We start from the raw sequence: 121,896 nt of genomic DNA, 5'->3' as shown, positions 1-121,896 counted from the left end.
ATCTAGTGGAATATCTTGGTGGAAGAAAGAAGGGGAGGCCATTTTCACTGGTTAGCTGCTACACCCCACACTTCCAGAGGTTCCCCTGCAACCGTCCAGAGCAGGCTTGGGGGAGGTACAAAGGAAAATCGGTAGGAAAAAAGGTCTTTGTTCTCTTCCTCCAGAAATGCCACCTAATGAGGCAGCAGACACTCTTCAGTTAGCTAAGCCAGCTTGCCCGAGCGTCAACTCAGATCTTGGTTTGTTATCATTTCTGCTGAATGAGCTCTATGAAGCCTCAAAGTGTACACAGCCCAGCCAATCGAAACCAATGCAATGAAGTTATAACCTGACCACTCCGGCCACAATGCATGCTTTCCCCTACTCAAGCATGTCCGTCAGCCAGTATGGTGTAGTGGTTAGTGTGTCGGACTAGGACCTTGTAGTCCAGGGTTCAAATCTCCAATTGACCGTGAAGCTCACTGGGTGACTTTGGGTCAGTCAACTGCCTCTCAGCCTAACCTGCCTCTCAGGGTTGTTTGCAAGGATAAAATCACTAGGAGAACCATGTATGCCTCCTTGAAGGAAAGGTGGAAAAGAAATGTAATGATCAACAAGTAAATGGGAGTTGTGAAAAGCATTTCGACAGCATTTACTGCTACAGGTTTCATCACCCTTTCAGCGAAAACCTCAGACCTGAAATCCAGAACAGAAACACTCAAACAAAATGAAAATGTACTAAAATTTAATCATTCATAAAAGCTGTAATTTAATCTGTGACAGTAAAACACAAGAAGCAATATTAGAGTTGGTTTAGTATATTATATATTTTAGCTTTCAAAGCCATAGAAATCAGTTATCCCAGTTTTTTTTCCTATAAAAGACCCATTTTTTTCCAAAGCATTATGCACAATTTTAATTAGAATATAATGGCAGAATGAAAATAATGATATTCCGTAACTTTTTAAATATAAAATGAAGTCAATGACTTGGAAAGTTATTTGCTGCCATGAGTTCAAAGGGTAAAATTTGTATAATTGTATCTATCATGATAGATATAAAGTATTACTGGCTGACCATTTTTAGTGCTGGATGGGAGAAGAATTATGGTAAGAGGTCAATATGAAATTATAGTAGCAATATCTAACATCTGAAATGCATCCATGCTCTTTTGTATAATCAATACAACTAGAGTCAATTATATTTATTATCACATCTGTTAACTGCTATTGCAAAGGAGAAGTACTATTGTCTTTAATTCCCAAGAGATATACACAAAGCAATTTTATTTTATTTCCTCCCCCCCAAGGGACCTTTGTGCAAACCATTATAAGATCTAAATTCTTCACATAATATATAAAAACAGAAGCCTCTTCGGATATGTTGTTAATTTGTGGTGTAGTTATTTGAAGTCTGGAATGGTGGCACTTTCCAAATTAGGCAACAGTTCTTCATTCCTGTAATCCTGAGCAGAAGGAGAGAGAGACAATGAAGAGTCAGCATCCAACTAGAAACAGCCTCTGCAAACAAGAGAGTACTTAAAAAAAAAAGACACGCAGGATTGAAGGTACCTTCTTTAAAAAGTCTTAAAAACAAATACGCAGCACATGTTCAGAAAGGAGGACTTGTTTAAGACCCAAGGAAGCTGCCTTATACAAAGGTCAGAGCACTCGTCTATCTGGCTCTGTATTGTTTACACCAGGGATGGGGAACCTGTGGCCCTCCAGATGTTGGCAGATTCCCACCAGCCTCATCCCAATGGTCAGGGATGATGGTACCTGTAGCCTGGACACTGAGGTCGAGCTCTGAGGACTTTCTGGAGGTTCTCTCACTGCATTACATGAAGTTACAGAGAAACAGGCAGAGGTTCTCCTAGGTAGTGGCACCTTCCCTGTGGAATGCCCTCCAGTCAGATGTCAAAGAGATAAACCACCATATGACTTTTAGAAGACATCTGAAGGCTGCCCTGTTTCAGGAAGTTTTTAATGTTTGATGTTTTGTGATGTTTTTATATTTTGCTGGAAGCCGCCCAGAGTGGCTGGGGCAACACAATCAGATGGACAGAATGTAAATAATAAAATTGTTGTTGTTGTTAGTCCAGCAATATCTGGAGGCCCACAAGTTCTCCATCCTTGATCTACACCAGGGGTCAGCAAGGTTTATCTTGTCTGGGCCGGATGGGTCCTGCAGATATCCCTCCATGGGCCGGATCTCTCATGTGCATGAGCTTGCGTGCAATTTTTGCTGTCAACATCTGTGCAGATGCGATATTCGGCGTCTGCGCATGTGCAGATGCGATTTCCAGCACTGCAGAAGTGAGTCCCCGTGCAGCGCCGATTTAGCACAGTGTGTGAGCGGGCAGCTCGGTTCGGGGGTGGCTTGGGGGCCAGTCAAACAACCTCCGTGGGCCACTTCCGGCCCATGGGGCTTAGGTTGCTGACTCCTGGTCTACACTGATTGGCAGCAGTTCCCCAGGGCCTCAGGGATTTAGAATTTAGTTGACTACAACCCTCTGACTCATTTTTAAATTCCTTTCTCTCTCTCTAAGAGATGACTGAAAACTGGATTGCTGGGACAGTATGGGAGTTCGCTATGCTGAGATGTGTATGTATGTGAAAAAGGAAGAGAATGTTGCAGCACCTCTTGCATAGCAAACAGTGTTTATGGTTGTGCTCTCTCTTTCTCTTTCTCTCACACAGACACATGCAGTAAGGATCGGAAGCAAGAGAGTTAAAACTAGATGTCAAAAGCAAATGAGTCAGCAGGTGGCACTTCAACCCAAAAAGAAATGGCATGTGCAGGCCCCAGTATGCATACTGATGACATAGCCGCTGCTCTGCTCCAAGCCCACTTCCATATTATAGGAAGGGGGGGGGCATGGCTCTCCAAACCACTCAAATACTGATTCCCCCGCTCCCCAGGTAAACAATGTGCCTCTTCGCAGGATACATTTTAAAATGCTATAAAAACTCCAGAATCACATATAATTGAACCTCCCATTAAAAGCCAAAGAAAAAATATATTTTAAAATTTTCCATAAAATCTGAACCGATAGAGCCAGCGGTGTAATTTTTGAAAAGGAAGCACAGGGTAGTGCCTGTCTGCCTAGCTGATCTTAAAAGTATTTTAAGCATCCTTTATAAAAGGAATGGGGAGCCTGTGACCCTGCAGACTTTGCTGAAATGAAACTCCCATGGTCCCCCAACCACTGGCTGCACTGGCTGGGAGCTGGAAACTAACCACACCTGAAGGGCCACAGGTTCTCTGCCTCTGCTATATAGAACGCACCCAAAATGTTAGTATTTGGCAGCTTATCATTTCTTTGCCAAAGGAGTGCAGGTGGCCTTCAGCCCAGCCTGCAACCATTCCAGCATCATGTAGTAGCTGCTGCAGCAAAAAGAGTCAGTGCCACAAACGTGCCCCAGGAAGGTCTTTAAGATTTCACCATTTGCTCACCTGGCTCAGAGCTGCTGCATGCTGTGGGTCTAGAGCAGCAGACATGATTTCTTTTTAGGCTTCTTCTTTTCCACTGGTGTTTTTCTATTTATCTGTCTGACGAGATCATAAAAGATCTGTGTGAGAGAGAGGAAGAGAGCAAAATAAGGTGAGAAATCAAGAGATACAGGTGCCGCAGAATGGCAACCTCATGTTACAATCCTGGCCTTAAAAGCTTTCGGCTAAATCAAGTGAGAAGGTGAGAAATAAATGGGGTGGGAGGCAGTGCAAAAAGAGCTGAACTTCTTGATTTTAGCATGAGCGAAGCAGGGCAATTTATCTAAGCTCCCGAAGGTTTTTGCTTCCTCGTGGGGCTCCCCTAGTTGTGGTCTAGCCGCTTCCACTTTCCTCCAGCCGCATCACAAAGCAAGAAGCGAAGGGGGGGGGGAACCTCTACACTGTTCCAATTTAAAATCACATCACAACCAGGACAACCTCACACAGACCAGAAGTACAGGTACAAAGACGACGATAACCCAACAGAAAAAAATCAATCATTTGAAGAAGCAATTCTTCAATATGTTTAGCAATTATTAGCAACTCTCCATATACGAATGTGCATATACTGTAGCAACAAGGTGCCAGCATATTAAATAAAGGAGTTTGCTGTTTGTATTTCTCTATCTTCCCATTTGTCTTGTGGTAGAGTTACCATTTCTGAACTCGTATAATACATATATAGAATACTTGCTAAGAAAAGTTGAAAGAGGCCTGGCTATCAAGCATGCAAGCCATTAAGGTGTAAGAGTTTCTTTTGCAAAATGCAAACACCTAATCTCCATCTTATTTAAATGTAGGGCTGCCATACAAACAAAGAAGCTGTCTTATAGTCAGTGGTGTAGATATAGCTTGGTGTGTGTGTGTGTGTGTGTGTGTGTGTGTGTGTGTGTAAATGCCATGGACTCATCCACTCTGCCTCTTATGTACTGTAGCATCAAACCTGCAGATGAAAGCTGCATACGTCTTTGTCTTTGGTAAAGTCAACTGCGTAGCAATGCAGCTACAGTATTCAGCCTCCTGGAAAAGCTCACTTAACTCACTTCCTTCCCACAACCCTGTGTGATTTCTAACAAGCTTGAAGTCTACAGTACTTTGCTTGCGAACTGCAAAACCTAGAAATTGGATACTGCCTTGATATTATCTATTTTTTAAACACACACACACACACACGCACAGCGAAGCACTTTCTGAAAGCATGATAAAGCCAGCATCTCTTTCACTCTGTACAATAACACTCTATAACAGCATTTAGGTTTCTCACACTCCCTCCCCACCAGGTTTACAGTTACATGGTTTGATGCTGTCAGCCTAAGGCAAAACACATCAGTTTGTACTCTAGTAAGGTCAACCTGGCTTCTTCCTTGATGCTCAACAGAGCTTGGAAGTCGAAGATTGCATTGGAAAGAAGTGAGAAAAGGTTTAGGGAGGGTCCCGGAGGAGAAGCGCACAGGAAGGAGGAATCTACCATATCTCCTGATGAAAGATTATTCAAACCCTCACACCTTATTGCCAGTCATTTCTAATCACTTACAGATCTCCAAAGTGCCTTTGTGTCAATCCAGCATAGCAGCATAAAGCAGGGAACTATGAGAGGGCTGGTCTACATTGCCCTTACTTAAGGAAAACAGACAAACTGTGTTAGTCTATCAAGTGTATTAACAGGGTGATTTGGCTTTCCTCCTCCACCCTCCCTTTCCCAGGGATCCAGAACACTGAAAGGGTATCTGGGGAAGGATTGCAGCATAGTGTTAAGAGTAGCTACTTTGCAGGCAGAGCAAGCCCAATCTCTGGCACAGCCAGGAAGGACTGGGAGAGAGCCCAAAACCTTGCAGAGGCACTACGAGTCAGTGTGGACCTGGATTTCCCAAACTTGGGTCTCCAGCTGTTTTTGGACTACAATTCCAATCTTCCCTGACCGCTGGTCCTGCTACTTAGGGATGATGGGAGTTGTAATCCAAAAACAGTTGGAGACCCAAGTTTGGGGAACCCTGGTGTAGACTGAGTTGCATGGACCAATGATCTGACTTGGTACAAGGGACCTTCCTATGTTCCTATGACCAGCATGGGCAGTGCAGTCCCCGCATGCATGCTTGTCATGAGAACACATACCTTATACCACCTCTAAAGCAGTAACTGTCTCTTTGAAGGGCACAATCCATATTTTTGTACACAATGTGATTCTCCCCTTGGTAAGGGAAACAGGGAGGATTACAGTCCACATTGAAAGTGCCCAGGTGGCAGCTGCTGTCATTTAAAATGGAGGTATTTTAAAATGGAGGTATTTTCTCTTGGCAAGTGTTAGGCCAAGGGGATTTGTGGGGAAGAGGCAGCACCATCCCCTCAGAGAACATTTTGGACCCTCCCCCCCACAGGTCCTCTTTCACTACAAAAGAAACCCAACCCCCCCAAATATCAATGCCTCCCTATTAAAACTATGCTAAGTAAGAGCAAGTGTGGATAACTTTTCTTCTAACCATCTCAAGTCAATAATTAGAGGTGGGCTCAAATCTTAATTTAACTAAATCTCCATATTGAAAGTGTGACAAGGAATGGGTGTATATGTTTCATTCAAATGGAATAGCTGCCACATTAAATGCAACAAGATAGAGAGGCTAAAATGTTAAATCAGTGTAGCACAGGCCTGGTTCAATGGAGTTTACTCCCAGTTATAGGACTGCTACCGTCTCAGACAGAATAAGGCATGTTAAGCTTTCAGATTTCTGTCTCATTAAAGGTTACTGTAAGGCACAAAGGCCTGCATAAGTAGTGTATTCCTCCTCTCCTTTGATTCCTCTCAGTTTCCAAAGATTGGCAAACCATTGCTTTCTGTATTGGCTCTTGTTCAACAAAATCAAAACAAGCGTGACAGCAAATTCTTTTGGATGAGAACGGTTTTTGGATTTTTAAAAATGGAAATTACAAGTGGAAGTCATCTGTTGCTTCCAAAACACAAAGTAACGAGGCAACTCTTCATAACTGAGGAATTACGAACTTGGCAAAGTCACAAGAATATCAGAGAATACGCCAGAAACTCATTTCCCCAAACCAAAACTAAAATCAAAAGAATAAACTAACAAAACTGACATACAGACCCTCTTCAAAACTTTTGAAATAAAGATGTGTCCAGCCCTGAAAACACAAGTCACCAGCTGAGCATGATGATGTAATTTGTGGGTGGCTGTACCAGATACAGCTGCCCATAAACAAATGAAGGTACCCCATCTTCCTCTCCTGGCAGAGTTTACTGACACAGATCAGATGTTTTGGAAAACCTAACTTTAAATTTCTTGAGTGGTCAGGACTTCCTTCACAAAATCAACACAGCCTAGTTAGCTCAGTTATCTGAAAGAGGTAATGGTGGTTAGAGAAAACCAGGCTCTGTGTGTTTTGGGATAAGCAGGCAGGGAATGATGGGAACTGTAGTTCTGCAACTTCCAGGAATCCAAAGTGGAAGAACATTGGCCTATAGCGCCCTTCCCCAACCTGGGGCTCTGCAGATGTTTTGGACTACAACTCCTATCCTCTCCAACAATAATCCATCAGGGATTACTGCAGTTGTAGGGACCAGGTTAAGGAAGCCTGGCCTATAGGGATGATGTTTTATTATTATTTCACACATTTCTTTAATGGCGTTCACCCTAGCTGGGGCAGAAGAGGGTCTAGGTCCCGTCCCCCGCCCCACAACTACTATTTCATCAGGTTACAGCTAACTAAGTTGAGTTCCCTTCCTAAAGGGCCTTCATGAAGCAGCTCTGCTGCCCAGGGCAGTTCTCAATCATTTGGAAGCAGATGCTACATACTGTCAAATGAAGCACCCAGTCAGCCATCAACTTCAGTGCTGTTGACTTCTCATATAAACTATATAAACCAAAGTGTTTCTTGTGGCACCTTGAAGATTTGTTCAACAGTTCCTCTGGAAATTGTTTTATGTATGATAGGTACTTGAACGTATCACAAGAGCTCATGTGATTTGCAGCTTGTTCCGAAGGTTTCATCACTGGGGAGGGGGAGAATCACTCCAGCAGATGCTTCTAGGGCTCCCACTTGTACTTTGGGGCTAAAAATATCAAGAGCAGGAAAGCAGGGCAAAGAAAATATCCCCACTCCACACCAAACACACAATGGCCAGCTTTTTACACCTGTTCACTGCTGTTTCCTCACTGTCACCCTGTTTGGGCAACATGAAGGGGGGAGGCAGGAGGAGAAGAGTGTCTCTCGACCCAACATGAGCCCATACAATCAGAGACCATGTAGTGAATGCAATGGGGACATGACACGACTCAGCTAATGGAGACATGACTGTGGGGCAATGCTAATGCGGGCAAACAGAACCGATCCAGAACATGATGCTTTCTTCATTGGTCATGGGCACAATCCCTGCCAATCGATTCACTAATTGCCCTTGCTCCGAAGAAACAAGACTTTCAGATCACCCGCTCTAAAAGAGACTTGAAATGGGGAACACTTTTCACTGCTACCAAACATATTAGCGCTAAATGCCCCCCCCATTTTTAGCCCTACAAACATTCCTCATTCCAATCAGCTTTTTTGCTCTATTACTTGAGTTTCTCGTCTTTTATGCCTTGCTTTTTGCAGAGATTCATCTGCCCTACAGTGCTTACCTAACAGAAACCACACGGTCTGCCTTTCGTTTAGGTGCATTGAGCTTGCATAAAGCACTTTTCTAAGCGACACGGCTCTAGTTTGAACTCTGGGTCTTGCGAGATTAAAATGCAGTGCGTGGCACACCTATTTGCACAGGTGCTCAGCATGCAAACATGACCACTCACGCACCACATTTAGTTCCACAGTAAAGCAGCGTTCGGAATGATTGAGGAAGAGCTCTCGGCTAAGGGATTAGTTTTCTCTAAGGTAACACAATAGCAGAGTGAATCACATATTGACAGATCAGAAAAGCGAACACCGACACCCTGCAGGTTTTGGCTCAGGTTTTGCACTAGGCATCTCGCTCTGCACAAATGCACTTCAGTCACCAAAACAGCACAACGGCGGGGATGCGAAAACAGCATCTTTTATGCGAGCCTTCAGAAAGGATCCACCGAAACGTAGGCTTTCGATTTGCGCAAATATTCAGTCCAAGAGGACTATAGGAATATTTACACGAGGGGGTGGTGTACATACATATATACACAAACCCAAGCCTATAAAAAGGGGTTGTGTGCTGCCTTGTGAAAGATTAACCAATAGTTACCTCGTTAACATTGATTTTCGACTTTGCAGATGACTCTAGAAAGGCACAGTTACACCACTGTCTTGCTAAGTTCTGTCCCTGTTCTTTGCCAACTACACGTTCATCTTCCAGGTCACATTTATTGCCAACCAGAATCATGGGAACCTGCGCAGAAAGAATAAGAGAGTTATTAATAGATGGCATTCAAAGCTGTGTGCTTAGTCTGAGCAGACCTGCAAAAATACTCGCTGACCAACATTAGCAGTCTCTAGAACGAAGGAGGAGTCCCCCCCCCCCCGTTACATCTGGAGCAATTTTCTACTCTTAGTTTTTCATGCTTTTGCTTAACAGATTGATTACACATTATCGCTTGCTACTGATAACATGTTTCAAGAAACAAAAATGTGAGTTTATGAATACATTAAAAAAGGAGTTTCATCATATTGAAAAGTAAGGCAGAATCTGAACTTGTCTAACACCAGCAATAGGGAACCTTCCATGGCTGTTCTCCAAAAGCCATGCCATCTGCCTCACACCTGACATCCCATGTGTCATCAGGGGTGGGACAGGTACTATTGCTGTGACAAAGAAACAATTGGGAACTTAAAGTGAGGTCTCAATTGTTCTTTTGTAAATTGAGCTCCCTTGTCAGCCATGAACAGGTGATCGGCGCCAAGAGGAAGCTCCACTCAAATTGACACACTGAGGTGGGTCATTGTCTCAGTTTGAAGCAGTCTGCTTTCAAACGACTTCCTAAAATGAAGCTTTCTTCCTCTGCAAAGGGTGGAAAAGGTTTGATTTGAGGAAGCAGAACTAGCCCCTCTGAAGGCGCGTTCCCAGTTGCAATCAGTGTACCTTTAAAGGAGGGTATAGATCAGTGGTTACAGTGATCCCCTTTGAACTTCAACAGAAGTCAATCTCCTGACATCATTATGATAATAGGAGATTGACAGGCGGCTGAACCTACCCACTTGTTAAAGTTGGCTTTGAAGGTTGGGGAAATTGGGGATCAGGCTAGTGCCCCATCACTGAATAGAAAATATATATATATTAGAACTGTGCCATAAATCTGTATTATTTGGACACAAAACCCCTATATTCCTTGCAAATTAGAACTCCAAAGTACATTTTGAGGATAAATGACTGAATTATGCATCAGGTACCTGCAAGAAAGTAAGCAAACAAACCATTTTGTACCCGTCTTTACCATGACTACATCACACTGATAATTAAACCGTCTCATGGCAACTATCAAAGAAATGGAGATACCACAGTCTGGAAGGTTCATTGACACACAATTTATTTCCACAAGCACTTACCTTAATGTCAGTTTCTACAACAACACAGAGTTGACATTTCAAACCCTCAGATAGGCAGTAGCTACTTTTCAATTTAACATAATTTATACAACAGGATGTACATCACTTCCCAAGAAATACGTTGTATGTATTGGCCCCAGTGATTTGTCCTGCTTAGGCAATAAACGCCTTCTCAACTCCAGAAATGGGGCCTCAGAGTCATGAAATGCAAAGACAGCTATGCAATCCTTATGTTCTTATTTTGAACTGTTTGGCAGTGTGCTGGACATTAAAACTTTAATTGCAAACACTGAACACACACGCACAGAGACACATCCTGTTTCGCCTGAGCTATCTAAAAGCGGTACACACAGAAAACTGCTGATAATGGGTGTGCACACCATTCTGTTTCCTTAAGCATTTAAAACACACACATGCACAGCAAAGTTTGCACTTTCCAGAAGGAAAGTACCTCATATACTTCTCGTTTATAAATAATTAGCAACAGTTCTAATATTTGCTAAATTTCTGAGCACACTCTCTTATTCATGGATGATCAGTTCCAGGTAAAAAGAAACACATTTCTTGTGATTTCCCCCCCAACAGGTGTAGTTAAATCTGCTACTATACAAGCTACTATCCTGATAAAAGAAATGAAATCCATACTTCGTTTAAAACAAGGAAAGAAAAACATTTAGCATATTAAGATCTGGAAGCTATCACTTAACACAAAAAGTTTTTTAAAAATAGTAACTACAGTATAGTTAGAATGAGGGGTATAATTTATTTGACCTCAAACAGGGTACATGTGTAACCTCAAACAGTGTAAGTTGCTGCATACCACAGTGTTTTGACTTAAATGCTAAGAAAGGAATCAGCTTCTAAGATGAACATAATCCCTCATCTAAAAGATCGTTCGTTTTACTTTTTTAAAAAAAAGTAACCAAGATTTGTGTATCAAAGAGGGTTTCAAAAACATTACGAGAAAAGAGAAAAATAAAGCCAGAGATAATGATCAGCAAAGATATGAAAACTGAAGAATAAAAATATGTGGCTAAACTACTTTTAAACACAGTTAAGATCTTCCTATCCACATGCATTGGATAGTAGCTACCTATTCATCTATGGAGAGATCTTTCATGAATAACTACCTGAATACAATGGGTTAGACAGACATTCCAATTCTGTCCACTGATTGTTTGGACTAACAAAGAGCCCAAATCAAGAGAGGAAGCTAGAGCTGATGCTAAAGTAACACTTCCTGGTTAGCACAATAAATTGCTAGGTCACAGGTTTTACAGTGCGAATGGATGTTATGAACTTCTGTGACAGCATTTGCTGCTACTGATTCAGACAAAATATTCAAGATTTCTGCTTACCTGATGACACAGTCTCCCCTCTACTTCCCTGATGCGCTGTTCTGGGGGTTCTCCTAACCCTCCAAGAGCCAACTGGGGTGTGTGGGCAAAAGACCCGTTGCACTAGAGGGGGCCTTGCGCTGGCTCCTGCTAGCAGAACTACTTAGCTGAATGCAACCCATTGTGCAGTTCCACCCTGCACATTCACTCGTTACACTATATGGGCTGAGACTTACTTCCTAGAAAGTCTATTAGGAATTGCAGCCTTAAGAAACAGAAAGCTGGACTAGGTGGACATTTGGTAGGATCCTGATTAAACAGGGCTGCTCTTAACATATGTGGTGGTGATGGTGGTATCTGTAAACAATGAAAACATCCATGCGCAACATCACAACCTACAGCATGATGCCATGGAACTGACAGCATAATGCAAAGCCCATCAGCTTGAATTCCATAGCCACTTAACAGCTGTGCAATAGTAATTGACAGCAAAGTCATCCAGGTATAGATCTCCTGCATGATTACTGGTGGAATCCCTGCTTAAAAGGTGATAAACCATATAGGAAGTCAGCTGCCTGAGTTGGCGTTCAGTCCAGCCAACTGAAAGTCTTTCACATATTACAGTAAAAGATGGACCTAGGCCAAGGTGGCTAACCTGTGCCCCGTTCCCTTGTGTTCCCAAATGAACTTGCATCACCCCTGACTATTGACCATCCTGGCTGCAGCTAATGAGAGATGCAGACCAACAACAGCAGGAGGGTTACATGTTAATCACTTTAAAACATGCACAAGTTAAAATACTAAAACGTTTACATTACCTCCACTTTCTAGGCATCTAAGCACATTTAAACTATCATGCAGCAAAGGAAGTTTTATAGTACTAAGATTTTTAGTCTGCTAATTAAGTTTGTAATATTTTCTTTAGGAAAAAAACAGTATGGACTTTTGAGCACAGCTATTTTGATTAGCCAGATTATCACACAACTAGAAAACTGTGTTTTTCCACCTGATGGCAGCCAGAAACAAAATCTCTACCAAAGAGCCACAAAACCCATTTTAAACAGCAAGTCATAATGGGAGTTACTGAGCCTTCTAAAAACCTGGCACCATATGTAGCCATTTCAGTGACAAAAGGTTGAGCGGGAGGAATTGGGCTTGTACACTGGCGTATTCTACTAAAAAGCCACTTCTTATGGGACTTGAACTTTTCCAGAGTTCAATCCCAGTTTGGGATACTGAGCATTTCTGACTAACCGTCCAGTAATGTCCATATGAATAGTCTCCAAAATATCTAAATAGAGAAATTTATGATATCATACAAAACATTCTAGAACAGTGTTCTTCAGTCATCTTATTAACTGTGCAAAAAAACAGATGCTGGCTTGTTTAGGGTTTTTTTTGGAGGGGGGAGATTCCAATGGTTCAAAAAGCAATAACCCATTTACTTACGTCTTCCGTGTCCTTGACCCGTAAGATCTGCTCCCTCAGGTCCTGCAAGTCATTGAACGTGGACTGTGCTGTAATAGAATATACTAGTGCAAACCCCTGACCGTTCTTCATATAGAGATCCCTCATTGCTGTAAATTGCTCCTGTAATCAAATTTTTTTTTAAAAAAAAATATGAATTAGCTGTTTAGTTTAATTAGCTGTTTAACATACACACATTAAGAAGTTCAGGTTTAAACAGGGATAAAAAGGTCATAGGCAACTGGAAATTTCCAGTCTTTGCTCTTGCAGAAAGCCAGTGAAAAAAATTAATTTAATTTTAAAAGGAACCGGCTTTCTCAAATATCCTTCTTTCAATGTTAGAAATTTAAAACAAGGGCTTTGAAGTGTTTAGGGCGGCTTCACACCTTACAACCAAATATCTGCTTCTATTGTGAAAGGCAGCTATGTATTTTAACACATACCCCTCCCCTCTCACCTTCCCCACCATCTCTCTCTCTCATACACCCAGAGCTCACTTGAAACATGCATCAGCAGCCTGGGCCAACACAGTGTATTCAGGATGAAAAAACTATATAGCCAGCCCAGATCGCATACTGTAGGCTGCGGAGGGTAATACTAAATGCACAGTGATAAATAAAAGACACTTCTATCGTAAGATGTGAAGCAGTCTTTAGATTCAGAAGGATTTCGGGAAATCGTTTCAGAACATCAAGAACCACTATAAGCTTTAAAGGACGGACGCCCAAGAAAGCCAGGCAGATAGGCAGTCTCTCTTAAAGGCAGCAATTGTATCGGTACATGTGTTTTACAGGTTGTTTAGCAGCGTGCACACTTTATCTGTCAGCTTTAACTGCCATAATGTTTTAATTTGTTGTTTTCAACAATAGAGAAGTTCAACAAGAGGGTTTTTCGTTAGAACTTCAAAGTGCTGGAAATCTGAAAATGTTTTTAAATTTTATGAAGTTCTAATGAAAAACTTTCAAGACAATGTTTCAGTTTGTTCCCAATAAACTGTGCAAGGAGCTACTTGGAATAATAGAAAAGGCAAGAAATGCTGGTTTATTTATAGCCACATAACATAAGCAAGAAAGAGATGGACCCCCCCCCTTAAAAGCCATGTCTTGCATCACTCTTAGTGTTCCCTTCAAATATTAAGCATTTCAGATTTCAGGATAGATCTCACTTACTGTCCCTGCTGTATCGAGGATTTCAAGCATACATTGTTGACAGTCTACTTCCACTTGCTGAAAGACAAATAAAGGACAGATACCATTATAGCCTTAAGGGACAGGAGGAAGAGACTCAATTAATGCTTGCTCATAACCTCCTGGCAATAGGGGCATTTAAGCATTACAAACAACTAGTGCACCACCTGTGTACACAAACAGTTAAGCTGCAGAGTTATGCACAAGTTACAGTCCATGAATTTATGCAAGTGTTGTGTACACAACTGTTGAGCTGTACAAATCAGCAGGAATTAGAAAAACAAACAAGAGTGTACACACAAACACTTGTACATGTGTGCAGACAGCTTGTACTTGTGTACAGTGTACATGTGAACAAGCCTTACTGTGAGCTTTTCCACTGCTTTCTGAGTGTACACATGGGGTTGCATTCAAAAGGATGGAACGTGGCAGGCAGGAGATAAAATACCCAAAGAGCAAGAAGTCCTTTCACTAGCAGTCTCCAAGTGCTGCCTGCCAGTATCCATTGTATGCCATTAGGAACGCAGGAAGCTACTGAGTTAGAGCACTGGTCCACTGAACTCGGTATTGCATATGACTGTCAGAGGCTCTTCAAGATTTCAGGCAGAAATATTTCCTAACCCTATCTATCTGGAGATGCCCGAGAGTGAAACTGTGACCTTCTATATGTGCTCTGCCGCTGAACTATAATACCTAAATGGATGTCAAGCAAGTATTTAATTTTTAATAGAACAACACTGACATGTAATATGATCAAGGAAATATTTGTGTAGGTGTGCTTGTAATCTAGGAACACAGGAAGCTGCCTTATACTGAATCAGATCTTTGCTTCACCTAGCTCACTTTATCTATTGTGACTGGCAGGGCCTTCCAAAAAAGCTTTAGACAAACGAGTCTTTTCCATCTGTACAAGAGGTGATTGAACTTGGAATCTTTTGCATGCAAATATTATGGTTAAGTTAAAAGTATCCACAATGAAACTGCAGGGCAACAACAATAAAGTAATAATAAAAACACTACTTCATAGGGTTATCCAAAACGTTTGGCTTCTGATTTATATCCTGTTATGAAATCGGAGTGATGAGTTGAGTTGAACGCTGTTGTTCTTGTTTTTTTAATGGAATTTAAGCAAAAAACTTGGGGCTTTTCTCCAAAACTTATAAAATCCACAAATGCCAAGGAATTGCAAACACTGACTTAAAATACTTAAGTTATTATTTATTAAACTTAGTATGTTGCTTTTTTTAACAGCAAGTAGCTTAAAATTGACTTACATTTAGTTTGGCATTGTGAAATAAGGCTGCATGGCATTAGACCCGATTACCTAGAATGCTTTGGATGGTGTATCAGGCCCAGACTCAACTGGTGCTGACCACGTTTCTCTGTCCTGGGCTTAGCGATTGTGCTTTTTTAAAATAAATAAATAAAAAGGAAATGCAACCACAGGGAGGCCCTCTCTGAATTGGGAATGTATCATTCAGGGAGCAGGGGAAGATTCATCTTTCCCATGCTGCTTTCCCAACCCACGACCACCATAGAAACCATTTGACCCTGAAGGTACCAATTTTAGGGGAAACCAGCAATTTCTGGAGTAATTCTTGGTAGGAAAAAGACATAGGGAAAGGGCTGTCCCCAATTTACCATGCCACAGTCCACATCCAGATTTGGCCCTCTCTATATCAAAGACAAAACAAGCCCAAGATAAACCAAGGGTAGAGAGTCTGTGGTCCTCCATATGCTGTTGGGCTACAACTGTTGTTGGCCATGCTGGCGTGGCCTGATGTAAACTGGAGTCCAACAACATCTGGAGGGCCCTGGGATAGACAATCATGTAATTATTCTCTTGGGGAGAATTAGCAACACACTATTAGGAATATGATCCTAATAATAGACTGATCGTGTTGTGGGAGGAGGCCATGAATTCTACACCAAGAGGAAAAAAAACTGGGCGAGGGGAGTCTCAAAGTTACTGATCTGAGAGTGGGTGGAGAAAATCACAGCTTCATACTTTACCTTTCTGTAGGAGTCTTCTATTGTGGGGTCATATTTTTCAACAAAAATTCCCTGAACAAACTGTACAGTCTGGAAAGAAAAACAAGAAAGGGAAAAGAACACACAGAGAGGGTCAGCCAGCTGCCTCCAACTCAAGTTATTCAACGGGCTAATCGCGTAAAGCGTTTGCAAAGAACAGACATTTCGCTTGGTTCTCCCAATCTTATTCTCAAGCTGATGCCTAGTTAGTGAAACAGGAAAATCAATGCAGGTAAAAGTACAGGTTTAAAAGGTACAGTATAAGTCTCCTTCAATGCTTAATCCATGACTGATACTCAAACCCCATTTCAACAAATTTATGCAGATTTCAGGGTGAAAATGTCTCTTTTCCAGCTACTTATGAGACTGGTTTAAAGAAAAAGCTTCATTAAGCTAACTTTCTATAGCTTGGAGCAATCTGCATCATTTACCACAGTTTACATGGTATTGCTAAACTGTGAAGTAGCACACAACCCTGACCTGCTGCCTGGGGGTTGTCATTTGTCTCACTCATGGATAACTGCTACAGCCCACCTCTATTCCTCTCGCACTGAGCATATGCAGTAATATAAAACACCACAGAAACTCACACGGGATGCTATTTTTTAAAAGCTTTGCATTAAAGTGAGTATGTGCACATATTTAAATGAAACAGGGCTATTGCAGCAAAAGGGAGCAGAAAGTGTAGATTTTGCTCCCCAAACCTACTGGACGAGCAATGAAAGAGGCAAGTACATGTAACAGGTCAATTTTACCAGGAAGCCACCAACTGAAGAAAAAGGCTCCCCTTGGCTGGCCTTGGTAGGTAGCCTAACTTAATTGCTTACAACTGTCCCTAACTTAGGTAAGGATCCCCAATGTTATGCAGACGCTCCAGTGACACTAGGAAAGTCTTGGGAAGTCTCCAAAGGGCAGTAACATCCGGACGGACAAACCAGAAGACAGGATTGAAAAGCAAACGAGAAGTTAAGGCCGAAGGGCAATGAGATACTGCAGGGGCATGACAGAATTTAGGAAGACCTTGTTGCTCAACTGGAATAGCTAGTTCTCTTATATCCCTGCCCGTCCTGGTCAGAAGGTTCTTCGCTGAGAAGTTGCTGCCTGCAGTTCAGTGGCCCACCAGCAGCTCATCCCAAAAGGCTTACAAACCAGGACCTGATTGTTACATGTGAAACAGGCTATACGATGTTGGTTCTAAACTAAAACCCAGTTACATGACTGAACATGGGTAACAATTTCTGTGCTTCAGATTCACAACCTGTTTAATTATATTTAAACACTTGTAGCACTGTCGGGGGGGAGGATGAGGTTCTAAACCAACTAACACCTGCGAGGCATTTAGCAAGACCAATGATGTAAATTGCATCGGCCTTTTGCAAAAAAAAGTGTTTTATTGTAACAATCCCTATCCCCCCCCACCGGAAGTCCACTAGGAGGTGAGCATCTGCTTTGCAAATTTGCCCAAGACCAGCATGCACACACAGGGTCTCAACAAAGGTTTCCCAAGACCATTTTTGACTACTGAATGGGCTTTATTAGCTCTCAAGAATATTCTGCCCTTCTGTGGAATGTGATCAATTTTTGCAGTGTGTACACGTGCACTTGCAGGTATCAAATAGTTCCCTTTAAAAAAACATAACAGCCACCTTTTCTGCAGTGACTCGTGCAAATGTCTTTTCCAGCTACTGGCTCTAAGAAATCGCAAACAGCCTTTAAACAACAGCCTGTTTTGTTCAGGGTCAAAGCTGGGATTTTTCTCATGATGACAAGAAACACAAGCACTATAGCTCCTAATAAGTGGTTTCAGATTTTGAAAGGCCAGTTATCTGCAAAAGGCATCATTGTATTTGTGGGGTGGGGGAGTGCTGAATGCTCCAATGATTTCTTAACAAGGGAGAAAACAATTTTCTAGCTTTCATGTTCAATGGAGGAAAGGAGGCACCATTCAAAAGTCATTCTTTCAGCCTAGCACAACCTACACACTGCTTCCTAGAAAAAAGATCAAGGCATCTACTAATGCAGAAAGCAATGGAAAGTCCATATATAAAGGTACCCCAGGATGATATTATTGATCCCAAACCTTTCGAACTGCAAAGGGGGTTAGGAGGGTGATGATTAGACCAAAATATGGTATGGAGACCTTATAGCTTTGCCAAAAGCCTATAATCTAAGGGCTTATCCAAATTTACCTTTATTCCGCTCTTTCTAGACAAAGTTTACTAGTGAAAGCTCCATGTATGAGCGCCCCTTTTTTTGCTCTGCAGCTTTCTCTGCAAAAACCCGCTCTTTAAAGCTCTATCAGAGCAAAAGTCAATCCGCAGAAAACCCAAAAGTAATTTATTGACAACGCAACACAGATTTCATTATTATTGTTTCTTATATTCATTTCTCATTTTTTAACAAAATGTTTCAAAAGAAACCTGCAGATTTTAATCTCATTTGCAAATGGTTAAAAAGCCACAGAGATCTCACTTATGTTTTAAACACAGGAAGCTGCTAGGCTATATGTACAAAGACGGCCCTCCCTCAGTCTGCTAAATAAGAGTACATTATTTAACTACTCAGAACATTCTGTATTTCACATGCCCTTTAGGAGCAAACAAGTAATTTATCAATCACATCAGGTCTTTCAGATACTAAGGCAAAATAAAAATGCATATGAGAAAATACAAAGAGCCCCGAAGTACTTTAAACATTAGCTTTTTGTAGCATAAGCATCTGGAAGCAGCAATTTGTTATTTATACAGTGCCATCAGCATGTATGGTGATTTACAGAGTGGAAGTAACACTGGTCTCCCACCTCAAGGAGCTTGCAATTTTTAAAAATTGGCAAAGGGAAACAAAAAAGGGAAAGGAAGGTGTGAACAAGGACATAATATAGGATTACTTCAGTTTTACATACATAGGGTTGTAGTCAACTAATCGGTGGCAATAAAAACCAGCGCAAGGAATCCTGTTAATGCAATGGGACTTAATCCTGTCTCCTCCCACCACACCCTCCCCAAATCTGCTCCAGAGGTTCAGAAGAACCCCCAGAACTGTGTGCCGAGGGAGGAGAGGAAATATTGTTCTTCCAGGCATGCAGAAAACCTTGTCCGGAGAGAACAATCTCATTAGCGCTAGAATGAATGCAACCCATAGTTCAGTTGCATGCAGCTACTTCAAATGCATGTATAGGAACCAGGGATAACAGGAAGCTAATTGTCAGTCAAGATCTTCTCCAAGCACTCCTGGCCCTCAGAGGTTACATAGGGGCAGACTGAAGACAGGGTCCTCAAGGTGGCAGCGCCCAAATTATGGGACTGCTTGCTCTTAAGTTTTCAACCAGTGCCTTCTTTGTTATAAGTTTATTCTTTTATATCAAGACTTACTTGTTTGTCCTAATGTAGAAAACAGGAAGGCATTGCTGGCAGATAATAGAAGCCTATTATCATCAAGAATATATGGGCATAAACACGACCTCAGAAATGCCAATACTCAGGAAATGGGCAGAGAATATTTCAACCTCTCAGGTCACACCATTGTTCACCTGAACCTAGAGACATTATTGAATGAGGGTATACCTGGCTACTTCAGAATGAAAATGCTGAATTGCAAAATGTCGAGAAGTTCATTTTCGTCATCTCTGGCATGGACAAGTGTTAATACAACAAGCATCCTAACATTGGTGATGTCATTATCAGCTACTGGTGTTGTGAATGGTTAGACTATTTAATATTTAATGGCCCTGGGTTTTGCATTGCTCTGCATTTTCCGCTCACCTGATCATTTACATTTTCTCTCTACGTCTATGTACATATGTACCTGCCAACTGAGAATAGCACTTTAAGCAATTGACGAAGTAGTCCCTGGTTTATGGAAGCTTATGCTATAATAAACATTAGGCTTCTAAAGGATTCTTTGTGAGTTGGCGGCAACAGACCAACATGGCTACTGGAATGTGCACAGAATGTCTTCCTGAATTAAAATAAATGACAAGATATGTAAAGCTTTGCCCAGCAAAACATTCTATTTCCCCTGAAGATTAAGCAAAACCTACCACTAATAAAGGATGTCCTTATTCAGCATACTAATCAAAGCAACTATCAAGTCAGCTTCTCATTAAGAAGCTTGATATCACAGCGCAGGATTCCAACCTTGGTTGCAGAAAAACCAAGGACACTTGTCAGCCATGCTGAATGACACAACCAGAAGCAACAAAAACTTGCAGGTAAATAATCAAGTGTAGCTTTAAGGCAGAGCATCTGTGATTAAGTAAGTTCTTATGCAAAATACTCAACTTGAGTACACAGTGCTTTGCCACAGCAGTGGAAACAGTGAACACTGAACACCAAAAGCATCTGCCTTGTCCTGGCCAACACATCTGCATTGTACAGATACGTACAGATAGGGAAGAAATTCAGTTCGGTCTGCAGACCAAAACACAGCCTTAAAAAAAAATATTAAAATGCACTTTTCCAAATTTTGCAGTGTAATTGTTCAGCAAAGTAATGTGTACAAAAATGCATGCAATGGGGGCAAAGTGTGCTTTAAAATGCATATATTAGTGAAAATTTACAAAAATGCATTATATAGGGGAAATCGCTTTGCAAAAATGTATATATTAGGCAAAATTGCACAGAAAATGGGCATATTCATGAAGACTTTCATTTTAATTGCAAATTGATGTGGAAATGTGAACATTTGGAGATATGACAGACTGAGAGAAACCAAAATCTTCTACGAATTGACAGCTACACAAACATAAGCTGTTGTCAATTATTGGTTTCCCAATACCTTCCTACCAGGTAAGCTGTTGTCATAGCAACCTTCACCTCATTTAACTGGTTCTTAGTCCTGACTGCCTTAACCTCCACTGCCCTCAGTTCAGTTGGAGACAGTAATAATGATGTCTTATTTCTATATCCAATAATTACTCATCCCAACAGGAAGAAGATATTGTTGGCAGGCGAAGGCTTATATCATATTGGAATATGCAATTGTGAATGAGCCCCTGATGTTATGGCTAGCATTAGTAGGTCTTATTCCAACATTGCCAAAACAGATTTCAGCAAAATCCAACTATTGCAGGACAGGCACAGCAAAGAAAGAGACAGAACATCACTTGTCATCTACAGTTTACAGAATTGTAGAGTTGGAAGGGACCAGGAGGATCATCTAGTCCAACCCCCTGCAGTGCAGGGATATTTCACCCAACATAGGGCTTGAACCCATAACCCTGAGATTAAGAGTCTCACCAACTGAGCTATCCAGTTGCCAGGTAAAGGCATTCCAACCTATCGATGGATGGCAGCCCATTTGGGCAAACTGAATCATATTATAGGACTTAGACGGTACATCTGTATTTCCTTACCAACAACCCCTACTCAATCTAAATTAGCCACTCACCAGCATCAACTGACCACCCAGGGGCAATGGCCTGTAACAAACCCTGGGTTTTAGCTCTGTCATCACAAAGAGCTCCATTACCCATCATTCTCATGTATCCACTTTAAAGCATCAGCTACCAACTATAGCGTTACCTCGGGTTACATACGCTTCAGGTTACATATGCTTCTGGTTACAGACTCCGCTAACCCAGAAATAGTGCTTCAGGTTAAGAACTTTGCTTCAGGATGAGAACAGAAATCGTGCTCCAACGGCACGGCAGCAGCAGGAGGCCCCATTAGCTTAAGTGGTGCTTCAGGTTAAGAACAGTTTCAAGTTAAGAACAAATTAAGTACTTAACCCGAGGTACCACTATATACCCTTCTTCTATTTAGAACAATCTCCTAACTCTCTAAATTAGTAAATAAATGATTACAATCAGGCATTGCCATTTTTAATGCTCTTAAACCAGTTAGTGAAAGTCAGGATACACTGAAGCTGACCACAAAGAGACCATTTTTCAGAAAATATCTTAGAGGCAGGCTGGTGCATAGAAATGTGATAGACTTAATGCTACTCTTTGCACTGTTTTGTTTAGACTCCCCCTATACGTTTAGTGTGTATGCCTATATAGACACACACAAATTCTGTAACTTGATGCTTCTATTGTGATGACCTTTTCATAGTAGGTGTTTTGTGTAAGATTATATTTGACAGGCACACATGTGACAACTGAGGAGAAGCACTTCAGACATCAGATGAAGAGGGTTTTAATTCAGAGGAGCTTATTATTTATTCAAAAGACACTTTCAAATTGAATCGTACTCATTTTATGTTTGGGAAAGTAGACAGACGGGAATGTGGGTTTCAAACTGCGGTTGCCAACTCGGGAATGGACTTTTGGTTCACTACATTTGCTATCCCATCTAGGAAGTGCAATAAATCAAACTCCTTTTCTAAGTAAGCAACCACAGTTCCACATTCCTGTCAGAACTTTCCAGGAGCACCTTGAATTTCTATTTGTTGCCTATGGATTCTGCATGAAATGCTTGACCAAGAGTAATGTGAAGACACAAACGAGATCATCCTCCCACCAACTCAGTTAGCCAGGAGTGCTGCAACATTCCAAAGATTATCAAAGACCTTTATTCGTATTGCTTTACAGTTTGAATTTTGCTGTTAAGAGTACAGAGGAAAGTGTTGTACAATTTTAAGTATTTCTGTCCATCATCTCACTATGACCCGCCCCCACAAAAATAGCAAAGGAGAACATCTTGCTCCAGAGCCACCCAGCAAGTCCACAGCTAGTAAGTGGCCAAATTGGCTTTGCTCACTTGCTTTGTCACCATGGCATAAGCCCTTTTGGGGAAAGACGTACGTGCTCATTAGGTGTAAGTTGTTCTCTCATTCTGGTTTTATTATTTTAAAGCATATTGTGGGCATCCACTAAAAATGGTATCCCCATCCTGGCATGGTAGTTTTTAGTCTGCATGTCTATTTCAATGTCACAGAGAATGGCAAACCATCAGCCACAGAATGCTATAAGAACCTACACCACATGGAATTCATTGCCTCTCTGAAGCCCAGCTCCCCACACGTCTCACTTTATTTAAGGCTGCTTAAAAACAGGAGAAGAGCAAACACGGAGGAACAGTAATTTGAAGGCGTCTAATTTAAAATAGCCAGCGATGTTTACCAGCATCTAAAAATGTGGTATTTTTAAACTTTCTACAATAGTTCAGCTCCAGCAATTCAGACACAGTTAGCCAGAGCACAAGTTGCAAAGTCTAGAAAGCTACAGGGCTGTGACTACACTACAAAGCTAAAAAAAGTGTATTCCAAGCGAAACTCATAACCTCTCCAGAATCCTAGAGATCAGCACTTAATCAGAATCTGTTTTTCCACTATGTTGTGCAATAAAAAGGAGCCTGAACAGCATGGCCAGTTGTTGAACAAGCTCTCAGCAGAAGTCCTAATCCTTTCTTGTGCCACATAATCAAGGCCCATCCCTATTCCCAAGGTGACTGTTTTACAAAGCCCAACACTGTACGTTTTGTGGAGTAACGTAGAGCAAAACGTGCACATTTTACAAAAAAAATGCAGACATAGACAAACTGACCTAAACTAGGGATAGCCAAGTGGTTTCCTCTGGGCCAGCTGCAAGCCACAGCCCAATTTTATTTGGTCCTGATGCCCCTCCCTGATTTTAATCAAGGCCTGCTGAGAGGTTTGTATAAAATTTCACTTGCGAGGAAAAGTAGTAAAATCTCAACTTTCAAGGCACTGTAGATATCCCTTGGATGCTATATGCGTTATCTACATCTATATGCGTTTGTAATGCTATATCTGAACATATGTACATCGTAATTTAGATGTCATTGCTGCTAGACAACACAAAATATTTATGGAGGCAATCTCATGAGGGTATCAGCTTGTACAGAACAACACACGTTTTAGTTCCCCAGAGCACTTTAGAGAATAAAGCAGTCCCCTAGTAAACGGAAGTTCGAAATCCCTCACCTAAATAGTCTAATCACAGATTGCAGGCTTTTCTGGCTGCAGAATTCAAAGAAACCCTCCCAGTCACTGCCACCCTTCTCTAGAATTCCCCAACATCAAGCTCAGGCCAGCTTTTTCCTCCTACACTTACACCTAGTAAAAGTCATTGATTGCTTTGTACGCCGAATGCAAATTATTAATTATGGCATTAACACCCAGGGTTGAGTATTTCAAGACTGCTTTTTTGATAATATTATTTGTATGATTATGGTCATGACCATTAAAAAAATCAAGACTCAACTCACCAAAGCAGACTTCCCAACGCCACCTGAGCCAAGGACCACTAGCTTGTACTCACGCATGATGTGGTCTATTCAAATACTGACAGTCTGGAAAGAAAAGAAAAGAAGTAATGGAGTTATGGTCATCATGTGAAATAATGCACAAGGGATAGTAATGAACCAAACTGCTTCTGAATCTTCACATTCAGACCTATTAGCAGAGGTATATAGTGGCCAATGATAGACAAGTGTGATGTGGCTATTCCTTCTGCCAAACTTTATAACTCCTAAGAGACTCAATGAGGTCCACAAGTCTAGACTGGACCTGGTAGCCAGCCTTTATTATTTATAGTTGCCCCACTGCCATCTCTCACCTGTTTCCTAACTAACATAGAAGATTCAATATGGGTGGAGGGCTATCTGTGTCTGAATTGCTGGGGTCGGGGGGTTGGCAAGGACAGCTTTTTACCTTCTGCAAGGCTCTGTAGATGTGAGAGGCCTAAAGAAAGGCTCTCCACCCAGGTACAAAGAGTGAGGTAGCCTTCTCTCCTCTGAGCTTTCTTGATTCAATGAGAACTAATAGGAGGAGTGGCTTCTATCTCACAAACATTCACCAGAAGCAACTTATGACTACAACTGTGAATCTGTAGATGTGTAGCGAGCAAGCAGTATGAACACTCACAGGTTTTAAACTCCAAGCTGTTGGTGTTGGGAGCCAAATGGGTCAAACCCTGGCTTCTCTAAGAACATCATAGATCTTTATCTTGCCCCTCAAGAACAGACGGAGGCATTAACAAAACGAAACTCATTTTAAAAGCAAACAAATCATCAAACCACAGCAGGATGATTGAAAAATGTGTTGCAGTTTCCAGGCACAGTAAACATTGTATGGCAATACAAAACAAAAAGCCGCCACCACCATTCTCATGTCATACTGTTGTTTTAGTCGATATGTTCTCTTTGAAAGATGTTATTTTATGAGCAAATATTACAGTGATAGTAAATATTAAATAAACATAGTAAAAAGAGACTTCAGAAGCAGAGAATCTGATAAAGGATCGCCTGTATATTCTACAATTCTTTGACTAATCACTTTGAAAAGCTAAGTTCACAAGCCTTTGGCAGTTGCATCAACTTGCTTAGCAGAATACTTAATTCCTTGTTCCAAGTATTTTATTACTTTTTGTGTAAGTAAAAACATGTAACAGGCTTATACAAAACACATAAAATAACCCAGATTTCCGCCCGTACAGCTGGTTTATGAACATACAGCTGGTTTATAACAATCAAACGAGACAAAGTCAAAGAAACGAAGGAGGAAAAAAATGGAGTAAAAATCTAAGAAAAATATAATGCCTCCCACTTGTGGTCCACTGTGCCACATTTAATGAAAGGGTGGGGAAGGAGAGAGAGGGAGAGGGAGAGGGAGAGGGAGAGGGAGAGGGAGAGGGAGAGGTAGAGGGGAGAGAGAGGAAGAGTGTATGTATGTATGTATGTATGTATGTATGTATGTATGTATTTACAGTGGACGCTCAGGTTGCGAACGTGATCCGTGCGGAAGGCACGTTCGCAACCTGCAGTGCCGCGTCTGCGCACGTGCGGGTTGTAATTTGGCGCTTCTGTGCATGCGCCGAAACTCGGAAGTAACCTGTTCCGGTACTGCTGGGTTCAGCGCGGTGCGCAACCCGAAAACACGCATCCTGAAGCATCTGTAACCCGAGGTATGGCTGTAATCTGGGGCACCCAGAAAGGAGCAGTTTGATATATATAGTAGAAAGTAAGTTTTCCAGTTTTTAAATATTATTACTACTATTTTATAAACTATGCCTTAGTGGCAAAATTGTTTCAAAACTTCATTGAATAAAGGAAAACAGACTGAACTAGTGATAGGTGAAGCACACATTCTCCAGCTCAATTTAGAACTGGACAAAATTAAGCAATTTTCATATTTCATTCATATGAAAAATCTCATCTATTTCTGAGATCAATTATGCATTCATTTGTGGTCCTACCAAGTGCGCAATGCCACAGTGAGTGTGATGGAACAATTCCCTCCAAGTCCAGCATCCTCATTTTATCTGGCTGCTGTGGCAAAGTTTTCTGCCAAGCAACGCAATGTGTAAGGGGGTCCCCACCCCGGTTCCTGGTGTGTGGGGGTCAGTGCTGGAGGTAGACCTGCCTGCTGTCTCTGTCAGGGAAGGGAAGGGAAAAGGAAAGGAAAGGCCAGGCAAGTACAGGTGGATGAACAAGTTACAAACTGCTGACATTTATATCAAGATTTGGCCAAAACCAATTTAATGAGACCGAATTTAAAGATTTTTTCTATTGATTAGAAGCTTTTAACTGTTCCCTCCCCCAGAAGTTTTAATTGTATTGTTTTAGTGTTCATATGTTTTCCCTGGTTCCTTTGGAAGAAGATTGTTATCATTTATTTATTTAGATTTATATACCACACTTCATCACAAGATCTCAGTGTGGTTCACAGAAGATGTGCGATATAAATATAATGAGACTGAAAGGAGATATGATAGCCATCTTCAAATATCTAAAGGGCTGTCACATGGAAGAAGGAGCAAGCTTGTTTTCTCCTGCTCTGGAGGATAGGACTTGAACCAATGGATTCAAGTTCAAGAAAAGAGATTCCAACATAAAACTGGAAATAACTTTCTATCGGTAAGAACTGTTTGACAGTGGAACAGACTCCCATGAGAGGTGGTGGGCATCTGTTGAGATGCTTTCGTTGAGATTCCTGCATTGCAGGGGGTTTGACTAGATAACCCTTGGTGTCCCTTCCAACTCTACAATTCTATGATTCTATAAGTAAATAAATAAATCTGAGCTTGGGAGAGAAATGGGCAGTACAAAGCACAGAGGCTGTGAAAGGAACTAAACTAAGAAACCTGCTCTGTCCTCTGATACTCCTGAGCTTCATTAAGCCACACAGAGAACTAATGCAAAAAATATATTTTCCCTCTTAGATGATGTCAGATATTATCAAACTCAATTCTGGTGGGTGGGTTAAACTTTGTAACAGTGACAAATAAGGCAGCTAGATGCATATATGAACTCTGGAAAACAAGACCCTCCTTAAAATTCCACTAAACGCATTAATACCTGCTTATGCAATTTATCTTTTCACACTCAGCTGCACAGAAGTATGTACAATTAAGCAAGAAAATTATAGCGGCAAGTTGCAGGAGACTGAGATTGCTTTCCCATCCCCGATAGGGAATGATTTAGGTCAATATTTTCTCCCTGTAAAAGGTCAGGCCTCACTTGCCATTGCCAACTGAGAAACCTTTCTGCTCCTCAAAGCAATGTCTGTGCCTTTTTATGGAAATCTCTCCAGTCACTAAGCTGCACCAGAAAACCTTTCATTCTCTTCAAGATTACTCGACAAATAAGGAAAATGACAAAACCAACGATAAACATTTTAACAGTGTTTACATTATAAACCAGCCTTCGCTGCCCCAACAACTGAGCCCAGCCAAGCCATGACATCACTTTCTCATTCTTTTTTTTTTTTCAGTCCTCCCCAAGATAGCCCTGCTCCCAAGTAAGGATTCAGAAAAGCAAAAGCTATGGGATCAGAGCAGCCTAATTCTTTTGGAGAAATCACAATCCAACTTTGCCATTAGATTTATGAGTTTCCCCAACCATAACTCTTACTCTTGCTGTTATCCTCAGAAGTACAACATGGGAGGAAAATGATCTAGTTGACTATATAAGTAAGAGAAGTGTATAGTTATGTGCACAAGACCATTTTTGACTGTTTTTTGATGCTAATCTGCTCTGGTTAAGTTCCATCAGAGGTAGCTGTGTGCTCATGTGAAACACTAAAGGTAAAGGGACCCCTGACCGTTAGGTCCAGTCGTGGACGACTCTGGGGTTGTGGCGCTCATCTTGCTTTATTGGCCGAGGGAGCCGGCGTACAGCTTCCGGGTCATGTGGCCAGCATGACTAAGCTGCTTCTGGCGAACCAGAGCAGCGCACGGAAACACCGTTTACCTCCCCACCAGAGCGGTTCCTATTTATCTACTTGCACTTTGACGTGCTTTCGAACTGCTAGGTTTGCAGGAATGTGAAACAGTAGCCAATAGCAATGGTACAAGACCAAGCAGTTATTACCACAGGCAGCAAAAAGCCAAGTTGTTTAGGCTTTTTACAGGAGCAACAGGACATCCTTCCTTCCAGCACTGGTACCTAAGCATGGGTATTTCTGTCTGGGGAGGGGACAAATACGACACTGTGTGCTTCTATAGCCAACAAGAAAATAATCACTACTACAGCTTCCCTATATAAGGCTGTACATCTGAACCAGCTGTTATCCCACGATGCATTTGGTTGAAATTGAATGAAGGCAAGAGCTGGAATGTACTCAGTGCCCCTCAGTGACATGCCTATCTTCAATGAGGAAGGTCTTAAGTGGGGAGACTGTTCTACATATGTTGGCTCCCTGACTATGCAGGGTTCTAAATCCTCACACCTCGAAGATGCTACCTGCTTCAGGGCTCCCAACACCACCACCACCATTAGTAGAGGGTACTAGAGCTGGGCACCATTTTGTGCAACACCATTTTGCCTGCTCATATGAGTGAATGCCTAAATACCACTAGTGTATTGGCTCCAGTAGTGCTCCAGGTCTGGAAATTTTATGCAGTCAAGGAAAGGAATATCTCTTCATTAACCCTTCGTGTTTTCCGCCATTAGGCTAAGTCTCGAATACGCCATACAACAGGTACACTTTCTGGATATGTTGGTACAATGGTGTGAGGGATGCTTCACTGGGCATTGCACAGCATACTTTTATGTTTCCAGCTTACCACCCGGAGCCTGCCACTGTCTGCAGCGAAGCCCTGCAATACATTTGCCCAGTTTTGGACAGTGATCCTACTCTCAGCACAAGCCTTGGGTAGCAGGCTTAACTTTGCTTACTGCCTCCCAACGTGAAGCAGAGACTCACCAGCAACACCTAACGGGAAACGCAAAGCGCTCGGCTGGTAAGAATTTCAGAACGAGGGTTCAGGGAGGGTTCAGAATCCATTTTTGCTAAGTAAATCTGGCAAGTCTTCCTCTAATCCAGGTGTCATATAGACAAACCAGCAATTCCTTAGTTACGGCTCCACATCCACTCTACCAATTTACCTGCCATCTTACCCTACATTTTCTCCCAAGGTATCTTGTGGGACCATAATCTCCATAGGCAAGGAAACAGGATAAAGAGCAGACCGAGGACACCAACTTCCAGTCACCAGAGAAACAAAGTCACATCCCCTTTGCAAAGGGAATATGCTCCTCGCATGCTCAGGGGCACTCAGCTCTAGCTATCAAATGTGCAAATTCGCTCTCTATGACTGCACCATTAATTGTGGTAGAATAGACAGGTATTATTTTGTAAAAAACACACAACCTTTCAAAACAACATTCACTATCATGTTAGATATATGTTTCACACCCTCCACTATAATTAGTGCCTTTCTTGGGTGCAGGAAAATGAGTCTTGCAGAAGAAAAATTTGGATTTGATATCCCACTTTAGAGAAAGTTAAGACAAATCATTTTTTAAATTTTTTTAATAAAATATTTATTAAAGTTTCACAGAAACGTAGGTACAAAAAATACAAAAAAAGAAAACAAAAATATATAACAAAGAAAAAAGAGAAAAATAAGGAGAAAAAATACATCCATCATTCTCAAATTTTAACTTTCATTACCTTCTTTCTTTGACCTCCTCCTCCCCCCCTTTCTTGTATCCTGGTTAGTAATTATCGCAGCAAATCCTTTCCATAGTTCACAATATTTTGTCCTTACATTATCTCAATCTATTTTCATCTTGTCTTATAGCAGGCCTTAGATCTTAAAACTTAAATCTTGTTTTTATCAACTTCTCATAACCATATCATTAACCTAATTCTTTAAAACATTTTTACTAGAACCAAGTAGTTCCATTTCAACATTTTTCTAACATTCATCAATTATTTTAAAACAATCCTAATGACAAAAGAAAAAAAAAGAATGTAAAACAGTCCAATCTTCATCCAGCATCCCTTCCTCCTGGTCCCGGATTTTGTCAGTCCTTTTTGTCCCATTAATCTACCGCATTAACCTGGTGTCCTTATGTCCGAGGCCCTCAAGTCTCTTCCATGTCCCCTCCGCGACTCTTCTTCATATTTTCCTTTCACTCGTGGGAACTCCAGCTTAGTAATGTTTTTGACCCTTTTCAGCAAAACAGCCCCATTTCCATAGTCCAGACTAAACTCCATGTGATGTTTAAACACCTGTTTCAGATTCCCTCCAAAATTAAGAGCCCCCACAGCTCCAAACATCTGACGGCCCATTACCAGACTCAGAAAGTCCAAATATTCCTGCATGGGAGGGTCAATCCAACCCCCCATTTCCAAACCAAGCCAAACTTTGTCTTTCCAAATCTGGTTTTTTCCAAATTCATTTGTCAAATCCAAAGGCTCATAATCCTGCAGAGCCGCAACTCCCTCCATTTCTGGCACCCAGTATTCAGCAGTATCCTCTTCTCTCATCTGTGCTGTCATAGCACACTCCTGTTTTAGTTCCTGGGTAGGCTCTGTGTAGTTTCCTACAGCCTGTTCCAAATTTCTGACCGCATTTGTCATCATATCCATCTTCTGACCTAGCTGGTCCAATAGGGCATTTATTTTATAGAGAACGCCCAACCGAGCTTCTGGAAGCATTGTCCTACAAGGTCACAAGTCCTTTCCCACGATTGTAATCTGTAACAGCTGCAAGCTCCTGAAGTTGGTTACAATTTCACAGTCTCCCTCTAGGGGGAAAACTTCTGTTTCTTCTTTCTTTTAAACGCAGTAGCAACAAAGTTTCTTTTTTAAGATATTCAGTCAATATTTGTTCCTTTAAAATGCGAAAGGAAACAATGGAATCCCTATGTTACTTTTCTTTTAGCTGTCTGTCAAAAACATTTGTCTCTGGTCAATGAGCTTCAAACGTCAGTCCTGACACTCCGCTCCAGGATCAGGACGGTGGAAAGTTACTTTACTTTAAACTCACTTCTGCAGGTTTAAACAGTCCAAAAAGAGATCCCCCTTCTTCTCCTGCTACCGAAGGGGGGTTCCACGATTTTAAATGATGAAAATCAATCCTTTGAAAGTAATTTTCTAAGCTCTAGATTACGTTGTCTTTGCTTTATTCTGACTACAAAGAAACGGAAGGCTGACTTCCTGTTTAGACCTTCCCGTTTCAGTACCAAATTAAAGTAAATTTTGAGTCCAATTCCTCTCTACTGGCCAGTCCTTATTTAAAATCCAATTGTTCGAGTTTTAAGTACTCACGGGTGATTCTTTAGATGCCAAATTGTCCCAGGGAAAAGGCAGCGCTCTCCGGCAACGGCTATGCGGCTTCGCTCCATGGAAAAAGCAGTAGACTCACAGCACCGCGCCACATCCCCCTCTTCGCTTCGGAGCCCGTTAATGGGTTCCTTTGCGGGTTGGGGGGGTGCTAAAGGTGCCCGCCGAGTCCCATGGTCACAGGCTTCATCCACCTGTGATTTTTTAAAGGGTCCCCGCTTCGCCGTAGCGGAAAAGACCCGTTTCGCACGGAGCTGGTCCCTCCAGTTCAGAGGGAGTCAGCCATTGCCGATGGCGCCACCCCGGAAGTCCGAAAGTTAAGACAAATCATTAGGTTTTTTTAACGCTGCTTTTCCATGGAAAATCATGCCCAAAGCATGAGAAAAAGAGCAACGTTTTAAAGTAATTTACTAATCAAAAGGTACGTCTTCAAATTTTGAGCAAAACAGTTATACAATTATGAGGCCAATCAAAACATCTTTTATTAATACATATACATTGCAGTTAAGCAACAAATAAAACCATTTTTTACTAAGATCTAACAGGAATGTAAAACCAAAATCCAGCTAGCAGCAAAGGTATAGGTAGGACCAAGTACTATGGAGGCATAGTATCTAGCATGCACCAGGTGGTCTTCAAAGCAGCCCATAATAAGCATGCAAGATGTAGGTGAATCTGGCCTCAAGTGAGAGCAGCTGCTCTAAGGTCTCTAGAAACATTTGGGACAACGGGTAGCTTTCTCCTCCTGGTTTTCTTAATCTACACCCATGTGCTGCTGTTGCAAGAGTGGGGTTTCGTCTAAGAAAAAGCTTGATGCCTGGGCTAGGCAACCCAGCTACCAAATTCTAGGAGGTCAAATCCAATCTATTCCTGGTAACAGTTTGCTGTGGTTGTTCCTATAGATGTGTGCAGACTAATAATGGCCACAAATGAAATCACTCAAGTGTTTCACTGGTGTTCTAGTATGTGTGTCATTTAGTTAGTAGGTCAGGAGGAGGATAACAATTCTCTTCTTGTGCAGGCATTTGAGTCAACTGTTCTGCCAATTACTCTGCTGGCTGGCAGCTATGGAAAGAGTGCTGAAGTTCTGAACAATGACCACATTGGTTTTTCTTGAAAGAATGGGTTGCAAAGGAATCTTCTGAATAGCTGTCTGTCTAGTTTGACACTCTGGTGTACAAGATATAGTATTGGGGGATGGGAAATTGGGGAGGACCCACTCCAGACCAGCAATATACTAAGGTGAAATTGTGTCACGCATCTATTAATTCAGTCTGATCCTTGGTTTTTGGTTTTTTAAATGAGAGAAATACCCAAGCAGATATTTATTGAAAAGAATTATGCTACTATTTATGGGTGACTTTTACTGCTATACTAGCCTAGCCATTTTTCTTTTCAACAAACTGCCACATTTGCTCACCAATAAAGGGTTTTGATGCAAGCTTTGCTGTAAAAATCTATGTGACAAAACACATCTGCAGAAATCAGAGGAGCCAACAGCAATTTACTAAATAGGAATGAGAAGAGCTCCCAAACATTAGATTGCCAAAGGCTAACTAGAGGGCAAGGCGGAGGACAGGGCCCAAACAAGTCTGAAACTAGTTCTGTGTACCCAGAGGTTTTTGCCTTGAGTGTTTCTCAGTTAGAAGTCCCCCGCCTCCAGCACTCTAACATGTTGCACCACCCCAAAAAAACTGATCTTGAAAGCAGGGAGCATTTCAAAAGCCAATTATGATGCAGCATAGGAGCTCAAGGAAAGTTTTTTGAAAAAAAATGAACAGGCACTATTGGTTGTACAAGCTTTTCGTTTCAGGAGGAATAGGAAAGAAACATGCTATGAAGATATGACCTTCACACAGTATTACGTAAGCAGCTTCCAGCAGACGACACGAACACCATACTAAACCAACCAGCAACTTGGGAGTTGAGCACTTCTTACGCACTCACAGCTCTCAGCTTCATTCTCCCCATGTGTAAAATGCCAGCACCTGGCCTCATTTCCTCATAGGGATGTTGGGAAGTTTAATTAGGTAATTGCCATAATGCTTTTGGCAGGAATGACAAACATCATTACAAGAGCAGGTGCAGAATGCTCAAGCATATCCATAGTATTCAGGCAGAACTGCCAGAGGCCAGGCCAAGGCACTCCACAGCATCATCCCACTGGTTTTAGAAGGTTTTTCTGAGTCCCATAAGGCTGGCTGCCCCTTCTCGTTTACTCTCAGGAGAGCCTCCGGCACTCAGGTCTAGCTGGACCACATTAGCATAGGGTTTATATATGGGACAAAGCTCCAATATTTAAGGCCTCATCATCTAACGATTTCCATCATGTACGTCAGAGAAAACTTTCAGGCCCTTGCCTGTGGGACTTTTCAGGGAGAGTAGCAAAGCATAACTTTCTCTTTATCCAATGTCCCTCCTTTCCCAATAGCAGCAGAATACTTGAATGTACACTTTTGGGAAAAGCTGTAATACAGGATCTGCACCTCATTATATCTCAGAGGGCTCAGAGTAGTTCCCATAAATCTGTACAACTACATAACACTATCTAAACAGGAAATATTAGAGTTATGTGGACAAAGGGTCAAAGGGCTTGGCAATTCGGAAGGAGGAAAAAAATTGCTAAGGAAGGACACCAAAACAGCAAAGTGCTTTTTCAGTTGCGAAGCCCTAAAGAACTTGAAAGTTACAGGTGTTTACAGAGTAGAAAACTATGGCACGAAAATGTCCTGAGGGGTAGTCAAGGTAGTCTGTAGGAGAAGTCTTGTGGTATCTTAAAGACTAACAAAAATACTGATCAATTTGTTTGCAACATGTTAAGAGATTCCTCTTCCGTTGTAAATGAACCAAGACTCTACAGCAAGGGTGGGGAACCTGTAACCCTACATTTGTTGTTGAACTCCAGCCGCCATCATCACTGATCATTGTCCATGCTGGCAAGAGTAGGAGTCCAACAATATCAAGAGGGTCACAGGTTTATCATTTGTACTTTAGGATGACAATGCATTCAATACCCTGGCCATGTTTGCACAGTCAGATCCTGACTTAATAAACTTGGATATTCATGGACTGCATGCACCTGTATACAGCCTCATTGCTGCTGCTTGCATTCTTCCGCATGCACAAGCAGTGAAACAAACCAGAAAGCCAGAGTTAGCCATAGCTTCCTGTCATGTGCAAACTGGAAACTATTGCTAATGGCTTCCAAGCATTGGCATGGAACATTTGGCGAGCCAACTTTAACCCAGGATTAAAAGCTTTATTTCAAAACCTGGCCAGTTTGGAAGCTGCTAACCAAAGTTTCCAGGAAGCTATGGTTGACTGCAGCTTTCTGGTTTGCTTGACCCACTTCCACAGGAGTTGTGTGTAGCTGCACACAGTTTGTGTGTATCTAGTTTCTCAAGCCAGGATTTGATTGGGGGGCTGCGGGAAGTGTGTTACAATTCGCTACACACACCAGAGTCCAGTATAAACACATTAAGTGCAGGGGAAAAAAGTTATGAGAAATGATAGACCAATCTGCAATGATCAATAAAAGCTTAAGGCAGAACAACTAGACTCTCTCACTTATGGGGTAGAATACAATTCTAGACAACATGCTGAGCATCTCAAAAATGCCTCCCACTCTATATAGTAAAAATTTCTAGATTTCATGCTGGTATCACATGACAGGCAGTAAAACTGAGACTGCAATCCTATTGTCATAGACTGGTTGGATGCAGAGGAATGGTGGCTGGAATCCGCTGGAGAACCACCAACGGAAGAAGGCTCAGAGGCCAGGGTGTGGTGGTGGGACAACAATCAGTAGTCACAGGGAAAAGGAGGGAAAAGAATGAGAAGGAGAAGCTGAAGGGGTAACAGGGCTTAGTAAGCTGGGAGAGTCTGTGGCAGACAGAAATCCAGCATCAGAGGCAAAAGCTGAAGCATGGAAGGAGGGAGTCAAGAGGCAGAGATGAGTCAGACTGGTGAAGAGTGGAGAATCACTGGTATCTCTTGCTGCGACATCCCTTGTGACCATTAGTTTAGAAGCAAGAGATGCCTATAACTTTACAACAATGAAAAGCCTCACAGTTAGTATTCAGTGTCTTTTCCTGTACAGCTGCCCTGGAGGTACACAAATAAGCAACCGTATTTGCACACTAAAGGTGGCAAAGCACTTCAGTCATCATTATTTGCATCTTGTCTTCTACTTGAAAATTTCCCTAAGCAGCAAAATTCACTTTCTTCATTTTACAAGACTGCTGTTTTGTACTGAGAAGAGGGGAAGTTGTAATTTTGGAAAGTACCGAAATTGGTAACACCAGAAAAGAAGCATTATGTTCAAGCTTTAAGAGAAGCTAAAAATTTAAAGAAAAATAGAAAAGAAGGTTCAATTTATTCACACACTTTTCTACAGGCAACTTTTTTTAAAAAACAATGCAATCAAATAATGAAATCTATATTAAGCTGTGACCCTAACCCTTTCAGCTTATCTTAGAGACATAGATATATGCACATGGCTGCCTTAATTTTTGCACATCTGTCTGGGGCCTTCTTTCACCCAGAACAGTATATTACTCTCATTTAGAATTAACTGTATATGAGATACATAAAGCAGTACCCATTTATTCAGAATATGGACTGTGAAATATAGGATGTGGACAGACACACACACCCATACCCACACCCTATAGCAGGGGTCAGCAAACATTTTTGGGAGGGGGCCAGTTCACTGTCCCCCAGACCTTGTGGCGGGCTGGACTGCATGCACACATGCGGCGGAGGGGACTTCTCTCTCTCCCCCCTCTCTCCCCTCCCCCTGCCTACCTATGGTGCTGCCCGCGCAAGTGCGGGATGGCTCCAGAGAGGTGCAGCACTCTGCCAACCACGGCTCCTGTGCCTGCCCTTGCTTTCAGGCCGCTCATCCCTCTGCAGCCGACAGCCTCTGCCGCTTGCAAGGGCAGGCACAGGAGCCGTGGTTGGCAGAGCACAGTGCTGCGTCTTTCCGGACCCAACCAGCCCTTTTGGAGAGGCGTTGCACTGCACTCTGCCAACTGCGGCTCCTGTGCCTGCTCTTGCGAGTGGCAGAGGCTGGCGGCGGCAGCAATGGTGAGACGAGCTGCCCCAAAGGGCTGGCTGGCTCTGGAGAGGCGCTGCCCAAAGTGCTACTCAGCCAGCTCAACCCAGCTCCCTTCCTCCTCTACAAAGGGCAGGGAGAAGCCAGGAGGAGGGAGGGAGGAGGCACTCCAGTGTGTGAGAGGGAGAGGGAGGGAAATGGCGCCCCCAAAAAATGGCACAGAAAAAAATTAATGAACAGAATCCCCACAATCCACGGACTGTCCGCAGGCCGGATCCTGAGGGCAATTGGGCCGAATCCGGCCCACGGACCATAGTTTGCCGCCCCCTGCCCTAAAGACTACTGCCATAGGCTCAAGACTACTGCCATAGGCTTCATGGTTAAGAATACTTAGCCATAGTTTGATGGTGTGATGCTTAAAACTGACAAACTATAGTATAAAATGAACCAGCGAGCTAGAATTAGGAACCATATTTTGTGCTAACCATGGTAGAACATGATATCTAAATTGACAAACTACAGTTATGATTGTTCCTCCTCCTTAATGAATTACTGCACCTAGAGACTGAAGTGCTGAACTGATGGAAAAAGAAAGCAGAGAAGCACTGTTTGCACTTGCATATTTTGGAAGCTCAAGCCATGCTTGGCACAAACCATGGCTTGGTATGTTATCTAAATGGATCCTTGCAGAATGTATCCAGATTCTCATGTCTCAGCTTAATAAGCTAAGATGTGTGTAAGCCTCTCACCCTATGCCACCCCTTCTCTTATTTGTGGGCTGCAATAAGCTGGGAAGTCTTCAGTTAAGCATAGCAATTAATTAACCATAGCTTCCCATTAGGTCTGCCCCAGGGAACTATGGTTAACAGGTTCAGAAATAGATAGGGCATTAAACAGTTTGAAGTTGATTAAGATCCTAGCTTGTTCCAAACCTTGTAACCTTAGTTTTGTGATTGTGGTGGGAAACTATGGTTAACTGAAAATGTCTGGAATTAACTGCAGCACAATGGGAAGGGAAGGGTGCATGAACACAGACACAAGCTTAAGAAGTCAATATATGCTCATCCAAACCTAGCCATGGTGTTCTTGCCAGACTATCATTTGAAATGTTATATGATTTGTGTAACAAACCAGGAGACAGGGATAACCATATCAACCTAGGAGTAGTCACAGGTCAGGCAGTAAAATCTGCTCATTCATATTGTAGAAAATACAGGAGCAAAGTCTCTCATTTAATAAAAGACTTTTATCTCTTGCTGGTTACATCATGCCTCTTATTGGTTAGTCAGCAGATACCTGGGCCAGACTCTATGCCAGTTTTAAACAACCTCATTTTAGATGGATTGCACAGCTCATAAAACTATCATGAGTTGGAGGTGAGGATGCAAGTTTATTTATCGCTTAGATTAACTGTGACAAACTCTATTGAGGAACTACAAATTGCTTACTGACAGATGAACAGATGAATTTAATCCTGATAGGTGAATTCAGAACACTTTCTGTAAATGCAAAGACCCGCCACGAATATTTAAGCTAGAAAAACCTGGCCAAACCGAAATGCATTGTATTACTGACCCTGTACATTATAATTATGTAGTAGTTGAATAACTCCAAACATCCTCAGAGCACTCAGTCAACTGCCAGCCTTGGGATATAGGTCAGTGATACTTGTTTTATATTAAATAAATATATCCAGAAAAAGATGGGTAGATGTGCTGAAAGAGTTAGCACTCAAACTTCAGTAATGGACTAGTTACCAAGAGCCACGATGGTCCAGAAAAAATATTGTTTAACTGATCAGGGAGACCTGGGTTCAAATTCTGACTGATCCATGGATGGCCTTCTACAATCCACTTTCAACTCTCAGTTCAACAGGCACAAAATGGGGCAGTGATTTTCTGCAGAGTATTTGCAGAGAAGTCTTTAAAGTGATATAATAAATGGTGCATCCAAGAAAGGCTAAAGGAGTAAGACAGGGATGCATTGGTAGAGCTCTAGGTGGTCCGCAGTAGATCCTGCCAGGGTTTTGAACTTCCAGCTGCTTAATGATAACTATCACAAAGTAAACTTTTTCCACTTAAATTAGGAGGTTGAAATTTAATTTTATATTCAGAAGCAAACCAGAAGTGGGCTATTTTTTTGAAAGGATAGTGAACTCATTTCAGTTCTGGTACAAAAAATGAAATTCCTAGGCTCAGAAAGCACTCAGAAATTCCCTGCTCATTATTTTTTTAACGTGTGTCTTTTGTACCTGGCTGGTAAATCTTGGGGTTCTAATAAAACACACACACACAATTCAACAAGCCTGAAGACTACTCACCCTTGCTGTAAGTGTCATGACTCCTGTGGATACATCTTGGTGGGACTGGTCAGAGGGGTAGGAGGAATGGGACAAGGGCAGCGAACTGGAGGAATTCGTGGGATTGGCCCAGAGGGTTGGGCAATGCCAGTCTGGACCCAGTGGAGTGGCCTGGCAGACTGTCAAAAGAAAATCCCACCTCGGTGCCACTGGACACCCCAAGGGACACCCTGAAATTCTTTCCCTTGCCATCCTCATACTTGGGTACATGCATAATGTAGTATGAACTGCGTAAAGGCAATTTGATTTGCCTGTGCCCATATTCTTGACCTTTCACTCACTGTTAATTTAGGAATAAGCTGTGTTAGATGCAAAGGTGCACCCAAATATGCAGAGGATGCAAGCTGATGTGTTCAAACATCAGGAAATATCCATTCCGCCCACCCACATTTAAACAGGAGGATGTCAAAATATTGAAAACCTTGAGGCATAGCAACAATCTAAGCAAAGAACGGGATGTTGTAGTAATGCTTTTGTGGAAGGATAGTTTGTGTTAACTTTTGATAATGGCAGAAAGCACATTGTTTAAAAACATACTGCAGGGGGTGGAGAGAACAGAAATTTTGAAATGCATGGGGCTCTCTCTTGCTTCCTCAATGCATGCAATGTCATAATTTCATTAGAGGTTTCATAGCTCAAAGACAGAGACCATGCCCTGCATGCAGAAGTCACAGGTTCAATTCAAGACACCTCCGGTCAGAGCAGATGTAGATATTATTATTATTATTTAAAAACAAAACAAAACACTCCATACCTTGGCATATAAGATCTCTCATCAGTATTGACAGCACCTGCTAGAGGTCTTCCCAATCTCCCTCCAAGGGACTAAAAAAAGAAAAGAAAACTACAATTAATTACTTTTAACCAATTTAAAAACAGAATATGTAAGATCAAATTCTTATTTTACAGGGTTTGCCTGCCAAGCCTTACTCAACAAACTTTAAAGACACTTCTCTCTTCTCCCCATTCAATGAAGTAATGCTTCCCAGTACTGAGCGCACATGATTGCAGAAAGATGAATTCATCTATTAACAAGTCAGGCTATCTGGAACATTTCAAGTGAATGTAAATTTTGGAATCTCGCATTTGTGTGACCTTATAAAACCCAGCAAACAAAAGTTTACAAAAGTCTGAAGTAATACAAACTGATTCAAAAGGGCAATACTACTATATAATTTCATGACAAAATGCCTCTGAGTGCCCTGAACATGAACTATGATCATCAGAATATTTGCAGGCTCAACATTCTCCAGCCTTTAAATTGTGGTACCCAACGCCCAAGTCTAGTTTTCTCCTCACAAACACACCACACTTCCTAAGTTCATGAAGCAAAATAATGGCATAGTTAGCTTAAACAATTTAATGCTAACCATAGGAGCCTCCCACTGTACATTCTTACATTATATTATGCTAACTGCTGAACAACCCAGCATTGTCTAAAAACTGCCGTGCTAAACTGAATGGCTAGTACTAGAAAAGAGAACTTTTGCATGAGCAGTTTGATGAATTTTCTATTAATTCCCTAAGCATTTTTGAAGCATTTGTACTTTTACGTTATCTACTATTGCTTTGTGGGGACATACAAGGGCTATAGAAAATATTATGACACTCAATCACTAGTTTGCTCCCCCCTCCCCTAGAAAAACTAGCTATTAACACACACAACCTAAAGAAAAAGCCAATAGAGGACTCATAAAAAAGCAAAACTTCCTGAGGCTCTACAACAGCTCAATGCAACTTCTCATTAAAGCAAAGCTACAGTACAAGCTTGCAGTCACGTGCCTTTACATGGAATATCCTGCTTACACAAAGGATATACTACGTAGTTATTTCTGTTGAGGGGACATAAGGTACCAAGCAGTACCTTTTATACAAATTCCCTTGTGGTGCTTGGAATTACAGCAGTGTGCTTCATGCAGTACTGTCCCACAGTTTCCCTAATACTTAAATAGCTTCACTAATGTTTAAAAGTCTTTTTGGAGTAAAAGGGGACACAGCTGTGTCATTTATTGCCACGTTCTTTTTTCTTGGTCTAGCCTTTGCTTCCAGCTTTCTTCAACAGTTATCTCAGTTGCAAAATAATCTTTATTGTAGTCTGTGCATTATAAGTGAAGTCTTGCGAGAAAGATTTCTCTCCAGACAATTGGCTAATTATTTGCTTGCTTCTAAAACCATCTCCCATTTTAAAAGCAATGGATCGTATTCTCCTGCGCAGAGACAAAGAGGTAACTAGTGTTTTAGCATTCTTTCTTAGTCCACGAGATCACTGAAGCGCTTATGAGCTAAAATTAGTAGGTTTTACACACAGCCTGAAAGCCAGCACAGAATGTCTCCATTGAGAGATGACAGCCCATTAGAGGAACTGTGAAGGGCCTGGCTTCAGGCCCAAGGGAGTCTTTCAGGGACAAGGTTGGGGAAGAGAGAGATCATCCCAAGTGGGCTTTTGTCTCAGGCAGCCACAGGCCAGCTGGCTTTGTCTTGGGCAAAACAGGAAGGACTACAGACCACTCACCAGAACGTGTTCTATTGAAAATACAACAATTCCTTCTCTGGGCAATTTCTGGAGTTGAATGTGGCACTTCCAAAAGCAGGCCAGGCCCTAAAGGTTACCTGAATATATAGACACAAAGACCATGTCCCTGTTCTGCTCAGTGTTAGCTGTGAAACACTTAACAGTGTGTGTGGGGTGCCATGCAAATATGGCATGGCCACTGAAGGTGACAAGAGATGAAACAGACGGTGTTTGGATAATCAGTCATATGGATTATTACAGTAAGCATGGGGGCAGGTTTGATTATCACTCCCTGTCCTGTTTTCCATGTCTCCCTCTCTGCTATTACTTGTGAGAAGAAGGAAGGGCTTTGTCACCTTTGGTAAAGCATAACAGCCTTGCCTCAAAATTTGCTGACTTCACCTTGCTAGCAATTCCAGTGTGCAGGCCAGCCTGGTGCCATTCATTCTGCTCAGATAAGCAGCAAATGTTTGTCACTAGCAAAAATGTAAGGCACAGAATAATTGCATTTCACAGTGCCAATGGGCTCCTCAGTTACCTAAGGATACAGTCTAGAAGAGCTCCTTTGGGGAAGGGGGAAGGAGAAGCAGCAGCTATGCTTTGTATTGCATTTTGCAACAAATTCCATCAAGCTTTTTTGACTCTAAGGGAGTCCATGACACACACACACACACACACACACACACACCATCAGAAACCAAGTTACTCTTGTGCAGAGACTACTATATACGTAGAAGAAAGGGGAATCGGTACTTAGCAATAAGACACACTATCTCACCACATCCAACAAATCAATGTACTTAAAAAGGATCCTTCTTTGGTATGTTTTCTATTTTTGAAATAGAATTAAATTCCAAGTATACAAGACATGGCCAAGAGCTACACATAAGCATCATTCCATGTACTCAGGCTGTAAGCCAGTGGCCTAAAATATGCACGTTCCACAGAAAGAAACAGCTTGGGAACAGCGGTGCCTTGACTGTATAAATCCTGGGTAGACCAAGGTTTGCCACTACATTAAACATAAGCTAAAACTATTATGTGCTATTACAACTATAATGTACACCAAGGTCATTAGTAGAGAAACCCCCATTTGAAGGTCTAATAATGTCAACTAGACAGCCAGTGTGGTTCAAGTGTCAGACTAAGACCTGGAAGACCAAGATTCAAATCCTCATTCATCCACAAAGCTCAATGGGTGACTTTGGGCCAGGCTCCATCTCTCAGCCCAACCTATTTCAGAGGGCTGTTTTGAGGAGAAAATACTGGAGAAAGTGGGGGAATTTGTATGCCATGAATTATTTGGAGGACTGGTGGTACACAAAATGTAGTAGAAAAACAGACTACAGTGGTATCTTGGTTTACGAACTTAATCCGTCCCGAAAGTCCGTACTTAAAGCAAAGCGTTCTTAAACCAAGGCGTGCTTTCCCATAGCAGCAGGGGACTCAATTTACAAATGGAACACACTCAACAGGAAGCGGGACGTGTTCTTATTCCAAGGCAAAGTTCACAAACCAAAACACCTACTTCCCGGTTTGCAGCGTTCTTAATCCAAGTTGTTCATAAACTAAGCTGTTTTTAAACCAAGGTAGTACTGTAATGGTATTGAAAAGTCTCTTTTTCTTTCAGGAATCTTGACATATTTATTTCAAGGCTTTCCTTGGGTTTTCTATTTTGGTTGTTTATAAAGTGTGAGAGAAAGGCAGCTCAGATTCCTGCAAAATTTGAAAAGGGTGATTCAGGTGCTCGAAGCCGTAGAAAGTCAGGTAGAAGAGACGATATATGAAAACTTTTTGCCTACATTTTACCTGCTCTATGTAGCTCTCAAAATTTGGTAGGAAATATTTTGAACCTCCTTACAAAGTGTAGGAGCTGATGGATAAACAGCTCTATAAAACTTGTGAAGGTTGCAAGGCCTAGTGTCCCCTCTCTCTTACAGTACTGGATGCAATAAAAAGCACATTTATATTTAAATTAAGTGATTTTAGGCAGCAAAACAATAGGGCAAATAAGCTTGCAAAAAAGGTAACAAAAAGGAAATAAATTCAATTTCTACCAGTGTTTTGCTCAGCAGTTCAGAGAACATAGCATAGTCCTGTTGAATTAACAATTAAAACACAGCACAGCCTTACTGTGCACTGAAGTCTCATGGGACAATCCAAACTGTCTAATGCAGGGATGGGGGGGGGCTGTGGGGCTCCAGTTATTACTGGACTCCTGCTACCTCCTGCCAGGATGGTCAGGGATGATGAGAGCTGTGGTCCAACAACACGTGGAAATTCACAAGTTCTCCATACCTGGTTTAACAGATGGCAGGCCTAGTGCTTTGAAGGCCAAACTAGAAGCTACGGCACCAGTTCAATGTGTCTAAAACATGGAACCATCCCAGCAATATAGAAAAAGTGGGCCTGGCAGTCCAATTTTGACAGTAAAAGGTGTGAGACTAGCTGATGAGTGTACCAACCTCACCAGCGCTAGCAACCAACCTCACCAACGTCACCCCAGCACCCCAAACACCGAAAAGCAATATTTCCTGAGCTAAACTCATGTACTGAAGCTACCTTAGCTGGGTGAAAACATTTGGGAAGGGATGAGATGATTTGCGGGGAGGTAAGCAGGCGTGCAGGAAGGATTGGGGAGTAAAACCAGAAGTTCCGTATTTGTCTATGCGGTTCACATTTGAAAACACTGGCCTACTGCCATTATGTCCAGTTTTGCCTTATGTGTCAAAGTAGCTTGGCATTTGGGAAGGGATGAGATGATTTGCGGGGAGGTAAGCAGGCGTGCAGGAAGGATTGGGGAGTAAAACCAGAAGTTCCGTATTTGTCTATGCGGCTCACATTTGAAAACACTGGCCTGCTGCCATTATGTCCAGTTTTGCCTTATGTGTCAAAGTAGCTTGGCATTTGCCATAAAATGAACTAACAACAACAACAACAATTTGTTATTTCTACCCCACCCAACTGGCTGGGTTCCCCCAGCCATGAACAAGACTCAAGGGACTATTTTATTGTTGGGCTGTTTAAAGAGATCATTTTACTGCATATTTTAATCATGGACGTCTATATTTCAATATTTCAATGGGATTGTTTTGTTATGCATTGTAATAATTGGTTTTTTTGTTTTATTCATCACTCAGATGCCATCTTGGCATTAAGCAGTATTCTTCATTTAATTAACTAATTAATTAATATTTTCACGCCAACGCTAATTTGGTAAAATATTTCAGGCATTCCTATCAAGGTAGAAATGTCTGGATTTCACTCTACCATCACATCTCATGAGCTAGCGAAGACTTCCAAGGCACCAATTCACAGATAACCCTTCAAGCGGGATTCTAAACGTTTCACTGCCAGTGTGAAGTTATTCAATCCATTTACTTAAAAGATCTGCAGGTGTTATTTTCCTTTCACTATCATTTTCTGGCAATTTTACCAAGTTCAGAATAACAAAAATAAATTTAGATTATGGGGTAAGTGTTATTACTGTCTTACAGGGCAACATCTCCCTGCGAATTCTATTCCAAAATAAAAGTATAGTGCATCAGCTTTCTCCTTTAAGACACATGCGAGTGACGAAGGGAAGAAGAATCAGGCCCCCACATGTATTTTAAAGAGGGAAATGGCAACTATTCTCTCTTCCCACGCATCATTGCAAGATTAAAGCCTAAATGGATTGCCGGCTCCTCCTCTGCTATTCAGTTATTCTGGGCCCAAAGAGGAGGATGCATCCGTTCTCTGCCTCTTTTAATATGTACGTTCACCCCTGCAGTCAGACAGCTCTCTTTCTTTACAATCATCTGCCCTTCTAGAGTAGAATCATCATGTTTTCCCTTCTATCAGATGTTGCACTTCTTTAAGCCTCCCCTAGTTTCCAAAGTGCTTGCTCCTTTAATATGCTATGGTTCTGCTTTAGCACGATTCAAAGACCAAGTTTGCAATGATGGAGATAGATAGATGATAGATAGATAGATGATAGATAGATAGATAGATAGATAGATAGATAGATAGAAAGATAGAAAGATAGATAGATAGATGATAGATAGATAGATGATAGATATCACAAGGTTAGTTTACATAAAGGACTATACATATACACTTTACTGGGCAAGTGTAGCTATGCGTTACATTTACATTTTAGCTCTATTTGCTTCTTTTCCTAGTGAAGGTAGAAAATCCCAAGCAGCAGAGCAAAAAACACATTTAAAGCCCACCACAGCGGAGAGCAAAGTGCTGAAGTCCACCCTACTACACCACTACTGGAATATCCATCATGAACCACAGGTGTCATGGAACAATGGGGAAAAAATAAGAATGAACAGAGACAAGTTATTGTCCATTCCGGCAGAAAGTTGCTCCCACCTTAGGGAGGAGAGAGTGAAGAGATAGACATGACAGCCCAATTAACACTGCCTGCAATGTGTGCAATGGTGCACAGATGAGGATAAAAGGTAATTCTCACCTTATTACTTCTGAGGAGCAAAGTGCTTCTTTAAGAAGATAGAATACAATAGAATTTGTTTTGTATTTTATCTCTTGACAAGGGGTGGGATTAGACATTACAAAAGACACGTGACTGTTATGAAACAGAGCAAAATCATCTAGCCCCAGCCTCCACTGACGTTGCAAATTGATAAGATACAGTTTTATGTTGTGTGCTTTGGAGTTGCTCTGAAGTTCAAACTTGCTGGGCTCACATTTCACAAACAGCAATTGATTTGAGATCTGGTGTCCTAATGTTGCTAAGTATGTATATGCCTAAGAAAGAATGCAAAAGCAGTCATGATAGTACTTTATTTATATTTTGGGGTGGGGAGGGGTGTAGATCTACAATTCCTACCATTGAAAAAGGTTATTTAGGGCGTTGGAAATAGCCCAAATGGACAAACAGATGAAATGGTCCAATTACACGAACAAGTTCTACTCTTCCCCCCAAAAAGCAACTTTTGGTTAGGTATTTGAATTATTATTTTGATTTGGAATACTTATACATTTATGCATTTGAACATTTGTGGATGAGAGGGGTTCAAAGCAATTTGTTTAGCACTCTGTCCACAAATTCCCACAGCCTCTCTCTCTCTCTCCATATATGACTGCACTCTGAATGTCCCTTTCCTTGGTCCATTTCAAGGGGTGCCATTTATAGAGGCAGGGGGGAAAGTGCAGAGATGTCACTTCATCATTTTGCTTAAAAGACATTGCAGGGGCCACATATGGAGGGCAAGTGTATTTTGTGTATCTCTAATTTCACCCTAGATGTGCATGCTGAGTAAATGCATTTGCTGTGCAAGATACTGTCAGTTCATAAAATTAACACTTAACAGGGAGATTAGCAATATGCCACAATAATATAGCCATACAAGTAAAGGCCAAAAGCCACTTCTTGGTAAAGTTTACTGTTATTACTATTATTATTGTTTCACTCAGAATTTGCCAGGAACAGGACCTAGCTAAAAGGCTATTCTGACTTCACCCAGTGATAGCTGCTAGAGAAAGGTATTTACCAATGACAGATTTCTTACCTGCAACTAGTGATCTTCAAGTAGTCACCAGCACACAGTTCTGAGTGTGCAAAAGCCCAGATCCCATTGGCCTCACTGTACAGAGACTATGGAGGAGGCTTTTCCAATTCTCCAACTCTGTTTAAAACCTGTATGCATTTGGCTGCATAAAAGTTCCATCTTTCTAGTTTGTCTTGCAGATGTACAATCAGTATCTTACTCAGATGAGAAACAATGCAGTTCTCATTAATTCTACTCAAAGCTAGTCCTACTGAATTCAATGCAAGCGATTCCCAGGCAAAAATGAATTAAGTGTATTTTAAAAAAACAAATAAATAGATAAATAAGGCAGCTAGAACCTGTGCAGAAAGGCTGTTCCTGATCAGATGGGTCTGCAAGGAATGCAACGTCTGACAAACAGCTCTGCCAGTGATAATGGTAAATGCCAGGATTTTCATTTGTTAATTAATTCTTGCAGCTCATGCTGAGCTGTGGCTGGCAAAGTTACTGTTTGGGGAAACATGCACAATTAAAAAAAACAGGTTGGTAGATTTTCATAAACTCTTTGTTGGCAATGAAATCAATTTTGCACCATTTATTTCATTTTGTGTTTCAAGTGTTTAGATCAAGTAGGTTCAGGGATCAAAAAGCCATGCATGGCAGATTCGAGTGCTTTATTGGGTGGCTGTTGTTTCCAGCTTCCTGGGGGAAAGTATGAAACATAATGAATCTGCTTCTTTCTACTCAAATAGCAAAAAAAGTGTGTGGGGGGGGTTAGTGACAGAATAGCTGCATTCACACTTTATGGTAAGCCACAGTTAGTGGTTTACTATAAATGTGCAGCTGGCTCCCAATGCACTCCTCCCCAGCTTGAACATGAGCAACAAACCATGATCCCTGGGCTTAGCATCATCTCTGAACTGAATATTGTTGTTTGTACTGAAGTGATCTTTTTCTTAACTATTAACTATGCCAAAAATGAAGTAATTTATTAAAGAAAAACTTATGGAAAAAGCTAATTTTTGCCTTTTGATCCTGAAGTAGTAGCTCCACTCTCTTCTGTTGTAGGCCTCATCCTTTCCCTAAAAATGTGCTTTAGTGTTTTAGAACCAAAGGAAACTATATGCTAAAAATTAAGTAAAAAACCATCTATAGGAAAATCACACACAAGCACACACACACACACCACATGGGACCTCAGTAGCAACTATCCCTAGAGTGAAACTTGTCCAGTGTCACTTAGATTTCAGCAAGAATATAACTCAGGACTTGCTATTTAATAAAACATACACACACACACGGCAGAAAATTTGAGGAATCAACACTCTTAATGGCCATGAGACTACACCATGTTCCATTCATAGGGAAAGCTAACAGAAGAGAAAAGGCAACTACTGAAACTCTTCGTTCCAAAGGCATCTGCTACTCATTCCCCAACAAACAGCAAATTGCAGGCTGTTGAAAGTATAATGAAATTATCAATGAATCACCCCCATTTCAAAGCGACTTGTGATTTTTAGCAAAAACAATGCAAACGTGGCAAAGCTAAGAGACCACAGCATTATCTGGCCTTCCAACATTCCAGGTGGCCTTGGTGGTTACCAACTATGACTGGTTTGCCAGCTACAGCCTCTTTTGGAAAGAGATGACTTAGCCATGGTACTTCCAGATTACATTATTGCAATGTGCTCTATGTGGGGCTGCCCTTGAAGACAACTCAGAAACTTCAACTGGTACAAAATGCAGCAGCCACATTACTGGCTGAAGTTTCCTATGGAACTCATATACACCATATACAAAACAGCTGCATTGGCTGCCAGCTCGTTTCCAAGCAAGTGTGTGAAGCCCTAAATGGCTTCGCCCCAAATATCTGAAAGGCTGCCCTAGACCCTCTCAGAGTTAAGATGAGTAGAGGGCTTTCTTGGTAGTTCCACCTTCCTCAGAAGTTTGGGTGGTGGTGGTGGTGTGGGACAAAGCATTCTTATTTTTATTTTTTCATTTTATTTATAAAATTTTACAATATATAAAATAAAAATAAATTTAAATCACAGAATCATTCTCTCATTTTGACTTCCCTCACCCTCTTTCTGTGGCTCTTTGTTTATATTTTAATTTACTGCATATCCAAATTATACCAATTTGTTATTTACCCTCTATGTTACTTATATGTTGTTGTTTTTCTTACTGCACGTTGTTTGCTTTAACCCTGCTAATGCATTAATTTGTTTACAATAACTTTGTAAATATACTATAAATGAGTTCCATTCGTTCTTAAAAACCTGATCATCTTGATTTCTTATTTTTCCAGTGAGTTTTGTCCTTTTCTGCATAGTCCATTAATTTCTTGAACCATTCTTCTTTTGTTGGGACATTGTCTTCTTTCAATCTTTGGGCATATAATATTCTAGCAGCAGTGGTCACAATACACAAATACATTCTCTTAGGGGCCTTCTCTGTGGCAGTCCCTAAGTTGTGGAATTCCCTCCCCACAGAGGTGTTTCCAGCTTCTTTACTACACAACTTTTTGAGAATAAGGGCCTTTGACAGGGTCCACCCTATTCCTGAGACTGTAATCTGTTTCATCTGTTTTTATTTCTGAATTTTAAACTGCTTTAACTCACCTTGGGATCTGCTGGTGAAGGGTGGTAATAAATTTAATTATCATGATTCATTGGGCGGCCTTCTGAGCCAAGGAAGAACAAAGTTCACCCTGTCCAAGTGTAACTATTGGTTTGCCTGCATTGTGTATCAATATTAGCTACAAAGTAGCAGATTTCACCAACAGGTGAGTTGCTGCCATGCTCATTTTATCCTGTTACTTTGCTTCATGAAATTCTGGATGTTACTACACAGTTTCTCTATGAAGTTCTCTGCAAGATAACAGAACAAGGACAACTAATGAAGGTTGCTGACTTGCAAGGTGATGAACAACAGAAAGAAATGCAACCCAGGAAAAACCTTTTGTGGTATCTAGGGCATAGATCAGAGGTAAGCAACCTTTTTCAGCCGTGGGCCGGTCCATCATCCCTCAGACCATGTGGTGGGCCAGACTATATTTTTTTTGGGGGGGGGGAGTGAACGAATTCCTATGCCCCACAAATAACCCAGAGATAAATTTTAAATAAAAGGGCACATTCTACTCATGTAAAAACATGCTGATTCCTGGACTGTCCATGGGCCGGATTTAGAAGGCGACTGGGCTGCATCCGGCCCATGGGCCTTAGGTTGCCTACCCCTGGCACAGATCATCAGAAACGAGGCAGCACAAACCCCACAGATCTATTCCACAGAAGTGTGGAAAGTTCACAAACATATTGGTCACTCAGTGGTGACCAAGGAAAGTGAAGAGATTAATTGCCTGGAGGGTCCTCAGAAAACTTTATATTTCAGAGATACAGATTAACTGCACAAGATCAAGAAAGCAGTGGCAGCAGAGTCAGTTAACTTGTGTGTGCATGAGGTCATGCTGAACTCACTTCAAGGCAAAGAATGAGAACACCCCTTCCTAACTCAATCAAGAGAAAACAAAGCTGAGCTGAGATCAGTCTATTTTATCAAGCTATTCTGATCTTTTAACTGGAAAACCAAATACCATTCAAAAATGTCATCAGGTTTTCCAAGCTAACACCCTTGCTTCCCCAATTCTGCTATTACTCCATTTATTGATTCCTCCCCCCCCCCATTTCAGCCAAGGCAACTTAAGTGGTCAACAAAATAATTCAACAAAACTCATATCATATCATAAAACAATCCGTCAAACACAACACAGAGCAAGAGCATTTACATGCATCATCCTTGAGGTTCTCTGGAGGCTTTTTCAGCCCTGTATAGAGATATCAAGGATGGAATCTGGGACTTTTGGCCTGCAAAGTATATGCTCTGCTCCTGAGATTCAAAGGGGAAACATGGGACATTTTGCAAGCTAAAGAATCTCACTTTCCTATGCAAAAATCACTATGCGGGGGAAATCGTGAAGCCAGCCAATCCCTCTACATAGCTCCATTCTTATTTCAGACATGATATTTTAGCTGATGATATATCAGAATGTTAAAAACCAGATATCGCCCAGCCCTAACACAGAGACTTCAGCATGGATTAATTTCTCATAGACTGTTTACACTGAAAGCTTGACATGCAGCAAGAGTTGGGGAGGGGGCACCCACTACACATAGGGCTAAAGTACCAACCTGACCTCTGAACGATGAAGATTAGCAATAAATGGATACTGTATTGCCAAGTAAGTGTGTAGCTTAAGCTGTTATGGACTGATCAATCTACAGACATTGTTTGATTCTCCCTTCAAGGTTATGCATAATAGGTTAACAAATTAACCGGAATAGCTCAAGGTTGAATGGAAAGTCACTTCCACATTTAGCTTTAAAATGTACCTATGATAAGGCAAAACAAGTACTATCACAAAAGTCAACACCCAGTACACAGTAATTATTAGGATGAGTCACCAAAGAGAACCATGGTAATATTTTATCACCCCACTGCAAACGAGTCAAATGCATTTAAAGACTCCCTGTATAAAACATCTGCCTTCAGTAAAAACAGCTATTTACTTTGAAATTGTATGCTTCCCCATACAAAAAGCTAGAAAAGGAACAGTTTTAAAGTTAGAAATGATACAAAATAGCCAGTAAACAAGTAAATTAAAATCATTTATGGCTTAAACCCTGGCTATTAAATGTAAACCTAAAGAGAGTTTTGATGAACTGCCCAAAAATATTCAGGGCCAAAGAACAGGTAGAGAGCCGCCCTGGCATCTTTCTTGAAAGACTTTACAGGTTGCCCACTGTGATAATAGAAAATGAGCCATTATCTAAGCTTGTAGGTGCTAGTGATGCAATATGTCAAGGTACACAAGGACTCCCCAACATAGTTAAAGTTATGAAGTAGCTAGCACAATTATACAGAATCTGCAAAGGGGGCTCTAAACCTCTGGTATCAGCAACAAACCTTCTAATTCAGATTATAATTAGGTACTGGACACCTTCTATGTTAAGATAGTAACTCATCCTGATCTTGGCAACGAGATCAGCCACATCATCTATATAAATCTCATCTAACAATATTATAGATAATGAATGGCAGTCCTTTAACTATGGGCTCAATCCAGACAGCCTTTTTGTGCCACATTTCAAGGCACAGGCCTAGGCTTTAAACTTCTGTATTTGAGCATTTTTGTGTGTTTTTTTGTCCCGGTGGGAAAATCCACATTTACTACTGAATTGGCATAAGTGGCAACTGAGTTTTTGGCAAATTACTGTTTGCTCCAGTTCAGTGGACCTGGATCTGTAATGCGTGGTGCAAAAGGAAGCCTGGATGTGCCCCTACAGTAAACAGCAACAGTGAATATATCAGGAGCACTGTTTGCCTCAGTCTTCAGAAATAAAGCTCTCTGTGTGCGTGCATACTGCCTTGCTCGAAGCAAGCTTCTGATCACATAGCTATAAAAACCGAGGGCTAAAAGGTGTTTGAAGGTCACCAAGCTTGGTTTCAACAATTCAGCACTCTCCATTCTCAGACACCCTTATCAGATTATCCCATATCAATTAAGCCATTGTACTATATGCAGAGAGCAACGTGAGCCAGGTACATTATGTCGGAATTGCCCATAGTTGCACACCATAAGTGCATAGCACGCCTATGTGGCTTAAGTAAGCTATTCTACACATTATGAAAATCAAGGTTCCCTTGATCCTAAAATATTAATACCAGGTTATGTGAAACTGCTAGCTTTAGGCATGGATTCGGAAACTGTCAACTTCTTGACAGCTGCAAGGACCTACAAAACAGGACTCCAACCATAGCTGATTAGTTTGATAAGATATGGACCATCATAACAATGATTAAACTGACATACTACAGAAGACAATGGGCAGTCAAGTACATTTATGGAAAGAGGGTCCCTTTTGTGATGTATTGGAACATACTGACAATAAAATGCCCAAGTCATAGAAGACCTTCACTTTATTGCAAAGATATAATGACTCATGCTTGTACAAAGTCCATGTGAATACTGAACTCGGTATCTTAATTTAAAAAACAAGGTTACCTGTCAATCTAATTAGAAAGGTGATGTCATCTCAATTCTCTAAATGGTTAATGTCTTACTTGTTGTTTTTTAAAAGCAGTTTTGTCAAATCAATCCCAAAGCAAAAGAAAAGAAAAAGAAAAAGCCTTATCTGTTTGACTCTTGAACTTCCTTTCTCATACAGCAAACAGCAGCAGCTGGCCAACCCACTCAAAATCCTTTGATTAATGTGGTCAAAAATAATATCTCAAGGGATGATGGCCCACAATTCTTTTAACTGATACATGTATATGCATTTGGGGGCGAAAAGGCAGAGAGAAGATGTCATTGACCACAAAAACAAACAATCTCTTATTTCTCTCATGTGAGAACTCCTCGTATTTGCATAGTCTCTATCTCATCTCAGACCAACACCTTCTCTAGACTTGCCATGGGAGGTGTTGTAAGCTCAGCCAAAAGTAAACAGGGAGCTGGAAGATATTATGCTGAAGATAAGCAGCTATATAATTGTGAAGAGCTGTTGTCATCCAGGAACTCAAAATAGCTTCCCTCTTATGAAACATTTGGGGACAATGCTTGAGAAGCCCAGTGATATAAACCTACCTGAGATATAGCACAGTGATGGAAGCTGTGATTGAAAAAATGTATCTAATTCAAATATTTAGCAGGATAAGTGGTTGCACCACCTGAGATATGCATGTGGGTAGGATTGCATGTCTGAATGTTCTCCCCCTGCCTCACACCTCTCTGCCTATGCAAACTAGCACATGAGAGATGAGGCTTCTTTCTGAAGTTACATGCACACCATACATTTAAATCATCTGGCTTCCCCCAAAGTATCCTAGGAACTGTAGTCTATTAAGGGTGCTGGGAAATATAGCTCTGTTGGGGTGAAACTACAGTTCCCATGATTCTTTGGGGAAAGCCATGTGCTTTAAGAGTATGGTGTGGGTGGAACCAGAGTCTTTGCTCTGATGTGCTAACTTTGCATAATTAGAGAAATATCAGGAGGTGGGGATTCAGAAGAGTTATTGTATGAAAGATTTCAGCAGCCCAGTAATATGCAAGCCACCAACAGAAGCAAGTTGTTCCTATATTGCACAACCTGATAATGTCCTACAAAGGATTTTCCAGACAATTATTCTGAGAACAAAATAAGGAAGAGGGACGGAGGAACTGTTCTGCAACAACCTCCAGTTAGGGTTTTATCAGATGTCACATCCACACAGTACATTTAAAGCACTCTTATACCACTTTAGCAAACACGGCCTCCCCAAAGAGTCCTGGGAACTGTGGTTTGTTAAGTGTGCTGGGAATTGTAGCACTATGAGGGCTCTCCTAGTAACTCTCAGCACCCTTAAACTATAGTTTCCCAAGATTCTTTGGGAAAAGCAGTAAGTGCTAAAGTGGTATAAGGCGGCTTTAAATTTATGGGGTGGATGTGACCAGAGTTTTCAAATGCAGAGGATGAGTGTCTATTCCAGCTGAAAGTGTGGAACAAGAGAGAGGAAATATCCATAATAGACACTCAATACATACTTTCCATGAGCAACTAATATTTCCCCTCCCCTTCGTCTTATTTGTAAGCCTGTTTGAAACCCACACTGGTCTAGAGCTAAGTTAAAAGTAACCTCAGAGAGAACGTTTCGAAAAAGTCCACTAGTGGGAAGCTCTGCAGCTTTTCACTTAGCTAATGCATTTTTCGGCAAGTTTTTAGTCAGCGATACTGAGTCATACGTAAAGAGTCCAAAAGTGGGGGGTGGGGGATGGAAGAAACTCCTCATACCAAAACTCCTACTTACTAAATGAATCTTTTCAATTTGCTTTAGTATTAACTTGATAAGATAGCCCAAGCAGAAATGCTGGCCAGGGCACTGAATAATGCTTCCTTGAACAGACAGCAATCTCATATAAATCAAGTTAGAAAACTGAGCTGCTTCTGTCGATAAGAATTTTTCAAGCAAATACGCAGGCTCCCAGAAAATATTTGTTACAAATTGGTCCTTGTGCAAAGGAAACCAAACATACATATAATATTCGCTCCCCTTTTCCAAGGCTTAAATGACAAACACCACAAAGCTCTTGATCCTCCCATAAGGTTCAGCCTTTGGATTTTTTAAATGTATTGTGAATTAAGCTTCAAGTGTTATCTAAAGAAACAATAAATATGAGTTTTGGGTTACTCAAAAAGTGAAGGGAAAGCAATTTACTTTTTTCTAGACTATTTTTAAACAGGAATATGATCAAGCATTACTCTCAAAAACATTTGAAAATGTGTAGTATTTAGAAACCATGTTGAAGTCGTCATGACATCCATGAAATGAAATATACAGTATAGTTCAACCTGTTAACGTTTTAAAAACTAATAACCTAGCCAAAGCAGAGTTAAGAGACTGAAGTCAGGAGCCAGGAGTCAGGAAATGTCAAGAATTCAAAGTGTGCATAATGCTGGCTCATGCACAAAGAGATCAAGACAGTAGGCAGGAAGGGAAGTGGAGCTTGTGATGGCCCAGACAGGAAAATGAAGCAGAATACTAGTATTGAGAAGCATACCCACCAAGGAAGAACTGACTGGATAGCTTCCTGTAGATACCCTGGCAAAAGGGAGGAAACCATATGCACCTCAATACACAACAAATGTTTGCCGAGAAATCATCAGTGGCATGATACAGAAGTCACTGGTAAAACAGATCTGGACTCCACAATGCTGGCTGCTTTTAGTTCATATAAAGACTCTTGAAGACAGCAAAAAGTCTTCAGGCTCATCCTCAAGTTACTCCTAGAGATGGGATGGTGTTGCAACATGACAGACTTCGTTTTTGTTAAACTGCTAACAAACTGCAACTAACTACTGCAGAAGATTCTCCAGCTTGGGAATGCCCTCCCTAGTGAGATGCGCCCGCCTCCATCATTATTAACTTTCAGGAGGAATCTGAGAACATTCTTGTTTATCCAGGCATTCGGTGACTAAAGAATACTGTTCCTGGCAACCCTGGGATCACTGGATGGAAGAGCGGTTTTAACCGCAACTGCTTTTAGAATGTCCTTAACTGTAATAGTCTTTCAACTCTTTTAAATGGATTTGCTATGTTTATGCTTTGTGTTTGCTTCTAAATTGTGGATTTGTTTGCCACCCTGGGCTCCTTTGGAAGGGTGGGATATAAATTCAATCAATAATAATAATTTGACAGTAACTGCAGAGGCCATTTTCACAGCTCATGTTGCTGTGCAAAGAGGTCAAATAAGGCCACAGTCACCATCCCTGCTGGCCTCAAAAACTATGATCACAAGGGACGTCAGACACTGGCCTCGAGATATCATTAACTTTTGTTTTCAGTTGCTGCAGCTTGTAGGTTCTAAGAAAAGCTATAATTAGGTGGCTTATTAATGAAACAGCTTTAATACTGGTAACTTGGGGACAATTATTTAGAGTGGACAACGCAGAACATGCTGTGCATTACTTTCAACTATTTAATTGCATGCAGAAAAATATTGCTGAGCAATTCCACGGTTCACAAAAATGCAACAGTAGAGAATGGTGAAGCTTTGTCCATTGTTTTTTCCTTTTTTAAAGGATAATAGGCAACACACTTGAAAATTGTTGTACCTTTACGTGTTAACCACCAAACCATGCTGCAGCAACATGCTGATACATATGTATCGTAAGACAGAAACCAGTATAAGCACAGACGGTCTGGGCTCTTGCAAATAATCCAGTGGAAACAGAACACTGCTGTTCCTGTTCTTGGAATGTCCTATGATGGGGGTTTTTATTGTTAATGTTCTGTTGGAACTCCTGGCAAAATGAAACTTCATGAAATGCAAAAGCTCGCTCTGTTTTTCCCCTACTGCAGCAGTGGTGAATCTCTGGCCCACTGGCCAAATAAAGCCTGACACAAATCCCAGTCCTGCCTGTTCCACACCCACCTGAATGACCTCACGTCTCACAGAGAATTGTGAAAGTCATTATCTTCTTGTTCATGTGACCTCCAGAAGTTAAATTATCCTCTATGTCAAAGAAACAAAGCAAATGAATTGCCCTTCCTCAGGTTTAAAACATGTGAACAGGCATCAGTTTGAGGAACCTCACCAAAATTCAAAACACACATATATTCCACAGGTCATCATTTTTACCCCGATTCCCTACTTTGTGGTTTATCTTTATCTTTCCTGAAAACGGGAGTTGAATATAACAAAAAGTAAATCCATCAGAGATTCTGAAAATGTGCCATTTAAATCTTTACAGGAGATAAGAATTTGCCAGCACATGCTGGCTCCTTGCTGCCAATTGTACTGTCAAGAATTCCTAGACAGAAACTAAGATGCGTGATTAATACTTGGCATACTGTGGTTCCGTTTCTGCAACAGATTTTATCCACACTGCTATTTCCAATACGACAAAACAATAATCTGCCTAGGCTAGGAAATTATCTTGTCCATGTATATCAGCATGCAAAATTATTAACATTAGTCAGCTGCCAAGGTGCCGTCAACAGATTTCAAACAAAACCTCAGTTACTGATAACTGAAAAGTTCCTGATCTAACTTTACTGAACAGGGCACCAACAAACACCAGATTCCGAATTTAAAGACTGCTTTGTACACGTCTCCATGCTCTCACAGGACAGCAGCTTAAGAAGATCAGAAGTAGCATAAAAGCTTCCCTGCATCACAGCTCATCCTCCAAGACTTCTCTTCTCTTGCAAACAGGAGGGCACTGTTACAAGTTGAACTCTCAGTCCTACATGAACTTAGCCCCTGTCTCAGAACCTTCTGCAACCTGCTGATCTTCAGCAAGGGACTCAATGGGGTCCCTGAATGCAGAACATTTGGAACACCACCATGATAAAATGTATAAAAGGTGATAGTCTCATATATACTGGACTCAATCCACTGAGCTTCTAATAAGGTGAGTTTCCTGCTATGAGTTGTGCCTAGAAAAACTATTCCAAAATGATGAGGGTAACATGCAGGGATGGAGCAGAATTTCTTTTTAAGCAAACTGATGTAATTCCACACCTCTTAAACCAATATATGGCTCAGAACACTTCTGACTTTTGCAATGAATTTCAAGCTAAAAGAGTACCAGAATGCTTACATTATTTGGGACTTCAGATTGGGCTTCTGTAATATTTGTGTTTGGAATTTCTGGTTTTACTGGACTGAGTGCTGCTTTAGTGCTCGATCTGGCCACACTACAGCTATTTATTGCTTTTGATTGTTATCACCTGGTTTTTTTGGTTTTCTTTTAAATTAAGATTTTTTAAAAATATACAGCATTGTTTAGGGAAGCTTTTAATGTTTAATAGACTATTGTATTTTAATATTCTGTTGGAAGCCACCCAGAGTGGTTGCGGAAACCCAGCCAGATGGGCGGGGTATAAATAATAAATTATTATTATTATTAAATTTGCTTGTAATAAATATGTCATTGTCTGTTGCCTTGTAAAATCCTCCCCCTCCAAGGGTAGGATATAAATCAATTCAATACTATTAAATAAAGTAGTTAACTTTAATCAATTACATTCTTTCAGGGGAAGAGCTCGAGCTCCTGCCCTAGCTCCTGCCCGCCCTGTTCCTTTAACTTCCCTTCCTTCTGTCGGAGGGGGTGGAGATATCCCACACAGGACTTCAAAATGCATTTACGCTCAATACTCCTTCCTGTTATCTACTTCCTGTGCCTCAGAACCAAAGCCAGCCTTCTCTTCTTCTAAATGTTCCTTAATAGCCTGCTGTCATGGCTCATCTTATGCTGGTTCTTAAAGGCTGCGTAATCCACATCTATTTACTGCATCTTTATTTATCAGAGAGACAAGTACCCTGCCCTAAGGAAACTGCACTCTGCTTTTGTGAAGCTCTCTGTACATTCTGGGTTAAAATATACAAAGCCTTTGGAAGCGTACCAAATATCCAAACCCTCACTTGAAGTCAAGTGTGTGGCAGCATGAGCTATTTCTAATTCTTGATTCTATCTGCACAGTCAGCCTTTCCCCTCTTCATGATACACTACTGCTTTTCTCTTCGATATTTACAGAAACAAGTGCCTTAGAAATTCTCTTTATGGCTGTAAAGGCCTTTGAGCTGAAATTATGCCACTATCTAGAGTGCAGTTATAGTTTAGTAAAAGATTCCTTTGCAAACCAGACTCTCCATCTATGCATTTATAATTGAAGGCCTGGAACCCCTTGGCTGATTGCTGCATAGTGTATGTTTGTCGCTCTTAATTGCACACAAATAGGTGATAGAAACTGCAAAGGAAAAAGAATTCAGTCACCTTGACTGTTGAGTCCCAGAAGACCTGCTCCCTGCCTTGCAGGCCTATTTGTGCCAGGCCTGGGAGGGGCCCTGACTGACTGCAATGGCTGAGGCTGGTGAACAGTCTTGGGCTGGGTGTGTGTGATTTGGGGAGAGGGGGCTGTTGCTGTATTTTTGTTTTTTACCATCTTTATTTTAGATATTGTGATAAATGTGGAAATTTTCAATTTGGTTGTGTATTTTTTAATGTTTTATTTATTGTTTATGGCAACTTTTGTTATTATGTAGTTATGCATTTGTTCCATGTTGTAAGCCACCTTGAGCATGGTTTAAACTGTAGAAAGGCGGCATACAAATAAAATTATGTATACATAATAGCAGGAATGGGTGGATAAAATATAAAAGGTAAAGGTAAAGGTACCCCTGCCCGTACGGGCCAGTCTTGACAGACTCTAGGGTTGTGCGCTCATCTCACTCTAGAGGCCGGGAGCCAGCGCTGTCCGAAGACACTTCCGGGTCACGTAGCCAGCGTGACAAGCTGCATCTGGCGAGCCAGCGCAGCACACGGAACACCGTTTACCTTCCCGCTGATAAGCGGTCCCTATTTATCTACTTGCACCCGGGGGTGCTTTTGAACTGCTAGGTTGGAAGGCGCTGGGACCGAACGACGGGAGCGCACCCCGCCGCGGGGATTCGAACCGCCAACCATGCGATCGGCAAGTCCTAGGCGCTGAGGTTTTACCCACAGCGCCACCCGTGTCGGATAAAATATACTACTACTTAAAAAAAACAAAACACACACACACACACCCCTCTTTTTGCACCTTCTTAGGCCTACATGTTTTCATAATAAGTTTCCCAGAAATCCAGGTAACTATTGTGGAAACTTCAAACCACTTGCTGCTGTTCTTGTATCAAAGAAGTGAATTCCTGCATTGTTCAGAGCACCAGACTTGCTTCTGACATTACTTTCAAAGACATGCTCTTGCATAAATGTAACATTAAAGTGTATTACACTTGAATGATCATCGTAGTACCTAGGAAAAGTTTCTGACGATTTACCTAACTTCCATACTGCCTAGGGAAGGGAAGAATATGCATGCAGTATTCCACCCATCTCTAAGAATTATACTGAATGCATCTCCCAGCATTCTGAATTTCAAAGCTCTTAATTTCAGTACTTGGTTTCAAAGAATGTATGTGACAGACGAGTGACAGATTCAATTATCAATGCTGCGGCACCAACTATTTTATTTGTAACGTATGATCAATCAGAAGAAATCAACACTACGGAGTTGTCCCATGAAATCCAAACCAGAAATACATCGTTCAAGAGCTACCTGCAAACTAGGATTTCTGCAATGCAGATCAAACTGTGGCTTGTGGGGCATGCTTGAACCACAGTTACCCAGTTTGGACATTATAGGAAACAAATTTAACAAACCAGGAAGTCTCTTCTCTAGTCAGCCTTGTTTTAAGGAGGAAGGGGAAGGCAAGAGGACTACTGATACCCTGTGCCCAACAGCCCCCAGAAATTTGAAACGAGCCCTGAGCATATGCTTACCAGATCTAACATCAAAAATGGATAATATATACCCCCCCACACACACACATGCTGTTTGCAACACAAACACATTACATTACGTCAAAGTATTAAGGAATTACATTGCTAGGCTTTTAGGACTTGACAAGAGATGTACATTTTAAAGTGATTGTTTGCACATTAAGTAACACTTCCATTAAATTGCCAGGGCTACGAAAAACACCCCACAACAAATAGACATTTTCTCACTTTCCCTCAGAGACAAAGGCAGATTCTTGAAGCATTACAACACACCTCATTCTGTATATTTTTAACTTTGGAGTTCATCACAAGAATAACCAAACTAAGTTAAACAAATCTTTAATCCTCAGTAAGTAAATGCCCTGCATTCCAGATCCAGAAGTTACCATGACCCATTTCCTGAAATACTAATTCTCCTATTACACACCAATACTAATCCACTTACTACGAACAGACTGTCATTTTCAAGGCAAACATTCACTTTGACCCATTGTTACAAAAAGCTTCTCCCACAACTCCATAGTATTTATTTACTGATAAATCAGGGTCTTGTGGAAGAACTCCTTGACACAATAAAATGGCAGGCAGCAAATCAGTCTAATGATATCCCATCACCACCCTTTTGAACTGCAAGTGTTCATTTAATCACCAATAAGGAGAATGCAACAGCACTGATTGGGATCAAAGTGCTCATGTGTCTTTGAAAGTTGCATGGCAGGGATAGATTCTAAGCCCAGAATACTGGGGAAATGAGCAGCTGCATCTGTCAAAGCAGCTGCTAAAAGTCTAGAAGCTCCCTCCGCACCACAAACTGGCAATCCTATTAAGGGCTACGCTTTAAATACAGGTAGTTATAAACAACTTCATCCTATGCAGCCAAGCTGGTGCTGAATGTATTGCTCTGCTTTATTTGGACCACATCAGCAAGGCCAAGAGGGGGGGGTCTTGTTGTCTAGGAAGCCCAGGACCTCCATACACACTGCCCAGGCTTGCACCCCAAAGGGGTCACTTCAGTGGTGTTAATGCAGCAAAAGCAACACAGGAGGCAGCAGATACGAGTTACCAGTGTCTGCAGCCACAGCAGGTGCTGTGATTCTCCAGTGCTTTGACCTCACCCCCAAAGGCACACTATATTATCTCTGAAGACAGACGGATGCCTACCTCATCCTATGCCTCATGTTAGCTGCTGCAGCACAAGCTGTAGAGGTGAGTGAGGCAGAAGTAAGCATGCTGAACCCCTCTGAAATATATATATATTGCCAGCAGCAATATTTGCTTTTGCTGGTGTGCTTCTGCAACGATCCTGTTGAGTTTGGCCTGCTCCAACTGCTTTATGATGTTGCAAACAGAGCTGCTGAGTGGCTCCTAGATGTTACTTCTTTCCCTAACAGTAGCCGCAGTGTAAGAGGAAGAACTTTTTTGTGGGTACAGCACAAGACTGCAACACACTGAGGCACGATCAAACAGGCATAGGGAAATCGGGGAGTTGATTTGTACACCATCACAGTAAGCAGCAAGACTAATTATAAAACTGCTATGAGTTAACAGCTCTTTTCATAACAGCCTCGTAAAGCCACCTGCTATTCATATAGCCACACTGCAACCACATAACATTTTACTTTCAGGGTTGACTTTCTTCTATAAACCTGCTAGCGGGAAGTGTCCAGCACTGTCCGGGAATTCGAAGGACAAGAAAATAGAGGTTTTTTAATCTGTTGAGTTGTAGGACACACACAACAACCCAAGGCTCCACGTAGGGAACCTTGTGCCAAGTTTGTTATAGTACATCAAGAGCCATCCAAATTGGTGCAGGTTGGAACTGTCACACCAAATTTGGCAAAGAGTCACCAAAAGCGGTGGTATCTTCAGAAGTGTTCAAATTGACATAGCTTGGAACTGTTACGTCAAAAAATAGGCAAAGTCACATCAAAGTGACATTTCTGTATTCACAAAGACTACCACCTCTGCACCGAGAACCCTCATGCAAAGTTTGGCAACAGTATCTTGAGAGGTGACCAAACCCATAGAGAACAGGCAGATAGACAAACTACTTTCCAAAATACATAGTAGATACACTGTGCCTATATATTACAACCACTAAACCATTTAGTTCCAGAGAGACTTTAAAGTGCTACACTTCAAATTCTTCAGGTCAGAGTTAACAAATGCTTTCAAAACCACGAATTCAAAACAGCTCCTTGACATTCCTAAGTTTTTATTGTGAAAGATCACTGCAAGGGAGCAATATATCCTTGAAAACAGAAGGGCACACCTTTATGGGAACTGCTCCCAGTTGGGCATTTAAACACCAAACCAGGAATTTGTGAATTGAGTACCATTTGATTGTTATACAAAGTCACATAGAAATGTTCTAATCAATGGTAATGGAATAAAACCTGATATTGCTGCAGTGCTTAAAATAATTCAATAATGAAGCTATAAAGCAAGACAGCCCATTCATTTACTCTGAAGAGAGCGTTTCCTTCTTTCTAAGAAACCTTTCATTGCAAATTTATTACATACATGTATAAATAAATGTATGAGTGTATTATGAACATTCTAAGCTACTGAATCAGTACATGTTCCATTTATTACCCAATTCATACAACCAACATAACAGCCGAACAGTCAAAATGATTTTCATATAAATTACCACAATGGGTGAATATAAATTACCATTCCACCTGCCAGACATCTACACCCAAATCTCTGAAGAAATCCTTATCATCACCTGGCAGAAGGATACAGAACATCAAACCTAGGATGAGTGATAAAATGCAACTACTAAATTATAACTACTACTAATATCTAAGGACCAATTTGAAGGCTTAAGGCTTGTGATTATGCCCTGCCACATGCTAAGCTGCAGGTCAAATTCCAAGGACCTGGAAGCATCAAGCAACTCATGCACAACATGCTAGCCAGCCAGTTTCTATGCTCCTTCCATCTGCCAATAGGCGGGGATGGGGGAAGAAACTCACACACATCTCATGCTTCCTATGTTCAGTGGCACACAGGAATGTTCCAAGTATGAGCCTTGCCGCATACAAGATACATGACCTCTGAACATTTAATTCATCCCTGAAGTTATCCCACACTGAAATATAACCAAATTGTTTCCTCAACATGGGATTATTTCATCCTCAACCATAATCCTTCTGTGATAACAAACAAATCCTAAAATAGGCATAACACCAGACAGCAAGTTTCCAGAATACTCAGTTGTGGCTAGGGCCCAAATTCTGACTTTAGGCACTCCCAACATAAAATGTTTGCCTTTTCTTTTAAGCAGCAGACTCTGCGTGTCATATTACAAGTTCCTTTTGAAATTGTGCTCATTCCCAAAATTTTCTTTCAAATAAGGTTTGCCCTTCGAAAGCACTCCTTTGGGCAGGAACAGACAGAAACACTGGAAACTGACTTATAGAGTGTCATATTGTTGGTCTATCTAGCTCAGTACTGCTTCTCTATGCTGACTGGCAAGAGCTCTCTAGGGATTCAGACATGCCAATTCCCAGCATTCTTGGAGGTGCCAGGGACTGAGCCTGGCACATTCTGCATGCAAAACAGGTGCCCTGCCAGAGTTATGGCTCCTCTTTGGATCCAGCCCAGTGCCTCCTTAATACTACAGTAATCAACCACCAGCTCTCAGAAGCAGCAATGCTGTTTCAAGCCTGGTGACAAAACGTCATAGAGCTTCTATGCCAACACAAATATTCCCACAAAACAATCACTTCAACAGGAGAATCCTACTCTCTGAACCATTGCCAACGGAGTTGTTTTTGCCAACATGCTTTTGACCCCAACCAAGCAGCACTCTGCCACAGGATGATGCTACATATGGTTGGAAGATTCACAAACAAGACTCTTGTGCCACATCCTATGCTAGAATCAAGAATTTGTGCATACCCTGCCTCCTACACACACACACACACACACACACACACCTGCATAAGGGGACACCCTTTTTTTCTCTCCAACTATTCATCTGTGGGGGAAAGAAAGAGAAGGAGTGAGGTAGCCAACGTGATGCTCTCCAACAAGATCTGGAGGATGTTGCATTGGAGAAAGGGATGGGGTGCCAAAGAAGCCTACATCACATTACTAGCAGCAGCAGCAGCAGAATAATATCCTCTCCCCTCTCTCACCTTGCAAAAGGACGAAAATAAGGTAGCTCCTGCTGCATGACAGCCACTTTAAAAAAAGCTATTTCCTTACATTGAAAAACGTAAATTACAATAACAGACAGCTTTGTTTTATTTTTAATGACACATCTTAATTAAATTATTATACAGCTTTAAAATAGTATTTGTGCGCATCCAGGAAAGACTCCTAGATTGAAAGAAAGGCGGAGGCAAGAAAAAAGAAAACCAGATGAATTTTCAGTGCACTCATAACCTTCTCCATGTTGTTGGCTGAGGGGCGGGGGCACACAGGTGTCTGTCTCCCCAAGAGTAAGGAGCAGCAGTGCTGTGGCGAGTGTGTGTCTTCCACCACTGTGGAGGTTCAAGCTTCACCCTAGAGGGTAGGAAGCTGTTTCTGACCATAGACTGGGGAGAGCCCCCAAATGGAACATTTCAGGGCATGGCACTAGAGGATTTGAATCCAGTGGAGCTGGTGGAGGAAAAAGGCACAGGGAAGCTTCCTTACCTTCTGGCTTGCCTGGCAACAGTGGCAGAGCTTTGGATGTTGCAGTCGATTGTCCCCCCCATGCCCATTGCTCTTGGTCAGGAGCTTGCATTTTTTAAAACACACACACACATACACATTAAGGCAATGGGCTGAAAATGCCAATGCCATCCATTTTAGGGCACTGGCATGCAAATGGCTCCACACTCCTTCCCAGATTTCAACTGCCATCGTTTTGTGATTTTCATCAAGCAACACTTTTTCCAGGGTCTCATGAGCGCAGACATGGGGATGGGGGCAATTAACCCAACTTTCAGCTCATCCTGCAGTGCCAATTCAGCTTACCAGAAGGGCGAGTTTGTCTTCCATGTGATTACGGTAAGCCTGACCTCTTAACTATTAGAACAGGCCAAGATTGTTTTGGCACCCAAACCTCCAAGTTGTTGGGCTTTACATGACCATCCCTCCCACTTCAGGCATTCAGTGGGAGAGAAGGAATAGCTGACATTCACTATAAGAACACCTCAGTGGGCATGCATGATCCTCACATTATTATAGCCCATCTAATGCTCTAAATTGCAAGAAACACACAATGTGGTCAGTGACAAAACACTGCTGTTGGAAGGCTGGCAACTACATACTGTGGTTAGTACCTGAGCATTTACTCCCCACTGCTCCTCCGCTGCTGCTGCTGCTGCTGCTGCCGCCGCCACCACCAAGTCACTTGCCTGGGAAGGCCCATATTTTGAATCCTATTTATTACTTCAAGGACTACACAGCATTGGGCTCCTCTTGCAAAACATTTTAGGGAGTAGCCCCAGCTCTTCTGTCTGCCTGCAGTTACCAGGTAGAGGACTTCTAGCATTCAGCCACATAGGGTTTCGTTTTTATCCTGCTAGTCTACATTTACAGGAAATTTAAGGTACATGTGCCAAAACAGACAGAAGAGAAGCCAGAGGCAGGGCTAGGAAACAGCACGTTATACCCGTTGCTCAGTAGAACAAAGCACAAGTTCATTGGTGGCAGTGTCTCCTCTAAATGGACTGAAGTTATTGGCGCTGACTTCAACATGGCTGTGGGACAGGAAGGATAGCTGCCTACCTAAGTCATGCTTCCTTTCTTTTTCTTGGAAAGGAAACTGGTGGTAGAGAGGGGTAGTGGTGGAGGAGAGACAACATTCTTTTGCTGTGCTGATTAAGGGGAAAAAACACACAATAGAGCTACCTTGACATAAAGGAAGGACTGCTTACGAACACTGTGGAAACAGGAGGTCACAAGAAATCACACCGTTTAGAGAGAACAGCCGCACATGACTAAATGTCACCCTCAGCTGCCAAAATATATAGTTTAACACACAGCTTCTCATAGTACAGAACTGCGAAGTTTTCAACACAGGATGCATTACAAGGTGGAAAAATTCCCAGTAGCCTTTTCCTCTTCCATTCCTTTGGGGTGAAGAAGGGCCAGACCTTCCATTTTTCCTTCCTACAGTGCAAACACAAGCTGCAAGAGCATAAACACTAGATCTTATATGAAGTCCATAGTCCTAATTACAGAGTGGCAGGTAGCAGGCATGGAGCCTTCTGGTGAAATATCATGCTACCATGCTTCATGGATGCTACAATGGAGGGAATAAGGACAAAAAAATAAATAAATCTGTTTGTTTTATTATAGTATCAATCTGTCTCCAATGTAGCACTGTCCCATCTTCCCAATGGGACTCCCTCTCCAAATCTGTTCTGGAGGATTTGGGGGGGGGGAGGGCAAAACACATTTAGGGAGCACATAGAGGGAAGAGGGTGGAGAGTCCCATTGCACACGCAGAAATCCTTGTTCTGACAGCAAGACAGATACTTAGTGCTACACTGAATGCAAGCCTTTGTTTGCAGTAATGAATTTTAATTGTTTTTAAACTGTGTTGATGGCTAGTTTAGTATTGCAAGCTGCTTTGTGGGGGCTTTTTGCTGCTTTGAAAAGCAAAGTACACATTCCGCAATAAATATATTAAATATATTCCACTATGAATCTCCTTTTCCATCCACTGTAATGCCAGGTCTGCATATATCCTGCCACAGACCATATGGAGAAGTACTAAATTTGTCACCTTTCAAAAATGATTATCTTTAGTCAAGAAGGGAACAAACAAAAATTAATGCATTTTTATCTCTAAACTGTGTTGGCAGAGGATGAAGAGAGTTATAGTCCAAAACATCTGGAGCACAAACATCAGGTTGACACAGGCTGACTTTAGATTTTCCACTACTTAGTTACTGCTCACAGGCTGTTTGTCATTTTGCTGATTACAATTTGTGATTTATGTTATTGGAATCGTTTTTATTTATTATGGCTTGAATCTTAACTAGGCTTCTGCAAACATAAGGGCTCCTTCCTCCCATTCATGGATGGAGCTGAGGTCACATCTACACCTCACGTTTAAAGCATTCTTATACCCAAGAGTCGTTATGAGACCCTCTCACAATAATTCACAGTACCCTTAATGCAGTGGAGTCAACTGCTGTAGAGATATGATGCTAACACACTGTAAACACATAAAATGTGGACCACATGTTCTGGTATTTAAAAACTCACATTCCAGCAACTGGGAACTCTGATTGGAACAGTATAATGCTAGACATTAGTGAAGCACCATTATGCTGGTGCATTCAGTACCCAATACATTTTGAAAGGTGAGCAGGCACCAAATTTCAAGGTGGCTTTCTCCTTCAGCTTGTGTGTAAGATCAAGACAGCAAAGAAAGGCCATGCTACAGCCCCTTCCGTCTTCGGTTCAAATTTTCGGCACCACTCACCCACACCTGCCACAGTCACTTACAACGGGAGATATTACCTAGCAGCCTCCACTTACAGATATGAACACGTATCAACTGCCAAGATAGGGATGTTTCTGATCTTGGTGGCCCAATTGATGGAGTTGTCACTAAAATTCTTAGTCCACCACAGCTGACAGAAAGCTACTTTAAAATCAAGTGGAAATGCTATTCAGAGGATGACAAGGGTGCATTTGACAATGGGGAGGGTTGGAGAGATCTGAAGAGTCATTGACAGGCTGCTGCCTCTAACTGAAGCGAGTGGGTTGGGAAAGAGAGAGAGTGAGTGAGAGCCTAATATTAGGTATATAGATTTGTTAAGCTGAGCATCAGACAGCTGCAAAAAGCGATTCTGTTGAGTGTGTGCAATACTCCACTCCTAAGAAACAATTGTCAAGAGCTGATGAGTCAAGTTTGCTTGCTTTGAGCCTCACACGAACCCAATGAGCTTACAGCAGCCTTCCTCAACCTGGTGCCCTCCAGATGTTTTGGCTACAACTCCCAATATCCCCAATTACTGGCTGTGCTGGCTCTAGCTGATAGCAGTTGTAATCCAAACCATCTTGAAGGCTGGTTCACAGTTTAGCTTTCATGTGATCTGCTTTTGTCTGACCTATTACTTTCAACAAACTGCACTTCAAGCATTGCATGTTTTAAACTAATACAGATCTGTCTTGATCAAGTAAGAGTTATCCAAATACAGAAAACAGGCTACTCAAGTAGCTCAAAATCCCCAAGCACTGAAGCCAAGCCTATGCCCATATAGAGGCAAAAGCAAGGCTCTTAACTACTGCATATCATTAACTATCTGCCTAGAGCATTTGCCTGTGTGTGTTTTATATATTTCTACTTCACATCAGCAGGTAACTTTTGTCCTCGTCTCCAATTAAGAGTTCTCCAGAATTTGAAAGCTTGCACACAATTTTGTGCCATTTTGGGTGGCATAGGAAAGGTATTGTCCTATATACAGATCTGGATTTTTCTTCTTATGGGCCAACACAGCTTTCTTTGCTTTTTGTAATCTTTGCTTTGGAAAACTTTGGGGCTGAGATGTCTCGAATGTGGCCCAGCTTTCTAGAGCAGACCTTAAGTACCTAAGTAACTATATTTAATGACACACAGTCCTTGGCATGGGAGGGGGAGAGCATTGCTGGATGACTAAGAGGAAATGGAGAGCTCCTTCCTGGTTGCTGATTTAAATTCCTGGAGCTACTGATAGAAGAATCACTATGCTAAAAGGTGAATCTTGTCAGGGGAAACTGAGGCTAATTTCAGAGCAGCAAACAGGACAAGATGAAAGGTCTGCCATGCACTTGACAACCATGGAGTCTTCAGCAAGACATGTCTAACATGCAACTATAATATTTATTTATTTATTTATTTATTTATTCATTCATTCATACATACATACATACATACCACGCCCACTCTGGGCGGCTTCCAACAAAATATTAAAATACAATAGTCTGTTAAACACTAAAAGCTTCCCTAAACAGGGAATGCATGGGGTCCCATTCCCCCCCATCAATATATATTGATGCATAGGGACTCTGTTAAACCCTTAAGAAGGTGAGGACAACTTATTGGCTTCTGTGTTCTTAACTGTGTTCTTATTGTTAAACCACAAAATGAAGCACTGGTTTCAATTTAAGAAGCATGCTGTTGCTCTGGTCATCCCACAGTGCTTGCCTCCAGCCCTTCATCTTGGGCTTAAAGAAAGGGACAAAATAAATTGACGGAACTTTTGCATGTTTAAAAGGGCAATGTGGGTCTTCAGGGAAGACATAGCAAGTTGACAATCAGATTGTCAGAAGAAGCTGAACAAACAGCCTGAGGAGAAGGCAGGCAACTGAAGTGGAGCTGTGTCTCTGCTACAAGAAGAAATCCGGAAATCATGAGCCCACAGCAGTTTCAAAAGCTCCAGATTATAATCCTGGACTGTGCTCTCAAGCATGTTCCAGATGGCTGACCCCACTACTTGGAGTGTAAGAACACCCAGGCTGATGAATTACCACCTGAATTGCTGCAGCTACTCAGTTGCAAGGCATATAGCAGACTCTGGGACACACAGGGGTGGGGCAGAATGGTTTTGCACTATTCCAGTGTGGTTTCAAACAATTTTACTTACTGTGCTGAAGTAAATATATTATTCAGGCTCATTCCAGCTCTTGAATATAGCACTAAGCCTGGAAGCTATGGCCCTCCAGAGGCCATTGGACTCTAAATTCCTTCATTCCTGATCATTGGCTATGCAGGCTGGGACTGACTGGAGTTTGAGTCCAGCAACATCTAGAGCACCACACCCCATCCCTGAGCTATATCATTTTGTTAAGGCAAATCTGGTTCCTGCTCCTCCCCACAAAAAAAGCTGCCCACTACTCTCAGCAAAAGAAGGTCTGTTTCCCCAGAGGGGAAAGTCCTATAATCATATCCTGCTCCAAAGACCCCAATATTCATGATACATAACAAAGCAGAGCAACCTCTTGAATAAAGAACCTCTTTCACAACCTTATTCTATACATCCTTGAAATTGGGGAAGGGCTGTAGCTCAGTGCCAAAGCATCTGCTTTGCATGCAGAAGGTCCCAGGTTCAATTCTTGACATCTCCAGGTAGAGCTGGGAGAAAACCCAGCCTGATTCAGCATCCTCTGTTCCTGTTTCATGAAAACACAAGTCATGGAAAAGCAACTGAATGCCTAAGACCATGTGGTCCAAAAATTCCTCCACATTACAGAGTCAATTTTATACTTGGATCAAGAAGGGGGCCCCAACAAAGCTTTGAAAAAGGCAATTATCCTTATCCTGTCCTAAGTACACATTAAGAGCCCTATTGAATCAAACCAGAAGTGTATCTAGTCAAGTATTGTGTTCTCACTGTAGCTAACCAGCCAAGGCTGGCTCAAGACATTGGGCTGCCTGAGTCCAAGAACAAGATGCCCTTTCCCATTCCACATATAGAAGGTGGCCTGACTAGTAGTTGAATCATATTTCAACACTGGCAATGGGGCAGAAAGCATGCTTAAGGGAGTGCTGGGCAGGCCACATGGAATATACAGCTCTGTCCTCCAGAATATTGCTCCCATTTCCTGCTCCCAACATCTGCTGTCTATGGCAGCTGCCTCAAAACGGTGGAGGTAGTCCTGCAACCGGATGCTTAGGGGAAACCTACAAGGAGGACATGAGCACACTTCTGCTTTTGATGCCTATTACTGGCATTCAGAGCCATACTGCCTCTGACACTGGAGGTAAGATAGCCATCATGATTATTAGCCACCGACAGACGTACTCATGTAGGATGAGGATAATTCCCCTTTTAAATCTGTTAAGTTGGCAGCCAACGTGGTGCCATTTGCTCTGCTACCCTAGAAATGCCACAGGAAAAGTTGTAGCTGATGCTAGATTCTGGGACCACCATTTTTACTCGGTTTTGTCTAACAGCACTCTTAGGCACACCCAACCAGGTTGTAGATTCACCTACCGATACAGAAACCTGGCAATTGCATGGAGTTCACCACCACCCCTTCTAATATATATGTACCTCACATATAACCTTGGATTCCTGTGCTTTTTACAGCACTGACATTCAGAGCTGCACTGCCTGATGATTTCCAAGGAACTTTCTTCAAAAGGAGGAACATGACTAAACTCCCAGCTATCTGAAGTAAAAAAAGAACCTACAAAAACACACACAAAAAGAACTATTTGCTGGCACAGTCTGTAAAGCATTCTATTTTGAACATCCTTTAAACAAAGGAAATAAATGCTAAGAAACAAGGGACTGAACTCCTGGCTTTCATTTCACCTTTCTTGGCAGCTTTATCCACCCATCAACTTACACATATCACATTGACTTACTTTTTGTTTTACATTATTTTTAAGAAGTCATACTTTGTCTAGGTAGCCACCAAGGTGGTGTTGACACCTGCTTTCAAAACCTCCCACCCATCTGTACAGGCTGAGCCATTTGCTATGGCTGTGGCTGATGCAAATAAAGATTCTTCTGATCTGCTGAACCATTCCTCCTTGTTCCGTGCTCTTTCATTTAAATATCTCTCTAAAGTTCAACACTATCCAATAAAAGAAAGATGAAACAGTCTAGGGAGAGATAAACAGAAAGCAGAAGGTACGAAATTTCAGTAACTGGCCTTTGCATTCAGAAAGGTCATTATATATGCTTCCAGAGAGTTTTTATTCAGTAATCCTAAAATGTAACATCAAAAAGGCTTCAACCAAATCTCTCTTAAATATCAATATTTAAAGTATTAAGAATGACAGAGACAAGAGAGAAGGAAAGCTCAGTTTTATCATCTTCAAGTAGATGGCTCTGAACCACAATGGTAGACAGACCCCAGAATTTTGTAAGAAAAGCTAAGAATGTCAGGTTATCATGCAATACCAGAAGCTTATAAGTAAGATAGTATGATATGATAAATTCATAAACCTGGTGATATTGCAATTTACACAGTTCAGTGAAACACCCGCCACAGCAATGACAGAGATGTGAAAATGCGACAGAGGGCTGTTCTATGATTTATGGTCCAGCCTAGGAGCAGAAATTTTCCTATGCATTTGGGGCTCAGATACTACAAATCAAGTGTCATTACAGCTCACCCTTGTACTCTGTCTCAACTGAGTTCCTTACCAATTTAGTAGCTTCTTGGCTGAACATCAACTCCCAAAGTCACTCTCAATGACCACATGTCAGTGGTGGGTGAGGCAAACAAGGATAGAGCAAGTTTACATCCATACCTCTATCCTCCATCCCGACAAACCTGAGTTCAAAGATACACTCAAGTGAAGCAAAACATTCAAGGAGGGTGTGTAACAAGGCTGGAGAGCACCCCAAGGGCCAGAGAAAGCTGGGTCTGAGACTGGCCACTAGGTCTGAGGTTCGCCATCCATGACTTAAGACTGCCAACATCAGGAATGGGGAACCTACAGCCCTCCAGATATCGTAGGACTACAACTCCCATCGTTCATGGCCATGAACCATGCTGGCTACAGCTGATGGTACTTGGATTCCGCCATCATCTGGAGAACCACAAGTTCCCCATCTCTGATCTACACACGCTGAAGAGGCTAAAGTCATATTCATGTAGTACTGTGCCTAAGTGCTCATGCTGATCACATGGGGCTGCCAAGATTGCATAGGATACTGCCCCTTCCCTTCTGAGCTGCTGACACTGCCAAACATAGTACCTCTGTAATCCTGGCAACACCATGCACTTCTGCCATCCAAACACTACAGTAGCAGGATGGTAGCCAGTCACAGCAAGCAGCAACTACACCTCTTTGGTAATACATGAATCCAAACTAAATAGATCTGTCAGGGGTATTATCAAGCCATTGCTAATAGACTGGGGTTGGGTGGGGAATAACTTCAATTGAAAATAAGCAGGACTGAAAATAAGCAGCTTTCATTTTCCCATTTGAAAACCTTGAGAAAAAGTCACATTTCTATTTTTATTGGTTGGGTCATTCGTGCCAAGCTCTTTAAGTCTATATTTAAAGAAAATATTTCAGAGTGAGTAATAAACTAAAAGACTAAAATATGGCCAGGACTTTTTTCCTATTTGAAGTTTTTGTCTTTTATCAACTTAGACACTATACCAACAAGAACCCTATCTGAAGAAGACAGAATTGCTCAAGTTACTGTATCTGTGCTTTGCTAGCCTGATGTTTGGATTACTGCAATGATATGTGTGGCTGCCTTTGAAAGTGGTCAATGTCCATATTATGCCAGTGAATGTCATCTGCACTGGCTTCCAGTTCCTTTCTAGGCCTGATTCAAAATGTTGGTGTTAACCTTTGAAGTCCTAAATGACTTGGCACTATCTTACCTGAAGGCTAGCCTCCTCGCATATATACCTTCTGAGACCTTAACAACCTCTTCAGAGGCCCTTGCCATGCAGCCTCATCAAGTTAGGTGAGGCAATTGGCTACAAAAAAGGACCTTTCCAGTAGTAACACCCTAGTTCATGAATTCCCTCCCCAGAGAATACCTTTCCCACCATTTCTAATCTTAATATCTTTTTGTGCTTTTTGAATACCCTACTGTAATCTTTTAGTTATTATTTTGGTTCTAAACTGTTGTTTTTAGACTTCCTTTTTGTATTTCATTTGTCTTTTTGTTTTAGATGGTTACTGTAAATTATCTGAAAAACCTTGGTTATTGGGTGCGATATTTTATAAACACATACCTAAATAAAAATACTCATTATATATGTTCAAACTTTTTACTAGCCTAGTCTGAGAACAGAAGAGATCTATTGTGATATTCTAATTGAGTCTCTCATGGACAAACTCTAGTAATGTTTCTGTTTTAGAACAGGCTGTCAAAGGTCTGGCAATAATTGCATAAGTATGCTCGGTCCCAGCTCCTGCCAACCTAGCAGTTCGAAAGCACGTCAAAGTGCAAGTAGATAAATAGGTACCGCTCCGGCGGGAAGGTAAACGGCGTTTCCGTGCGCTGCTCTGGTTCGCCAGAAGCAGCTTAGTCATGCTGGCCACATGAGCCGGAAGCTGTACGCCAGCTCCCTCGGCCAATAAAGCAAGATGAGTGCTGCAACCCCAGAGTCGGCCACGACTGGACCTGGTCAGGGGCCCCTTTACCTTTACCTTTGAAACCAGAAGGCTCAATAAGACTCCAAGGTGGCTATCACCAATGGAAGCTAAGGCAGTTAAAAAGCTAAATATGGAGTCGAAATGGCCAAGATATTGGGAAATTTTGGAAAAGGAAGGGGACAAATTGAGATTGCAGAGTTTTGAAAAACTAAAAGGGAAGGTGAGAGATTGGTTACATTATCATCAAATAAATGAAGTGTTTAAATTGGACAGTAAAATAGGCTTCCAGGTGGAAAAATCCAAATTAGAGACTGAACTGTTAGAATCCAGTACTAAGAATTTGTCAAAAATGTATGATCTGCTGCTGAAATGGAATACACAAGATGAAATGGTAAAATCAAGTATGATTAAATGGGCTCAGGACATTGGTCATAACATCATGTTTGCTGATTGGGAAAAGTTGTGGACCACCGGGTTGAAGTTTACGGCGTGTAATGCCTTAAGAGAAAATATAATGAAAATGATTTATAGGTGGTACATAACCCCAGTCAAGCTTGCAAAGATCTACCACTTGCCTGACAATAAATGTTGGAAATGTAAAGAAAAGGAAGGTACATTATTTCACCTCTGGTGGACGTGCCCGAAGATTAAGGCATTCTGGGAAATGATTTATAATGAACTGAAAAAGGTATTTAGATATACTTTCCCCAAGAAACCAGAGGCCTTTCTCTTGGGTATTGTCGGCCAGGGGGTGTTAAAGATAGATACAACTTTTTTTATGTATGTTACAACAGCAGCCAGAATACTCATTGCAAAGTACTGGAAGACACAGGATCTACCCACACTGGAAGAATGGCAGATGAAGGTGATGGACTACATGGGCTTGGCAGAAATGACGAGCAGAATCCGAAACCAGGGAAGAGAAGCGGCGGAAGAAGAATGGAAAAAGTTTAAGGACTATTTAAAGAAATACTACAAAATTAATTAGTGTATCTGAAGAAGTGTGCATGCACACGAAAGCTCATACCAAGAACTAACTTAGTTGGTCTTTAAGGTGCTACTGGAAAGAAATTTGTTTGTTTGTTTGTTTTACAAAATTAATGACAGTTAAAATGATGTTGGATTAAAATAAATGGTTACTATTAGTAATGGTTAAGACAAAGAGAATAAGGATGATTAACATAAATTTATAGTAAAATAAGGGAAGATTCGCTGAATAATTATAAGAATTTGGAATACAGAAACGGGAGGCAAGAGGAAGTCGAGGAAGAAAGGTTTAAGAAATTAGGATATGAAATGGTACCTGTTTTTTGTTCTGTTACTGTTTGTTGTTTGTTTATGTATGTTTTGTTTGTATTAATATAAAAATTGTTTAATAAAAATATTATAAAAAAAAAAAAGAAACCAGAAGGCTCAAATTCATTTTTGCTTGCAAACTTCAAACAGCAACAAGAACTTGGGAAGTTCCAATCAGTGTCTCGCTCTTTACACAATACAGTACAAGCCAACAACCTTCCAGATAGGCAATTTTTACTTTACACTCCTCAGCTAAACTGGAATCAGAGACACATGAAATGTAATGGGAATAGATGTACTAAATTGTTTATACCAACCAACCCTCTTCCCCTGTCCCCCCACCACATAGACATACACACACCCCAACATGCCCGAGAGTTACAGGCAACACCCTTCAGCAAAGTAGTTGCTGCTTCAAAGCAAAAGGCATACTTTAGTCCTTAAGTTAAAATACAGTGTTCTGCATAAACAGACCAGATGGGCTGCATGCTTAATGATGGTGGAAAGGCAGATAGTTTACTGCAGCTTTCATATATGCGCTGCAAAAAATGTATGAACAAATGGCGTGCTGTGACAAGTCTACCAGGCACTTCGAGAGGGGAAATTCACTCGCCTTCATGTGGATCTTGATGCCACGGTTAATACAGTCTCTGGGGAGGTGTCCAGAGTTTGTATCCACAGTGATTCATGTGCTGGTAACTTTACATTTAGACAACTATAATATGCTCTTTGTGGAGCTTCCCTTAAGGCTGGCTCAGAGGCTGCAGCTGGTGCAGAATGCTACAGTTCAGGTACTGAGTGGTGCTCCTTCCCAGTCAAATATCACGGCAGTGCTGCAAGATCTGAACTGGCTGCCTATTAGTGACTGAGCCAGTTTTTAAGCTTTGTTACCTGAATATAAAGCCCTAATCAACTCTGGGCAAGGTTACCTGAAATACCAACTTCATCTCTGCAGCCTTGTAATGGCATTAAGAAGGCTGGCAATTAGCCTTGCCATGGCTTGATGATTATCAGCTCATAGTAACTCAAAGGTGAGCTTTTTCAGTCGTTGCACCAATGTTGTGGAATGCCCTTCCAGTTGAAATGCAAGAGGTCCCATCTGTACTGGCATTCCAATGACTTTTTTCTCTGGATCTGCCTCCTGAAATCGCTGGATTGTTTTAATGGGTGGGTTTTATTGTGCATTTTAACTGTGGATATTTGTGTCTTAATGGTTCTGCTCATTCTGTTTTTTATATTCCTTAAACTGTTTAGATATTTACTCTAATGAAGCTTTGCATTGGTAGATGACACTATAAGCCATGCAAGAAGAAGCTCCTTTCCTCCCTCATTCCCTAGCACACACTCCCTGGGAGACAGAAGCAAAGGTACTCAATATTCTTTTTTGCATCAGTCCACAGCTCTTTATTATCAGCAAGACCTTCACAGTAGCAAACTAGGAACCAGGAGGCAGGAGTTCATGTCTTGTACCGAACAAAAAAATGGTTTACAGGCTACCCAAGGAGTATTTGAAAACAAAAGTCTGCAATGTTTTCTGAACATTGCAACATGGCACTTTCCCACACTCTCTTAAAATTGCAAATCTTAAATTACTTGCTTAAATTACAAGTAGCTCTCTTTGCAGCTTGACAGGTTGGTCCCCTGTCTTTGCTCAGCAAGCTCCTGCAATCCTCACCCACACATGGCTTTTGGAGGGTTGAAAGGAGGAATCAGATGTCATTTAAAGTTTGCACAGACTGAGGCTGGGCCTACACCTCCAGCACAATTAGGTGATAAAATGGCATGGACTGTATGTACTTCAGCTGAAAGATACTAGTTTGAATGTTCCCTGCTCTTCCAAACACCCCCTCCCAGCTAGATACAGTGGTACCTCAGGTTACAGACGCTTCAGGTTATAGAACACTTCAGGTTACAGACTCTGCTAACCCAGAAATAGTACCTCGGGTTAAGAACTTTGCTTCAGGATGAGAACAGAAATCACGGGGCGGCGGCACAGCGGCAGCGGGAGGCCCCATTAGCTAAAGTGGTACCTCAGGTTAAGAACAGTTTCAGATTAAGAACGGACCTCCAGAATTAATTAAATTCTTAACCTGAGGTACCACTGTATTTTTTTCGGGGGGGGGGGGGTTAAAGGGCAAATGAAACTCAAGCAAGCACAAGTCTCTGAAACTAGCACGTGCAGAGAAAAGGTTTTCTCCCAGCCCTCTGTCTGCAGTGCTGATGTTTTATTTCCAGCCAGTTTTTAGCAGCACAAAGAAACATGAGAGAATGCGACCCCACATCTGTGGTCTGAAGTGGTGAAGCTCATCTGCATCTGCAGCATCTGTAACTGAGGGTTGGAAGTACAGCAAGGTAAGAACAGGCTCCGTGCTCCCATGTCCCACTAACCTAGTAGCTAAAATATTTTCTTCCACTTCTGAGAAACTAGCATGGCAGTCCACTGCACAGAAACTTCCAAAACATACCTCAGGGGCCCATCACCATGAGTTTATGTAACTTTTGCCAAACTTGCTGAAAGAGCTGGGTCGAAGCTGGCTGGGATAAATGGACAGAGTGACTTTGGCAGCCCACCCTTAAACCTGTTAGGGAAATTAATCTGGCACCTCATCTTCAAATGAAAAAGAGAAGAGTGTGCATTATAATAAGGCCTCTTACAGCACAGAATAGTAAAACACAAAGAGTTCTTCTAAAGGATGCAGACACAGGAATGCTTTACTCAGCTCCATGGCAATCCAAAATATGAGCCTTAAGGACTGCTTGCTGAATGGGAAGTTTAGCAATTCAACACTACATTCGCCACTCGATGGTGGCAGCATCCGTTTATGACTTCCATTATCTGAAACAGATCAAACATAATAAAAAGTATTTATATTATTATCATCACCCACCACCTGGTAGCTACAATACAATACTGCCCAATAAAGGTGCTTCACACATTCTCTTGAGAGTCAGAGCAACAAGACTTAAGGAGTACTGCCTTGTAGTGAAGTATATGCATGTGTGAATCAGATCTTAGTTACACTGGAATAGAGGTGAACAGAATATTTCAACTCCCACTGGAACATGCATCATGCTAAAATTACTGGATAAACTTGAAAAGGAAATAGGAAAAATTATTACTATCTATCACAACACAAGGCCTCCTGTTACTGATTCTTGAGTGGAAACAGATAACTATTCATGCCATGGTGACTGCTATAAAGCATACCCTGGCAACAGAAAGCCAATTTCCCCCTCTTACAAGTTAACCGCCCATCATTTGGGAATCCCCATTTTTCAAACCTGACAATTTATGAAATTTCTTATTTGTACATCCAAGAGATCAAAATGTTGGAGGAAGGAAAATTAAGAGCCACCCAGTTCCACTCCTTCTGCAAGCCAGTTTAATAATTATAGGCTAGCTACCTCTTCCTCATCACATTCCAATTTTGTTCCATATTACGTTTTACATAAATTATAAGTGGTGACACTACCCAAGCCAGATAATTCTGTCCATCTGACAAAGATCAGAACAACAGTGGCTTATGACGGATGCTATGGTAGCGATCTCTAATGACTCAATATCACACATTCCAGTCTCTTGTGCATTTTAAAACTGCTGATGTCTTAAGAACCAGAGTTTAAAAAAAGCTCTTCATCATATACTTCTGTTAATTCTTCTCCTGAAATTTTGTCATGTGTCAAGTCAGCTGTCTTCCTCTTTTGAGCTATATTTCTCCCTTCAATTACATTTTTTTAAAAGTACATTTTTCTGAGCTACAGGGTTAGCAAAAACAATGCAAAACAGGGAAGTATCACCAAACAGCTGCTATTATAAGCTGTGAAAAAGATGGTGGAAAATCTTTCCACTTTGCCAGAGTTGCATGGGAACAAAGACGTGCTTTTTCCAAAGACCTGTCTGACAGAAAGTTAACAAAACATTTAGAAAGTATCATATCAAAGTCAAAATGATTCTTGCCCTTATCGTACCATTTTATATCTTACTGTCTTTGTAGCTGACTATCTATGCAAATGAAAGAAGTGTGCATGCACACGAAAGCTTATACCCAGAACAAACTTAGTTGGTCTCTAAGGTGCTACTGGACAATTATTTTTTTCTCGACTGCGTCAGACCAACAGAGCTACCTACCTGAATCTAGTATCTACACAAATATCATACTAATGAATTAGTACGGATTAGTTGAATTTGTTTCAAAGTCTGAGTAGATATAACAGCATAATCCATTGAAAAAACACAAAAGGCTTGAACAACAAATTAGTAAATTACCATGTATGTTATTCAAGGGGCTATGGGCACCACCCTCTCTTCCTACCACCTAGAGCACTGCCCTCATATGCAAGAAATAGAGGAAGTACATGCATATTTCACTTTTCCAAGAGTTCCAAGTAAAAGTCAGGCACGGTAGAATTAATCCGAGTCTTGGAAAGCACAGAAAGCTGACAAAGGATGTGGGAAAGAGTGTGTCTTTCTTAACTTTATCTTTCTGCACTATGTACTTTCCAAAGGAGAAAGGGGTCACCAGTCCTCAAGACCATGGTGGGAGTAAGGGGGAATCTCAGAGGCTTCATCAGTGCCAGGTGAAGACCTCATAATTTAACATGTGAACACTTCAGAGAACCCATTTTCCGGCAATGGTTAAAATATACCATGAGAAGGGACAGAACTTCAACACAGATCTATTAGTTATATTCCCCTGTAATGCTTGCATTGAGGAATCAGTCCTCCAATTCCCACATAGAAAAATAAGCTAAACATGCCTGCTTCAGTCATTCTACACAAAATTCTACCCTTCCCCCACAAAAAACCCAACATGACATTTTGTTAGTATGGCACTCTGGTAACAAGACCACTTTAGTTAAACGGGAAGATGCCTGCAATATTGACAGAGTGAGATCATAATTCTCATAGCCTGAACAAGACACTTAGGTAAATATTTCACCCTGTCACGTGTCTCAAGAAAGGTACTTGAAAACCAACAAATTACCGGTATCCAGCATAACTAGATTACGATAACATAAAATGCTTGGAACAGAGCAAATACGTCTGAAGAAGGTGAATTTAAATCCTGCTTGTTAGCAAAGACCAATGCCAAAGGAACGGTGCACATTCAGGAACCATATCTATGAACACAGTTTAAGTATCTTCACAAAACTATCAGGGTAATTGAATTTAGACCTCAACTTATCTCAAGTCTTCAAGTCAATCGAGAATTGAGCGAGGCAAAAGCCAGTCTCCAACAACTCTGTTCTTTAACGGTGACACATTATCGAAGCCGCACCAACAAAATAAATTATTATTGCTTCAAGCAGCAGCAAGCAGCGTTAAGCGCGGAGAAGAAATAAGCTAGCGTCAAGGCATTGTAGTGGTACACCTGTGCTCCTGGGTGCCACTTTAAAACGAAGATCCTCAAAGCAATTTACAAAACGCTGCTTTGAACTGCACTTGTGAGAAAAGTGCATTAAAATTACATGGCAGTTAATAAGGTGCCACTGAAGGGCTGCTTTATTATGCTGAATAGTTTCCACATTTAGCTAACTAAAATAATTTTAGTGAAGGTTTAATTTAACACATAGGAGGTGACAAACTAAATGTACCTAGCTAATAAAGCAGCAAATAAAACAAATGCTGCTAAAGCACCCTGAACTGCACTGTACCCAACGTAAGGCCACTTTCTTTAGTTATCAGGTTAATACATAATGCAAATTTTCACACCAAGAAATTGCACACAAGAAACGGGAGCCAAATCACCAGATTTCAGATTAGAATTGAAACTAACATGTAAGTGGGAGTAACTTCACTGAAGCCACAAGACTTGAAAGCAGAATTACCACTAAAGAACCACTTGTTAAAAGGCAACGGTGGAGGGGCAGAAAGAATAATGATTATGATTAAATATGAAAGGGTTGCATTCACCAACATTTTATTCAGAGCAGCCCCAGTGAAATTATTCAGTAGGTCTACTAGGAGTCTCACGCACACTGGATACAACCCATAGTATTCTGACTTCTCACCTGCAAAAATTTCAAACCACTGGTATCTTTTTTAATGGGCATTCTTATAACCAAACCAGAATTTTCTATAAACAGAGTGCGATTCTGCCAGTTATGAATATACAGCTGAAGTGATCTGCTAACTCATAACTCATACACAATGCACAATCTGCTAGGACAACAAGCTCGTACTGTATTGCACATACCATCAACCAACAGAGGTGCACCTATCAGGAGCCAAGTGAAGCTGCAAGAAAACCAGGCCCAATCCATTTCAAATTGTTAAGACTGAAAAGTCTTGCAAATATATGCTTACAAAAGTTACTGGCTCACAAAACATTTTACAAGTTGGCTTGTTAGCCATTTGTGGTAGCACATCAGTGGCCTAAGGAGCCAACTCTCTTGTCATTTACAGGGAAATAAGTCCTACCAGTTATTTTTACCAGCTGCAGATATCTTGGGGAGTGGATGCTTAAAGCCCGACTTGGGGGGGGGGGGACACCACATACACTGAATGACGTGAAAGCAGCATAGAATACATACATGCTTGTCAGCTTTATTTTAACTGCTTAGCATTTATAGATTAATTTATATCCTGCTCTGCCACTGCAAGTAGTCAGAGAAGCATACAACCCAGGCGGAAAAGGGAAGCATGAGATTCCTGTTGTATATAACTAGCACCACAAGCCCCATCTAATAAGGTTCCTACTGATAACTGAGCATTCAACAGACACTGCCTGTTCCCTTATTACATTTCGCTATGTCATCAAAAAGCTAAAAAGTTACTTTCATTTCTTAAATAAAGTTCTCAGAAAGCAAAAGTACAGTGGGTACAATTCTACATGATATGCAAACATTTCATTTACCGTATTTTTCGCCCTATAGGACACACTTTTTCCCCTCCAAAAATGAAGGGGAAATGTGTGTGCGTCCTATGGGGCGAATGCAGGCTTTCGCTGAAGCCTGGAGAGCAAGAGGGGTCGGTGCGCACTGACCCCTCTTGCTCTCCAGGCTTCAGGAAGCTATCCCCCCAGCCCGGCAAGCTCCCAGAGCGATGCCAAAGCTGCGCACAGCTTCGCCATCGCTCTGGGACCCGTTCTGGGGACTGGGGGAAGCTCGGGCTTCCCCCGCCCGCAGCCTCGCAAGCTCCGAGAGCGATGGCAAACGTGCGCGCACGTTCGCCATCGCTCTCCGACCTGTTCTGGGGGCTGGGGTCGGGGGAAGCTCCGGCTCCCCCCACCCCCAGCCCCGCAAGCTCCGGGAGCGATGGCGAAGGTGCGTTCACCTTTGCCATCGCTCTCGGACCCTTTCTGGGGGCTGCGGGTGGGGGAAGCTCGGGCTTCCCCCAGCCCCGCAAGCTCCGGGAACCACTCTGGCTCCCGTTCTGGGGGCTGGGGTCAGGGGAAGCTCGGGCTTCCCCCGCCCCAGCCCCGCGCATGGGGGGGAAATAATTTTTTTCCCCTTTATTCCCCCCCCCCCAAATCTAGGTGCGTCCTATAGGCCGGTGCGTCCTATAGGGCGAAAAATACGGTAGCCAGGGAAGGTTCACAATTCTCTGTGGCATCACAAAGTGCTCCTGTTCAGTGTACAATCCCATTCCCACACCGGCATGGTTTTTCATCCCCTATCAAACAGAGTTATGTGGCCACCCAATCTGCCAATCCAATGCCGTGGGGGGGGGGCATGTTCCACTCTCATATCTGAACTTCGAAATAGAGGCAATTATTTGGGGGAGATATTTCACATACCTAGAGATTCCAAGCATTTGCAATGCCCCCTATCGCTTTCTAGCCACGAATTGTTTGGTCACATATGCAAGTTCTTGAACCATTCAGATTGTATTTTTAATCAGTATCCCTGCAGCCCAGGGGGCTGGACTAGATCAGAGGTCAGCAACCTAAGGCCCATGGGGGTTATTTAACCGGCCCACGAGCCGCCCCCAAACAGAGCTGCCTGCTCAGCGAGTCCCCATGCGCTGCGCTAAACCAGTGCAGCATGATGACTCACTTCTGTGGGGCTGGAAATCACGTCTACGCAGATGCCAGAAATTGCAGGCGCACGCACGATCCAGCCCATGGAGAGATCTCCGCTGGAGTGAACTGGCCCAGGCAAGGTAAACCTTGCCGACCCCTGGACTAGATAGTCCATTGGGTCCCTACCAATTCTGTGATTCTATGGTTTTCCCCTCCTTTAATTTTTTTTTACTGTATTATTATTGCTGCCTCTGTATTCTGCCTCTGCACAGTGGATCACAGAAATGAAAAAAGAAACGTTCAAAATGAAGCTTCACAGGTAGAACGGATTATAACAAGCCATGCTTAGATTTGAAATGTTGTTTCCCATCTACGCTCAAGTCAATGCTTGGAGAAAATAAGTTACCAACTATGTTCCTTGAAAACAACACATTTCATTTGACCTTTGAGGATTCTCTGTTGTGGGCTGCTTAGACATTTATTAGGAAAAGCAAGATCAAATCAATTCAGAACATATTCAACTGGGGTCTGAGAGCTTAGATTAAAACCCTTTAATCTCATAGCAGAGAATTCTCTATGAAGTGGAATCGAGACAACATGATTTATACCATAACCAGGTTTTATCCTTGGAGCCTTATATTGTAAGAACAAATAATACTTTCTGAACTAGTAAAAATGACAGATTCAACACGGTAGTCATAGAAGAGCACATTTTGCAGCTGGTTGCAATGTTCACAAGAGTGCACAATGTTTCGTGGAATGCATAAGAATCCAGAACCAAGCCCAGAAATAAAATTTCTTAAAGGACATCCAGGGGGTGGAGGCGGAGAGAGAGAGAGGAAAGAATTGTGTTTTCCTATATAATACTTTATTTGTGAAACATTAATCATGCTGCAATTTCCAAGGCCACTTATAGAGGAAGAGGGACATCGGGGGCAAAAACAGAGTAGGGGACATAGGACTACAAAAGATTGAAAGGATCAGGGCAGGGCATGCTTTGCCCCACTCATCTGTCATGGCCACAAAGGTCCCCCACTCCTGGTCTGAGTTGGGGGGGGATGTGAAGTGTTTGGCAATGTCTGGGGGTTTGGGGAAGTCTGGTGAGTTATGGGTGACAGATGTGGCTGGTAAGCAGGGGAATAGCTCCCAGTAACTATTTTAAAATATTTGTATTCATAGGGTTCCAATATGTAATACAGAAATCAGGCTTAAATTAATTCCATTCTCTCCAGCTAACTGAACTTGATATAAATGGGAACAAACTCTTGTCTTGTTGCTTACACAGAAGATTTGTGAATATGGGTTCCCTAGACAAGCATAGAAAACTAAAAAATATGAGTTTCCAAATGAGCCCTTTATCCAGCATTAATGATGTGAAGACTGTCCACGGAAGTCTTCCCTACCTTGGTGCCCTCCAGATGATGTTGGGGCTCCCATATGCCCCAGCCAGCCTGATCAACAAGCAAGGATGATGGGAGCTGTAATTTGACAACATCTTGAGGTCACCAAGTTGGGGGAAACTGCTCCAAGGATCCAACTGACAAAGGAGGCTATTATAGGGCATGACAACTGGTCCTGATGTAATGCAAAGGTGGTCACCTATAGAAATGCACATGCTTACAGAGCATTAGATGGGTTCCCCCCCTCTTTAAATTACCAAAATATGTAACATTAAAGTTGAAGCCAAACAACAAGCCATCTTTAGAGCAACTTGCATATGTGCTGAATGTTTTGGGATGGAAAGTGAACACAGCACGAATGCGCAAACTTGACAGTCTTCAACTCAAATGCATATACTATGCCAGCAGATCTAACAGCTGAATAATAAGGTTTCCTTCAGCCCTAAAGATACTTGGTAGTTTCCTGTGTCTGACGAACGCAATAATCTTTCCCTCTCAGCTGGATTTCAGAGTTTATTTAACGTGCTGCCACTGTGCCAGGCACATGAAGAAAGCAGAGACACATGCCAGCAGAGGCACAACGTCCTTTGATGACATCCTGACTAGGCCACAAAACGGATCGCAACCTCGCCCACACTTTAGGTTCTACCTAAAACAAAAAACAAAACACCAGGCAGGTTTTAAGTTAAGGGTTTGAGAAAGAGATCAAAGTAGTGTCAAACATGGAAGGATGTATTGACTGAAATGGAGAGAGGCACGTGTATTTGTTTCTCTGGTGCAATCACTGAACGTGCTATCTTGCTTCTTCCTCTTTGCCTAAAGCCCTTTATTTCCCTTAATCTTTGCCTATTCTTCATTTGGCTTCTTGGCTATGTCTCGATCCTGATTGATTTCAATCTCCTCATCCTACCCGATGGTTGGCCTCCAAAGCTATGCTAAGCCAGGGCTTACGAGGAGGCATGTGATGCAAGCCCTAGCAGTTCCATTCTCAAAATCCAGAGTGCAAACACGCCCACTTACTGCATGTGCACTGTGATTCCAGTGCTGGATTTTTAATCTGTGTCCACACCAAGTGATCTCTACTGCATATGTATCCTGCACTTTGTTATAAGACACTAGCTCGGTGTGCTGTTTCTCAAACCAGCTTCACACAAACTGGCATCCTTAAGTTGCTCCTAACTAGTTTCCACTCAAGGTCTGTGTGAACACCTCTGATTGGTGGTAAAGGAATCACAGAAACAAACTGAAGCCATGCTAATGTGAACAGTTTGTGAGGGGGGAAGAGACCTGTAAAACACACACGCAACTCCACTTCACTGTACAATAAGACAGTAAAGGGAACACACCCTAAGACGGAACCAAGAATAATCACTTGCTGCTAAGTTTTCTGTCCTTACAGAGGGAGAGGGGAGAAAGAAGGGCTACTTTGAGGAAGTCAAGCATTCTTAAAATGATATATATCATGTTTGTCTATCAGCCATTCTAGTCAGAAGTCATGGACATTTTGGCCCTAATTTATTCATAACATAACTGATTGTGTAACCAATGTGCACTTTAGAACTTTATGCTCCATTGCACACTTTTTCACTAAATGGAACATAAGATAGATTGTATTTGCAATCCTACCCAATTACTGTAAAAAGCTGATTAAACTGTGTTTTTCTCATGAGAATGTTATGCAAGAAGACTTTTTTTCCCCCTGCTGAAAGCAGGAAAGGAACATGCAGGAAAGGAACTCACCTCAGTTATTAATGCTAGGATTAAGACTGCATTGCCACAGTTCTAATACTTCAGCAGTAAACACAAATAGTGCTCAGTTGCTAAGGTATAGCCAGAAAAAAAGGAGTATTCCTGTATGCAATTTCCTATTATGTTCCATTTCCAAACAAGGAAGCTGGGCAGATTCAGTCCTGGTTTATTTTGCAATCCATGGGGATTTCTAAAATCCAGGAGCTTTGGCTGCATATGTACATCTGGTAATTTTAGAAGTAGTCAACTACTGGAAACTACAAGGCTCACCAGAACTATGCTTTATTTCCTTCCTATCACTTATTTAATGGAAAGGAAACATTTTACTTTATTCACTCCCAACAAATGCTGGGCATCAAAACCTTAACCGGTACCCTACGAACCCTCAAGAGCCTGCAATTCAACTGTTACATGGGTATGTGAATGAACAGATTGAAAACCATTACACATTTCCCCAAATTCCCAATGGTTACTTATTCTATGAGGATTTAGGTATTTGGCCTTTCAGAGGAATCTTAGGACCTCTGAATTAAGAGCAAAGTCAATAGTCACAAGAGATAACCTGGTATTGAAAGAAGATTAAAGAGCAACTTCTCTCTCTTCTTCTGTGACTGAATCAAGTTGGCTATCACAATCACACTCTAAAAAGATAACCAATTCTAATCCTTAGGAAGGGCAGATATGATTGCTGCAGATTCACTGGCGTTCGGCTTCACTGCTGTTTCCCGAAGTAGTGTACAAACTGTGGGTGGCAAACCCTGTATATGTAAATGGTAGCAGACACATGTTGGGGAGCCCTAGGGCCAATCATATATCAGCTTCCCCAGGAACACGTGCATACATATATAAAGACACAGGTTATATATATATATATATATATATATATATATATATATATTCACTTTTAAATAACTGTGTCAAACACCAGGGTACACACAGCAATCACATGGAGCCACCCAGAGTACTGCTGAGTAACAAATTCACAAAAGCAAAAAATCAAAGAATACTGTGATATTATATATCCATGGTCTTCTGAGAAGGGTTGCTAATGGTTCTTTACTTTAAGAGAGTATATGCCATGACAAAACACTGCCGTTTCATAAGCAAGCCCCCTATTTCAGAGCATCACAGCTCTACGACAGTCTAAAGAATTTACACCAGAATTCTAAAATATTCCTCATTTTTTACATTCTGATCTGGAAATCTGCTACACGCTTAAGCATCTCTCCCGCTGAAATGAAAGGGACTAGTGTACCATGATCTTTTTAAGTTTTACATGCAACGAAATGTTATGTTATACAAGGTAGGTGCTCCACCATTTTGCTGCAAGGCTTCACAGTGTTTCCTTACATTATCACTCTCACACACATGAAGCTCACACTTCACTGTGGGTATTCTGCTGCAAGTAAACATTTATAAGGCTGGTAAAGAAAGCCACAAGTTGAGGCCCAATTGCAACTCAGCCACAGCTTCTACAGTGCAAAACCAATCAAGTCGTTTAGAAATAAGCAATTCTGTACCAGCACACATTTATAAAGGCTCAGTTAAACAAAGATTTGGTTGTTGTTGTTGTTCGTACACTATAACTGCCAAGCTCAATTCTACTTTATGCCAACAATGCCCTCCTGAGTGTGGGAGGGGGCATGAAATCTATAGCATTTGGCACATCAGAGCACACACTCGCTCTGTGTGTGGCTTCAACTGTGAACTGTTCTGATAGTCTTTATGCAACTGCTTCAAAGAAAAGTATTAGCACACAAAACTGTAAATGCTCTGCGCTAAAACTCAGCTCCAACAGTTACTGCTGAAACTGAGGTTGTAAAGGACGCTTACAATGGAATAAGTTCAACTGAACCATATGGAACTTACTTCTGAGTCAGTATGCATAGGAGAATGATGTTACTGTAATCTTGCGCATATTTACTTGGGAATAAGGGGGAGTTCCAAGAATCACTAGCACTGCATGGTGTTTCTAGCAGCAGACCCAGGAAGTTGTATTAACATGGATACACACATAATGCGCAGAGCTGCCCTTAGTCCTAATGTCAACAGCGCTTAGTTCCATGTTAGGCATGCATAGTTAAAGGTCCAATCAAACCTGCTGAAACTCTAGCCAAAACGTACAATTATTTTGCCCCTAATTTGAGCCCTGCATTTAATTGCCCTTCAAGGACCTAATATTGTTTCCTTGATGGTATCGATCAAGGTTAAAGAGACCAGGGGAGAGGTGAGGAGAGCCAAACATTCATAAAATACAATATAGGTATTAAAAGAGAAGAACTCATAATCTGTCCTGAATATTTAAGTCTTGTGGCCTTTTGAAACAATAGCAGTTTCTCTGAAGTGTTGTTTTGATGAAAATACTGTGCATGAAAATATATTTATAGAAACAGAAGAACACAGGACTTCCTGTTTTTAGCTCAGCTCCACCTTAAAAGCTATACTTTTTTCTCCTGCCGATTTATACTGCAATTAAATGTACTTCTTTGCAAATGCCAAATGAAAACAGTTGCATTTTATTCATTTACTGTTGTGAATATATAGAGAGAGGGGGAACACTCAACTTTTCCACTGTAATAGGATGCAAAGAATGGCCTTGTCGAAATAACTAAAACAGGATCATAACAATGTCAGAAAAATCATAATAGGGTAGTCTCCAAAATCCACTCCTGCAAAGATTAAAAACTTATTTAACAAAGATTAAAAACAATCCACTCAGCACCTTTCTTGCACAAATCCCATTAAAATAAGTATAACTACACAAGAAATCTGTGTTTTCATACTACCATTATTCATTTCAATGGCATCTGCACTGGAGAGGCTCCCAGAGGAATATAACTTAGATGTTTCATGTCCTTAAAAAATAAGTTGTAACAGCTGAGATCAAACACATTTCTGAGAATTATATTTAAAATGCTTCTATGCTTGCATAGAGGAGTTACAATCTATATGATAATCTATAAGAAGTATTAGTCAGGCCACTCCCCCCCCCCATTCTGAGAAGTGTCCTTTTGAGGGGGGCCACAGGAGGAATGATGGGGCCAAAATCAATGCCATATCAGTTGTATTAAACCCTTTTAAAAATAATTAAGTCAGAGACACTGTGTATTCCGTTACAAACCCCGACATACAGATATAGCTAATTGCTGCTACAGTTATACCAAATGGCAAATGGAATATGATAGTAAATTTCATGTCAGCTTCAATTTCCCCACCAAGATGGCAACATCAGTGTTAAAAATATCTCAGATTTGAGGTACAGGAGTATTTTCATTTCAGTTTGAAACAATGCCACAGTAATTCTATCAAGATGAGCTACTGCTTATATAGGTTTTTTGAAAACACATACAGAATACTCCACTTATTTCATACCAGTTTCTCATTGATACCACAGCTCTGATTATAGACATCTCAACTGCATCTGGAAATTTTCCACACTCTTTCTAGCAAGCAAGCTAACATCTAATGGTACATGAATAATACCTCAGGGATTACTAATGTAGTAAGTCAACTGTTTTGAAAGTTTTGCAGTCACACATAATATAAGACAGACATTGCACAATGTATGTAGGATGGTTAGATATTCAGAAATTGAAACACAATATGCCAAGTAATCTACATGCCAAAGTTATCTATAATAACTTAAAGTCCTTTTAAAATTCACACAAGTCAGATATCAACCACCACCAAGGACTCTTAAACGCACGCAGGCTTGGATGGCACGAGCCTACCATTCAGGAAGGAAGTGATGTATATAGAACAAAATTGCTCACTCCACACTACATTGAAATAGAAGACTGGCACCAAAAGGAGACAACATGACCACTCTCACTTCCTCACACCCCACCCGTGACATTTTGCAAATAGTAATAATATATCCCAAAAGGAAACACAATATACTCTTTCAGAATAGGAAGTACTACAGACAGGCAACTGCATTAATGACAGGAGAGGCTCATCCGCCCCCCAAAAGAAACCTTGCTCACTGATGTCACCCTGGGGGGGGGGGGACAGCACAAGACCAGTCTGTTGCAACACTGCCAAGTTTGAAAATTCAGTAGTACTGCCAACTACAGAAGCCACCGGCAACTCAAAACTTTAATACGCGGGTCAGAGCAGCCTGCAAAGTTGCCCCAAGTTCCCCACTAATCTTTCACCCTTCAAATGTCAGTGCTATGAAGGGACAAAAAGAGAGAAAACACACACTTAATTTAGTCAGCTTTCGAAAACAACAAAATACACACTGTCCTCACAATGGTTCTATTCCACACCAGGATGCTAAGGTGAGATGGCGTTCCAGGCACTGCATCTACAATACTAAGACTGTGGTGCCATGACTAAACGGGGCAGACAAAGTCACCTTAGGAAGCATTGTGGAAAGAAACACTATTAACCAGCAGCCCAAGTTCCTGGAAAACAGAAATTCCTATTCCAAATGATTTCTAATGACCCCACTTACTACTCTCACTATGCAGAAAGAGGCCAGGCATGCTCTGATGATACCTTTTGGATGATGCCAGTGGCAACAACACGAGGCATCACAAGTCCCTCCCTGCGCCATTTTGAATTACCCGTCCATCAAAAAGACTTTCCTGCCAGTGCTTGGCCACTTTTTAATTTCCGAAGCTATGCTTTGCAACTTGTAGTGTTCCCAACACAAACTTGAAACCAAGTTTCATTTTAAAAATCAAAAATCGCTGGGACAGAGGGGAGGTGTGTGTGTGAGAGAGAGAGAAGCAGAGAGAGAACGGCTACTGCTAGCGAAAAAGAGGGGTGACACTTTTTTAAAAAAGAACATTCATCTGGAAGCAGCCAAAAGCATTGTCATAAAGTCAAGGGTTGTATTTTGACCCAAACTGGGACCCTCAGCAAAAACACAATTACACAGCAGAAGACAAGACCTACCTCCTCAGGAACTCAGCAGCAGAATGGCAGCAACAGGATGAACCCTGCAAGCAGTACAGAGAAGCCAAGCTGCTGGGGATCTTCCCACCAACCACAACAACCCAAAACAGAGAAGTACAGTGTCTCTGGCACCGTTTCTTTTCCTGATATCCTGTTGCATGGGAAACTGTGGGGAAATCCTGTATTTTACTTCCCTATTACTGGCACAAGCAAGAAACTTAAGTCCAAGTGGAGTGTGGTGGGGAGGGGGAGCAACACCGGCCACAAGTTAACAATGTGCCATTCTAGGCGTTGCCTGCCAATGATTTGTCTTTCCCCAATGCAGAGTGCACCAAAGCAACCTTGTGGGAGGGTCACCAAGATGTTAGTTTTGGAGACACAGGTTCCGCTTATTATACTGGGGGGTGGAAGTGAAGAGCAGGTCCCTGAGTTCAGATCCTATTGGTTAAACTCCCTTATATCACCTCTCCCCTCCCCCAGAAAATGTTGTTATACGCCACAAGAGGTTCTGTGAACAGAAGGAGTGACCACCATGTCCAGCCAAAGACATCAAAATAGTAACCAGAAGGCGTAAGGAACATTTGCCTGCCTGGCAGCCACTCCCAACAGAGATGCCTTAGAAGGAAGGAAGGATTCCAGTTTATGTACGCCCTACAAAGAAAAACCCCACCATTCAACTAGCCCTGGTAGAGGAAGGAAGCCCCCCCCCCTCCCATCACATATTTGCATCCACATCAACCATAATAGGAGCTCCTAGCGCAACACACCCCTTTCTCGATGGAGCAGCCTGGGTTCTCCTGCTTCCAGGATGCAGTTGGGACACCCTCCCCCGCCTAAATAGCAGCTATCCTTCATTAACCGACGGGCAGAGCAACCCAATCATACAAAGGGGGGGGGATTCCTCCAGAGGCAAGTCTTAAAAAACTGCGCAGGGGAGGGGGTGTCAAAGAAGAAACGTGTCTCTGTACTGTCAAAATCGCACAAAACCACCCCCCTCCCACCCTCAACATACAATATGGGGTCCTGACTCCTGTCACCCTTTGCTACCCTGGGTGGGTCAGGAACCCCCCCCCCCCACTCTGCAATCTCCCCTCCCCCCCCGGCTCGCCCCGCCAAGCACACACACGTCCCCTGCCTGCACTCCGGCCAGGCACTTCTCTGGCCGGGCTCCAGCCTGGCTGTCAAGGCTCCTCTCCTTTTCCTGGCCGGGTGCAAGACCTCCCCACCCGCTTCCCCGTCCCCTCCAACCTTCCTGGGGGGGTGAAGCGGGGAGACGCTTCGGCTGCTTTCCTTACCCCGGAGGGAGCACACCCTGACCCCTCCCTGCCGGGCCCTGAGCCAAGGGGAAGCAGCAGGGCCCCTCGGCCTGGCGGCGGGAGGGAGGGAGGCGAGCCGGCCCCGCACTGGGCCGGGAGGGAGGGAGGGACCGGGAGACCGAGCCAGCCGCCGCCTCTGCGGCCGCAGCAGCAGCGGCGCCCCGGCTGCCCCTTCCTGCGCACCTTACTCACCCCGTCGCCGCTGCCTGCCGGGGCGAGCCAAGCCGGCCGCCCGCTCGCTCGCTTCCGTCCTTCTTTCCTTCCTTCCTCCGGCTCTGCGCTCGCTGCCTGCCTGCCTGCCTTGCTGGGCTTGAGGCGCGGCAGCTCCAGTGCGCGGCGGCGGCGGCGGCGGCGGCAGCTCATCCGCTCCGCCCCCCTTCCCTCCCTTCGCTTCCCTCCTCGGGCTCGGGGAGGAGCCGCCGCGCCGGCGGAGGAGGAGCGAAAGCGGCGGAGGGGCGGAGCAGCGAGCTCGGCCGGGCAGGAGGGGTCAAAGCGCCCGCGCGAACGTTGCGCCACTTTCGTTTTGGAGGGGCGCGAGTGATGAAGTCTCCAAGACTAGAGGAGATTCAGTGCCGGATTTACGTATAAGCTAAACAAGCTATGGCGTAGGGTGGGCCCCCAACAAATTTAAAGGGGGGATAAACCTAGATGTACCTTTCCAAAATATAAGATAAAAAAAAATAAAACCTACATACAGCAACAATGTTTTGTGTTGTGTAGGCTCGTATGATGTAAGTAATGGGCCCCAAATCATTTTAAGTTGGAGCTTGATAATTATTTCACTATTAATATACTTCTTCTTAATTGTATTTCACTATCAATATACTTCTTTTTAATTGTATTTCAGTTCCACAATTACTTTGCTAAAATACATATTTTGTTCCGTGCGAATGGCTCTAGATACCTATTAGGTCCATAAATTACCATATAGCATATGTTCAACATAAAAAACAGCGACAATTTGTTGTTGACAAAGGACAGCTGGACATATAAAGAGCCCCATTACCTTCAGTAGCTTAGGGTCTCATCAAACCTAAATCCGGCCCTGATAGAGATATAGATATTTATATAGATATAATACATGCACATGCCCTTATGAAAGAGGGGAGGGGGCTGTTAGTTTTAAATGCATCATACCAGCAAGTAATAAATAGTTGAAGATAAGGCTAGGTTGGGGGGGGGGGAAATATTCCTGTCTGCTTAAAGAGTTAAAAAAGAAGATAGCATTCAAGAAAGGGGTGATGTGGTCACCATGTAGATGTTGCTTCTGTACTATTTATTTATTTCTGACTACATTTTACTAGGATTTATAAAGAGATAAAGCTTATCTATCATACGTCTTTTTTGTCCAAAACTATTTAAAAAAGATCAAAATACAATAAAAACATAGGGGGAAAGAGAGAAAAAGAAAAGCAGGAAAAATAGAGAGAGGAAAAAGATTAAGAAGAAATAATTGGCAAGAGATTTTAATAGAGTGAGAGAAAGTATTCTGTACTATTTACACAATCATTTAGGGTTTGCCCAACCTGTAACAAGCCAAACATTCACTGTCTATGTTACAGGGGAGCATAAGTCACAACGCACAATACCAAGGCTTGGGTTCACCCCGATGCAAAGCCGAAATAGGCCTCTCTCACACCATGTGCAGGACTGAGCATAGATCAACTGCTTGTGAGCATCACAGCTGACTGGGAACCAGAGCTGAAACTCTTGTGTGAAACTCAATGAGCCTACCTTTCCCCAAGCCAGAGTGAGCGATTCCTGGCCTCTTCTCCACTGTAAATTTGTGAGTCATCCTAAGACTGTACATGCTATACCTTTTAAAGCACATCTGAAGCACATTCTTTCCCTCAAAGAATTCTGGGCACTGTAGTTTACCCCTTGCAGAGTTAAATTTTCCAGCACCCCTTAGCAAACTACAATGCCCAGAATTCTTTGAGGAAAAGAATGTGCTTTAAAGGTACAGTGTGTCCGCAAGCCTTGGTGTGATGTTTGTCACATGGTTTGTCCTTGCAGGATTTGTTTTTCTTTAACAAATAGCCTGCAGGGGGAAGGAGAGCCAGATTGGGGATGGCAGAGTAGGGTGGGAACATTAACCCTTTCCCCAGCCTTAGAAGAAAGTATCCTATTGGTGCCAATGGGATCTCTTCTCTAATTGCAAATAGACTCTATGCTGGGAGGTGTGAGGTTATTCTGATTGTGACCATTGACCCCCCCTTCCCCCCCACACGGTCTGGCTCACCCCACCCATGTGTGCCAGCAATTTGTTTAAAAAATATTTATGTCTACTTTGGTCCTCTAGAACAGGCAAGATTCAGTGAAATGTTGAGCTTTGTTTTAAACTGAGGGCTGTTTGATTATTTTTTTTGTCAGTTAAACATCATTTCTTCCACGACTTGCAATATTATTAAGTGTGTTCTTATTGCTAAGGGTTCCAGCTACCAAAACTGTCAAAGTCAGTTCCACAATACATAACAGGCAGCCTTCCAAACTGCATCCTGAATTTGAACTGCAGGCTTACATAATAATTGCAACGGACAGATAAATGTGATCAGGCCAGTGTGCATGGAGAAATATAACCTGTGATTATTAGCCATGAGACTTGTGTTTCTCATTGGAAATGTCTGACATATGCATTATACAGACAACTTTTTTGATGCAGACAGTATCTGTCAATGTACACTTATTTATTTTTAATAAATAATTTTAATTGCCACAATAAGTACTTTTGCTATGCACACGTTAAAAAGTCATGTGAAGTATACATTTAGTACAAAGATTCATAATAACCTAATCATTACACAGCCAGAGTCCATTTTGGCTGAGAGTCCTGGAAGACCTGCTCCCTGCTTTGCAGACCTTTTTCTACCTGGCTTGGGAGGGTGGGGCCCTGACTGACTCCAGCTACAAAATCTGAGGCTGCTGAACAGAATAGTGGGCTGGGATCCTTGTTTAGGGGGTTTTGCTGCAAGGGGCTATTGTTGATGTAATTTTTTGTATATTTTGTATCTTATGATTTATGTGGGAAACGTTCAGTTTGGTTGTGCACTTTTTGATGTTTTGTTTATTTTTTTATAGCTACATTCTTTATGTTCGTGGTTATGCAATTTTTTTATGTTGTAAGCTCATAGCATGGTTTTAACTTTGGAAAGACAGCATACAAATAAAACTGATTAATCGTCATCAAATTAGATGTTTAAAAAGAAAACTCTGCTACTTATGCAGAGCAGTTTTCATGCATGTGTAATTGCAGCCAGATAGGGATGAATTTCAACAAAAAAAATGGTTCTATAGAGTGCTGAACCAGAAGAGAAGCAGGTTCTAGACTGGGGACCCATAGCCACTTCCTCTCCAAAACGAAAGCCAGGTTAAGCACACTCATTTAAGCATGTGACACAGGTCACTTATTGTTCAGTCCTTTATGACATTCAATAAAAGTTACTCCATGTGTGCTTAGAATGGGAGCCTTAGTGCTAACAATATTTTAGCCCTCAATAAACAAAAGGAAGGCTGTTGTATTTGTTTTTCACACATTTGCGCACAATTTCCAAAACTCTTCTGGTTAAAAATCACTCCAAAATTAAATTAAAAAGTGAGTCCTGTGTCTTTGAGGGGAAATCAGGGTTGACGTTTTGCTGGCTGTGGTTTGCATACTTCTCATCCCACTGCATTCCACATATAGAAAGCTGACTGGGCTGGCAAATGAATCCTGCTTCAGTGATGACACCAATATAGTGTCCATCTATACATTGAAACAAAGAGAAGGACATGAAAGGTATTAGGATGATGCATAGTAGATGTACATCTTCTCTAAAGAATTCACATCAGGCATAGCAAAATGTAGTGCTTTACATGAAATCAGCAATAAGACATGGGTCACCTAGATGCCTGCAACCTATAATACCTTTGTAAGTCCTGTTGTTAAGCCCTTGGTGGAATTTATGCTGGCAGTAGGTAGAATTCCAAAGAGAATATTCATCCTAACCAAGTATTAAAACACTTCCTTAGAATTCCTCCAACTGTCTTTGTGAATATGGTTCTTTAGAAAGAGCAACATATGCTTCTCTTAGTCCTTGCCACTTCCAGACCTCACACCAAGAATTTTGTTTAGGACCACATTATACAAATGTAAACAGCACTGTGGATTAAAGTTTTTTTGGAGTCAGGATCATTTGCAATGGCTTGAATAACAGAGGAACAAACCATGCCAAAGCAGAGAGCAAGCAATTAAGTAGATAACTTTTACTCCTTATCAGAATAGAAAAATGTGTAGTTAACTGTTAACAGCACAATGAAGAGCACGACTGGTGCAATGTACAAAGAAACCAAATTATATGAATGCTGCTTGCTTTGTTTCTAGTGCAAGGCTAGCTTATTTTGAATTATTTCCGGATTAAACAGCCTGTCTTCTACCATATAAAATGCAGCTTTAGTTTCTTCACAGTCTTTTTGGCCCTTGAACATCTACAGTTGACCATGAAATCCCTTTTGGTGAACTGCGTCTTCACTTTAGAGCATGCTCTTTAACGTCTCTCGTTGCCGTAAGTATTCATTGTGTTGTCATGAAAAGCTTTTATTGCAAAACTCATAAAACTAGTTAAAGACATGTCCTGTGGTAGATGACAAATGGCCATAAAGTTATTCAAATGCTGCTGCAGGACTGTAAAACTTCCTTGATCATGGAAAAAGACACTGCAGTTGTAGGAAACCCTTGAATTAAAAAAAAATATCTGAGGAAACAGATGAGAAATGATGCATCTTGCTCAATGTTTCACAGAATATAGAGTAAGAGTAATCTGCGTGAATATCAAGAGAACTAAATATGCTCTGACTCTTGATGGTTTCCCCTTCCGTTTTCCCTCCTTCAGAGTTGGCTTTGGATTTGAAGGTCTATCTTGCAAAGTTCCTCCTGGTAGGCTCTCTCCAACATTAGTGCCCCCTCAGGCAGTTTATCAGCTGGTGATGGCAGCAAGTAGCCCTGTAATCAGTGCAAGGCAGCTGTGGGCAACCCACCATTTTAATTACTATTGCTCTTGTTATTTATTCAATATATTACCTGCCCTTTACCTTCAGCTCCCAGGACAGGTTACAACAACTGAAAGGTCAATTTAAAAAAAATATCAAATTACCCACAATGCTTCTCACATAGCTCCAGTGGGGCTACCATTTTAATGTTCAACATTGGCCTGGAATGGCATTATATCAGGAGCATTATGGGTAATTTAAATGGCAGATGTCCCAGGGGCACATATCCCAGCAACTGCTCAAGCGTACTGGCATCTACCCCTCCCCTTCTTTCACATGCCACATTTTGCTTCCTGGAAAGAGTAATAAATAATATAAGTAGAAACAGAGTTGAAGTACTGGTAGTTCAGCAAAATGACTCTTAACTTCATTGTGTGTCTCCAGGAGATATAGATTTTCCCATTTTCAATGGTGATGAAAGAGGAATCCATTTAAAATTAATTTATACATGGAATCTGCCAGTTCTGACCCAATCAAGCTTTACCTGCTTTATTCCAGCAAGTTGCTCATACATTATTGGTTGTTTTGTTTTTAAGTCCAACTATATATATATATACCGGTATATATATCTCACAAAAAAGAGACAAGCCCCATGTGGTACTATATTTCTACAACTTTTTTTATAAGTATTTTACACAGTTATATGCACTTTTGTTTATCTGTTTTTGTGCTGGAGTGTATATGCATATAATACTATATGTGTAATAGTGCATATAATATGCTAGAATTTGTAATATGTTTTAAATGGAGATCAAGAATAAGGAAAAACAAACATGCAAATGAGTTCAATGTCAAAATTATCAGAAAATGTCATCCCTAATTGTAGATTTTATGGAGCAATGCAGTAGATAGCTTGTTGCATACTCAAGAAGATCACTGAATGTCACCTAATGGAATGTCCCTTCTAGTCAAATCAGCAGCACCAATTGAGGCATGAATACTTTCCAGCTATGGTTTGCAGCAGGAATTTTAGTAATCATACTGATCACCCATCTCTCATCATGCGTTGACAAGGGTGCAGAGCAAGTTCAAAGAGCAAGGATGGAAGGATGGAAGACTGAAGAAACCCCAACTAAAGAATCATGGCAAGAAAAATGGATGGACTATGCAGAACTGGCAAAATTGACATATAAGCTACGGGACAAGGATAACTGGCTTTGTAAAAGGTTCCCATTCATCCTTAAAGTATCTGAAGACGCAACAAAGCGAACTGGACTCCCTGGCAGGTTTTGAATAAACATTCACAATTTTTTTTCTGATAGTAATCAGCTAAACAGTTTGAGGATCTATACAACTTTGTAACATGCAGAAAACAGCATTATTAGAGAAACCAAAGACTGGAACTGAGGGAAGTCGGGGGGGGGTGTTCTGTGTGGGAGGGGGGAGGGAGGAAAAATTGGGGGGGGAATAAGGATGATATGTTTTTGGATAATATGTCTTGTTATAATTTTGAACAAAAAAAACAAAAAACAAAGAGCAAGTTGTATTCATATAAGCAGGCCACTCTATTTCACCAATTTTTGAGTTGTTGACGTATGACATTGCGGGAAGACTACCTGAAGGCCAGGCACCAAATCTGCCTATATGTGATGGTTTGTGCAGTGCTTGGTTTTCCTCAAACACTATAGAAGATATTGCTGCTGGAAATCAGTACAAATTTACTAAGAAGCCCATAAAAAGTTTTTATCGCCAGATAAAACCATTTCTCTGTGCATAGTGAATAAATGCTTTTAATTCTCAAATGGCACAGTGAGAGACTCCAAAGATTATGCCCTTACTAAGGTCCTGCGACGAATCAGCATTTTCCAAGAATCCATTAAGAACGATGGGATTACTAGAACTGTAACACTGACCCAAGTCTGTCCATAATTTATGACTTATTTATTCCATTACCATTTTCCCAAGTAGTTCAAGTTAGCATATATGTGTTCACAAACACACACACACCAGCTTTATTACCACAACAATCCCATGGTTGTTGCATATCAGTCGTTGGGAGCTATTAACCAAAGAATTTCTCTTCTGCCTTTTTACATCTGAAAGCTTCATATGGCAATCAGAAAGAATCTTTCTCTGAGAACAAGATTTACACACACACAAACGTGTTTATGGGGCTGAAACATCAAATGCATTTAAATGTTAATGGAATGATGACCACTTTGATGCATTAAGCTATCCTTTTTATTTATTTAGATTACTTACCCACACTTTAACATAAGATCCTAGTGCTGATTACCAAAAATAAAAATATAAAAAATCCAGTTATAAAATAAAGAAAACCATTACAGCCATAAAAAGGAAAATGTAAAAGCACTTAAAAACAGTTTCATCTGTAAAACAACTCCACACATGAAAACAATATGAACACTTTAAAACAATTCTGCATATAAAAACAGTTAAGTTTTTAAAAAATCCAAAACAGATGCAGACTGGGACCTTACAACTTTGTCTTCCTCACCTACATTTCCCATGATTCCTCAGAACATTTCCGTGTCTACTCTTCTTCGCCAAGAACAACACATGCCTATGTGGAAGGTGTGTGGGTTTCCCTTGGTTCTCTTGTTTCCTTTCCTCAACTTCTTGTCTGCTTCCATTCAGGTCCTTGCCTCTCACCCTTGTGCATTCCTAATTCTCTTCAGCTCATCCCACTTCATTCAGTCACCCTGCCTGCTAGTCCTGCCATCACTGGTCTCCCAATTCCTGGTTTCTCTTCTTACCCAGCTTCCAAAACTTCATGAAACTCTTTTCTGCCTCTGGGGTCAAAGAATATGCACTATTTACACTGGTTACTGGGCCTTTGGCTGCACTAGAGATGTCTATGGACATTCTGTGACATCACAGCAGCTCAGTCTATGGTAAGGAGGGATTGCACACAAGTATTTGGTGGGTTTTCGCCTTATTAAAATATGTTGCATGATAACTGCCCATTGTTCCGTACAACTTTAAAAAAATAAAAATACCTTTCAGCCAAAGTCCTTTAATTTCCCTCTAGGGAAAAAAATCATATTAAGGGGGAGGGGAGACATTAAAAATGCCTCAAACTAGTGTAAATAGCTGAAATGTTTTATGCCTCACATGAGTTTTACTTTAAAGCCAAAAGAGAGAGAGGACGTTTATCTGCAGGCACAGCTACATAATCAGTTACCAAGGGGACATAACAAGGACTCTTCAGCTGCCTCCATTTCTAGAGATAGTCAAGGTTAGACTAGACTAGACAAAGGACTCTTGGGATACTCCAAGAGGTGAATTTATGCTTCCCTGCAGCAGACCTTGCAAGAGGACAAAGCTGAATCATACATGGCTTGTGCCTTGCACATCCTAAATGCTGATAATTTGAAATCAATGAGAAGTTTGCCAGAACATAGAAAAAGAGCAATACCAGTCACTGTCCTTCATGACACTGTAGTATATTAGTGAACATAACTGATTTCAATGGGGAAATTAGGATACAGTGACATTCCAACTGTCTTTACTATAATTAACTGCCATTAATTTCAATAGGACTTGTTTTGCATGCTTAGGACTGTGGCCTGAAGCAGACACTGGTTACCTTTCATTGGAAGTGGGAAACCTTTAGCTCTCCAGATGTAGCTAGCTGGGTTACCATTTTCATCATCCCTGATCATTGGCCGTGCTAGCTCGGGGCTTATGGGAATTGAGAATCCAACATCTGTAGAAGCTATGAATTCCCCACCTTGCCTTACATGCAACTGAGATGCAGGAGAACACAGTTCAGGCTGCTAGAGTCAAGGTGTATCTCTCTATCTCTCTCTGAGCTCTTAACCAAAGTATCAGGAACCTCATGCAGAGGATTGTCTTGCTTTGGGAAGGATAGGAATAAATGGACACAGAATGAAGGTAGACTCCGTCGTAAGGGAGCTCCTTGGGACTTTTTACAGCAGCTCCCTGGTCCAGTACTGTAATGTGTGTAGCTATTTCTTGACTAATTTCCTCTCTAGAAGATCATATTGGTTTGTGTAGCATTAATGACTAGGTCACATATCATCACTGTCTGCCTGTCAGAGATATGGACCAGATCCTAGGCTGGTGTAGATTAAAATAGCTACTTTGATTTCAGAGCTCAGCAAAAACTAGCTCAGCACATCACTTGCAAATGGTGCTCAATTAAGTAATTGTAATTACAATAACAACAAAAATGGTGCTCTCCCTGGCACAGTGCAATTGAAACAGAAGCTACAACTCATTGCCTTTCAACTCCCTGTTTTATGGATTGTATATTAGCTCATTTTGAGATATTCCCTTTTGTTTCTGAGATAGTCCAAGGGGCTATGATTGGCTGGGCAGATTAAAATTTAAAAGACACTTTGAATCTCCTATTCGATGTAAAGGAGCCCCAAAGACTTTCTTGTTTTGTACAAGGCTAAGGTCATTTATTAATTCTTATTGCTTATTATATAAATGTATGCCCTGTCTTTCCACTCTAGGCTCTCAAAGCTGCTTTCCCAATGGTTTTTGCATGGGTCTGCTGATCATCCTGGATCTCTGAAGCTTCAATATGTGGGATGGGGAACAGACCTGTAGCCTTCCGGAAGCTGTTAGACTCCCAACTCCTGTCAGTCCCGGCCAGCATAGCTAGTGCCACATCTTAGAAGCCCACATTGTGCTAGGGGCCAGCGGGGCTGCAATGTTTAGCCACTCAACTGGTTGGATTTATCAGTTGAAAACCCTACTGGATTATTAAAAAGGAGCACCTGATTAATTAGACAGCAGCACTTTTAAAAAAAAAGATAAATGGTTTTTATAAAGAAGTACGGTACTTGGAAAAAGTGAATGTGGCAGGTGCTATTTCAGAAGAAGCCTCTTTCCTTCTCTTCCAACATGGGACAATCCCTCTAAGATAGTGGCAGGTGTAGCAAAAATTGTGCATCATCTAAAAACCAAGAAAACACTACTTTTTGTCAAGACTCTGTTTTTCATTCATATGCAAATATATGCAGATGATGTATTAAATGGTTAGAAGCTATACAATGAATTGACTGAAGATTATCTTCTGTTGGAAGACAGCACTAATTCCAAGTAATGCCTTTCAGCAACACCATCTGTTGAGACACTTGTAGGCCTTTCTTCTTCTGCCTGCTCAAGTTCTTAGAAGAGTCATCCCGCTCTCTGAAACATTGAGGATAGGACACTTTCAAGATGGCCACCATTCAGCAGAGCAGGCTAAGAGTAGCAGAGTGCACCACTATATTTGTTTATGCTCACTGCCACCAGAGAGCCACTGGTGTAAATAGCAGGGCAGTTTATAGATCTAGTAGCACACACTCCTCTTCCTCTATTGTCATCAAATATGTTTAGGCTGGATCAGTCTTGCAGGTAAATGAACAAGATATATCCAACCACCTCCATAGACCTGTGAGTCTGCAAGCCACTTGCACAAGAGGAGTCTAAGACTCTAAGCTGCTCACTCAGATGTTTGAACTACTCACTCAGAAGTCTGAGCTAGACAGACATGTAGTTGATCCTGATCAACCCCACCCAGAGTTCTGTAAGTCTCATGGGCTTCTGCTTTGTTTACTGTATTTATACTCCACATGTCTGTAGATAACAACTAAAGCAACTTACCAAACAAAGAAAAAACAACTTGCAGCTGACGTTAGACACCCACATTTTCTCAGCAACATTCTGGAAGAACTGGATGAGTTTTATAAGAGGATTGGGTAGTCATTGGCCTACCCCCATCCTCTGAGTGTTGCTACCTAGCCAGTTGAAGGGTCAGGGCCTTCTGCAGCCACTGGCTCCTTCTGGGCAATATTTCCACTTCTGAAGATCTCTCTTGATACCCCAAGGTGTCTGTGGACTGGCCATCAGAGCCAGGTAGCAGAGGTGTCTCTTCAAGGCTCAGGAAAAGTGGGCTATGGTGCCCATGGATATCTGAAAGACAGCTTTTCTCCCCTTAGCAATCTTACTTGGCAAAGTGCAGTGGCAAGAGATTGCTGGGCATGTTCCAGCACACAATCTCAGTCTGTTTGGGGTAGGTGGGCATGATAAAGAAGTTCAACAGGACCTTCTGGTGCCCAATGCAAGCAGAAAGGGCATCCCAGATTGGGCCCCACCAGAGACCAAGGCACACAGGAGTTTCCTGGCAGACAAATTAATGGGTAAAGTATTCCCTTGAGGGAGAAGGTCTGAACAAATATCCAAGAGACAAGAACAGCTATCTAATTTATATATATATATATTAAATTCTAACATTGCTCCTCAGTTTTGTGAATTACAGTGCAATCCCCCCCCCCACATACTCTTGATGACAAAGGGGATGGGGAGGATTCAGCCTAGGCTCCTCTTTGCCATGGGACTCCACCATTGAGGCTCCATTTTCACCTAAGTGGGCAATAAGCTACCACCAATGGTTGTCCCACCAACAGCTGCAGACAGTAGTCACCAAAAAAAGAGAATGGTAGGTGGCAGCAAAATGGCTGACAGTTTTGGATCTGCTGAATGCAAAGCCCCATGGGATCCCCTCCAGAACAGGGATGGGGGCATCTTAGGCCTGAGGGCTAGACGCAGCTATCCAGGACTCTGCATTGCCCTTGGGACTCCTCCCATGCCATACAACCTCCCATGCCACACCTCTCACCAGCCCTGCTCTGCTCTCCCCCCAAGAGTTTTTGCTAGGTGAAGATGAAGAAGTTAAATCAGTTATGATAAAATGGGCCAGGGATATTGGACATAATATACAATTTGATGATTGGATAAAACTTTGGAAGGATGGTATTAAATTTACTGCATGCACTGCACTAAAGGAAAATGTTATGAAAATGATATATAGATGGTACATTACACCAGTAAAATTAGCAAAAATGTACAAAACATGTAAGAAATGTTGGAAATGTAAAGAAAAGGATGGTACATTTTTTCATATGTGGTGGGAATGTAAGAAAGTGAAAAGCTTCTGGGAGATGATATATAACGAGTTGAAAAAAATGTTGAAATATACATTTGTTAAAAAACCAGAGGCTTTTCTCTTAGGAATAATGGGAAATGAAATAAATAGAAAGGATTATAAAATTTTCCTGTATGCAGTGACAGCGGCAAGAATATTATTGGCCCAGAATTGGAAACAAGAACAAATACCAACGTTGGAGGAATGGAGAACAAAGCTGATGGACTATGCAGAACTTGATAAACTGACAGGGAAGATCAGATATCAGCGAGATCAAAGTTTCATCGAGGACTGGAAAAAATTAGCAGATTATTGGGAATGTATAAGTGATAACGAAATAACGTTAGTGGCATTTAAAGAAGCTCTGTAATAGATTAAGAAATATTGCAAAAAAGCAGAATATAAAATGGGGGTAAGCATAAAGGTAATATAGAAATTGGGAAATGTGTATCAAAAAATCAGAATTCGAATGATTCTCAGAGAAGCTGAAGGAAGTCAAAAAAATTGGAAATGTATTATAATTTGTTAATGTGAAATGATTGTATGGAAAAACTAATAAAATATATATTTTTTTTAAAAAAGAGTTTTTGCTAGGCCTGAATGCATCAGATAATGCCTTTTGCTTACATGGATGGAGGTGAGGAGTATGTGAAGAGGCTAGCCTACTACTGCACAAACATAAAATTCACATTTATCGCTCTCCGCTCACTTTTGCTTCTGGCCTTGCCTGTGGCTGGCATTTGACCCCTGAAAGGTTTTCTGGAGCAGAATGTGACCCTCAGGCTGAAAAATGTTTCTCACCCCTGCTTTAGGGGTCCCAATCTTCAGGCCTGTCAACTTCAGTGGCCTGGAACAGTTGTAGCAAAAACCACCATGGCCAGGGCAAGCCAGCAGCAGGGGATCCACCACCACTGTCCTTCTGGGCCCCTTGTTAGGCATGTTCTTCCAGTTCAGTTTTTATTCTGGGTTTTATTGTTGGTCATCGTTTATAGAAAGGCAGAGTGTAAATGCAATAAAATAAATATAAATAAACCCTACTGGTGGTGTGTGTCAAATAAGCAGCCTCACTTCTGCATAAATATAGCAGTGGTGCTTAAGCTTCAGTTTCTAAAAAGTATACTTGATACTCTACCACTGAAGCATCACAGATAATTTCTCCCACTTTAGAAAGGGTCATCTGCAAGGCCAGTGTCCCTTCCAAATCCCTCTAAAGGGCTTAATACTGGTGTAGCACAGAGTTTATGCTCCCTCCCAGAGCAGACATGAGTGCGAGCCTGCATTTAAAACTAAAATAAAGCTTTTCCCTACTATCTATTCATCTGCATCTTTCCCCACTCAGCACTCTGCTCTTTTATTGTGACCAATGACTCATGGCACTCTTATCTCTTCGATACCTAACAGTCGTGGAGATCACATTGTCCATTTCTAAATAGGGGCCCAGCACAGTGACCCCCATTCTCTTCCGTTCTGCTTGAGCGACAGGTTTTTGCAGCAAGATGCAAAAGCTGGCCCAATTTATTGCTGAATCAAAGTATGTGACTACCTGTAACCAGATCAAATGTAAGATAAACTTTTGCTGTTAGGGAGAAGATTCCCTTTAATTTGCATGTTAGTGATATGAAATTGCAAATTGTGAAATGAGTTTGCTCGTTTTTATAAAAACAAGAACAACAGATAAACAATAAAGGCAAGGGAATGTTTAAAAGTGGGGTAGGGGAGAAGAAAGTTTTACCAGTGAAATGGAACATCGCAGGTGCAGTATTCAATTACTCATCTAGCATAATCCTTGAGCAGGCAAGTAGTGAATGTGTGTCAGATAGTCAGTTGTCCGCAGCTGTAGTCCAGGGCGTTGAATGCTCCCTCCCTTAGGAATGCGTGTATTTATATTAATCAAAGATGAAGTGCCAGAAAAAAAAACACAGGTAAAGGACCCCTGGACAGTTAGGTCCAGTCAAAGGTGACTATGGGGTGTGGCACTCATCTCACTACAGGCCAAGGGAGCTGCCATTTGTCCACAGACAGCTTTCCGGCTCATGTGGCCAGCATGACTAAACTGCTTCTGGCGCAACAGGACACCGTGATGAGTGCCAGAGCGCACAGAAATGCTATTTATCTTCCTGCCGCAGTGGTACCTATTTATCTGCTTGCACTGGTGTGTTTTCAAACTGCTAGGTTGACAGAAGCTGGGACAGAGCAATGGGAACTCACCACCGTCGAGTGGATTTGAACCGCTGACCTTCTGATCGGCAAATATACTTAGGCTTCTGCATAAAGGTTGACAAGGTGGGCCAACAGACCTGGCAGTCTTAGTTAGGTCCACACTCCAGAGTCCCAGTTTAAAACAACTCTCAGCTTGTCTAAAATGAGGCCAATGCCACAATCCCTCCCCCCTCTTCAGTGTTAAGAGAATGAATGCATTCAGAATCATGAAGTGTTCTATCCCTATGTTCCATTTAAAAGAACAACAAAATTCAACACACTCTAGATTTCCTAAACTAAGAGAGCTCCTGTACATCGTCTGTGGTTCCCTACTATAGGGAGATGAAAATGACTCATAATCCTCATGAGATCGTTTTCAGATTCAAAACTGCAACTGCCCAATTGGATAAATTATCACAGCTCAAGCTGATGCAAATGCCTTGCTAATACCCATTTGTCAACTTAATGAAATTCAGAAACAAGTTGCATGCTCATAATGAGCACAGATGCCTTCATGATGGGATCACAACCTTGAACAAGAGGAAAGCCAAGCTCAGAACAACAGATCAGTGCTCATTTAAATGAAAATGCATTCATGACTCTTACATATAGGCCATGGGTATCATGAAGCACAGAAGGCACTGATATTATTTGGATCATGTTCAAAAGGTGGCCTACTTTTTAAATTGCAGGTGAGCAAGATTTCTTCTTTTCTCCTGCCTGAAAAATCTCATAGTTTTCAAAAATAAAGCCAGGGAACAAACACTGGTAAAAGGCTTGCTGTAATAAAGTAGCCACAAGAACCTCTGAAATATAAACATAAAGATCATTCTGCCAAATACTTACTCTATTCTTTCACTAGACTCAATTAGCATTAATAAGGCATAACAATAGCTGTAACACTTTGACTGCATTAGAGGAGGTTGTTGTGCAAGGTATGTGAGTGCAAGAATCACTCATTTCTTGAAGACTCGTCACAGAGCTATGCAGCAATTTGATGCAATGCACCAAATAATAAAAACAGGAAAAAACCCTCATCTCACTCTACATCCAGAGTTAAGACCATATACTTTCCCCCCCTATATGCACAGGTATTTCTTCACGAAACTTGTAGACAGCTGAAATGCACCATGGCAGTGACAGTGATGGGGTCAGATGGGCTCCTTCACTCCGAACATCTTTATGTCCCTCAAGCTGCGGAGTCTGCCTGGTGTTCTCTACTGTGCTGTCAGTCTAAGCAACTCAAAGAAGCAAATTGTTATTCCCCACACTTGGAAAGGCAGAAGGTCCTGAGTGTCTGGATCTAGGATGATTTCCTGGCCAAAGGTTTGTGAATAACGTAACCCATAAGAATCATATTTATTCAGTGAACTCATATAGAAACAAAACAGCACCATTCCTGCACAAGAAGGCGCTATCATCAGGATTTGGGGGGACTCCAACATTGTAGGAGTACAAAAACTTTGGGGAGAATTAGGAGAGAACCCCTCCCCCCAAAAAAGAAAAAACTCGAAGAGGCCTGAACATAGTGACTGTTGAATGCTGGTTTATGATTGGATAGAGAAGGGGATGGTAAATTGAGGCGTGTAGAAGGGAATGGAATATCCTGGCTGGAATCAGCTTGTAAATCTTCTCATTGGTTGAGTGGTGTTTTCAGGTTTCAGTATGCTTTACGTGTATTATCTAGCTGTAAGCCTTTCAACACTGCTGTAAAACAGGGCCGGGGCATGTTTTTCAGCTGCACTGACTTATGGTCAATTCTAGGGACCACATGCAAGTGCTGGATGGGGCCAGAGGCAAAAGTAGGTGGAGCAACAGGTGTGAGTTTTCCCTTTGTGGAAGAGGCTACATTCCAGCTGTGCAAAAATATCTCTCTATCCCAGCAAACAAAAGGCATTTTCTCAGTTTAAGGACACTTCCCACTAGACAAAAGCACTCAAGGAGGGCATGGAGCGGGAACACTGAGAGGTGTGGCCTGGGAAGAGACCTGAGGGCTAGACAGAGAATCCCAGATGGCCACATTTGGTCCCTGGGCCTACGGTTTCCGACCCCTGCTATAAAAGTTTAATCAGTAGTATTATTCCCCGCACTGCAAATGACAGGACTGTGTCAGAGAATGTGTAGCTTGCTTACGGTCAGCTTGTGAATCAAGGTAGAAGCAAGATTCAGACCAGAGACTTTCCAACTTAAAGTTCAGATCCCATAGCCATTCTACTCAACCAAATCTAACAACTATGTTTTTTTGCAAAACTCTTAGCAAAAGTAAAACTGCATTTTGCTTCATGTCGTATCTATCCTATGAGGTAGATCATGTCCGCGTGAAAGCTGAGAGAAAGCACACATGGACTGCACATCAAGATGAGAGAATTATGCTCATTCTTAGACATTAGAACAAAAAGTAAGTTCTATATCATGGGGATATATATACACAACTTTAGGGAAGAGTATTACTTTCTATACCCAGCTCCCAAATGAATTGAGTTTTTTTGCATCAAGAGACCCATTCTGTGCTCAGAATGCACTGCTTGCATATTATTTCCATCATGTATTGTAGTAGCAGAATCTGGAATAATATCGAATACCAGGTGACCACGTTGTAACTTACCACAGCTTGAATATAACCGCAGTGAGTGTGGTGAGCCAGTTGCTTTTATCATCCTGCCAAGTAGTGAGGAGAATTTTATTGCATATTGTGTGTGGAATGTATGTTGAAAAGTAATCTCTATATATTCTTTCCAACAGTGGGCAGCTAAAGTTACAGTAAAAACAGGGAAACAATAGATGGATTCAGACTAGGCATTTCTACTGCTTCAGGAGGCTCAAAACACTTAACTGCTTGAAAACATGATGGTCACAAAACCATCAGAACCCTTCAAATTACCCTGTAGGATGATCTCACAAGTATGTAAATTGCTGCAGGAATATGCAGTGTACACTTGCTTGAAATAATAATACAGTGGTACCTCGGGTTACAGACGCTTCAGGTTACAGACTCCGCTAACCCAGAAATAGTACCTCGGGTTAAGAACTTTGCTTCAGGATGAGAACAGAAATTGCATGGCAGCGGTGCAGTGGCAGCAGGAAGCCCCATTAGCTAAGGTGGTACCTCAGGTTAAGAACAGTTTCAGGTTAAGAACAGACTTCCAGAACGAATTAAGTTCTTAACCCGAGGTACCACTGTAAGCATGACTTGGGAGAGTACAGCAATTTACACATGTTCACAACTGTGTGGCTATACATGTATATAGCATTTGCAGAAGTAGTTTCACTGAAAAGAAAAGCTGAAGCAGCCATACAATCATAGAATTGTAGCGTTGGAAGATACCACAAGGGTTATCTAGTCCAGCCCCCTGCAATTCCTAAAGTATACCTGACAGAGGGCTATCCATCAATCCAACAGTCCTTTGTTGCAAATCTTGGAGCCACATGTAGTAAACAATAATGGAAGGAGACATTGTGTGAATGGATGCTCACCAAAGGAAGGAATGGCTCAGGTATCCAATAGGTTGAGTTAATTTATCCATTGCTGTCTCTGTCCAATGGCTCTGTCTCCCTAGAGCAGGAAACAAAAACAAAAAACAATGCAGTGCTTCAAGAGAATCATATTGTGATCGCAACCTTATATGCATCTTTGTTTATTAAAATTTTACCCTTCCATTCCTCCCAAAGGAAGTATGAACACAGTGGTATTTATGGGGTTTACACCTTGACAAACTGCAGCCCAAGTTTCCTGTTGCATTTCTTCCCCACTTCTTCCTTGGCAAGTGCAATTTAGCTCCTTGACGAATGTGAAAAGTTGGTCCTCAGGTTTCTGCTTGGCATCCTTTCTTGGAGTCTTTGTATGGGCAGCTGATGCATTGCCCCCCCCCCCATTTTTGAGTCAGTGACTGCATCCTCTAAACTAATTTCCATCATGTATTGTAGTAGCAATACGTGTATTGTAGTAGTGGCAAGAGCTGCCTAGAGGAGGCCTCCTGCTGCTTGGGCCTGGCAAGAGCCTGCTCATTAGCACAGATGGGGGTTCTCATCTTTTAGGCTAATAGGCGCTTAATGGACTGGTTTTATTATCTGCCTGCTCTGGGCAAAAGCTTCACTGCCCACAGTGCTCTGAAGTTGTTGGGGATTTATTTTATTTTAATTTTTGACTGCCAGGATGTGTTACTGGCTGAAGGGTGACCCCAGACCAGCACCGAGATAAACAAAGGAGGACTCTCTTGTGTCACTTCTCTGCTGTTTAATCATGACCCTGGTTCTTATTTCATTTCTATATTTGCAGTCGTTTTTCCTGGCAGCCTTAACTGGTCACCCCTCCTGCACTCATTTATTCAGAGAGAGAATTCCTTCCAGAGTGTTTATTTATGGACAGTGCAAGGAGTTTTGCGCTTTGCAGGGGAGCTACCCTAGAGGGAATGAATATTCACTGGCTGGCGTATTATGCATTCATAGTTACCTGAGCAATATAAATGCAGAGTGAATGAGAAGCCATAATTGGGTGGCATTGTGTTCCTTGCCCTCTGGTGACATCATGCTGAGCAAAAAGAAAACCTCTAACAAGTGGAAGAGGTCACATCATATGCATCACCATCACCTGCATTTCTGGCAATAAAAGACACAGTTGCATTATTGGGGTGCTTTCACCCCACCTTGTCACCATTCCTAAACAGAAATGTTGAATATGAACTGAAGCAGAAGACAAAATTACAATCAATCCAAGGTTAAAATGACACTGGGGCTCCAGGAGCCCTAAAATCTATTTCATTCCGAATATTTAAAAATAAGAGGGAGGATTCACTTAAGGGATAGAGCTTTCCCACTTTCCTCCTCCACCATGCCCTCTGAAATTGGCTTGGGGAAGAGTCAGGAGATCCCTCCAGCACATGGGGGAGGAGAGGGGAGGTTGTTCCTTCTGGCAAGCTGGAATGCTTGTGCAGATGGAGAAGTTGGAAGAGCACAATTGTTTTCTGCTGGCCTGTTTGGCCACTGTGTGAACAGAATCCTGAACTAGATGGGCCATTGACCTGATACAGAAGGCTGTTCTTATGTTCCTATGCCCTTATCATGTTGAATTTAATCAAAGATCTCTTTTGCTGCACTCTTTAGCCCATGGGTAGGCAAACTAAGGCCTGGGGGCCGAATCCGGCCCAATCGCCTTCTCAATCTGGCCCGCGGACGGTCCGGGAATCAGCATGTTTTTACATGAGTAGAATGTGTGCATTTAAAATGGATCTCTGGGTTATTTGTGAGGCACAGGAATTCATTCATTCCCCCCCCCCAAAAAAAAATAGTCTGGCCCCCCACAAGGTCTGAGGGACAGTGGACTGGCCCCCTGCTGAAAAAGTTTGCTGACCCCTGCCCTTCTTTTAATTTCCTTTAATTGATTGCAACTTTCTTCCCGGTGCCCTCTCTCTTACATGTAACAAACTCGGACATTCTCACAAAATGCAGCAAATGATGCTTACACTGGCTCCCCATCTCATTATAAGGACCCTTTGGAGTTTTTTCCTATTAACAGCAGCTTTGCAATCAGCTAAAAGCAGGTCTATCACTGTGGTTCCACGCAGCACTTAATGTGGTGTTAAATTCTACATAACACTCCTGCAATGTCCATCCTCATATCAAGGGCAAAAAATCGGCAGTATGGTAGTACCAGCCACAGCAATACCACACCCCCAAAACTGTCAACATTATTTTTAAATGTTTTGTTCATTAATATACTATTGGGTCAATACTCCAAAAACATACCGAAAATTTAAAAAGGCAAATGCATTCTCTTGCTATGTAATGACAGTGGTGTGAACAGCTCATACACTTTCTAGGTACACTTGCAAAAATGTAGTGCAAATTCCCTTTTTTTAAAAAAACCACACTGACTTATTTACCACTAAACATTTCCTACAGATTCCTTCCTATTTAATCCCACAAATCCACATTTCTTGTTCCGCCATTGAGAATGGAGAAGAATCAGTGGACAGAAGATGAGATTCCTCCTCCTCAAGCTCAGAAATATTGCCTGCAAAATACCCAAGGAATTTACATGGGTAGATAATGACCAAAATCCAGCCCACAGCTAAGCAGGCTTAAGCATATTAACTCCTTTTTTGGTTAGAGGCCAACGTCTTTCACGTGTGCTCCTCCAGACATATTTTTCCATTGGGGGTGGAGGAATGCCAATGTGGAATGGACATTTTCCATCCTCTCTCGGCCCCGAAGCAAGAAACCAAGTATTTCTGATGGTGGTAGTTTGAGTCCCATCAAAATATCTTAGGATAAATTATTTTACATGTGCAAAACTTAACACAGGATCTGTTCAGAACTGAGTCTAACCAAGCAAATGTTGTTTCCTTTTGGTTGCATGAGCAAACTGTGCTTGCTGATTCAGTGATTAGAAGCCACCTGCAGCCTCACACATAAGTTTCTTCCCTTAACCCACTTCCTGTTACATGTTACCCCAGCTCCTAACTTTCATTAGATCAGCACTAATTTGAGATCTCTGGCCCAGCAGTTGTTTTCTTTTTTCTTCCCTTGAAATAGAAACTAGTGGTGAGCCAATTCCTCAATGCGAATTGATGAATTCTTTCTCCCTGTCTAAACAGCACAGATATTTCCTTTTTATATATAACTGCTAGGGGCTGCTAAAACCAGGGTGTAAGAGGAGTATGGCTGTAAGAAGAAGGAAACAGTGCGCTAACAGATCCTTTTATTTGAAGTACTACCACAACTTAAGGCATGAACTTAAGTTTCATGCTTCGCAGCAGTAGAAATAACAGCACCAATTTGTCTTGCCCACGCTTCTCACAGGATTGTTTTGGCAAACACAAGTTTCACTGCCCCTCCACCAAGGCAACCTCTCTTTTAGGTAGCATGTGTTGATCACAAGTCTGCAATGGTCCCTGTTCTGACTAATTACCCTACTTTTCACAAATGCTTTTCAATGAAGCTGCAACAGTAAAAAGCAACATGAGTATGTTGTCTCCTTGAAATTACGGCCAAGGTCTGCTTCTCCCAAGGGTCTTTTTCTGGTTGTTTACACAGCAAATTAAAATGACAATAATACGTAGACATATTGGGTGAGTATGTCTCATCACGAGTGATGGACACTTGATTGAACAATGCCAGTGACATGACGATCCCTCAGTCACGTTCTGAAAGCAGCCTCAATACCAACAGGAGTGAGGTCCAGACCATTTACTTCCTGTGAATTTGGGTTTCTAAGCAATGGTGGCACAATTTGGAGAAGTGTGACTAAATAGATATGGGGATCCGTTGATTTCTCAGAATAATCTTCTTCAGCGATCACTTGTAGCTAAGTAAGATTGTCTTCCATGAACACGGCCTTAACGGTGTGTCCATAGGTGACTGTGGAGGCCAATTCTGGATCCACACGCCCTTTCACAGTGGGGACATAGGTTTCCAGGCGGGAGTTGATCATGGTGAGGGTTTGCCAAACGTGCCTTCCTCTTAGCAAGTTTCTCCCTTTTGTCCTAAGTCTGAGCGTCTTCAAAGTCCATGACACCTTTGGTAAAGGCTGTTCTCCAATTGGAGCGCTCACAGGTCAGTGTTTCCCAATTGTCAGTATTTACATTTTTTTAGATTTGCCTTGAGAGAGTCTTTAAACTTTTTGTTGACCACCAGCTTTATGCTTTCCATTTTTAAATTTAGAATAGAGTAGTTGTTTTGGAAGTACTTGGATAATCAGGCATCCAAACAACATGAACAGTCCAACAAAGTTGATGTTGACAAATCATTGCTTTGATTCTGGTGATCTTTGCTTCTTCCAGTACATTGGCATTAGTTCGCCTGTATTTCCAAGTGATATGTACAATTTTTCAGAGACACCAAGGTGTTGTATATGGTGTTTATAAGTGTTCCATGTTTCACAAGCATACAGTAAGGTTGGTAGTACAATAGCTTTGTAAACAAGCATTTTGTTTTCCCTGTGAATGTACCGGTCCTCAAACACTCTATGCTTCAATCGAGATAAAGTTGCACTCGCAGAGCTCAGGCAATGCTGGATTTCAGTATCAGTGTTGGCCCTTTTGGAAAGAGAACTGCCCAGGTAGGAGAAGTGATTAACATTTTCCAATGTTACACCATTGAGTTGGATTTGTTGTGCTGCAGAGGGGTTGTTTTGTGCATGTTGGTGCAGCACTTTTGGTTTTTGTAATGTTGAGCAATAGGCCAAGCTTTTTGTAAGCTTCTGCAAATATATTTAGGATAGTTTAGAGGTAATCCTCTGAGTGCGCGTACACTATGTTGTCATCAGCATACTGAAGCTCTGTGACGGAAGTTATGGTAACCTTACTCTTTGCTTTCAGCCTACTCAAATTAAAGAGCTTTCCATCTGTTTGATATATGATTTCTACTTCAGTGGGGAGTTTCCCTTCGACAATGTGTAGGATCATGGAAATGAAGATAATAAATAGAGTTGGGGTGATAACATAACCCTGTTTAACACCTGATCCCACTGTGAATGGTTCACTTTGAGAGCCATTGTTATCTGCGATTGTTGCTGTCATATCACGGAGGAGCCAAAGGATGCTCACAAATTTATCTGGGCAGCCAATTTTCAGAAGGACAGTCCACAGGGCATTGCAATTTACAGTGTTGAAGGCCTTAGTCAGGTCAATAAACGCCATATACAGGGGTTGGTTTTGCACTCTGCATTTTTCTTGAAGCTGTTGAGCAGTGAAAATCATGTCCACTAGAAGGTCAAAAACTGTTTTGGGATTCAGGAAGGGTAGCCTCGGATATAGTTAGGAGACAGTTTGCTAAGATCCTTGCAAGAATTTTGCTAGCTGCAGCTAAAAAAGAGATGCCTTGATAGTTTCCGTAATCCGTTCCATCTCCTTCTTTAAAAAAGGTTGATAATTTTGGCATTCCTATAGTCGGCAGGGATCTTTTTTCTCTCCCAAAATTTTTCGATGAGCTTTTGAAGTTGTTGTGTAAGTTCAGTTCTGCCCACTTTGAAGACTTTGGCAGGTATCCCATCAGGTCCACTGACTTTGTTGTTTTTCATTTGGTTAATAGTTGTACACAACTCTCCCAGATTTGGAGATACTGCAAGCTCGTCTCTAATTTGTTTTTGCAGTATTTATGAGAGGACCTCAGCAGCTATGGGGGAGTTGCAGTTAAGAAAATGCTGGTAATGTTATTTCCAGTGCAATGCAATAGCTTCTTTATCTTTTAGAAGTGTGGTACCATCTGTTGAGCATAGGGATCATATGCCATGATTTATTGGCCCATAGATGGTCTTTGTGGCTTTAAAGAAACTCTGTGCATCATGAGTATTGGCTAAGTGCTGGATCTCTTGAGCTTTTTTATCACCAGGTGTTCTCTTCTTCTCTGGTTCTTCTTTGAACCTCAGCCTTAGTGTTGGCATAGGTTTTTCCCCCTAGTGGCACAGTTTCTATCTCTTAGCCAGGTCTGAAAGGCCTTCCTTTTCTTGTCAATAATGCGTTCAATCTCACTATCATTCTCATCAAACCAGTCCTGGTGTTTCTTGGTCTGGTATCCAATAGTTCACAGGCTACAATAATGGATGTTTTTAGCTTGGTCTAGTGTTCCTCAATGTTATCAGGGAACTCCAAAAGCAGATGGTCCTTAAGAGTTGTTTGGAAGCAATCCCGTTTAATAGGATCTTGAAGGGCTTGAGTGTTCATTTTGCGCCTTGGTTTCCTTCCTTGAAGCCTGTGTTGAGTTATAATCTTGATAGCCATCATGGAATGTATTAATCAGTGATCTGTCCAGCATTGGCACTTGTCATATCTCTGGTAAGGAGCACTTTGCAGCGATATTCAGCTCGCAAAATTACATAGTCTAAGAGGTGCCAGTGGTTTGACCAAGAGTGCCTCCATGATGTTTTAAATTTATTTATTTTTGTTGAAGGAGTGTGTTGATAATATCAAGGTTGTGCACTGCACATATAGTCAAAGGTAAGATTCCGTTCTGGTCGCTGTTGCCAATTCCTTCATTCCCAATAGTCCCAGGCCACAGGTTGAAATATTGCTCAGCTCTTGCATTAAAATTACCTACTCATCACGACAAGGTGATGTTCCAGCGAGTGAGGGAAAATAATAGCTGTACACAGACAAGATGGTATAAGCAGTGGGGTGGATGTATAGTTGTGTCACTGATCACTAGTGACATCACAGGCACTGTCCAATAAGTACTGTTGATGATGCACTGCAATGTTCTACATGCATCTCAATGGCAACAATTACACATTTGCCCAGGAGCAAAGTATTCTCTTTTGAGGACAGAAACATAGGATGCTATTCAACCAAGCTTTACCCAGAGTAGCTAGCCCCATTTAAATAAAAAAACCTAACTTAGTCATGTTCATTCATTCATTTTTATGGATCTACCATCACTCCATGCATCAGCACTGGTGATCACATGCTTGAGATGGTAGACAATTTTGTCTACCTGTGTTCCACCATATCCAGTCACCTCTCCACTGATGCTGAACATAATTAAGTAATTATGACTAAATTTGCGTCTATGCATATAATTCCCATATACATATTTTATGCAAATCTGCCCCCACTTTGTTTTGCCATGTGTACATTGTCATCCATCTAGCCCAGTACTATTTTACTAGAAAAAGACATGCCAGAACTCACCATGAACACCTCCCTTGTTCTCTTAGAATGGCAATGGAGAGGTGCCAGAACCCACCTGAGGTTCTGGAACTTAGTTCTGGAGAGTTCCAGCTGGGGGAAAAAAGCCCTGATCTAGCCCAATATTGTGTTATTCTGACAGGCAACAGATCTAATGGATCTCAGGCAGTGGGCTTTCCCATCTTCTGCCACCACCTTTAAAAACACACACACACAACCTGGAGATAACAGGAATTGAACCTGGGCTATTTTCACCATGCAAATCATGTGCTTTACCACTGAGATAAGGTCCCTTCCATATACACAGAAGCACCAGCCTGATGGAAGACATTTAAACCCCAGACAACAAAATCCCAGGCACACCTGTATGGGAAAAAGAAGTGTGGAAGGGTACACAATGCCCAAGCAAAGTGAAAATAGAGCATGCAGCTTTGATTGAGGAAGCACATAATACTGAGTGAAAAGGTCAGGTTCTGGTGTTTCTATGAAGGAGTCTTCATCACTCTCAATTCAGAATTGGTACAATCCAGTGCAAATAGACAGCTTTCAAGAGGAAAGAGGGCCTGAGCATTACTTCTTCCTTTTAAACATTGAAGAAACAAGAGAACTTGGATAAGTTAAGAAAGGATCAGGGGTCATCTTGGGACAAGAGCAGCAGCCAACTACCTGGCTAAATGGGCTTGTCAGAAAGGATGGTGGAGTGACTATGCATGAGGAGAGAACTCTCTCACTCAATTGATGTGGTGCTTTCCAACCAAATTATTCAGCCCATGACCTTGATGGCCACCCGGCAAGCAGCTGCGGTGTCTACTCTCTTTCGCTATTGCAGGTGCAGTTAGCAACAGTTGGATCTCCTGCTTGGGTGAGTTTACTTCTCAGCTTTATAACAAAATTAAATCACACAAGGAACATTTATAACACTATGTACTCTCCAAGTGGCTTGCAGACAGCAAGCACATAGTAGGGGCTCGTCCACTTCCTTCTGCTCAGCCACTAGGTTTGCATAGTATTTTTTTCCCCTGGAACAAAAATTCTTACAAATTGTGAAGTCAGCTGTGTGGACTGCCCAGGGCACACACTTGAACTCGGTGGGCCAGTGGGAGTCAGTATAAGTTAGAACACCCACAAGACTAAGTGGAAATCCTTGCACTGATGGGATACATTACTCAACGCTCCTTTGGATGCAATCCAAGGAAACCAACAATTAAAGCTTCCTTCTCTCCACCCCTTGTGAGAAAGGAATCTATCTGACACTGGGGCAATAAATAGAAGCTGTTCAAAGGGTAGAAATTATCATGGCTTTTGGCCAACACAATTCATTACAGCTCCAGCTCCACCCTCCTCTACCTTTCAGACCAACCACCACGTAACTAATTGGTGCCATTCTGCTGCTATTTGCTAGAGTGCAGAAAGGGGAAATATCACAAACAAAAAAGCATGCCAAATCTCACAGCTTGCGTTGTCTTTATTACGTTACCTTACATTCAGAGCTTATGCTGATTGGAATAAAGCAAGCCACTGATGATGACCCATGATGATTCAAGACCCGCACCCCACTGACCTGGCTGCTTCCCTGGCTTCATCTGTTTAAAGCCACGTAAGCTGTTCTTCTATCTTCTTGTTGCTAAGGCTTATCCCAGCGGGATCCTGCTCCTCGTAAATCTTTCTCTGTAAAGTCACTCAAACTCTGGCATTCCAAGAGACCAAGAAACAGAATTGCAAGGAAAAACCTAACTGTATTCATAGGAGGGCACAAAGTGCTAGAAGTAAAACCTAAACAGAAGCCAAGCCAAACCTTTATTTCTCCTGGTCTACAAAAGGCAAAAAATAAATAAATGGGGGGTATCTTCTGTGAAACCCAAATCAGATCACAACAAAAAATATTTTTTCTCATATCGGTTCATGGTGAGGGTGTGAACAACAACAACAACAACAAAATGATACAGTAGTACCATCTGTCACCATCCCCGACAGAGTGAATCACAAGTGTTACACAAGAGTTTCAGTGCTTAGCTGTTTAACTGATGTCTTGTTTGGTCCAACAGAATGACAAATTGGGAGATAATCATTTTTCTCCATAAGGCTCAGGGGTCTAATTAAGGCTAAAGACCCAATAAACAAAATATCCCAACAATGAAGGACAGAGGCAGGTGATGCAATGATTTTAATGATTTCAACTGATGCATTTTAGCTTCTGGATGATTTGATACTTTTAAGCCCTTACCATGTGGAGGAATATTCATGTTCAGCAGCCAGTGGACCTATTACTTCTTGCCCTTTCTCCTGTCCTCTTTCCCCAAAGTATTTCACACTACAGTATTTCTTGGGAAATGGGATGGGGACAAATGGACAGCCACAGCAGGTCACAGCACAGTTGTATAGAAGGGAGACTCCAGGAGATCAGACTTAGGAGGGCCATATGATCAGGGTATCTATGAGACATTCTGTCCTTCTCTGCTGAGCGCATGCACCAGGGATAGAACTATCTCTCCAAAAGGCTGCCCTTCATTTCCATGCTTCGTATGTGGATACCTTGCCTATGCAAAAACAACAAGTGCACATTTTAAAAGGGAAAACAATCTACTTAGCATATTGGCCGCTTAAGGCTGCAGGAAGCAGCAGTTGCAGCCGGCCACAGACCACAGCTGCAGGCGCCCGTCTGGTATCTGGGCGTCCAAAGGATGGCATCATTTCCTCTTACACCAGCCACTCAGGATTCTAGGGGGTGCCTGTGATTTTGACTAATCATGGTCAAGCCTGGAGATGTGACCTGGGGACGCAGAGAAGATTGATGACTTCTGTCTAGTCTGCTCCTTGGACATAAAAAAAAGCCATGCTGGGGTTCCTCTCACAGTTGGAGCTCAAGCTCCCCACTCGCCACCTGTAGCTCTGTGTGTGGGTCTGCCTGTCTTAGACCTTGCTATGAAAGTATTCAGTCACTGTATTGGGGGCCAGGGAAGAATTTGCCTTCAGAGAAACTGGGCCTGTCTGGGGGTTTTGCCTACCTCACAGCAATCATTACAACTTGATGGTGGATAAGGCACGGGTTTATCCTTAGTCTGGTTGGACAGCAGGTCGGAACCTCCACCACCAGCAGCTGGTCCAGGGAAACAGGGTATCCCTTAAAGGATTGTAGAGGTGCTTCTGTCCAAATGCCCAGATGGAGGTGAGCAAGCCATAGATCCACCCAGGTGATCTCGGGCAGGGTCACCCTAATTTGGTTAAACCTGCCAATATAATCAACCAGGATACACTCCCAATGCCTGCACTAAAACCTGTTGACACAGCTTCAACTTTCTTGAAGTTGTAGCCTATTTAAATCCCAAATGGTAGCCCTGTGTTTATTGCAATTCTGCCAGCTGTAGAGCCCACAGCTTCTGGCTTCACTGTGGCTGAGGCCCATCATAGCTTTTACCACATTGCTCAGGCTTTGCATGGAGGTATCTGTTTGTTTAAATGAGACTGGGTGGGTTTTAAAATAGCCTGGTGTTTAGCAATAGAAGGAAGTTATGATAAAAACAGCAGAGTATGATATGAGAAGTGTAACAGATGGCCTTCCTCTATGTAGCTAGCTTCCCCCAGTTTTCTGTTTCAGGGCATTGAAATTGCAGACTTGCAAACAGCCACAGATCAGAAGAGATCAAGCCAAACACAGGCCTCGCAGGGTCACTGCTGGGAACCGGATGCTGCCCTGGATGGACTCTAATAGACTGCAATCCTTTGCAC

General features: G+C 41.8%; 1 protein-coding gene across 3 annotated transcripts; it reads right to left on the bottom strand.

The window, feature by feature from the left end:
- Positions 1 to 707: 707 nt before the first annotated feature.
- RAP1A (RAP1A, member of RAS oncogene family) lies at positions 708 to 93,828 on the bottom strand. 3 transcript variants are annotated; one of them, XM_053393482.1, is made up of 9 exons: positions 93,616 to 93,827; positions 39,656 to 39,726; positions 24,178 to 24,261; positions 15,989 to 16,057; positions 13,958 to 14,014; positions 12,771 to 12,911; positions 8,687 to 8,830; positions 3,436 to 3,551; positions 708 to 1,444 (listed from the first exon to the last, which is right to left on the bottom strand). In XM_053393482.1, exons 3-8 carry the CDS (start codon positions 24,232 to 24,234, stop codon positions 3,465 to 3,467), a joined length of 555 nt encoding a protein of 184 aa, XP_053249457.1. In that variant the 5' UTR covers positions 24,235 to 24,261; positions 39,656 to 39,726; positions 93,616 to 93,827; the 3' UTR covers positions 708 to 1,444; positions 3,436 to 3,464. The 3 variants fall into 3 exon arrangements, with proteins under 3 accessions (XP_053249457.1, XP_053249458.1, XP_053249459.1); XM_053393483.1 differs by lacking the exon at positions 93,616 to 93,827 and adding an exon at positions 93,403 to 93,493; XM_053393484.1 differs by lacking the exon at positions 39,656 to 39,726 and having other exon boundaries at positions 93,616 to 93,828.
- Positions 93,829 to 121,896: the final 28,068 nt, after the last annotated feature.

This window comes from Podarcis raffonei, chromosome 6, assembly GCF_027172205.1.
Source record: "Podarcis raffonei isolate rPodRaf1 chromosome 6, rPodRaf1.pri, whole genome shotgun sequence".
NCBI classification, from domain to species: domain Eukaryota; kingdom Metazoa; phylum Chordata; class Lepidosauria; order Squamata; family Lacertidae; genus Podarcis; species Podarcis raffonei.
This window is presented reverse-complemented; position numbering and strand designations above follow the sequence as displayed.

Bases quoted from the DNA above. Each gene is read 5' to 3' on its own strand.
- RAP1A (XM_053393484.1), bottom strand. From the start codon at position 24,234: ATGCGTGAGTACAAGCTAGTGGTCCTTGGCTCAGGTGGCGTTGGGAAG. The intron at 12,912-13,957 runs GTAAGTGAGATC...ATTTGATTACAG, and splicing joins TCCTCGATACAGCAGGGACA to GAGCAATTTACAGCAATGAG. The intron at 8,831-12,770 runs GTAAGTAAATGG...CTTTCTGCGCAG, and splicing joins GGGTCAAGGACACGGAAGAC to GTTCCCATGATTCTGGTTGG.